The sequence below is a fragment of the Halichoeres trimaculatus genome, unplaced genomic scaffold (genome assembly GCF_033239565.1).
Source record: "Halichoeres trimaculatus isolate MK-OKI-2021-1 unplaced genomic scaffold, fHalTri1.1 fHalTri1_scaffold_20, whole genome shotgun sequence".
Classification (NCBI taxonomy): domain Eukaryota; kingdom Metazoa; phylum Chordata; class Actinopteri; order Labriformes; family Labridae; genus Halichoeres; species Halichoeres trimaculatus.
Window position 1 is genome coordinate 2,519,789 of NW_027437198.1, and position 144,179 is coordinate 2,663,967.

The 144,179-nt window shown below is 43.7% G+C and overlaps 3 protein-coding genes across 4 annotated transcripts; all 3 read right to left on the bottom strand.

The window, feature by feature from the left end:
• Positions 1–9,522: 9,522 nt before the first annotated feature.
• On the bottom strand, positions 9,523–15,989 carry LOC141809663 (uncharacterized). The gene is made up of 13 exons (XM_074696792.1): positions 15,575–15,989; positions 15,174–15,292; positions 15,005–15,067; positions 12,731–12,931; positions 12,254–12,531; positions 11,802–12,079; positions 11,441–11,673; positions 11,229–11,320; positions 10,849–10,953; positions 10,504–10,694; positions 10,245–10,409; positions 9,880–10,124; positions 9,523–9,786 (listed from the first exon to the last, which is right to left on the bottom strand). The coding sequence occupies exons 1-6, from the start codon at positions 15,820–15,822 to the stop codon at positions 11,969–11,971; spliced, it is 1,020 nt and encodes a 339-aa protein (XP_074552893.1). The 5' UTR covers positions 15,823–15,989; the 3' UTR covers positions 9,523–9,786; positions 9,880–10,124; positions 10,245–10,409; positions 10,504–10,694; positions 10,849–10,953; positions 11,229–11,320; positions 11,441–11,673; positions 11,802–11,968.
• A 24,077-nt stretch (positions 15,990–40,066) lies between these two features.
• Positions 40,067–111,206, bottom strand: tnrc18 (trinucleotide repeat containing 18). 2 transcript variants are annotated; one of them, XM_074696737.1, is made up of 30 exons: positions 111,038–111,206; positions 109,027–109,366; positions 85,631–85,777; positions 78,914–79,018; positions 77,034–78,719; positions 68,932–69,019; positions 66,166–66,395; positions 64,885–65,031; positions 64,137–64,321; positions 62,648–63,053; positions 61,537–62,478; positions 61,157–61,302; positions 60,951–61,084; positions 60,417–60,527; positions 60,158–60,344; positions 59,771–60,086; positions 58,938–59,141; positions 56,221–56,406; positions 55,555–56,042; positions 55,206–55,343; positions 54,784–54,928; positions 54,545–54,662; positions 54,174–54,249; positions 53,887–53,995; positions 51,285–51,401; positions 50,978–51,136; positions 47,763–49,366; positions 47,009–47,245; positions 44,381–44,455; positions 40,067–42,720 (listed from the first exon to the last, which is right to left on the bottom strand). In XM_074696737.1, the coding sequence occupies exons 2-30, from the start codon at positions 109,238–109,240 to the stop codon at positions 42,514–42,516; spliced, it is 8,907 nt and encodes a 2,968-aa protein (XP_074552838.1). In that variant the 5' UTR covers positions 109,241–109,366; positions 111,038–111,206; the 3' UTR covers positions 40,067–42,513. The 2 variants fall into 2 exon arrangements, with proteins under 2 accessions (XP_074552838.1, XP_074552839.1); XM_074696738.1 differs by having other exon boundaries at positions 40,068–42,720; positions 85,637–85,777.
• Positions 111,207–127,360: 16,154 nt separating this feature from the next.
• Positions 127,361–131,495, bottom strand: actb2 (actin, beta 2). The gene is made up of 6 exons (XM_074696888.1): positions 131,338–131,495; positions 129,827–129,956; positions 129,103–129,342; positions 128,297–128,735; positions 128,030–128,211; positions 127,361–127,947 (listed from the first exon to the last, which is right to left on the bottom strand). Exons 2-6 carry the CDS (start codon positions 129,947–129,949, stop codon positions 127,804–127,806), a joined length of 1,128 nt encoding a protein of 375 aa, XP_074552989.1. The 5' UTR covers positions 129,950–129,956; positions 131,338–131,495; the 3' UTR covers positions 127,361–127,803.
• Positions 131,496–144,179: the final 12,684 nt, after the last annotated feature.

Consider the following 144,179-nt stretch of genomic DNA (forward strand, 5'->3'; position numbering starts at 1 on the left):
TGTAACTTCAGTTTCTAGTTCCGTCATGAATATCAAAAAGCTCTCTGTTGCTGGATCAAACTTCAGGCTGTTAAAGGTCTCTGGGTCTACCATCTGCAGCTCTGCAATTGGGGCTGTCATCTTTATGGGTACTCGATCAACTGAGTTGACTCTGAAGGCTTCTGTCATCGTTTGAACACGTCTGAAGCTTTTCAGAACTTTGTGGTACCTGCTTATGGCCTCAGCTGGCCCCTTCACTGTAAAGGTAAATCAGAATGATTATTAAACCTATCATATACCTATGCACGGGCATGTGTTCATAAGGGTTACTACGATCTTGAAAGGCATTTTGAGGAACCTGTGTAAAACTATGATTTTTACACATTAGAAAAAAAAATCAACCCTAGAGGTACCCTGATTTACCATTATAATTAATTTGTATTATATATATTAATTATCATTGAAAGGATTGAAATAGGTTTATTTGATTGGCCTGACACAAAGCCCAGTAAACTGTGATGGGATTTCATTAATTATACTTACATATATTTAAATGCCTATTTAATTAATAAACTAGTGAAAGTGAAATTTTGTCACTCACTGCACAATGTGTGCTGCATTTTTTACAGCATTCTGTGCAGCTCTGGTGAGCAAATAGTCAAACAGTTATGAATACAAAACACAACCAATGTTGGCCAACTGATATCAGGGATAACACAGGTGTGGTAAATTTGAAGACAAATTAAATTACATACAACATAGGCACAAGGCTGAATTTCCTCAACAATGCATTTGTTAAAAAATGTCAAGATGTTAAAAAAGCAAAACAGAAAACGTGGTTCAAATACCCAAAGGGCTGCCAAAGAAGGAGTATTCTTTTTTGCAAGTTGAGAGGCTCAGAGATAAAGCACTTGAAATTTGTAATAACCTAACAACAGAGTTTTATCTAATTTATTCACTTCGGGATATGAAATAGTCTAACACAAAAACTGCTATGCTGCTGCTTTAAAACAGATCCAAGGGTCTGCTTCATTGTGCCATTTAAAATTTAGGACCCTCATCAAATAAAAGGGTGACTTAAAGACATACATGCTAAAACTATATCATTAGAATGTTGTATCCTGTTTTCTCCCTACATAATCTGAAAAAAGGAAATGTTATTTAAACTTAGAACACTCCCTATATAAGTTCATGAGCTGTCCATTAGGTCCATCTGTTCAGTCAGTTTTACTTAAGATGTTATTTTTAATTGACTATCAGAATATAAGTTAACACAGGTGCAAACAACAGAGTAAAATTTATTAAAAACTGAAGGGAAAACCTTAGAAAACTAAGTATTTACCTCTGACATGACCCCGGCCAGGCTCACTTGGAGATGTAGATGACTGCGAGTGCTTCAGCTTCGGTCTTGGCATGACATCACTATCTGAAGATTTGCTAATAACTGACAAAGGGCTGTCTGCTTCCTCAGTATCATCATTATCCCCTTTATACCTTTTTGAGGCATAAACCATGTGTTCAGCTTTCATAAAAAAAAGTTGAAAAGGTAAGTTATACATTTTCAGTAATGAGTTAAAAATAGCATTACAATTAACTTAGAAAATACTCACCTTCTTTTTGTTGTTGCCTTATGATTTGTTTACGCAAAAAATCGCGTTCCTGTTCCAGATCCTTGATGACTTTTTCTTGCCACTGGACTTTAGCCTCCAAGAACTCCACTTTGGAGATTGATCCTTGAAGAAATAGAGAGGGTCATGATGAGACAGAAATAATAATAATTTTAAAAAAAAGATTTAAAACACAACCTGTTTGATTGTTTTGCACAACCTATTCCAAGTCACATCTAAAAATTAGATATTACCTGATTCAAAGCTGCTCACACTGCTGCCACTCTGAGGAAAAGTTCCACCACTTTCAAATCCTGTAACAAAGGCACAATTGAATAAAGGGCTGTAAATACACAATCAAACAAGACATAGCAACTGCTATTGTACTCAAAGTCAGCCTATACCTGATTTACCATCCTGACTTTCTTTGCTCAGTTCCAACATCTGATCTTTTCCTCCCCCTGTCTTCTTCTTTGCCTTGGGCTGATAAAAAAAAAGTGAGAGAAGTATAACAAAAGTGAACACAGCATTTTGTCATATACATGGACATGACGTTTGGGGCTAAGGTTAAGAATCTGAATTCTAAATATGCATCGATGAAACAGCCAGAGACATGGAAAACTTCAAAGTGGGGCTTAAAGATATCCTATTTTATTGATCTACATTTTTTAATATAGCTGCCAAAATAATTGGGAATTGATAGTCAAAAATATATCATGCTTCCCACCACCACTATTTTTCCTTGATATACATCTGTGATCAAAGAAAACAATATTACTAACCATATCCTTTATGTCCCCACATGTGTTTCTTCTTAAAAGCAAACTAGAATCATAGTGTAAACCTAAACTAACTTAAAAAAGATAAATACATCAATTTTTTGGACAATTATGCTAAAGGCTGAAAAAAGGAAGAGAGTTTTAAGTTATATAACTACATTGCTCACTGTGATCTCTATGATACACAAAATGACAGTTTCCCATATGAAAGTAACAATTAGAAACTAGAGAAGTTGCATTTCCTTGCAGCAAATGCGTTGAAATGCTGAAGCTGGAAAAGTTTAAATAAAAGTGGAAAAAGCTGAAAATGTAAAATAAAGGAAAGAAAAAATGAAAGGGAAATGAGGTAAAGACAATGAGTGGATAAAGAAAGTGGATACAATGGAAATGTAAATCAGCCTATAAAAGATAAATAAATACAAAGAGAGAAACCGAACAGTGAAATCTTAAAAAATGTAGAAGAAAGCAGAAATCTATGACTAATGTGTAAATGAGATGAAGAGAATAGGACCAGTTTAATGTGTGAACAGAGTCTCGAGTCAAAGTCTGCAAAAGGTAGAAGCAGTTGAAGTTGAAGGAGTTGCAGTGGATCAGAAGATTATTTCAGTCTCTGTTTTTGATGGTAAAATGTTTTAAATAAAGTTTAATCATTTAAAGGTTAGAAAAAGGGGGAAAGATGTAAACCAGAGCTAAAAATGTGGAATGGAGAGAAGAAGTAGGAGAAATAGGGGAAAAAACAGTACAGAGAGCAGCAGTTTGAGAATTATAAGGTGTGGGAAAAAGTTGTGTGAATAGTGGAGCATGTAGATTGAGACAAAGGGGGAGGTATGGTATTATAAGTTACTGAAGAACACGTGTATCTTTGTTCCTGGATGTTTTGGTTACTTAGTATAAACAGCTGTGTGTGATGAAAGGTTGTCATGTTTGAATCCTCTGTCGCCTTGTCTCTGTTTTTGATGGTAAAATGTTTGTGTGTGTGTGTGTGTGTGTGTGTGTGTGTGTGTGTGTGTGTGTGTGTGTGTGTGTGTACGTGTGTGTGTGTGTGTGTGTGTGTGTGTGTGTGTGTGTGTGTGTGTGTGTGTTTGTGTGTATTTGTGTGTGTGTGCTTGTAGATTAAGTCAAATGGGGAGGTATGGTATTATAAAAAATAACTGAAGTACATATGTGTCTTTGTTCCTGAATGTTTTGATTACCTAGTATAAACAGCTGTGTGAGATGAAAGATTGTCATGGTTACATGCTCCTTCAGCTGAAGGTGCAGCACTTTGCCCTGCTAATGTGTTACTCTTTGGGATATTTGTGGTAGAGTAAGACTTTGAATCTTCTGTTGTCTTGTCACTGTTTTGGATGGTAAAATGTTTGTGTGTGTGTGTGTGTGTGTGTGTGTGTGTGTGTGTGTGTGTGTGTGTGTGTGTGTGTGTGTGTGTGTGTTTACGTGAGTATGTGTGTATTTGTGTATTTGTGTGCGTGTGTTTGGGTTGGCTGTATGTGTTCGTGTAAGACAGTTTGGGTTGGCTGTTTAGGCATAATAAAGAAACATATGTGTTTCTCTGTCCTTCAAAGACCTAGTCAGTGATTATCCACAGCTGTGTGGTTACCATGGTGATCATGATGTCATAATGAGTGTGACATGGCAGTTGAACTTTGGAACTCCTTTGTATCCACTGATCTTAAGCTGGATTTTTGGGCTAGACATAGGTCCGAACAAACTGCATTTATGCTGAAACCCTAAGGGCTAGAAGAAAAACAAAAACATTGTGAGAATCTGGAGACTCTGATGAACAAGATGCTGTTTTCCCAGAACTGTGGGATAAAAACTGACCGCAGGAGGATGATTTATAAATGTAGTTAGGAATGAAGTTGATGAGAAATATAGGTCAGATTTTAACATTACTCCAGGTTAGAGGGATATGAGTGTTACTCTCACACTGAGGCGTTTTTTGGCAAAACTGTACATTTTTTTGGTAAAATACTCCCTTTGTAAGAAGCAGGAGCCTTCAGTGAACGTTTAAATGTACTTTTTACTTTTCTGCTGTGAAGAGAACGAGATTTAAAGGAAAGAGCTGAAATTTTCCATCTGTTTAAAATAGAGAAATTTTTTTTGAAAAAGCTGAATAAATCAAAAAGTTTAATAGTTAGAAAAGGGAAGATATATAGCACACATGTCCTAAACAAGCTGAATAGTTTAAAAGTTGAACGGTGAAAATCGGACAAAATTTGAAGGCTGTGAAAAGAGCCAAAAAACGTACGGAAGAATATTGAAGAAGAATCGGAAGAAGATTAATAAAGTGGAAGAACAATATGTTGAAATGCTGAGTCAGCATTTCAACATAATAAAGTCACAGGATAACAATATGTTGAAATGCTGAGTCAGCATTTCACCATATTAAAGTCACAGGATAACAATATGTTGAAATGCTGAGTCAGCATTTCAACATAATAAAGTAGAAGAACAATATGTTGAAATGCTGAGTCAGCATTTCAACATAATAATGAAGTAGGATAACAATATGTTGAAATGCTGAATCAGCATTTCAACATAAAAAGTCAAACCATCAAATATTCTAAGGGTAATATTAGAATATGGCAGTATATACGTTTATTACTATCAGCTCTATATTTGGAAACTGCAACAACTGGTAGAGAAATATTGCAAATTCAATCATAACCAGTTATTGTATGATGCAAAATATTACTCAACATATTCTGGGCATTGACAACGTTTAGTTAAACACTTAACAATTTCTACCCCTTTTTGGGCTTCCATTTAAAATCTGTTTGGTAAACAATACTTTCACCAAATGATGTGCATAATTTTCTGAAAAAAATAGTTTTTGTTCTAGTGTAGCATTTTTGACCTGCATAATCTCATATTTATCTTGAACGCTACTGTGTTATTGCTTCGGATAAAGGTAAGGTTTACTGATTTAGGCAGCTTATTTTGCCGGAGCCATGCAGCCCACGAAGAGCCGAAGCAAAGCGCAGGTAAACCAGAAGGACTGGGCGGTTAGGAGCACTCAAGAGTCCTCATGCTTTCTTCATTAGTGAGCTGTAAGTTACTATCTTTAACCTTGTCCGACTAACATGAACCAAGCTTAACTTACCATTTTTGCATCAAAAAAGTCCTACTCAGGTCTTCTTACTTGAGTGATGGAGCAAAAAAAAAAACATCTGCCATAGACGGGTTTCTGTGCAACGTCATCGCCGATGTGCGCGCGCAGCTAGGGGGCAGAAAGTGAGGCACTTCGTTGACAGTAGCATTAGAGGAGCAAAATGACAAGGAGTTGCTGCGCGGTTAACTGCACCAACCGGCAAAAGGATGGATGGAAGTTGTTTAATATTCCAAGAGGATCTCATCCTTTTGCGTAGAACCGGAGGAGATTGTGGCTTCAGGCCATAAAAAGGGCAGATTGGGGTCCCGGCGGTCCAAAAGGCGACGAGAGCATATGCAGCGCGCACTTCGTGTCCGGTAAGTTAACGCCATGTTATTGTTTGCCGATATGAGTTGGGTATGAGTTAGCTAGGACTACGTGTGAGTTTATCTTAGGGTGACCATATTTTGATTTCCAAAAAAGAGGACAACGGCACTGGCCTCAAGGCACAAATTCAGACAGGCTTCTTATATTCTTAATATTTTCACTGCCCCGTGGTTACTCCCGTCTGTGGAAACACCACAGTACTGTTTTTTTTTTGAGTGCTTCATGAGTGACTTCAACAGAATGGGGGGCTATTACACCTAGAGATGGGTACCGAATCAGGTACTTCAAAAGGTACCGACCGAATTCTGTCAAAAGTACAGAGTACCGATTCATGTAAAATCAAAAGGTACCACGTTTGGGTACCTGAACACATCCTTGTGACTGTGAGGAAGTGAAAGAATAGTCGATTTTCCATGATGGACATGAACACAGCATTGCAAGGGTATATACTGAAGGATATATATGTTAAATTGAAAAAAATATATATAACATTGTTAAAGAAATTGATATTATTTACCACATAACTACAAAAAAGTACAGAAAATTTGTACCGTTGAGCACTGGTACCGATTGCCAGGTACCAGGCATTGGTGCCAGCACTCCTAAACTTTTTAGCAACGTCAGAGTCAGGAAATGTCTTTTTTTTAGCAAGGCACTGGTGCAATCCATGGACCTGTAGCTGTTGTGGTGTTTTACAGTATGAAATGCCATTGTCATGTCATGTTTTTCGGTGTCCATGTGAGCTTTGAGATCTCCAGCACCTTTATTGGACACTGAGACATATGTGCCAGCTTTGCACACGGTTCACTCCGCCTCCCACTTGTCCCGATCGAGACGGTATGTCGGAAATTTTTTTTTGCAGTTCATCTGTGAAGCTGCACTTACACTTAGGCATCTTCCGTGCAATACAGCTCCGCTGTCTAAACAGCCCCGTCTTCTCCGCTCTCCGTCTATGTCTCTCTCTCTCCTTCTCTCTGATCTTCTCACTCTCTATGCGTGTGTGTGCACGCGCAGAGCAGACCTGCCCACAAGGCAGCCTCTCGGTAAGTGATGCGCATGATAGTATTGTTTGCGAGCGCCGGTCAATTTACGGATGTGCGTAATGGTCTTATGAAAATCAGTGAACACCGGACATTTTCGTGAATATATTAAACCCGCCCGGACACCCCGGACAGGACGTAAAAAGTGGACATGTCCGGGCAAAAGAGGACGCTTGGTCACCCTAGTTTATCTCAGTTGATGAAACAGTGTTATTTAAGATTCAGTAGGTCATAGCTAAACTAACCTCATATTAGCTGTCTGTTTTAACGTCAACAACGACCTGTGGCCGAAGGTACGTGGTGTACGTAGTGCAGGACTTTCTTTAACTCCAAAGTAACATTTGCTTGTGCAAATATTGTGTCGCGAACGCGACACAATATGTGCCGGTATCTAAACACTCCGCACTCAATGGCTTCACCCCGACAAGCGACACAACTTCTGCAATGATGTCTGATTCTGAGGTAAGTTTCTAAAGCAATTTCTTAACCACAAGTTGTGCGTTTATCCAGCTTTTACTTATCACTGTTTTGTGAGATACTTGATAGTATAGCGTGTGTAGCCTGCTAGTCAACCGATAAATAAACTAAGTTCATTTCATGTTTTTGTAGTATGTGCCAGAAGAAAGCTCTGGTGATGAATACGCGCCAGACAGACATCGACTGGTCGCAGTGCGAGGCGAAGCAAAGTGGGACAGAGTACTGGCGGTCAGCCGGAACAAAGGCCGCGGGGCGGAGGGGTTGGTCGGAGAGGTGGCCGCGGACGTGGAAGAGGCCGTGGCCGAGGCCGAGGAACCGCCGTCGGATCCGAAAGCCTAACGGCTGAGGACGTCGCACGGATGGAGCAGTTACGGGCTCAGATACTGGCAGTAAATCAGGTATGTATTTAGCGAGAAACTATCATGCTATTCATTATCATTACTTCTCCAAAATTAATAAGCCTTTTTTCTGCTCTACCAGGCCAGAATCAGGACTCTATCGCTCGAGCAGCTGCAGGGGGTCTTGGAGAGATGCCTGGAGAGAGACCCGAGCTTGGTTTTCGATGTTCTAGCAGCGTCTACACCAGCTCAACAGGGGGCCAGACCGTCATCACAAGACCCAGCTGGCCAGCCTGGCCCTTCTTCGCCAGTGTGGTGCGTCTGTGGACACTGTAGGGAGATGCCGACTGTGTTGGAGAAGAAATGCTGCGGACAGGCACCGGAACTCTGCATTTCCACACTTCCACACATGGACGGTTATATACTCAACAGTGGAGTGTTGCGACTGCAAAGGAGGCTTTGGAATGATGTCCGTGCTACGGTTGATCGCCCTGATCCTGGCGAGGACAACAGACAATTCAGGTTTGCTGCATATAGGCAGTTTGTCCTGTGGCAGTATGGAGCATTAGGGAGAGGGCATCAAGTTGTGATCCCTAGCTGCAGTGTATGGAGAATCAGAGACACATATTCTGACCCACAGGGCTATTATGTGGGCTTCATCCCCAGGAGGGTGTAGCTACTCATACCACACCCCAATGAGTGTGGTACAAGTAAAAAAAAACAGAGGGAAGATATTTGCACAGAGTTGTCATTTGCACTATTATACTGTTGTACTTGATACATTTAGTACTTATTCGATCTAACAGCCATTGCTCATTTTTGTACAACTGCACTGACTTTGATTGCTTGTTTTTTTTACTTGAACGTAAGAAATAAATACACTGCACTGTATTTCTTCCTGAGTTTATTTCTGCTATTTGCACATTGTTATGCTGGTTTCAAGCCTAACACTGAACATGGTCTTTATCCTATTGATTTTACATTCTTCCCCAATTCCTTTTCTAAATGCAACAACTTGTCAGCTGTACTCAGATGTGAATTACTTTCTCCTCAACACTTCTTTGAAGATGGTGTTTTACAACTTAGCAGATTTAAAAACAGGTACAATTCTATTTTTTTGGAGGACCCAAGAAAAGCATGCAAACTGTTATACATGTTTTCAACATCTTACATTTTAGTTTTATGATAAATATCCTGTAAATATTTCACTTAGTGTGTGCTATTACTTTTAACATAACTTTGATTTGTTCTAAAACTGTGGTGCAAAAGTTGCAATTTTTTTCCAAAGCTATAAAAATCTGTTTGTTACAGGTAAAAAAAAAAAAACCAGAGCCTTTTTAGTGTAATCTCAATTTTTTTTTGGTAATCAGAGTTAGATATTTGCAGTGTTGCCTATCATTTGTACTATCATACTGTTATACATTTAGAAATTATTAGATCCAACAGCCATTGCTTGTTTATGGACAACCGCACTGACTGATAGTTTACATTTTTTACTTCAAAATAATTAATACACTGCACTATATTTCTTTCTGTGTAAATCTGCTATTTGCACATTGTTTTCCACATTTTCACACTTTAATTTTATTGTAGATATGATTGTTGATATTATATATCTGTGTTATCTAATACTATTTACATAACATCTTAGGATTTGTTCTAAAACTGTGGTGCTAAATTTCTTAATATCTACTAATCTAAGTTATAAATTTACCCCGCAAGAAATTTAGATACTTGGTACATACTGTAAAAAAAGGTAAAACATTCTAAACATAAATTCTTATCCCACATCAGTCATATTTTATAAGACAAAGTCAAATGCAATTCTTCATTGTAGACAAAAAATATTTATTAAAAAAATAAAGCCATTATGTACATTTTCTATTTACACAAAAGGGACAGATCCATCAGCATCACTATACAGTTTAGCATTTGGAAGTATCAGATGATCAAAATAGAACAGTAATACTCGGAGCCTTTCAGCTATATATCAGTGCAGAGGAGAAAGCATATTACAACCAGGAAAAAGTTTTTGCCCTCCAGTGTGACCACTAAGTGGAAGATTTCACTCTTTCTGCAGATCTTGTCCTGATGAGAGAAAGCCCTAGTTATTGTATGGTGTAATATACAATAAAATACAATAAAAACTTAAAAGATATATTTACAATAAAACCTATTTACCTATTCCTCGGCTGACTTGTGTCCTAAGGAGATCCTGGGTCGTAGGAGGGGGAATGCTTGCAAGCACACCTAACTGCCTTGGATCATTGGGCCGCATGGTACTCTTCCTAGGCAAGCCCTGGTCAGCATCTAGTCTATTTTGCAAAACGGCTGTCTGCAAATCAGGAATGTATCCATAGTCCTTAGGAATTTTTTTTGTGTACAACCTCCATGTTCTGGATTTCTTGTTGTACAGCTTCTTGTACCTTACAACAGAGACAAGTATAAGTAAGTTATCACACTGTGAAGACTGTCTACATCTACATGCACTGTAGTTGTTACACAATATTCCCTCATCAAGTCAAGGATTTATTTGTTGAACCTACATCAAAGATCCGTCTGCCTTTCGCATTGTTGGCCTGTGGATATGGAGATTGTAGTCCAGAGCAGCAAGAAGAATACGGGCTTCATAAACTGGAGGACTGAAACTGAAACGCTTGCTGGCATACATTAAAATATGATTATGGAATGACTCCAGCTCAGCAGTTGACCTAAAAAAAATAAAGTACATGGACATTATTTTCATGTGTTAAAGATGCATTTTGTAAGCAATGAGTACTGTTGGATTCATTTTGTTTTATATACCTGAAACTGAGGTACTTCTCAACCTTCTTGAGAAAACGCTCATCATGCACAACTTCTGAAAGTGCCTGAAAGGCTTCAGAGTCAGAATCGATCCACTGCTTCTCCTGGTCTCCTAAGGGGCCATGTTCGCAGCAGTCAAGGGCCCATTCATGCACTCCAGTGACATGATGAAGAAGACCAGTCCATTTATCCTGAATAAGTATACAAAGTTTTTTTTCACATGCTGAATGACACCTTTTGGAAAACATTGAGTGGAAAAACAGGAGATAACACATGGACATGTCAATACATGACATGAACATGACAGTGAAGGTAAAACTAAAAGTGGAGATATATTAGACTCACAGTGAACTCATCTATCGTTTCTGCAGTCTTGCAGCAGTACCAAAAGTGGTTGCAGATGTCTTTATGCCAGCTCAGAAGAATTGAACAACCTCTTCTCTGCCCCACCTGCACAATGACAATTCACAAAATAAAACAATATTAGAACAGGATTATTCCGAGGTACAGTCATCTGAAGGTTTAATAAACTTTCTTGACTCAATATCTGTGGTAAAAATTAATGGTTGGTGCACAATACTTTGTATACATGGTTTATAACATACAGTGTACTGTCTAGTAGGAGACTAGTGTCAGTGACTATAGAATTCTTGTCAGATTTTTAAGCTTAAAAAAAAGCTGTTCTATTTGCCAAGATTTTATTTGCATGAAGGCAAGAAACTTACAGCAAGGAGTTTCTTCCCCAAACTCTTTGAGCCATGCCAGATATCGAGGGTGTGTTTCACTCCACTGTCCTTGTACTTTCCTGTAGCTGGGTCTGCATTAAAGGAGGACATAGAAAACTCAGTATGGGCCGCTAGTGTCATGGTGAGTAATAACAAAAAAAGGTTAAAGTTTTGCAATTTCCCCTTTACAGCATGCACCTTAAAGTACTTACTGAAAAGTGCTGAAATCTGCCCATGTGCATCTGTACAAAATTCCTTCAGAGGAATTTTTGCTGCTAGGCTGTCAAAAGTCTGCACAAAGGCCTCCTTCTCCATGATGACAGAATTTTCCCTGTCTCCCTCTTGTCCAAGTAGATGACAGAGATAATCTCTTTGCTGTCATTCTCCATTGTTGTGTATGTGCAGTACTGCGCAGAAAATCCTGGGCTGTCCATCTGGGCATCACCTTGAATTACAAACAAAATTTGAGCAAAAATAGATACACAACTTACAATTTCTCAAAAGCTATTAGACTGAACTAGCAATGTTGGCAAACTGTTGAGATGAAAAGAGGTGTAAGGGTGTAAAACTAACCCAGGGCCACGACATGGTCTACTGATTGCAGCCTGTTGATGACTTTGTCACTCTTCTCAATCCAGAGTCCTCTGATGTAGTCAACACAGTAAGCGTTTTGGATTTTAAAGAAGGACGACCGCTGTATCATCCCCATGTTCATGAACTTGAACAACAGAGCAATCTTCTCAAAGTTGTTTCCAGAGAGAAGGATATTGGAAGCCAGCATGAACTCCCCAGCCTGCATTCCATATTTCAGTGCAGTTCCACCTCCATACGATGTGACCCTGGGAACATATCTGTGAAAGAAAGACAAACATAGAACAATATTTGTCATTTAGAAGTATTGTAAAATACAATACAGTACTATATATATGTTATGTGTGAGTGTATTTTGCAGAAACATTTAATAATGTTTGCAATACAATCGTGATGTAATATCTACATCACTGTATAGCTAGTCAAGCCCTCACCCATTGAAGGACCACTGATGTGCCTCTGGAATGCACCTTGACCTCAAATGGTCTTGCAGCACCGCACTTTGCTCCGGACACCTGATCCTTGGACTCACAACAGGGAATGGGAATTAGCAGGACGTCCACAAGCTGTGTGAGACAACTGTGATAGACCAAAGAGGCTGGCTTTCCAATAAGGTCATCCGTGCAAATGACCTTTACATGGTCTGGGGGTGCATGCGCGTCTTCTGGGAGATCTACCTCTTCTGTCAGGTCATGGATAGTTTCTTCCAGCCCTACAGATGGAAGAGAATCTAACCATCTCTGTTCCCATACACATTAAATTACAAGCGTGCAGTCCAAAGTCTCTTTCATGGTGACAGAATTAGCTGATTTATCATCTTCTGTGACCTTTTTATTGCATCCAGTGAATTAATTTGCGAAGAATTCTTTGGTTCATGCATGTAAAGGCTATGGTGTTATCATTATACATACTGGACACAAAGAAGAGACGATTCTTCACAATCGCTCTCGTCACTGTCTGCACTTCCTTCCTTTTCCTCTTCCTCCTCTTCCTCCTCTTCCTCCGCCTCCTGCTCTTCTTCCTCAGCAGAAGAGTCCTGCTCTGGCTCCTTATCTGGACCCCAGGTGTCATCTGCACTGTCTTCTTCCCATGTTTGATCCGCCCAGCCAATACTATCAGTGAAAGCAGAAATCAAATTTTTAAAAAAGAAATCATAGACAGATACATTTGGTATAGGAGCACAACACTAACGTAGAGTTTTTGATGTCATTGAAGTCTTTCTCACTTATTTCCTCCACTTCGCTTGAACACAAACTATAGAGAAGACACAAAAGTTAAAACCATATAGAGACGCGCTAATACTTTACTTGAAGAACTAGTTTATAATGCATTAGAGACACATGCATAGGACGTTATAATGCATGTGTAATGCTGTGTCATTATAATTGTGTACCATGTACAAGAACTTGTACCAAGGTTTATAAAGTATTAGAAGTATGGACACGATATATTATAATCAAGCCTCCATAAGGTTTTATACCTGTATACTCAGGTGACAAGTGTTTTGAATGACAAATCTAAAGTCTGGGGTCACATTATAACCATCCTAACTCTAGCCAGTAGTAACACATGGAACTGCTCAACATAGTACAGACACTAACTTCTTGGTTACAGAAAGGCCTTATAAATATCAATATGTCATGTTGTTACATATTGCATTCTGTGGGTAAGTTGAACATGTGGCAAGGGTAATGTATTGCTGTCAGAAGAGTGATTTCGGCAGAGCCTGTCTTGGACATACAAAACTTAGGCAACTGGACTGTCTTCAGTTTTGGGGAGATGAATAGGTTGTAATCCTGGAAGTTTTTTTTTAAAGGGCTCATAGAAACTCTTCACCAGGTCATTCAGACCCTGAGAGTTGTTACACTGAATGGGCCATTAACCCCCCTGTCATGTGACATGTTGTGGTTGCACGTCCCAGGTGTGAATGTTTGGAGAACCACTTACAAAGCCCTCTTCCCAGGGAGCTCTCCAGTCATTAACAACTGGGAGCATTCGAGGACCACACCTCACATGATAGGGTGATTGAGGCCCCGTTTACACGACGCCGAAAACGGTTGATTCCGCAAACAGTTCGTTGCATTTTGGCCTTCCGTTTAGACGAGACCACGTTGCGTTTTCAGTGAAAACGCAAACTTTTGAAAACGCTCCCCAGAGTGGAAAGATCTGAATCCGCTCCTCCATCCAGCTTCGTGTAAACACAGAGCGGAGCGTCTCAGGGTGAAACGCTGACGTCACCGCATGCGCACTCACAGTTTTAGGTGAAGGCTCCGCGCTCAGCCACATTTCCAGTTGAGCCAGTAGTTGGCGGTAATGCGCGTTGGATGGTTGGATTGCCGACCGTCTCACACAACAAAACGGCAGAAAAAGAAAGAACAGAAGAGGAGACTTCTCCTCCTGGAGTCGTATGAACGCGGATCGTTTTCACGCCGTCCTCATGTAAACGCGGGTGGCTTTTGAAAACGCAAAGGAAGAATCGTTGCGGGAGTCTCTGTGTAAACGGGGCCTAAAAGACCCATTCAGGGTAACGACTCTCAGGGGCTGAATCACAGAGTGAAGATATTATGTGAGCCCTTCATACAAATTCATCTTTTCTATTGTTGTTGTCCTCGTTCTTTAGAAAGATATCTGCCTAATCCAAAAGAAAAAACAGTCCTGTTGCCTCGATTTGGAATCTTCAAGACAACCATAACCCGTATGAATGACAATCTAAAAAGACCTCAGACAGTTCACTTCACAAACAGTCACATGTAGAGCTCTGCATGCTGCCTATATGCAGCAGGATGGTTATGATGTGACCCAGGACTACAGATTTTTCATTCAAAACACTTGTCACTTGACTATGCAGGTATAAAACATTATGGAGGCTTGTATTATGTACACACTTGTAATGCTTTATAAACCTTGGTACAAGTTATTGTACATGGTACACAATTATAATGACATTTATGAAGCATTACACATGCATTATAACGTCCTATGCATGTGTTTCTGATGCACTACAAACTAGATCTTCAAGTAAAGTATTAGCAAAAAAGTTATATTGTGAAAGTAAACAAGAGCCTGCTAAGCTTTGGCCAACAGTTGCATTACTCTGCCCTAAATCAATACTTACTTTCTGTTGCAAAGGGTGCTATGTAACTACATTTATACATTCAACGTTATTTGTATGAATATTAGCTTACCTCGCATCCATTTTCTCAGGCACGTCCTCCTGACGCTCCTGTTCCTCACCAAAGTCATCATCTCTGCAATGTCAAATTACGAATGAAGAAAAAGACGGTTTATAGATATACTGGGGTAATAAAGGGCCAAAATCAGGACGATATCAACGGCTTAGAATGTCACGCTTACCTATCTGAAAGACTCTCTGCACCGATGCTTGATTGAGGAGGTGGGGGCAGGGTCCTTCTCGTCTTTCTCTTTTTTTTTTTAGAGGGGTAAAAGAGATCGCGGACTCTTCTCCCTCGTAACTGAAATCAGATGAAATATCGTTTATGCATCTAGACCCTGGTATGAAGTGACTCCACGTGCAAAGTTTAGACCCCCATGACAGTCAATTTGCAGAATATCTTGAACATGACACGAACGGATTTCACCGTATGAGGATCACGGAGGCTGGTCGGGGGGGGCTTTCTACGACGTTACATGCCGATATCTTACTGTTTTAGTCTCTTACAGTGAATCTAAACACAATAATCTGTTTTATATAAGAAAACCGAGTCAAAAACATAACAGAAACAACAAACACCTACCTGTCCAACAGAAATGTAGCTAGCTCTGCATCGGATTTGAAGCCCTTCAGATCCCGAAGGATCCTCCATCTCTGGAACGCAGCGCCGACATTGATTCTTCTTTTGTTTCGTGCGCGGTCCACCTCTTTCTGGTACGCTTTCTTTTCGGTTAGCGTTTTCACGCTCCGTGACTTCTTGCTAGAAGCTGCCGGGGGTAAACGGGGAATCGGCACCTTTCCTCCACCCACTGGATGGTCGCTGTCCGCCATTGTTTGAGTTTATGTTTTTGGTTTTTTTTGCTCTTCTTTTTCTTTTTCTTCTCCCTCTTCTTCGTGCTGCCCTCGTTTAACTCCTGTGTGTTTTAGGGCTTGGAAGTCTGACAAGGTAGGTATATGTGTGAGGCAGGTACATATGAGGGCCAGGACTTCCTCACGCGCGTTCACGAGAATGAAGCGCTTTACAACCAATCTGGATAAAGGACGAAGCACCGCCCCTCGACCAATCAGGATAGGAGCCTCAGGGGCTCCTCTGATTGGTCAAAGACAGATGGAAATACCGTGACTTCAGGGTAGTGCAATTATACTACACTCATAAAGGGTTATCAATGGACACTCTAATATTCAATCCAAAGAAAACACAAAAAAAGTAGCATTGACTAGCTAAATCCTGCCTATGGCACCTTTAAGAAGTCGCAGTTTGGATTTGAATCAGTAAAAGAGAAAAATTCCAAAATTATTTTTTTTACAGGTTTACAATCAGTAAAAATGTTTATGTGGCTGCTGGACATTATCAAGAGAAGCACACTTGTGCTTAGGGGTGGGTTAAGTTGGGAGAACCATCTCCTTCTGGTTTTAATGAAGGTCAGACTTGGACTCACTAACAGGGACCTGTCCTACAGATTTGGGCTTCCATTCTCCACTGTATCAAAAATTTTAAGAGACTGGATACCTATGTTATCCTCAATACTGAAACCTCTGATAATGTGGTCTAGTAAGGATTCAGTGAGAGCAAACATGCCAAAGTGTTTTAAAACCAAATTTAAGAATTGTCGTTGTATTATTGTACTGAGATCTTTATAGAAAGAACATACAATCTTAAAGCAAGGGCTGAAACCTGGTCAAATTATAAGCACCAAAACACATTAAATATCTTATTGGAATCACACCAGCAGGAGCTATATCTTTTTTATCTAGTGTGTGGGGTGGTCGTGCCTCTGACAAGGTAATAACTTTAGACTCTGGCTTTTTGGGTAAACTTGAACATGGTGATGAGATCCTTGCAGATAGAGGCTTCCTTGTTAGAGAGGAATTGGCCAGTGTTGGAGCAACATTAAGAATCCCAAGTTTCACAAAGGGGAAATCTCAGCTGCCTGGTTCTTGTGTTGACACTTCACGGCAGTTGTCAAGAGTCCGCATACATGTGGAGCGAGTTATAGGTCAGCTTAAAACCTTTCAGATACTGAACACTGTCATACCCAACAGCCAAGTTGACATGCTAGATGACATTTTAACCTTCTGTGCTGGTCTTACAAACCTCAGGGGTACTGTTGTAGCCCGGCGATAACTGTTTAGTGTCAAAAACATGGACATTCCATTCCATGGTTGTGTCAGGCTTTTAAGGGCTAATGAGGACATTGACATTGACCACTCACTTCTTCCCCTCTGTCTCTCTATACCCTAATAGTAAAATGTAAGAAGAACAGTTATATATAGTTACATCTTATGAGGTCAAAAGGGTTTATAAAGAGTAGAGAAATTTTGTGACCACACAACAGAGCTATTTTATTTATGGTGATTTTTTTTCATTAAACTTTCATTCATTGATAGAGCTATACACTCTCATGTACCTGGTATATTTTGAGGTGTTGGTGTTTGATGGACCTGAGGCAACTCTGTCAGGTGCCACTTTGGTTGGCTGAAGTTAATATCTTTCAGCTTTTGTGCCTCCACCTTTTTTCGGGACATGTCTTTCCAAGCGTTTGCTTGGGACGTGCAGGCGACCTCCTCCTCAGTGCGTCTGCGCCCTGACAGCTCGACTTGGCACATGATGGCAGCAGCGTGGCTGCAGCAAGAAGCTAGACTGGTGCGATGGATAGATCCCTTAGCAAAAGTAAGTGAAATCACGAGCTCACAATATCTGTTTTACAGGTCTAGACCCGTAAATGTTAATAAAATTTTATCAGCAGAAACCCAACATCAAGACAAGATAAGGAGTCTTATCTTATCTTAATCCACCATGAGTACAGGACTTTGCAGCATTTAGCAAGTTACAATGGCAAGGAAAAACTTCCCTTTAACGGGCAGAAACCTCGGACAGAACCAGACTCATGTTAGACAGACATCTGTCTCGACTGTGTTGGGGTTAGAGAGACAGATAGAGGAGAGAGAGTGGGAAAGAGAATAGGGGGGGTCACACATGCACACACACACACACAGAAAGGGAGAGAGAGAGAAACAGACACAGTCTGAAGTTTGGCGCTGTGGCAACAGTTAAGGAGAAACCAGCAGGCCATTCCCAATCCCAAGGCAACAATCCAAAGCCGTAGCAGCTGGTGTCTGACAGGAGCACAGCAGCAGGCCGTCTACTTCACCGATCCCCAGGAACCTACAAGACAAACTCAGAGCCTCCCAGAGAGGTGTATGGTCAGTAACTATAACAGGACAGTAAGACTAGAAGTTAGACTGACAGAAAAAGAGGGAAACTGGAGCCCTGTGTGTCAGTTCCCCCCAGCAGTCTAAACCTATAGCAGCATGACTAAGAGCTGGTTCAGATCTGATCCAGCTCTAACTGTAAGCTTTATCAAAAAGGAAAGTTTTAAGTCTACACTTAAAGGTTGAGACCGTGTCTGCTCCCCGGACCTCAACCGGTAAGTTATTCCAAAGAAGAGGAGCCTGATAACTAAAGGCTCGACCTCCCATACTACTTTTAGAGACCCTAGGTACAACGAGCAGACCTGCATGTTGAGAACGCAATTCCTAGACGGATTATACGGAATGATTAAGTCTTTAAGATACGATGGCCCGATGCCATTAAGCGCTTTGTAAGTCAAAAGAAGAATTCTAAACTCTATCCTAGATTTTATAGGTAACCAGTGTAGAGACGCTAACACTGGAGAGATGTGCTCTCTCCTCCCAGTCCAAGTCAGTACCCGAGCGGCAGGACAGCTGGATAAAAGAGAGTTACAGTAGTCCAGCCTAGAAGAAACAAAAGCATGGACTAGTTTCTCAGCATCGCTCCGAGACAAGATGTGTCTAATTCTCTTGATATTGCGAAGATGAAAAAATGCTGTCCTTGAGACCTGTTGGATGTGAGAGTTAAAGGACAGGTCCTGATCCAAAAGAACTCCCAGGTTCCTGACAGTGGTGCTGGAAGCCAAGCTGATGTCGTCCGAGGCGGGGATGTTGTTCAAAAAAGCTTCTCTGAGATGTTTGGGTCCAAGAACAATGACTTCAGTCTTCTCTGAGTTCAGCAGTAAGAAGTTCCTGCTCATCCAGGACCTTACGTCTTTGAGGCATGCTTCAAGTTTAGGTAAGCGGTTGGTTTCTTCAGGCTTCATTGGCAAGTAAATCTGAGTGTCATCTGCATAGCAGTGAAAGTTTATGGAGTGTTTCCTCAATATAGTGCCGAGAGGAAGCATATACAAGATGAAAAGAATCGGTCCGAGCACTGAACCTTGAGGAACTCCATATTGCACCCTGGTGTGCGAAGAAGAGACGTTGTTCACATGAACAAACTGATGTTGATCCGAAAGATACGATCGAAGCCAGGCTAAAGCGGTTCCTGAGATACCAAGAAGACTCTCTAATCTCTGCAGAAGAATGCAATGATCAATAGTGTCGAAAGCGGCACTAAGATCAAGCAAGACAAGCACAGAAAGAAGACCACTGTCCGAAGCCTAAAGTAGATTGTTGGTTACTTTCAACAGCGCAGTCTCAGTGCTGTGGTGGGCTCTGAACCCAGACTGAAAGACCTCAAAGAGACTGTTGCTATGAAGAAAATCACAGAGCTGATTCGCAACAACTTTCTCCAAGATCTTAGAAACGAAAGAGAGGTTAGATATCGGTCTGTAGTTGACCAAAGAGCCTGAATCAAGTGTAGGCTTTTTAAGAAGAGGCTTAATAACAGCAACTTTAAAAAGTTGGGGCACATAGCCCATCAGTAAAGACGCATTAATCATCCTTAGTAAAGAAGATCCGACCAAGGGAAAGACTTCCTTCAGCAGCCAAGCTGGGATGGGATCCAGAAGACAAGTCGATGGTCAATTCTTCTCCCGCACTTTTTAATACCATCTACAGAAAGTGGCAAATGAAGGCAGAAATACATGTGAGGCTTTTAAATTGATTCATCAGAGATGGCGTCACATTATGAGTTTTTGAGGAAGATTCAGTTCAGACATTGTCCTAAAAGAAGTCGTAAGTTGATCAAATGGCTTATGAAAGAGGGCCTTCTTAGGAAATCAATGAATTGTCCAGCTTGCTCCCATGAAATGACTTTGAAACAGCCTTTTGGCAAAAAGGAGGCAGCATGGTGAGTAGGGATTATCTAGGATTTTGTTTTTACATGTACAATGTATAATGTGGTTGTAAGTTTGTTACAATTTGGTTGTAAAAATGCATAACTTTTTTTTGCATATAATATTTTTAAAAATATTAAATGCCTGACAATGGGTTTTTGTAAATTCTACTCCTATATACACAATTGGACCACTCAAATAAGCATGCAAGATTAATTACCACTTTGGTTAACATTTAAGCATGCTACCACGATTTCTGACAGCCAGGGCATAAGATATCATGGGTCAGCTTTTCAAATTATAATCAAATGGTTCCTTTTATGGAAAATATTACTTACTTAAACCTCTATATTTCTAAAACAGGATTTGTCGGGATTCATGCCACAAAGGATCAGTCTCAAGGTCCATCCGAAAGGGCTCAATGTTTGAGAAGTCTCATTTGGAACTGCATACATGGATGCATTTCGTATACAGGTGAGAGAATTCAGGTTGTCTTAACAGGTCAGACTTTGTTATTCTCTTCTTATTGTTTTGCTGAACAGAATGCTTAAGCTGGTCACATCAGCTGTTACATTAGAAGAAACTATGGTGTGTTGTATGATGTTATCAGTGGAGGAAAAAGTTGAATTTATATGGACACTTTATTATACATCTTTGAGATTATAAAATTGAGGGTGGTTCCTTGACATTGTTGATTATGAAATGTTGATTTTGTGTATATGCATGTAAGATAGGGCTTAAATTGGATTCATCCTTACGATCTCATATAAACTTTTACTTGATTAAGCATATTTCAAGAATCAGACATTACACTACATATCTTTGATCAATGTATTACAGATGTGCCCAAGGCCTTCAGTTACGACAGGTGGACATGCTGCAGGATGGGATAACTCGAAGCCCCGCAACTCTTCGTAAACTTGCACACAAGCTGAGAGAGGTCTGCAAATCTGCTATGAAAAGAGTGAGAAGAAGAGGTCATCACACTGTTGGAAGGAGAAGAGAAATGGTCATGATTGATGAAAGCAAATTTGGCCATAAAAGAAAGGTAAATGACTCAAAACATACAGGGCTGTGCTAATTAGACTTAATGTGGAAATTTGCATAAATAAAAATACTATCTGAAACGATTTATCACAATGTATCTTTTTAAAAATGAATCAAGGATATATTTATAATTACTCTAAACCAAGTGTTATCATTCATTATTCTCAATTTTTTGATAGTGTTTGATATGCAAAATAAATCAAAAGCTATTTTACAGCGTAATCCAAACATGCAATCTTCTTCAAAAAATTTAGATAATTTGTGCAATACACTTCATGCTAACTGTACTTCATTAAAAGTCCCAAATTTAATGACTTTTTTGAGGAAATCAAAAAAGCATACAAAAAAAACTATTCCCTTGTTGAAAAATTTATTTATAACAGTTAACACTATAGCTACAGGTTCAATTAAATGCACCATTTTCTCTCATGACTCTATAATCAACTAATTTATGTGGCAACATCAATAATCTTACTATAATTTCTAAAGTCATTCTTTTAGTCTTTGTAAAAGGTGTTTCGTTATTATTTCATATGAGATAAGGTACAAACCTTGGTGAGAAATAGTATTACATACATGAGAAACAGTATTGAAATTATTAAGTACAATCCCTGCTTTAGAATTTCTCGTTCACATTTAAAACCTTCACAAGTCTTTCAAACCTGCATTGGTCATCTTTAAAAAAGAAAGAGTTCTTAGATATGTTTCTTGGATTTTTGATTCCTATTTTTTACCTGTTTTATATCCATTTTTGTAGACTCTTGACATTCTATTGTAGATTATGTTGTCCTTATTTTAACATGTCTTACTTTTGTACATTTCAGTACAACAGAGGACGAGGAAGTAACAGAAGTTCCTGGGTGTTTGGCATACTTGGCATCAAGAATGATCGGAGTAGGCCCATTTTCAAGATTGTATGTCGTCGCTCAGTCATGCATCTGTAACCGGCAGCCTTTTGGTCCCCTCTGGGCTTCCATAGGCTTTGTTATCATGCAGCCTGTGATGGTGCCTCCCTTCTACCTAATTAGGCACAGGTGTTTTCCAATATAAGCAGCCCTGTGCTGATACACAGCAGGCTGCAGATCTTGGTTGGGACTCACTCTGGCTTTGTGAACTGTTTTTTTTCTGGGTATCTAGTGTTCTCTGTGACAGACGTGGGGTAAGTGCATGCTTTGATGCATGTGGTGACTGCTTGTTGTGGCAATATCACCTTACATTTGCCTTTGTTATTATAGATCATGGGGGGTATTCCACGAAGCTGGCTAAAGAAGGCTGGGCTATCGCCGGTAAGCGTGGCTTGAATAAGCGGCCACTTCAATCTTAGCTGCAAGTCGTTCCACTAACGAGGCTCAGCTGATTTTCAGAGACGCTTATTCAAGCCAGGCTGATCCAAGCTGCGGCTAAGCGCGCGTCCGCGGTAGATAAAAAGCCCCGACGTGTCGATTGTCGAAATGACCAAATCATGTCAAAACCGAGAGCGGAGACGTTTCCCTCAGCGGAGAAAACACCCCTCATAGAGTCGTATCATGACTACAACGTGAAAATCACATAAAAGGGTAACACGGTGGCAATAATTAAAGCCAGAGACGCTGCTGGTTCAACAATATCATGCTTTTGTGTCAAATCAACACTGACTGTTTCTGCTGAGTTTGATGACCTTTTTCTTCTCACTCTGAAGCTCCTCACACTGCTGTGGCCCAGAGGAGATTCTTCTTGATCAAATTAAAGCTGTTCATATATATAGGCCTATATACTTCATGGGGTGATGTTTCATCAAACACTGACTAAAACAGCAGAGAAAGACATGTAGATGAGATGTCATTTTTTTTTATTAGAGATGATTCAGCTGTCAGATAAGATGTGTCAGTGATACAGTGCCCTATATTTAAATAAGGAGGAAGACACAAAGTTATCTCACCATGTGGAATCACCTTTACATTATCATCATGATCAGAACGGACCGCCGATAAAGGAGGGTATTTCTATGGAAAATTGTGGCTGTTGTCACCTTTTATATCATAAGACAATTTCTGCCTTTATTCTGTTATATGTTGACTGTACTTCGAGGGAGACAGAAGAAAGAAAATCAATTATTTTCAAATAGTTACCACTGGTGGGATCGAACCCACGCCGCAAATAAAACATGGATCACCGTGCGTCTGTGCCCTACTCTCTAACCTCTCAGCCACCAACTTTCTTATTATATGGACAGACAGTCTAGTATCTGACATGTCTTGACTCACGGTTATTCCAGTCTAGTATAACTGGGGCGGTTCACCTGTCAAAGGATCACGCAGGTGTCCTAAAGCGAGCTCAGGGAGGACGGAAACCTCCCGTGGAGCTGAAGGACAAAAGCTCGCTTGATCTTGATTTTCAGTATGAATACGGACCGTGAAAGCGGAGCCTCACGATCCTTCTGACTTTTTGGGTTTTAAGCAGGTGTCAGAAAAGTTACCAAAAGGTCTCAGTTTATGGTTCTGAACAAAAACATCAAATATTACAGGTATAGATTAATTTAATGTGACACCTGCAGTTCACAAGGCGTCTTTTAGAAGCCGGTCTGACCTTCTCTGAGACGCAGCTAAGGTAAGCCTGACGTTTAGCCTGACCGGGACCAGGCTAGTCGCACTGGCTAATTTACCATGGTTACCAAGCTACGCTAGCCCTAAGCCTCGTTTGTGGAACCCAACTCTCGCTAAAGTTAGCGCGGCTAACCCAAATAAGCCAGGCTTTGAGCTAAGCCAGCTTCGTGGAATACCCCCCTGGTCCTGAGTAGCTGGAGCTGACTCACACTTGTTGCTGTCTTTTAAGGTACCCCAATCATGTTTTGTGTTGATTTTAAAATGTTGTAGTGAGCAGTGATTTAACCTTTTTTTATTGGATATCTTTATAGGCTGACTGCCACTGCTGCTTTGTTTAGGTTTTGCTTTGTTTAGGTTTTGCTTTGTTTAGGTTTTGCTTTGTTTAGGTTTTGCTTTGTTTAGGTTTTGCTTTGTTTAGGTTTTGCTTTGTTTAGGTTTTGCTTTGTTTGGGCTTTGTTTTTCTTAGTTTGTTTGAGTGTTACTTTCTAAGCTTTAGTTGTAGTTAGGTTTTGGTTTGCCCTATTGCTCGCTTTGGTTTTTTTAAAGTTATCAGTTTGTCTGATTATTTTCCTTTTTTTCTTTGTTAAACCATCTTTTAACCTTGTTGTCTTTTTGTTTGAGTATTGCAGATCGAGTGGTTCGTGGTCTGAGCGTCTTGAGGCTGTCCGCGGGTGTAAGCCTCACCACCTGCACCTCACTACCCCCATTAATTGTGTGTGAGTGGTTGTTGGCACTTTTTTTCATTTTCTCACTGAGCACATTTTTCTTTTTCCTTAGTTGCTGTGTTTGAGTGAATGCAGGGCTTTTGGGCACGTGGGAATGGTAAGTCCTCTGCACCCCTTTTTTTAGTCACAAGCGATCATATCGAAAGAAACTTAACCCTTAGTCTGCAATATTCCCTTTAATGATTGTGTTTGACATTAATTTGGTAGCGTTGTCATTTTACATTCTTTCTATTTTTAAAACAAGAGATTAAAATAAATATTTTTCTACAGCTTGAAATTATTTATTGCCCATTCTTCATATTTCTTTTTTTTTAAATAAAGCAAATTATTTGAACATCAGTTTTTGTCTCTGTCTCTGATTTTCTTGCTGCCAATTTGCTGTTCCTCCAAATTATCTTTGGAATTTTACTTTTGGTATGGTTTAAAGACGTTGTTTTTTTTCATTAGTTAAATGAAATAATTATTAAACCTAGCCCTCGGTTACACATCTCATGCCCCATATAAAAAAGCATATACGGCGGGGAAGTACAGTCATTTCAGATGGATGGAGATCTTACCGTCGTCTCCAGAATGAAGATTACAATCACATGACCGTCAACCACCAAGACTATTTCATTGACCCGATCACAGGTGACCATACACAGAACCTGGAGAGGTTCTAGGGTGTTTGCAAGGCAACTATTTGGAGGCTTCGAGGGAACCGAACTCCAACTATGTTAAAAGATCACTTGGATGTAATAGAGTGGACTTACTGGCGTGGAAACCACCACGTAAGGGGACCACTTGGAATGCTTGTACATGACATCAGGAAAAAATATCCAGTTTAAGTACTGTGTTGCTACAGATACATGTGCTGGTAAAGCATTAAATGCACTCTATCACATTTTCAGTATTTCATGCAAACAACTTGAACTGACCAAAGCAACTCTATTTTAGATTTACTTGAAGTATCAACTGTCAATACACAAAAAGCTCCTTCAACTTTCAGAATTTGGATGAAATGTTTGTCATTATGAATACTTAAGATGCAGTGGCGTGGCGTGGAGATTTTTTTTGAGGAAGCCAAGTGAGACAAAGCCTGTTATCTGTATTTTTTTAGGGAGTGGGGTACATAAAAGGCTATGTTGCAGTTTGTATCGCTATTTCATGTAACGGACCTGTTAGAGTGCCCAGAGAGCGCTCGTTTTACTTACTTTGAACACCGACACACGTCCTTTCTCTCTCCCACTCTCACTCACTCATTCACACACGTACATTGTCCTCTTGACTTAGCTTAAATATCGTATTAATTAATTCAACCGCCCACTTAAACACACAACCGGCCGCTTCGTGCACACTGCTAATGTGCTAACCTCCCTGATTTCATGCAGTGGCTCGAGGATGACGATACTGTGATTTGATTGGTTTGAGGCCAAAGACGGGGTGGCTTCCCTTGGCACAGTCGTGGTCAATCACAGGTGAGCAGTGTCATGACCGCGGCCTCATCTGATTGGTTAATCATTCTTGTTTTTTTTCACCAAGGGATGCCAACTCTGCTTGGCTTCCTTGCGGACAACAGCGTGCAGTATCGTATTTTCACCACGCATTCGCCACAGAGCATGTACGAGGGCGCTGTTTTACACATTGTAAAATGCTCAATAACTAGAGGAGAGGAATAAGGAAGAGATGACGGTGACAAAACACAGAAGAAGTATTGAAACTGTTAAAAAGGAATATTTTCATTAAATCACAGCTACAGTCTAAAAAAAGAGAGGAAGCATGGCTTCCCTTGGCCTCCGGGAGAAAACGCCACTGTTAAGATGTTGATGTTTGAGACTTTTAAGGATAATAAGAAATGTTTTATCCAAAACATACTCAAAAACTTGAGTAAGAAATGTACAAGTTTGGGCTGTACAGTTCTTTGTCCTAAATAAACACAGGCTCATGTTTGAACATTTCTGAAGTAGTCCATTAATAGGAAATGTGTATTGACATGTGTGGACATCTTTTGCTTATCCATAGGGATAATATCCATCCTGTGAACATGGTGGACTGTTTTCTTCTTGTTTGATCAATTTCTTTCAAAAATTCCAAACGTATTGCATAGATTTTGAGACATTTTGAAATGATTTGTGTAAAACAAGGAAATTAAAATAGGGAAAATTTTAGATATGTCTATAACTACCAGTGAATAAGGTATGAACAGTGCCTCACTTTAGTTTAGGGAACATATCCTGAGTTACAAATGATCAGTAATGAGTTATTCACACTTAGTTACAGCCAGGATTTTGTGATTGTTCTTATGAGAACAGACCATGATTACTAAGGATTTATTAAGAAGTAATTCGTATTGCTGTGCTACTACTACCTTATGAGGTGTTTATTAAGCAAAGTTAATTAAGACCATAATTCATAAAGAACAATTCCTTTACTAATAACAAATTGGCCGTAATTAAGGGGTTATTAAGGTAAAAGGCTTTATTAATATCCTAATTACTGCATATTACGGTCATGCAGAATTAGGTGCTAATAAGCCCTCAGTATTGCCTAATAAGCAGCTAGTAAGCTACTTACTAGCATGCTATCTAGTAGGTAATTAGTGGCCAATAAGGTGACCCTAAAATAAAGTGTTACCCCTAGTGGTAGACAGATGGGGATGTGGTCCACAAATTGCTAATAATAAAAACACTCTAGTTTTTGAATTGGGTTTGGCCCACTGCCGAGCACGTCACAGGGCGCTTTTGCAGGTACGTGCATCAGCTGATCAAACAGCTGCTCACCATGACACACACATTTCTCTGTCCGTCCATCTTTGACTGCCTACCAAAAGAAAACGCTAGTGCCTATTGCCCTGCTCCTCACACACGTGTGCGCACGAACGGGGCGGATGGGAGGGGTTGAAGGAGCGGAGGGGCGCTTAACAGTGATGTGCTGACATGCCTCTGCAGAGCTATAGAGATCTCTATACTTATCTCTCTCTTATTCTTCCTATCTCTATAGCTCTGTGCCTCTGTTATCGATTGTGTCGTATACACAAACAGCTGTCAAATATAGATGATGCAGACTCAAAATAATTTCTCCCCCATCGCTTTGCCGCCCCCTCTAGCTCAGCGCCCCTATGCATCGCATATGGTGCATACCCACTTTTTGCACCACTGCCTGAGATATATTGCTCCAGATATGGGTAGCCATTTATTTAAAGCAGTTGTATGAAGACAATTTGTAAAAACATATTGGAAAGTGCATGCTATGTTTTTATTGCACAACAGATTGCATTGCATCATGACACAGCATAAACAAGCTATGTCAACATTCAAATGGTCATATAACAGGAGCAAGTAGAGTCAATCTAACCAACCAAGACATTTTTATAACAATAACACCGCAAAGTATCAAGACAAATTTTGCATCATCAGACACCTTAATAAACAGTCCATGTGAACCATACCACTAATGGCTGGCTAGATTATGTGCATAATATAACTTTAAGTGAACATTAGGTCACCTGAGTAACAGTGAGAATGTTGCAAACAACCTGCGAAAGTAATCCTAAAAACTAACAATACTCCTGCTGCTTTTTTCTTTTTTCTTTTTTTCAAGAAAGTCATTCTGTATTGAGAATGCACCATTTATCAAAAATCTGTCCACACCAGTGTCCACATTAGGTGCATATTACTGGATTAGAGATATAAAAGATCCAGAAGTAATATTCATACTGGTACAAACAACCTGCAAATATCAGAAACTATAACTTACTGCTGTTGTTTATCATGTAGCCTACGTTTAATGGGAGAAATGACACTTTTTTGATTTAGCAAGAGCACTGAAGTCAGGAGTGTAGGTTGTCAGAGCAATGCACAGGCAGTGGTGCAGATGCTGCGTAGTGAGTGATGCACGGTTAGTGGTCTTAATGGCATTAATGTGTGAAAACGAGGATTCACATGTGTATGTTGAGCCAAACATTGAGGGAATTTTTCCTTGCTCACTGTATGAGTCCAGAACTTTTGAAAACCTATCTGCTGGAATGACTGTTGCAGGTCATCAGATGACTGAATGTCAATAAGTTCAAGTTGCAAAGATGCCTCATCCAGTGAGGTGACCAGTCCTTTTGCATTAAATGCAAACTCTCCCTGGACATCCACACAGAAAAGGTCCTTCACAAATGTCATTACTTCAGTGGGAATACTGAAGTGTTCAAATCTTGAGGCAAAGTTTATCTTTAAAGCATGAAGCATTTTGCCTGGACACAGATCAGCAGAAAACAGAGAGCTTTCTCTGAAAAGCATGGAGTCTCTCCGCAAGCTGAATAGCTGTTTTATCCCTGCCTTGCAGCTCTGTGTTAAGGTGGTTAATGTGATGGAAAATGTCACTCAAAAGCAAACAGTAGCACAGAATTCTTTGGTCTCCATAAGACACAGAAAAGTTTTGGCCCTGTTCTGCTTTGAATTACGGAGAAACACCAGCTCATCTCTGAGCTCCCAAAAGCTTTTCAAAGCGTTCCCTTTGCTGAGACATCTAATATCATTATGTGTAAGCAAGTCATTATATTTGCTGACATGTCCATCAATAACTGTCTGAAAAGGCGGTGCTGTAAGCTGGAGGTAGAACGAATAAAGTTGATTACTGCCATGACAGAGTCCATGGTTTCTTTTAACTCACCACTTAGCCGAGCACACAGGAGACTTTGATGAATCAAACAATGAAGGGATCTCAGCTGCGGTGAAACAACAGCCAACCTTGCGGACAGTCCCTGAGTCCTGCCCGCCATCGCGGGTGCCCCATCTGTTACGAGCATGTTGATACGTCCCAAGTCAAAATTTTTCTCCTCAAGAATATTTTTAAATAATATCTCACCAGTCATCTGACCTTCCAACAAATTAATCCAAGTAGCTCTTCCCGAAAAGATTCACCATTGTAGAATCTGACGTACATACACAGTTGTGCTATATCACTGTTGTCCGTTGATTCATCCACGGCTAGTTTGTCCAAAAGAGACTCAAAGACGTCCATAGCGAGGACCTCCACTCTCCGCATAGCTGAAGTGTCTGACAGTGGAATTTTTTTGATTGAATCAACCAAACGGTTTCAAGTTTTCTCATCTGTAACCACCTCCTCAATGGATGCAAGCATACTGTCCTTGACAGTCTCTGAGTGTGTAGATGGCATTTTTCTTTTGCCTAATAGCCATGCTACTCGTAGCGATGCTGCTGAAGCTCTCTCTTGTTCAGTGCAAGCCCGAGAAAGTGTAAGATGTCTTTGATGATAACATGCTGTAAGCCCTAATATCTTCTGGTGGCAAGCATCAGACTCAGACCTCAGACTCCAGCGGGAAAGCGATGTGGAAATTGACGTGAATCATTTTGAAATGTCTCTCAAGTTGTATTCCTTGCACACCGATACACATTCGTTACAAAGTAAACATACTGGCTTCATACAGACAAAAACAAACAGATACTTTCTCATCCATTCGGTGTTAAATTGCCTGTTTTCTGAGTCCACTTTTCGTTTTTTAAAAATACAAAGAGACATTGTCAATGCCGCTAGCAGACATCTGGCTCTTCTGTCGAGTGACGGGATGAGAGCAGCGCTTGCGTCAATCGGGAAGGACCGTGGAAGATGAATGAATAAGGATACTTGCGCCACCATGTGGTCAGACCAGGGTAAGACACGCAGATTGAGGGAAAGTCAGTCACATACAGATATTGTGCTTGTCTGCAATTAAAAGAATGAATGAAACATACAGTGATTAAAGTGTAGGGGCCACTGAAACTAACGTTGCGGGCTGGACCCAGCCCCCGGGCCACCAATTGAATAGCCCTGGATTAGACAGTAAGATGAATGCCTGACGGCTGTTACTGTTGTGTGAAGCACCACAGAGCTAATCTTGCTTACCTGTCTAGCAGAAAGACGGCAACATACGAGTCTGTTTTCAGCTCTGTTAAATCGCGGAGTTCTCTCCATCATCGGAAAGCCACACCAATGTTGACCTGGATCTTCCCTCTATTATGGTCATAGACCTTCTTTTTCATTTTATGCTCTTCTGTCCTTTTTCTTTTGGGCTGTTTTTTGGCCATTGCTACTGCTAGTATTGCACTGCTTTCATACGCTAACTGCGCTCGCTATGCAACATACTACTGCCCACACCCTCCGTCTGATCTGCCCATGAGTATGATCTGCCCCCTGGGTGTGTGGGGGTGTACGCTGTTTTGGTGGCTTGGTCCGAGCCACAGTATTTACCTGCTGAAATTCAGTGCCAAGGCTGTGTATCGAAACCAGACTTTTTTTCAACATGCTGTCAGTGATGATATCTTGTGGATGGAGAGGAGAAATATGGTGATTTTGAAAAAAAGTGAAGATTAGATGATCGCTGACTACACCTTTAAGTCTGTTCCTGTTATTGAAAATTAAATCAAATTATTAAAAAAAGGCTATAACATATATTTTCTAGTATTTTTAGTTATTGAAAATCAGTAATCAGCATTAAAATGAGTTATTTCGTTAATTGTTAAATAAAAAGCTAAAAAGAACAATGTTTTAATTAAGTATCTTAACTGCTGGGATTTTGTGTGTGTGTGTGTTTCATATAAACATTTAAGATCATTGCATGTATGTTATATTTAATTAACTGGCATTGGATTTAGTTCTAATAGAGAAATTGTTAGATTTTGGTCATTTATATAAAGAAGAACGTTTCTTTATTGTTGGTAGCTCAAAAAAATTGCTCTTTAAAAATGCTTTAGTGGCTCTTAAAAGAGCCGTTACAAAGAAGAGCATCAGTTTTCTTCAGGCTGCCAGGTCACCACTCCTTCGTTGGTGAAAAAGGACATAAATGCCTCCCTGACACGGATAGGCTCCCAGCTTACATTGTTGTTTCCTACTCTGGTCACAGATTGCAGACCTGCAGCATCCTTCTCCACCTCCGGCGCCAGATGTCCAGAGGGTGGCATCGCCGTGCTGGTGCTGCTGGTCCTCCTCAGGAAGTTATGCAGGACACAGGTAGCCCTCAAAAAGGCATCCACATTAGCAGGGCTAGCCCTTAATGACTCCTCTGTACATATGCCACTGGGATGAGAGAATACCAAAGGTATTCCTCACAATGAGCCTTGCATGGGACAATCTGCAGTTGAGCACCCTATGACTGCCAGACTGCCTGCCTGGGAAAGGACGCATGACGTTGCGGCAGAGTGGAAAGGCTTCATCTGCCAGAAAGATGAATTGCTGCGGTCCCAAACGCTCAGCCCCTGGGAGAACAGCGTCTTCTGGCAGGCCCAGGGTGCCGTGCAGCAGTCTCTACCCAAAGATGGAGTTTGCCAGCACCCCGCCGTCACTGGTCCTCCTGTAGCTCCCCACATCCACCACTTGGAAGCGGTAAGCAGCATCCACCGCTGCCAGGAGAAAGATGGAGTAGGTCCCCTTATAGTTGTAGAGGAAGGAGCTAGAGTTGTCCCGTGCCTTGATGAAGACATGCTGCCCATCCATGGATCTGACGCAGTTTGGGAAAGCCCATCAGTCACGGAACCCCTTGGCAACTCTCCTCCAGTCCTCAATGGTGGGTACTGGCATGAATTCAGGCACCAAGACATCCCAAATCACCCTTGCGACACTGGCAACGATATAGCTCACAGTGCTCACACCCACACGGTAGCTATATGCAATAGTGCGGTACGAGTCACCGGTAGTCAGGAAATGGAGGGCAGATTGCCAAGCACTCTGATGGGGAGATGGGACGGCGGTAGTTGGTTGTCTACCTGGTGATCAGCTGCCCAATCTTCGCCAACACACTGTGGAACTGCTGGATGTCCAACCTGAAGTACAGCTGGAACCGCTCTCTGTCCAGCCACAGCTCCAGCACCATCCGATGAAATTCATCCAGCTCCTCACGGTGCCGGAGAATCTTGTGCACCCAAACCTGGCGACAGCATGCACGTCAGATGCACAGCGAGGCAGCAGCACACATCACAGTAATGTTATCCAGATCCATGATGAGTCGATATGATTTTGAGGGTCAAACAGCATATTCATAGTCATCGCAGACCATGACAATGATACAATAATCAGAGGGAATTACTTCTATTGGCTTACTGCCACACCCTATTTTTTCTGGCTCCTGGGTAATTTTCTTTAGGATTATAGAACACACACACACACACACACACACACACACACACACACACACACACACACACACACACACACACACACTCTGTGCAAATGTGCGCTCCTTACCACCACAGAGTTTTAGTATATTTCAAAACTGTTAAAGTTTGATGTCGTAGATAAATCAATATCATCTCCTTTGTAAATTGCTTCCTGCCTGTCAATCCGCTCGTGCGTGATTAGGTGGTGATTTTACATTATGTTCATGCTTTAAACTGAAGTAAAACAACAGCAAGCAGCTGTAACTGTGAAGAAGTCCACTGTGCGGCTCCTCTACATGTCAAGCGCGATTTCACTTTGACGTCAGTCACGTGACGAGCGGCCAAAGTGACTCAAATATTTTGCCACTGTCTGCTTTCTCGGGCGTGCTTGCTGCTTTTGCCTCTTTTGCCTCTTTTGGTTTGCACGCACAGCAAGACTGCCCCTGTAGTCATTCTTCAGCATTTTAATTTCAGTCATTTTAGTCAGAAATGTGGAAAAACCCTAGGCAGTTAGCCCTGTTTTTTTTTTCGGAATTTTCCAAAATTAAAAAAAAAAAAAATTTGACCAATGTTGAAAAACACTTGACAAAATCATAAGTGGTAATTAACCACTGGGTTATCTTAAGCTTCAGGATTTTGCATATGGTGTACCTTTAGCATTTTGTTTCCGGTCCAAACTCTGGATAAAAACCAAGAGGGGTTGGCTTAGTTTTTTTCTCAAAACTTTCCCAAGCTTGGAGAACATTGAAAGGTGTACAGAAAGGGTATTTTACCACTAGGGTGTCCCTGTGGTGATTTAAAAAGAAAAAATAATGATTAGAATTAATAGTATTCTTGGTTCCAATTCTAAAGCCCAAGGAGTGTTCTTAGAGTGTTTTTTTTGGCATTTTTATTCTGATCCAAACTCTGAAGATCAGAATAAAAATGCCGAAAAAACACTATAAGAACACTATTTTTATTCCGATCCAAATTTTGAAAAGAAAAGAAAACAACTCCTCTGTGGTCTTCACCTTATCATGGTGGAGTTGTTTGAGTACCTCGGTACCTCATGGAGCTATGTTGTTGAGGGCAATTGCTTCTGTTAGGGTCTCCCAAGACAAACAGGTCCTAGGTGAGGGCCCAGACAAAGTGTGGCCAAAGTTCCCAAATGATGAGAAAAATCAGGAATAGGTTCATCCTGGCCGGGGGTTGGCGCCTGGTGGCCAAGCCTTCACCCATGGGGCCTGGTCGGATCAAGCTCGAATGGGTCCAACCTCTTGTGAACCCACCACATGCAGTTGGAGCCATAGTGGTCCGGTGCATTGTGGATTGGGTGGCAGACAAGGGCAGAGGACCATGGCGGCCTGTTCTCTGGTTACAGAAACTGGCTTTTGGGACATGGAACATCACCTCTCTGGTGGGGAAGGAACCTGAGCTGGTGCATAGATATAGTCGGGTTCACCTCAACGCACAGCTTGGGCCCTGGAACTAACCTTCTCGTGAGGGGTTGGAACCTCTTCTTTGCTTCTTCTTTGGCATTGCTCTGGGTGAGAGGCAAAGAGCAGGTGTGGGCTTACTTATAGCTCTCCAGCTCTCTGATGGTGTGTTCCAGTTTTCTCTGGTGGATGGAAGGGTTGCTTCTCTGCGCCTTCGGGTTGGAGAGCAGGTCCTGACTGTTGTTTGTGCTTACGCACCAAACAGCTGCTCATAGTACCCACCCTTTTTGGAGTCCTTGGGACAGGTCCGGAAAAACACCCTAACTGGGGACTCCATTGTGACCTCAATGCTCACATGGGCAATGACAGCATGACTTGGAGGGGTAAGACTGGGAGTGACGGCTTGCCCGATCTGAACCAGAGCGGTGTTCAGTTGTTGGACTTCTGTGCTAGTCACAGTTTGTCATTAACTAACACCATGTTTAAGCATAAGGGTGTTCATAAGTGCACCTAGCACCAGGATACCCTAGTTCACAGATCAATGATCGACTTTTTAGTCAAATCAGCTAAACTACAGCCGAATGTTCTGGACACTTGGGTTAAGAGAGGAGCAGAGCTGTAAACTGATCACGACCTGGTGGTGAGTTGGATCAGATGGCAGGGAAAGATGCTGGACAGACCTGGCAGACCTAAACAAACAGTGAGGGTTTGCTGGAACACCTGGCTGAGGACCCTGTCAGGATAGTCTTCAACTCACACCTCCAGCAGAGCTTCGACTGCATCCCAGGGGCTGGCCGGGGACATGAAATCCGAATGGACCATGTTCAGTGGTGCCATTGCTGAGGTGGCCGTTGCAGACGCAAGGCTGCTGGTGCTTGTTGCAGCGGTAATCCCCAAACCTGTTGGCGGACACCAGAGGTGAAGGGTGCCGTCAAGCTGAAGGACTCTTACAGGGCATGGCTGGCTTGTCAGGAAGCAGCTGGCAGGCTCTTGCGGTCACAGAGGCAAAAACCTTGGCATGGGAGAAGTTTGGTGAGGCCATAGAAATGTGTTTCAGTTGGCACTGAAGAAATTATGGCAAACTGTAGCTCAGGAGGGGCCTGCCTGGGAAAGCGGCCCTCTGGCCACACTGTTTACAGTGGGAACAGGAAGCTACTGACCTCAACTGAGAGTATAGTCGGACGATGGAAGGAATACTTTGAGGATCTTCTCCATTCCACCAACATGCACATTCCATTGAGGAAGCAGAGCCAGAGGACTTGGGGATGGGTCCACCCATTACTGTGGCTGAAGTCACTGAGGTAGTTAAACAACTCCACAGTGGCAGAGCCCCAGGGGTGGACGAGATCGGTTCTAAGTTCCTCAAGGCTCTGGATGTTGTAGGACTGTCTTGGCTGACATGTCCCAACATTGCATGGACATTGGGGACAGTGCTTCTGAATTGGCAGACTGGCGGTGGTTCCCCTTTTTAAGAAGGGGGGCCAGAGGGTGTGTTCCACCTGTAGGGGGTCACACTCCTCAGCCCCCCTGGTAAGGTCTATTCCAGGGTGCTGGAGAGGAGAGTCTAGCGGTTGGTGGAACCTTGGATCCAAAGGGAACAATGTGGTTTTTGTCCTGGCCATGGAACATTGGACCAGCTCTATACCCTTGCAAGGGGGCTGGAGGGTGCATGGGAGTTTGCCTAACCAGTCCACATGTGCTTTGCGGACTTGGAAAAGGGTTTTGACCGTGTCCCCCAATGTATCTTGTGGGGGGTGCTCTGAGAATATGGAGTCAACGGCCCATTGTTATGGGCTGTCCAGTCCCTGTATTTCCAAAGTGAGAGCTTGGTTGGTATTGCCAACAGTAAGTCAAGCTCATTCCCAGGTAGGGTTGGACTCTGCCAGAGCTGCCCTTTGTCACCAATTCTGTTCAGTACTTTTATCCATAGGATTTCTAGGTGCAGTCAAGTGGGAAAGGGAGTTAGGTTCGGGGGTCTCAGGATCCCATCTCTGCTTTTTGTAGATGACGTGGTCTTGTTGGCTTAATCAAACACTGACCTCCAGCTTGCACTGGGACGGTTTGCAGCTGAGTGTGAAGCAGTCGGGGAGAACCTCTAAGTCTAAGGTCGTGGTGAAGAGAGAGTTGAGCCAGAAGGCAAGGCTCTCAATTGACCTGTCAACCTACGTTCCAACCCTCACCTATGGCCACGAGCTGTGGGTAGTGACTGAAAAAACAAGATTGCAGATATAAGCGGCTGAATTTAGCTTTCTCTTCAGGGTGTCTGGGCTCAGCCTTAGGGATAGGGTTCGAAGCTCGGACATCCGTGACAGGCTCAGAGTAGATCTCTCTTGGGGTATATCCAGGGCCGTTCCTAGTCACCTTGGAGGCTCTAGGCAAGAGTGACGACGGGGGCCCTCCCGCCCGACCCAAAAACATCAAGAACATCTATCAATAAAGAAATCTTTTATTTTAAATAACAGGGAACAGTGAATTTCGAGGGAAGTCCATGTCTGTGATTTGGAAAGGTCCATTTGTCACAATTTGGGTGCTGTCATTGATGAATTTTGGCCACAACACATACCTGAAAGACCTGAAGGAGAAAGACCTGAGGGAAACAGACCTGAAGAAGAAAACTTTTGGGAGACAGACCTGAGCAAGGAAGATGTAAACAAGAAAGACCTAAGGAAAACAGACCTGACGGAGAATCGCCTGAGAGAGGAAGACCTGGGGAAGACAGACCTGAGGGGGTAAGACCTGAGAGAGGCAGAACTAAAAAGGCAGAAATGAGGGAGAAAAACCTGAGGAAGCCAGACCCTTTGAAGCCAGACCTGGGGGAGACAGACCTGAAGGATACAGACCTGCAAAAGATATATCTATAAAAGATGCAATTTAGGATGCAGTCCCACTGGCAAACTGTGCCGTGCTTGAGCACGCTTTAGCCCTAAAGCGTGTTTCAAATGGCCAGTGTGACCCCAAACGTGCTGTGCTTGAGCACGGTTCACTTCTCTGCTTTGGCACGCTTCAGAGAGGTGGTTTACTTCATGCACAAGCATGCGGGCACAGCGCGTGTGATCCATGACGTATAATCGGTGCGAGCACATATCTCGACTCTCATTTTAAACAAAGCAGGGGTGTTAGAGGGCTGTGTCGGGCAAATAGGACTTAACATAAGTCAAAAAGTCCCTAATGGTACGGCCACAACGATGCAAATTGATGTCGAGATTACATACTAAGTCAATGCAATGACGTGTTTGGACACAGATTTGCCCCAGACGGCGTGTTGGGCGCTTTTGGGGCATCAGACACCTCTACGCTTGAGTTGAAAATACTGAACTTTAGATGCAAATTTGTGTGGGGCTGTGCCGCGGCAGCCAATCAGCGTTGACGATGACGTCATTGATTTGATGACGCCACCTGCTCTGGCTCCACTCCAGCTTAAAAAAAGATGAAGGAGAAAATAGTCTGTGCAGTGTGTCATCACCCAGTGATACCATACAGTGTGTACTCCACAGACACCGGAAAAAATCGAGCAGGCTTGAGTAAAAGTCCCTGAGGTGACAGGTTTTGAAGGTAAGTTCTGTAAGTATTCGTTTCCAGCTGGATTTGCCTGCATGGGTCATCACTGAGTCCGACTGTGTTTCTCTCAGTGGAGTTTTGTTGTAAAGATGGGAGGGCCATAGAAACACCCGGCAGCAGGCCCCTTAGGGATTGAGTGTAGAGGTTTGTTGAGAGATGAATATGCACACACATAAAGTATTGCCAACTTATTTAGAGATATCTGTATCAATGGATTTCTTTGCAGTAACATCAACCCATCAGAGCGTTGCCTTCCAGCTTGTCAAAATAGTCCAGTGTCCAGCCTCGGGTGTGATGGTGTTTAAATTCGCCAATTCACGTCTGGTGTGGCCACAGGATAAATGTTGTAGCAGTGCCTTTTTTATCTCATTGTAATGACTCTGACGAGATTGTGCTTCATGTCAACAGACACTTCATAATGACATAGGCAGGCCATGTGTGTGTGTGATACCCGCTGAAGTCTGGTTCATAATGGAGTAGTGTGGGAGAGGAGAGGAGAGAAGGGGGGTTGAGGAGAGGAGCAGAGAGGAGAGAAGAGGGGTGGTGAGGAGGGGAGAGGAGGGGAGAAATGAGGGGGCGGGAGTGATAAGTGCATCTCATACAACAGAGGAAAAACTGTGCAAGGAAGAATGCTCCTTTGGTTATGTTTCTGTCTCCAGGGAAACCAGTGTGTATACACCCCCACCCCTCAGTCACATGCTTTCAGCTTCCTGCTGCTAGTGTCATGCTGGCCAATCCGAGTGCAGTATACTGACACTCCCAAAGAGAGGTGGGTAGTTCTGCTGGGGATGGTGTGTGTATGTGCGTGTGTGTGGTTGTAACCTCCAGCTGGCTCTGATGTTATGCTGATGTTGGTCCTTTGGGTGGCTGAACCACTGACTGCTGCCCTCACCAAGAATAAGGAACCAACACACACACACACACTCTGTTTACAGTGTGATGGTCAGCAGTGTGTGTGTGTGTGTGTGTGTGTGTGTGCACACACCTCATGGTCGGCTCAGGAAGCTGAACTTTCCTCCATTTTCTCTAAGCAGCGTCATTACCGAGCTGCCAAAATGGAGGCCTGACAGAGACCACTGAAGATTAAAGGGGCAGCCCACACAAATGGAACCAGCAACACACACACACACACACACACACACACACACACACACACACACACACACACACACACACACACACACACACACACACACACACACACACACACACACACACGTGCATACATCAGAAGCTCACCTGAGCAAGGCAGTGAGAACTAGAGGAAGGATACAGAGAAAGATAAGAAACGAAACACTTTCCTGGGTTGATTATAAAGAGAGGACTGATGCCTGTGTCAGCTGACCAACCACCTGTCAGTTGACCCATTACCTGTCAGCTGACCAATCACCTGTTAGCTGACACCTGAGGTTTACTTCATGGCAGAAAACACAGCTAGCTTTATGGAGTCTCTACAGCTAGTTCAGTGCTAGCTAACTTGTAAATAACAGTAACCAATCAAGGCTAACATACTTTAGCTCCGTATGAGCAGAAACTCAAAAGATTAAACACATCACCTGGTGAGAGGACCAGGAAAGCTAGCCTATTGACCGTGTCCAGACCTTCTGTTAAGCTGAGCTAGCAAATGTCTAGCTAAAGGTTGCTCCCTCCCCCCCTGTCCTTCCTCAAGGTAATAGATGTCATGAAATGCTTAATATCCTAACAGAGCTCACTGGGTTAGCCTAGCTTGGACAGACTCCACTGGGCACTCGTGGAATTGCATTTTATTTCAACATAGAGCTCTATGGGAACTGACTTGCTGCTGGAGACAGACTCTTGCAGACAATCAGATTTGTGTCACTTTCTGGATAAAAACCACAGACTAGACTAAATCGACGTAGTCTCTGTGAAGTTAGCTGTTTGATTCTGAAATAGAGCTGTGAAGCAAATTGTAGACAGAGGCCATTTTGGAAGTTGGTCAGGCTTTCAGCCTCCACACTAACAGCTATAAGGCACCCACCTGTCAGTCAGCTGAGCTGAGGTCTTAATCTCTTCTTCACGCCGAGTAAGATCAAGTTCTCTTCTATACAGTGTGTGCTGTTGGAAAGATCAGCTGTTCAGACCTTTGTTGTCCCAGGCTGTAAACACGTTTATCCTGCTGGGAAACGCATTTCTTTGGCCCGGTGTGTATGTGGTTTCTGGTACTTCTGGAGCCAGCCCCATGTTGACAATTGACAAACTGCAGATTTTAACACCTCCTCATGATCTCCTATTGTTACACCAGAGGTTGCTGCCAAAAGTGTTCCTCTCTTACCCCCCCCTGTTGGTCAAAGTACAGTGGCCTTTGAGGACAAGGAGCTCTGTGATGTATGAACAGTCTGATCCTCCTTTTGTCCAGTTTGAATATCAGTCAGTCCAGATTCTTAACCACTGAGACAGACTTCAGATAGAACCTTTGAAGATGTTCAGGTGAACTTTGTTTTCATGGTGAACTCTGAGGAGAGGAAAAGGATCAGACTCGAAACAACAGGAGACAGTTTTATCAGTTTATTGATTGACTATAAAATATCAAGTTACTAAAACGATTGGAAAGAAACACTGATTAATGGCTGCAGTCTGTAAAAAAGGAGAAACAGTTTTTTGCACATATACTTTATGTTGACAGAATACATATGCATCATTTCTCTCTAAAAGTTTTTTGCTTTTTTACAAGATTGGACATGTGTACAAAGTATATACGGATATCTTCTCCCCTTCACACTGAAGGATCATTTACAAAACTTAGATGATTTTTATTTACTTTCAAAATAATCTTTTTAAATCTGTAACAGGATGGAAACGATATTGAAGGAACAGCAACCGAAGAACCAGCCTTCAGTCCACCTCTCTCTCTCTCTCTCTCTCTCTTTATAGCAGCTAGCTCCAGGTGCCCCTCAGCAGAGCGCTCTGGAGGCGTGGACGATTGATCAGAGAGGGAATAAAAACAGAAACAAGCAAAAAAAACAGATTGAAGAAAAAGCAAGGCGGAAAGAAATATTTTAAAGACAGGTTTTTCAAAATAAAACTGATAAAAAAATATAAGCTCAAACCACCACAATAAAATGAAGGCACAGAGGGCCATACGTGTTGGCGTGTTGACCTCTGTGTGAAGGCCTAAGGCAGGGCTTTGGATGGAGATGGGGCCTGATAGCAGATGGAAGGCAAAAAAACACACCTGTCAGGGTTACAGAGGTGAGTGTGGATGAGTATGTATGCATGAGTGTGTGGTATTATCAGGAATCTGTCTCCCTCTCTTATGCACAGAGAGAAAAAAGTGCTTCAGCAGCTCAAGGTGAAACTGACATTCAGAACATTCTCTTACCCAGGCAAACAAGGACAGGAGGTTGACCGTGGACACGTCACCCGTCCTCCTTTCACACAGAGCCTCAAAACCTCAGGTCTATGGAACCCCAGACCCACAGAACCTCAAAACCTCAGATCCATGGATACTTAGAGCCTCAGATCCACAGAACCTTGTTTTAAGCCACTGTCACCCTAAAACACTCAAGGACTGAGGCAGCAGGTCACCTCTCTGGACCCTGTAGATGTGGCAGAAGTAGTCCATTGGACCTCAGCTGAGTCGGCCCAGGAAGTGAGCAGCTTATAGAAAAACCACAGGAGCTGGAGGAGATACATCCCTGATCAAATCTGCTGTTTCTGTAGGAGGGGGCGGGGCTTCTAAATGAGATGAATCATCATCATCACCATCTTCTTCATCCTTATAAGGCCTGGGAGAATAGGGCCAAATGCTCACTAACCCTGAGCAGGACATTCAAAAGTTTAAGTTCAAAGAAACGGTGTAAAGGAGGCACAAAGAAAAACTTTATTAGCTGCTGACCAGGGAAAAGAAGTAAAAAGGATGTGCCTTTGTTTATCTGTGTTTCAAAACAGAGGGTGCCATGCAGAGGGGGAAACACTGGGAAGAGATTTACTGAATAGACAAGGAAGACAAACAAGACCCCTAACAGTCTCCTCTGCAGCCAGGCTCCTTCAAAGTGCAGAGCCAATTGTTTTAGGGCCAAGAAGACGCAGAGTCAGTGACCAATCAGACAGCAGAAAGAACACACACACACACACACACACACACACACACACACACACACACACACACACACACACACACACACACACACACACACACACATAGAGGTTACAAACACTGCAGTGCTCCACGAAGGCCAAATAAGGGTGTGTGTGTGTGTGTGTGTGTGTGTGAGATCAGTGCAGCAGCAGCCTCATACTGACTCCGTTAAAACCTCAGACTGAAGAGGATCATGCTGTCCATCATTTACATCAAACTCAGACAGTCCTACACTTTCCAGTAAGCTTTTCAGCAGCCCTTTGAGGAAACACAGAGCAGCAGCTGTTGGTTTCAATGTTTTTGGATTTGCCCTACAGTCAGAATTGAGGGATGGACACAGGAAATGCTTTTAACTGGTCAAAGGTTCCTCTCTCTCTAACGCTCGCCCACTTGCTCGCACACAATCAGGGGAAGTGACAGGATTGTCGCGGGGAGGTGAAGGGTTAAATTGTAGTATTTTTAAGTGCTTTCTGTTCGAGGGACTCTCTTTGTCTCCTGCTGTTTTCTAAATACATCTATAGGACTGTCACATGACTAACATCACCATGGCAACATCATATTCACAATGTCACATGACCACGTGCACGTCTGTGTCTGTCAGACCCCCCCCCCATTTCTTTATTCACAGTTTGTTAAAGCGTCTTGCTGTTGAAGAAAAATGTTCTCAGAGGTGGAAATAAAACACTGAGTGTGTGTGTGTGTGTGTGTGTGTGTGTGTGTGTGTGTGTATGTGTATTTACATGTGTCTGTGTAGGTCTGTGTGTGTGAGTTAATGAAACTGTATTCACACTATGTGTGTGTGTGAGTGCGTGTGAGTTTCAGTTTTGTGTAGCTGTTAATCATCCCTCATGAAAGTGGACCAGGCTGGCTTTCAGGTCAATGTCTTGGTCTTGGCTCTGGTGTCTCAGCAGATGACGGGGACTCCGTCTGTGTTGAAGATCATGCCTGTGGTAGGTTCGTAGGTGCCAGCTAGGTAGTAGAGGTCCTCACTGTCAGCGTAGCGCCGTGTGTGGGTCATCTGCTCATACTCATCGACGCTGACCACCAGGCACTTATGGCTGACTGTCTGCACATCGTTCTCATCACTGTGAGATGACTGGTACAGAGCCCGCTGGAACCAGACCAGAGAGCTACTCTGAGTACTGCAAATGGTAACTGAGAAATCCAAGATCCACTTCCTGTCTGAGCAGCCTTCATGATAAAATACTTCCTGTCTGAGCACCTTTCATAATAAAAAACTTCCTATCTGAACACCTTTCATAGTAAAGAATCATGTCTGGACACCTTTCATAACAAAAGACGTTCTGCCTGAACACCTTTCATAAAATAGAATTCCTATCTGAACACTTTTTACGGTAAAAGGCTTCCTGCCTTAACACCTTTCGACGTAAAAGAGTCATCATGTCCGAACACCTTTCATAATAAAAGACTTCCCGTCTGAACACCTTTCATATTCAGAGACCCTTTGTCTGAACACCTTTGGTAACAAAAGACTTGCTATCTTGACACCTTTCATTATAAAATAATTGCTGTCTTGCCTTTTTCTTACTCAAAGACCTTCTGTCTGAACACCTCCTTCCCAAACTGAATGTAAACAGCTTATAGTCTCTAAAGGGTTAACAGTTTGGAGAGGCGGATTAGGGTGGACTGATGACAGAATGTGTAAATAAAGCCTCCTGCTCTGGTTTGTTTACAGACTCTCTGGGTTTGCACCAAGGTTATAATAGTTAACTAAAACGAAACTAAAAAACAAAACTAAAATTTAAAATACATTGCAGTTAACGCAAACTAATAAAAACTAGAAAAGAAAACAAAAACCATAAGTGAACTAAAGCTGTTTCTTGTGTTCTCAAAACTAACTGAAACTATCTAAAATTATAGAGAAAATGTCCTTAGTTTTAGTTTCTGACAATGTTAATAGCCTTTAGGATTTAAATTAATCCGACACATTTTCCCAACCAATTTTACGACAGTTTTAGGCAGTTGTCAGTGCCGTATAGCACCATCATAGCAACGTACTGGGACGTGCTTGTTTACTGCACTGACTGGCTGTGCGCTGTGCTGCCATGAAACGTAGTGGAGCAATAAGTTAGAGCATCTGTAATAGTTTAATTGCATGTGAGTCTGACTTTAATTGTTTTTAAGTCTGTCTTTCTTGTTAGAGTTCTAGTTTAAAGATTTAGATAAAGAAAAGATTTAAGCTCATATTATATTGTTTTATATAGTTTTTGTTTATATTGTAATTTAGGTTAACATTATTTTTTATATCATTTATGTATATATTTTTTATATTAAGTTTAAATTATTTTTCTGTGATGAAGGCAGCAGCCAACAGTTCAGTATCAGCATTAACTGAGCAGTGAGCACTGTGTTGGACTGGAAAATAAACAGTATTACAAAATATTTACTCTAACCTTTTTCAATCCTGCACCTTGTTAATAGGGTATGAAAAACTAAAAACTAAACTGAAACTAAACTAAAACTCAGCCTTGTTGCAAAAATCAAAACTAAATAAAAACTAGAATGCCTGCTCTAAAACTAATTAAAACTTAACTGTAATGGGGAAAAAAAAAACTAACTAAAACTAAACCATAATGACAAATCCAAAACTATTATAACCTTGGTTTGCATCCATGTTCTTCATGCTCTTTACCCTCAGCTCTCTGTACTGTGATACTCATCCCTCTCTAAGGATCATGTCTGATGGCTTATAGATGAGCTGGTCAGGTTTTTAGAACTGTACAAACCTAGAACAGAGTCATGATCCTCACCTCCATGAAGTCTTTCCTCTGGATGGCTGAGTGCAGAGCCGCCGGCAAAAACTGACCACACATCTGATCCCAGTTCTATAGAAGAGGAGATACAGAGCTTTAACCACAGACAGTCTGTACCTTTACACCTGGACCTGAACCTTTAAATACAGACAATCTGAACCTTCACACCTGGACCAGTCAAACACAGTCTGTACCTTCACATCTAGACCCTTCAAACACAGGCTGTCGTACCTCCAAGCCTGGCCCATTAACTACCGACAGTCTGTACATTTAACACCTGGACCATTAACTATGGACAGTCTGAACATTTAACACCTTGACCATTAACTACGGACAGTCTGTACATTTAACACCTGGACCATTAACTACGGACAGTCTGTACCGTAATTCCTGGACAATAAACCACAGACAGTCTGTTCCTTGCACCTGGACCCTTCAGACTCATTCTATTGCATGTGCGTCAAGGACTCAGCAGTGTGTTTTTTAATTTTATTCCCTCTCTCCCAGAGATCTGTCTGCCCCCTTTTAGGGATTTGTCTGTCCATTCTCAGAGACTTGTCTGTCCCTCCTCAGTGATCTGTCTGTCCTCTCTCGAAGAATTTAATGGTCTTTCTACGAGACCTGCCTGTACCCTGCCAGATCGCAGTCTGTCCTCCCTCAGAGACCTGTCTGTCTTCTACCAGATATCGGTCTGTCCTCTCTTATAGACCAGTCTGTCTCCTCCCTGAGATCTGTCTGTCTACTTTAAGAGATCTGTCTAACTACTCTTAGAGACCAGTTTGTTGTCTTTGCGCGACTTGTCCATCACCTCTCAGAATCCTGTCTGTCATCTCTCAGAGATTTGTCTGCCCCTTCCCAGAGAACTGTCTGTTCTCTCTGAGACCTAATTCTTTCCTCTCTGAGATCTGTCTGTGAGGGGAAAGACAAGCAGACAAAGACCTGTTTGTCTCCTCTCAGGTGCCTGTCTGTCCTCTCTCAGAGGCCTGTCCGTCCCCTCTCAGTGATCTGTCAGTTCCCTCCCTTAAATCAATGTCTGCTCTAGGAAACCTGCCAATTGTCTTTCAGAGACCTGTCTGTCCCTATCAGAGACCCCTTTGTCCCTCTCAGAGACCCCTCTGTCCTCTCTCAGAGACCTGTCTGTCCCCTGTTAGAAAACTGCCTTTCTCTCTTAAAAACCTGTCTATCTTTCAGAGACCTGTCTGTGCTCTTTCAGAGAGCTGTGAGTAGTCTTTTAGAGACCTATTTGCTTTATCTCTGAGACTTGACAGTTCCCTTCCAAGGATATAAATATTATATTTGTCCATTTTCAGAGACATGTCACTCCCCTCTCAGTGACCTGTTTGTCTCCAATCAGACACCTGTTTGTCCTTTCTCAGAGATCTGTCCCTTACAAGATATCTGTCTTTTTCTTCTCAGAGATCTGCCAGTTCCCTCCCAGCGATCCCTCTGTCCCTTTTTAGAGACTTGTCTGTCCCCTCTCAGAGATCTGTTGGTTGCCTCTCTAAGATCATCCTGTCTACTCTTGGAAACCTGTCTGTCCTTTTTTAGAGATCTACCAGTTCCCTGCCAGATATCTGTCTCCTCTCTCCTCTTAGATATCTGTCTGTCCTTTTCAGGTCTCTCTGTCCTCTTTAAGAGAGACGTCTGTCCCCTCTTGGAGACCAGTCCATCCGCTCTAAAGCTGCGTTTCCACCAAGCAGTCCGGGTCAGTTCAGTACGGTTTGGGACGGTTTGGGACAGTTAAGTCTGATCCTGTTTGCGTTTCCACAGCATGTGCCCTCTCGTGGTGGGCGGCGTGTAAGCTGGATGCCGGAAGTCGCAGCTGGTAAACAATAGCGCAACGCTGTAGCAGCTTACCCCGCTAATAAATCCAACAAAGAAGAAAAACGCGACACAGTAAACAAAGAGCACGGATGGAAGACATGCAGCATTTCGTCCTCTCTGTGATTTTCATGTAACCCTCTGTTACAAAGTGCAATCAAGCTTCGTTTCAGGGAAGTCTGTGTGCCAGGAGAAATGCAGCCGCTGTCGGGTTAAGTGACGATTCTTTTAACCAATCAACCATCTGCAGTGTGTTGCTCCACCTCCCGAGAGTGGATTGGTTCAGTCTGGCACCCATACGAAAGGGTCCCAAAAAAGTGGGACGGCTCGTCTCGGTTTTTAGGGATCCGTCCCGGGATGAGTCAGTGGAAGCGCTGCTAGAAGTGCACCGTACCGTGACGAACCGACCCGGACTGCTTGGTGGAAACGCGGCTTAAGAGACCTGTTTGTCCTCTTTCAGAGACCTGTCTGCCCCCTCTCAGGGACTCAATTATTCTCTCTCAGTGACCTGTCTGTCCTCTTTCAGGGACTTGTCTGTCTCCTCCCAGAGATCTGCCTGTTCCCTTTCAGGGACCCATCTGTACTTTCTCAGACTTGACTGTCTCCTCTCAAAGATTTGGCTGTCCACTTTCAGACCTGTTAGTCTTCTCTCACAAACTCGTCTACACTCTCTTCGAGTGTCTGTCTTGTCTGTTCTCTCCCAGTGGCCTATTTGTCTCCTCTCAGACACCTGTGTGTCCCCTCCCAGAGACTTATTGTCTACTCTCAGAGATCTGTCTCTGTAGGATGAAAGGACTACCATACCTTCTTGTCGGTGAGTTTCTTTCCAGGGTTGGTCTCCTCGGGATGGTAGAACCAGTTGACCCTGACCACCATGTTGCTGCCCCAGGACTCCCACATGCTCTGGATCCGGCCGATGAATGGCAGGTTCGGCCGGCCGGCTGAGAGGAAAACGGCACAATCACCGATCCGAATCATCTCTCTGCCTCGCACTATGGCCTTATAGAAGAGCTTCTTTGCTTTTCCCTTCATTCCCCGTCTCTGAAAGTACACGTCAAGGATTAGATCAGGGGATTGGAGCATCAGACTAGTTGATCAGAGGATAAGAAAATCAGATTAGGGGATCAGACTAGAAGTTCAGAGGATTAGAAAATCAGATTAGGGGATCAGACTAGAAGTTCAGAGGATTAGAAAATCAGATTAGAAGATAATAGGATTAAGGAACCAGATTAGAGAATCAAAGAATTAGGGTATCACATTACAGGATCAGTAGATCAGAGGATAAGATTAGAGGATCCGAGGATCAGATTACAGGATCAGAGGATTAGATCAGAGGATGAGAGGATCTAGCAAGTCTCCTTCACAGGTATTTTGGACCTTTAACCTCATAGAGCATGTGTTTGGTTCTCTCTCTGGATCAGGAAGGCAATCTTCCTCCTGTGTTCCCTGTAGAGATTCTGTCTAACATTATTACAGCTCCATCATGGAGCTCTGTCCCTCCCTCTCAGAGTTATTCAAAGAGACTTTGACCCCAGACCTGTCACCTATTTCTTCTTACCTGTGTTGGTTTCCCGAACCACTTCCAGAGCTGTCTGGCGGGGAGAAAGGCAGAGATTTTGGGCCGGTTCTCCACACTGGGGAGTCTCTGACGTTTGGCGAGCTCCTTGGTGGTAGGGAGGTGGACCCCCTCTCTACGTTTGGGTCTCCCCACCTTCCCCTCTCCTCTACTGGGCTTGGGTTTGGGGGGGCGGCCCCTCTGTCCTGAGCCCTTCCCTGTGGCTGGTTTGGTTGGTGTATTTGAAGCAGGAGCAGCAAGAGTCGGAGACGATGAGGAAGAAGGAGACTGTGAAGGTGGAGAAAGCTCCCCCTCTTCTTGTTCTACCTTTAACTCCTCCTGTTCCCTCTTCAACTCCTTCTCCTCTTCCTTCTCCTTTATTTTTTCCTCGGGTTGTTCTGTTGCAGGCAGTGGAAAGGCAGGGTCAGCTGGAAGCGTCCTCTCTTCATCTGAGCTGCAGGAGGAGTCATCAGTGGATGAGGACGATGAAGATGATGATGATGATGAAGAAGAGGAGGAAGAGCCAGAGCAGGAGGAAGAGGAGGAGCAGCTAGAAGTGCACTTCTTCTTCCTCTTCTTCATCTTCTTCTCTCCTTCCTCCTCTGACTCTGAGCTGATGCTGCTCTGAGACTCCTCCTCCTTCCTCTTTCTCTCCTCTCTTGGTTCCACCTCCTGTGCTCTGCCCACTCCACCCCGACCCTCCACCTTCTCCTTCCCCACAGAAGCTGGTTTGTTGGAGTCTTTCTCTGGCAGGACAGCGTCTCTCTCTGGAGCTTGTAGTTTGGCCTTCAGGAGCTCCTGATTGGCTGTGGCAATGGGGGTGTGGTCTCGCCTGATGCACCGCCCCTCCAGGAGCATTAGAGCCTTGGTTTTCTTGGTTTTTGGAGAGGTGACGCCCTCATGGTCAAGCTTGACAAGGGGCTCCACAGACTTTCGTCTCACCATAGAGCCTGTGTCACTCTGAGCCGGTTTGGGTCTGGAGAGGCAAGACAGGGGCTCAGATTGAACCTTCAGTTTGGGTCTGGGACTAGCTAGTGAAGATGATGACAGAGAGGACGATGAAGGTCTCGAAGTCAGCGTTAGGCTGGGTTTTACTGTGGGTGGGCGGGACAGGGAGCCAAGTCCACAGCTGAGGCCTGGTCTGGAGCTGCTGTGGTGGTCTGAGGAGGGTTTGGTTTTGGCAGAGGAGCATCTGGGTCCTGATCCAGGTTTGGAGGCAGAGGATGAGGATGTCCCTGGGTAAGGTCTGGACAGGGGTTTGCAGTTGGGGGAGCCAAGTGTGTAAGAGCCAAGGTTGGGCTCGCTGTATAGGTCCACAGTCAGGACCTTTCCGTAGGTTTTGGGATAGAGAGACGGGGGGAGAGCGCGGCCCGCTTTGGGACCAGGAGGCTGGGTTGAGCTGGGTTTCCTGGGCACGAGGTTAGGGAGGGTGGGGGAGCCAGTTGGGGACATGGTAGAGCTGCTGCAACCCGGTTTAGACTGCATGGTGGGACGAGACGCTGGACAGGGCTTCTCGTGAGCTGCTTTTTGGATGGTGGGGGGTTTGGACGGAGCTGAGGAGGGAGTATGATCCGGTTTCTCACGGCAGTCCTGACTTATGGATGAATCTGAAAATAGGAAAACAGTTCAGGAGCTGAAATAAAAGCTCTGTATGTGCAGACTAGAAGCAGAAAGAGTTCTGAAAAAAAACAGCTGACAAGGGCTGCAACGACGAATCGATAAAATTGATAAGAAATTGTACGAAATCGATTAGTAAAAGCGTAGACGTTTTTCCATAATTGATGCACTGTGACGTGTCATTACTGTTTTAGTTTCTCTTCAGTTTATTTGTCCTCTTCCTTTTTGGCAGACTATTTAGTGGTTGGCAACTAGCTGAAGGTGCATAACCACCAACTACTTGACTGGAGTGTAGATTACCTGGGCTGTGGGGCTGTATACGTCACATGCAAACAGATCAGTGTGACAGAGGAGAAGCCGTGCCGGCAGGTGAAGGTAACAAGTAAACCCCTGAGTAATGGCAGAGTAGTCATTTGTCCAAAAAATTCCTGAGTTTGGGAGTATTTCACGCTGAGTAAAAGCACACAGTGTGTTAATTGACAAAAATGACCTAAGATGGTACAGCAGTATGACTGCAATGATCTAGCACTTAAAACACAAGCATGTTGGCCCCATCCATGGCGAGCCAGGGAGCTCAACAGCGAGGCGAGTAGCTACAAAATCCCACATACACTCCTTTCATATGTTGTGAAATGCATGGTATGTCTCGTTTAATCTTTTTAATAAAACATCACCCCGCTAGAAAACCACAAGGAGTTGACTAGACCAACGTTAGCATTAGCATTAGCTGCTACAGATAGTGATAGGGTAGAGGGGGTGTACTGTTTGACCTGCAGGTGAAAAGATTGAGGACACATTTTTATTTATTTGCCTTTTTGGCCTACAAAGTTCTTAATCTGATAACATAACAACATATTTCTGTTATTTTTCTCATACTGTTGATTCTTTAAGTGAAAATACATTCATATCACTTTTTATACTTTATAAATGTAGCATCCAGCCAGTTTAATTGTGTTCAAAAATGTTGTTGTTTTGTATATATCTTTAAGCTAGGGCTGCCACAAACGATTATTTTTATAGTTGACTAATCTATCGATTATTTTTTCGATTAGTCGATTAATCACGATTATTTCATGTTTCAACCTAATTTGGCCTTTAAAATGTGCAGACCTTTATAATTCAACCTGTGTGTTGCATTTTCACTGCATTTACCCAGACTTAGGTTCTCGCCTCTAATTGGTCAGCCTTGTGTTATGTTTGTTTGTTTATCTTTATTTCATTCATGATGACTTAAAAAAGTATAAGAAGGCACTATACAAAAAAAATCTCAAAATGAATGAAGCAGGTAACAGGGAAATGAAGTTGTACACAGTGTTGGACAGACCGCTTATTAGTGACTTTGGGCTTGTTTTCTAATGTTTATTTGTTTATTGGGGCTTTGCTCTCTGTATGATCCCGTCTGACCTCTAAATTCCACCGCAAGCGCAGCGCAGCGCACTTGAAATGTACTGCGGAGCACTTTCGCTTAGTGCTTTCTTATCGACAGTGAATTTACACTGTTGGTAGAAGGTTCAAGGAAAGCCTCATCAGGTGTGCGAGTGTGTGTGTGTGTGTGTGTGTGTGTGTGTGTGTGGGTGTGTGAGTGTGTATGACTGGCTTACCTGGTTTGGGTTTGGGTTTGGGTTTGCGTCCAGGTTTCCCTTTGATCTTTGAGGCACCCCCCTCTGGCTTTTTCCTCACCTCTTTGCCCTCTTTGCTGCACTTTCGGACTCTCCTGCGGGAGCAGCTGGCCACAAGCAGAGCGGGAGACGGCTCGGCACCTGCACACAAAAGCAGCAGGTGTTACATGAAGAAACAACCTCACCTGAAGGCCGCCTGCAGTGTGTGTGTGTGTGTGTGTGTGTGTGTGTATGTGTGTGTGTGTGTGTGTGTGTGTGTGTGCGTGCGTGTGTGTGTGTGTGCTCTCACAGTGGATCTTGTAGTCTGGTGGCAGCAGTCTGATGTGTGACAGAGGGATGCGTCCTGTGTCTCCATCGTCAAACTCTACTGTGATGAGGTCATCGTTCTCGTCCACATCTGAACTTCCTGTTCACAAAACAGACAGACAGACAGACAGGGTCAGTTGGGTTCAGAGCAGGGCTCTGAATGAACTAAAATCTATCTAAAATAACTAAAGTCAATTGAGACCATTCAAATGAAACGATCCTAAGCTTTCGCTCATGAGGGAGAAGAACTCTAGAGATGTTAGACAGTGGCCTAAAGGGGTCTCATTTTAGTGTGTTGCACCAGTTCTTCACAGAGATGGCCCTGGGAGCACTTTAAAAAGGCAGATTATTTTCTGGGTGGTGGCTCCAAAATTATTTTTCCTGCCTTTTGTGTCCGCTATACAGCCTGTGCTTGGTTCCGTTTGCACATGTGAGTTTGTGTGTCTGTGAATATGTTGGGAAGATCTCTGCAGGACACAGGGTGTGTGTGTGTGTGTGTGTGTGTGTGTGTGTGTGTGTGTGTGTGTGTGTGTGTGTGTGTGTGCGTGCGCATATGTTTCTCATTGTTGTGGCTAGCTTGCTTTGTTGCTCATACAAGCAACAAAGCAAGCCTGTATTAGCAAATACTCTTCCGAAAACATGCCCAAAAACAAGCCCAAAGTCTCTAAAAATAAGTGGACTAGGCAACACTGCATTAATGAGAAGATGTTAAGAGAGGGACGGGAGGGGGGGGCCATTCCTCCAACTACTCGAGACTGACAAAGCACATCCCACACAGGGGAGAGACATCAACCTGGCCAGTGAGCCTATTTTAAACCCTGGGTTGGTTTTAATTTAGGGGCCTGGCTCAGAGGCAGAGATCCTTGTGGTTGTGATAACTTTGTACTGTCAGTCAGACATGCTGGTTTAATGAGAGCGCCTTCAGACCAAGCGTTTGGTCACTACCAGGTTGGCTGCTTCATATCAAGCTAACTCATTAAGCTAACACCAAATAAAGCTAACTCATTGAGGTAATTCATGGAGCTAACACCATATGAAGCTAACTCATGAAGCTAAAACCAAATGAAGCCTACTCGTGAGATATCTCATGAAGGTTACTAATAAAGCTAAAATCAAATAGAGCTAACATTATATTAAGCTAACTCATGAGATATCTTATGCAGGCTACTTATGAAGCTAACATCAAATAGAGCTTACATCATATTGAGCTAAACCATGAGATATCTCATGGAAGTTACTCATGAAGCTAACATCAAATGAGGCTAACATCAAATTAAGCTTACTCAAAAGATATCTCATGGAGGTTCCTTGTAAAGTTAACATCAAATGACGCAAACACCACATGAAGCTAACTTATTATTAGTGATGGGTAGATGAGGCGTCATGAAGCGTTTCGACACATTGCCAAACTGTATTGACACTGTGTTGATACTGTGTCACTGAATACTGACACCTGCTGGACTTTAAAAATCCTCAGCTTTAAACATACTCAACTGACACTGATATAATGACCTAGTATATACAATAATATAATTTAAGTCATTGTATTTAATATTGTATAATTTCCTTTCTTCATTTAAGTTTGAATTATCTCTGATATTTGCAGATACAGTCAATAAATAATGTGAACATGTGTCATAACGTGAAAATCTCAGTGAACGTGTTGTGAATAAGGATGCTTGTGGACTGGAAGTTTTTCATTTACAAATTTTTATGAAAAAAAATATTTTCTTCCAAAGTCTTGAAATTCAGTCATTTGAGGGCTCGAGGACCTGAACCAGTTCCCCGAACCCTTTACACTCTACAATGCTGAGGGGCTGGCAGTCCTTCCGGATGAAGTTCAAAACAGCCTCATCAAGCATCTGCTTTCTGGAGGCTTGGTGGTTAAAAAAGAAGTCAAGAATAAATTAATAATAATTACTTATCAATAAAGCAACTGTGTGTACGTTTTAGAGTGGCTGTACACCTGACTTTATCCCGGGTGTATCAGGGACTTCACTCTCATGCCTGGCCCTAATGCCTCAGCATTGAAGATGTGCTTTTATTTAAATAAGATAGATCTGTCGAACAAATGCGACATTTAACCTGCAGAAAATAACATTAATAGTAAACTAAGAGTCCCTTTGAAATTTTTTTGAATTCAGATAGATCAAGTGGAAACTCTGAGAGGAACAGGATGAAACAAGGATGTTATAACAAATACCTTATTTTCCGTCACGACATCAAAATGGTCCCACATGGCGGAAACCTTTCTTTTCTGTGCCATAATTATTGACGGATTTTATGATGATCGCGTCAGATCGGATCAGAGATTTGTTTAGCCGACACATCTCGTTGACAGATGCACTTAAAGACGGTTTGGCGCGTCAGTTTCACTTCGAAACAGTTCCAGTATCGGTCACGTGACCTTCTTAAAGCGATACGCGCACCGACACGGGTTTTGCTCTATGAGCTAGACGCATGCGCCGACGCATCTGTGTTGCCAGACCCATCACTACTTATTCTGTACTGTGTGTGTGTGTGAGTGTGTGAGTGTGTGAGTGTGTGTGTGTGTGTGTGTGTGTGAGTGTGTGTGTGTGTTGTACCATTGACTACAGTGCCCGGGTAAAGGCAGCGGTACTGCTGGCTCCAGTAGGCAGCTATGCGGGTACCCTCTGGTAGATAGCGCACAGATAGGGGCTTCACATCGATGATCTAAACTCACACACACACACACACACACACACACACACACACACACACACACACACACACACACACACACACACACACACACACACACACACACACACACACACACACATTATTCCATTGGACAGAGTGTGTCTATAACCTGTTAGCTGTCCTGATGAGGTGGTTTAAACAGACTCACAGCCTCCTGCAGCAGCTGCTCTAAGCAGTAGATGTGTGGTCGGTTTCCTCTTTCTCCCTCCACTACCACGCTGTATCTGTCACACAGACAGAGAGACAGACAGACAGAGAGACAGACAGACACACAGAAAGACACAGAGAGACACACAGACAGAAAGACAAAGAGAGAGACAGCAGTCAGTGGTTAGATTTCTTTGCAGAGCTGCAGAATGAGTGCTGAGCTATGATTCAGCCTCCACATGATAAAACTTATCGGAACTTCTCTCTCCTTGACTCTTCACTTCAACCTGCAGCACATTTCAAGCACATGCTTCAAAGTCAGGGGGTCACCAGGTGTGTGAAACAGTGGAGAACCTGCTGTGGTGAACTCACATGTCAGGGGAGTGAACGGTGTTCACGTGTCCTGCGTACAGCAGCTGGTCGTCCATTGGGATCAGAACTCTAAGTCCATCCACCAGAGAGTCTTTTTCCAAAACACACTGAACTGCAGCTGAACCCAGAAAACACACCGACATCAGACTGTCTGAAGCTATCAGAGAGACTCTGTATGTGTGTGTGTGTGTGTGTGTGTGTGTGTGTGTGTGTGTGTGTGTGTGTGTGTGTGTGTGTACCAGGTTTGGAGGATGTCTCTGACACACTGCTGCTGCTGCATGTCAGATGGGGTTCGTCCTCACTGAAGCTGCTGTCCTGATTAGGCTCAAAGTCTTCATCTGCCGCCATGCTCTCCATCAGCCGACTGACCGCTCCCCGGGACGGCTACACAGACACAAACAAACACACACATAGACACAAATACAGACACAGACACACACACACACACAGTTTACCTCATGTTGCACCTCATGTTGCATCTGTTAACAGGGGGGGGGGGATATAAGCAGTAATGCGGACAGCCAGCTGGGGGAGCTCTGCACGTTTCTGTTTGTGGATTTGTCTCATGTATGAGGTAAACAGAAAAACACCAAACACTCACACTTTTTGCCCCCTGCCCCCTAAGGATAAAAAGCTGGCATGGCTCTGACAAGTTGCTTACCTCTCTGAGCTTTGTTCTCGCTCTTGGTTGGATCTTTTGAGCCGAGCCACTGAGGCTGAGTGGAGAGGAGACGTCAGAGATCTGAGAGCAGAGAGATGAGGGGTTCACAGGAGGAGCACACTCCTTCGGCTTCTTCTTCTGCACACGCACACACACACCAAAAAGAAAGGCAAGACATGGATATGTTCAATAGATTGAGGGCTAACACACATAGACACATGTACTTACGCATACACATGCACACACACAGGCACAGGCGCAGGCACACACACACACACGCACACACACACACACACTGCAGGCTTTGGGTCTCAGCTGGTTTGAGAGATTTGATGAATCAGAGATGTACCTTTGCTGTGTCCTTGTTCTCTCTGCTGGGCGTCGCAGGTTTGGGCCTGGGGGCAAGTTTCTGGGTGAGAGGCCTGGCTGAACTGGAGGAAGTAGAAGCAGAGGAGCTCTGGCTGGTGGAGGTGGAGACGGACGTTGAGACTGGCGTGGAAGTCTGGCTGGCTGAGGTCGTAGCATCGTGGAGGAATATCCTCTCGCTGCGGCGTCGGTTCCAGCCTTCCTCCTCGCTAAGCCCCCAGAGGCTGCAACTTGAGTTCAGGTCAAAGCTGAACCGCCTTGGAGATCGGGGCTGAGAACGGGGCTTGGGTAAAGGCTTGCGTTTGATTGACAGGGAATCGTCCCTCTTGGTAGGGCTTGGGTGGTTGAGGTGGCGAGTTACAGGGGGCAGCAGGGGGAGCTCTGGAGCCGAACGCTTACCGTGAAGAAGAGATGGAAACTTCCTGAGCCGCAGGTCAGATGCAGAGTCAGACCAGTCACACTCTGAGGAGACTGTGGAGGAGAGGACATGGTCACTGACCTGAACACTCAAACATGCACACTCACACATTTGTGAATGATAACAGTCTGATGTCTGTCTTAAGGGGGGCACTGTTTGGGCTCACTCCTCTGTACAAACAGGTGATCCAACAATCAACCACAGAGCTCATTAAACTGTTGTGCTTGTTACCCAGAGTGCTTTGTAGGCTTTGTAGGCTGCAGTTTTTGCTGTCATGGAGGAGGCTGAGTGGCGTGGAGCTAACAGGGAGGGCGCTCGCCGCAAAGCGAGCCAGCAGACCCAGCCCGCTTTCCTCACAGCAGCTATCATCATCTGAATCAGTCGCATCTTCTTTGTCCTCGTCTTCCTCTGAGGTTTCTGAGTAAGAGGAGAGAACGCCACTCAGACAAAGAATGTAGTAGCATGTTGCAGGGTCAAAGGTCAAAGACACCAAACTGAACCTAAGAGGTTGTTAGCTTCAGAGAAACATCAGGACATGGCTTTAACTGAAGCCACCCACACACACACACACACACACACACACACACACACACACACACACACACACACACACACACACACACACACACACACACACACACACACACACACACACACACACACACACACACACACACACACACACACACACACACACCGAAGATGCACAGAGTTGTTAGCATACTGTTGGTAACACATGTTGCTTGCGGTTAGTTGTTTAGTTTATGGCAGCAGGTTAGCGTGTTAGCATCAGAGTGGATACACAGCACAGGTTTGATGTAGATCACACACACATCTGAAGGTCTGCGTGTGTGTCTGTGTGTGAGCATACTGTGAGTCCTCTCCGTGTTAGCGACAGTTAGCAGCACTGAGGGGACAGCCCTGTGAGGCCCCTTTGTTTGTTTGACAGAGGTGTGATGAGCCATGGTTTGATTCCCTCTCACCTGGAGCAGGTAAACTATGGCCCTCTTTGAGTTGTACGCTCTAAAAGCTGAACCTTATAGTCAAACTCTGGTTTCACGTCAGCCCAAGTTAGCGGTCAATAGAGAATAGAGGGAGGGGCACGTCCTACTTACAGAGCAGGTGACAGGGGTGTGGCCTCAGGTAGGGCGAGCAGACAGGTGGGGCAGCATGGTGGCCTAGCTGTAGCTTAGCTTAGCCTTAGCTTAGCCAAGTCTAAGCAAAGCTTTAGCCACGCAGTGAAGAGACTAGCCGTAGCAAGGTAGTGCTAGCCAAGCTTCTGTAATGTTGCAGCAGCAGCACAAGCACATGGAACAGGCTGAGAGAGACACTCAAAGCATCATGGGTAGGAGACAGAGGGAGGGGGCACAGATGAGAATATAGAGCAGGTATCTGAGAGCGCATGAGAAAGATAGAAGGTTATTCTAAAGGTTTAGTTGACACAAGGAGCTCTATCCTCCAAATATCCAGAACATTCTCATTCTGACATTTCTTTCACTAACAGCTTCAGAAACCTGAACCATCTCTAGAAACCTAGACCAGCCCTAGACACCTAAAAAACTCTAGAGTCCCTTTACAAGCTCCAGGAACCTAAACCAGACCCCCCCACCCAAACAAGCTCCAAAAAGCTGAACCAGTACCAAAAAAAGAAGAAAAAAACAGCTCCCAAAATCTTAACCAGTTCTATAATACTTAACCATTTCTAAAAAATTGAACCAGCTCCAAAAAAAAAAAACGACCCAAACCAGCCCCAAAGAACCTTAACCAGCTCCAAAAAAACTGTGCCAGCTCAAAAAAGAAAAAAAAACCTTAACCAGCTCCAAAACCCAAGAAACAGCTCTGAAAAAAACCCAAATCAGTTTAAGAAACTGAACGAGCCCCGAAAAGCCCTAAACTAGCTCCAAAAAACCCTAAACCAGCAACAAAAAACCAAAACAAGCTCCAAAAAACTGAATCTGCTCCCCAAAAACCTAAACCTGTGTTCAGAAAACTGAAATAGCTTCAAAAAAACTGAACCAGTTACAAATAACCTACATCAGCTCCCAAAAATGTGAACCATGTCCAGAAAACCTGAACCAGCCCCAAAAGACTGAAACCACATCAAAAAACCTAAATCAGCTCAAAAAACTGTGCCAGCTCAAAAAATAAATAATAAATAAATAAATAAAAACTAAACCAGCTTCAAGACCCCTGAAACCAGCTCCAAAACCCCAGAAACAGCTCTGAAAAAAACAAACCAGTTTAAAAAACTGAACAAGCTCCAAAAAACTGAATTTGCTCCCAAAACACCTAAACCTGTGTTCAGAAAACTGAACTAGTTTCAAAAAAGTGAATCAACTCCAAATAACCTACATCAGCTCCCAAAAATGTGAATTATGTCCAGAAAACCTGAACCAGCCCCAAAAAACTGAAACCATATAAAAAAACCTAAATCAGCTGCAAAAAAACTGAACCAGGTCCAATGATTCAGATTCTTATTTTTAGGTAACAATGGTTACCTAAAAGTTACCAAATCAGCTCTCTCTGCTCCAGATTCAACCCTGCAGCAGTCTGTTTCTGTGGAGGAACATTCAAGGAACAGAGCGGTGTGTGAGGTGTGGACAGATGGGCAGACAGATGAAGCAGACACAAAGACTACAGCTGTACAAACACATCATCACCTTTAATCAATCTGAGGTACCAAAACATCATACAGCTTATCAAAATCTGACAATTCACACAAAAGATCCAAAAACTTCAAGTTTCAAATCCAGGCAATAAAAGAGTGTGAGAGAGAATAGAAGAGAGAGAAACAGAGAGAGATAGAGAGAAGAGGGAAAGAAGCAGAGAGAGGTAGCATAGTGGAGCAACAGAGCTAAGACCAAACACACTCCTATCTGAGTGAACAGCAGGGGGTGTGGTAACATATCAGGGCAGAGGGTCAAAGGTCAGGTGTCAGAGTCAGTAACCTTGGTCGAAGGAGTCATCAGAGGAACTAAGCCCCGCCTCCTCCAGCAGCATAGATAAGTGCTTGTGTTTCTTCTTCTGTGGTTTGTGACCAAGCAGAGGTAAGGACGCTGACCGCCTCTTCCTGTGCAGGTTGTCATAGGAACTGGTCCCCCTGAAAGAGAGCCAGCCCCCTTGAGCCGAGCTGAGCTCCTCTGAGTCCGTGTCTGTGCAGAGACAGTTCAGTTAGCTGGAAACACAGACACAGTTGACACTGTGCAGAGGTACAGATGAACCCTGACCTTCAGCAGAACTCATCCTAACCTCCAGCTGACCTAATCCTGACCTCATCCCAAGCTCCAGCTAACCTCATCCCAAGCTCCAGCTAACTTCGTTCTGATTTCAGCTCCCCTCATTCAGACTCCCAGAGATTCTCATCGTGACCTCGAGCCAACCTAATCCTGACCTTAAGCAAACCTCATCCTGACCTCCAAATAACCTTGTCCTGACATCCAATTGACCTAACCCTGACCTACTAATGACCTCATCCTGACCTCATCCCAATCTGTAGCTAGCATTATCCCAACCTGCAGCTGACATCATCCGGCCCTCCAGCCGACCTCATCCTGACTTCAGCTGACCTCATTCTGACCTCCAGCTGACCTCATCCTGAATTCAGCTGACCTCATTCTGACCCCTGACAATACTTATTTTTAACTCCAGCTGACCTCATTCTGAACTCCTGCTGACCTCATCTCGACTTCAGCTGACCTCATTCTGAACTCCAGCTGACCTCATCCTGTCTCCAGCTGACCACTGTGTATGGCTGAATGAGTGTGTGTATTAGTGTACTCACTGTTGGAGCAGCTGCTTAGCTCTGATCTCATTGGACAAACTAGAGCTGACTTCTTTTGACCTTTGACCTTTTGAAAGCCCTCAGAAGCAGATGCCTTGGTGGCCCTCTTGTTTTTAGCTGCCTTGGTGGATGACTGGGCACTTCCTTCCTGCGTCCGACTCTCTGCAGTCTTGCCCTTTGACCTTTGTAACTTGGATTGGGAGGAGAGTTTGCGTGCAGCGCCTAGCGAGCCAAGCTGAGATAGTGAGAGTGCTCTGTCCAGGTCTGTGGCCAGCTGTTCCTGCTCACACAGGTGACCCCGCTTCACCTTCATCATCTGAGGACATCATCACTGATCAGAGACACCTGAACACTGCAGTTGAAATCAAACAGTTTTTAGAGACTCACCTCCAAGGGATGGCTGCTGGACGGCTCCTGTTTGCTCCAGCTCTTCATCTTCTTCTTCTTTTTCTTCTTCACCTTCAGTCCTGCACTCCCTGTTTCTGTGTCCTCTTCCTCTCTGGACAGCCGGAACCGTTTCCTCTGTGCATCTCCACCCTCAGAGTCCTCAGAGAACTGCACCATCCTGTTGACCCTGAGACACCAGAATGGTTCAGATCACTCGAACACAAACCTGATAGATCCCAGAGCTGGAGCTCCCACTCACTGAGGCCGTCCGTCCAGTTTTACAGGTGTGCTCAGGTGCTTCCGCTTCCTGGGTCGACCTCTCCCCCGCCTAGTCAAACTCCTCCTCTCGTCCTCCTGCTGCTGTTGCTCCCTAAGAGCAGAGGACACAATAGCACTGACATGTTACACATTGCAGACAAAATGCTGGCACTTAACTGACACATTGCTGGCATGTAACTGACACTTTACTTAAACGTACTAACATGTAGCTGAAACATTGCTGACACTTTCTGAACCATTACTAACATGTTACTGACACATTGCTGACACAAACCGAACTGTTACTGACACATTACTGGCAGGTAACAGACACTTTACTTACATGTACTGACATGTAGCTGACACATTGATAACACATACTGAACTGTTACTGACATGCAACTGACATGTTACTGACACTTTACTGACATATTGCCAACACTTTACTGACATGTTACTGACACAATGTCAGTTGATTACCATGTTGATTAATTTTGTGCTGTAACAGCAGCAGCCACGACATCATCACACTCACCTCTTGTCGGTGCGTCTCTGTAGCTTGCTCAGGTCTCTCTGCTTCTCCTTGTAGGTCTTCTGCAGCTCGGCTAGGCGGACCCGGTACTCCAACTCCACGGCATCCATCAGGTCCAGAGACATTTTACAGTAGAGCTGCAGAGCACAGAGCAGAGTCACAACACGCCACAAACAGCTGTCTCACCTCTCTGATGGTTCTTGTCTTACCGGCTCCTCCTTCCTCTGTCTCCAGCTGTACTTCTTGTTGGGATCCAGAGTTCTGGACAGATCGATATGGGACTGTTTCTCGATGGCCTCCAACAGAATCTGTCTGCCTGCCTCCAGCAGACAGTCCAGACCCTGAAGATCCAGATCTGAAGAACGCACATTTAAACTTAATAAGACTGATTCAAAGAGTGGTTGTTTTCCTCCAATACACACACACGCACAACACACACACACACACACACACACACACACACACACACACACACACACACACACACACACACACACACACACACACACACACACACACACACACAACCGATGAAAAGATGCTGTAATGTCATACAAGGTGAGTCAATTACCCCCCTCCCCCTCCTCACCCCTCTCCTGGCAGATCTGCTCCATTTCTCTCTGGGCCATCTGGCTGAGCAGTGCCATCCCCTCCAGCGCCACCATCTCTAGATGTTCAGTCTCTCTGCGGTCTCTACCCAGAAAAGGGTCATCTGTCGGGGCTGGTGGCAAGCCCATGTGGGTCTTGGCCATCTCACTGGCTGTCAGCAGAGCCAGCATCCCAGCCATGGGATCTTCAGGGCCGAGGAGCAGCAGCAGCGGGGGGGTGGTGGCATGAGGAGGATAGACATAAGTTACTGTTGCTCTCTGGGCAGGAGTGTGTGAGAGGACAGAAGTTCCTGGTTCTTCTTGTTCACATACAGCACTGGATGTTTGTTCCTGATTTGGTGCAGAGTCCTCACTGTGGGGCTTAGCGGCAGTGCAGAGATGTCTTTGTAGATGGTTGCTGATTCCAGGTTTTGGTTCCTGAATGAGCACAGGAGGCAGAGGAAAAGAAGCCTGACAGGAGAATGATGAAACCTCTGTTTTGAAATGGCCCCTGCACCCCTCCTCCGTGATCTCCGGTCTGTCCAAAGGCTGAGGGCGAGGAGGAAGTGGAGGAGAGCTGGGGACCAGCACAGGGGGTGGCTGGGGAAGGGGCTTCGGAGCGTATTTTTCCCAATCTCTGTCTGGGCCCCGATGTGCTGGACTGCAGCTGTGAAGGGCGGGACCCAGAGGATCCTCCCTGGCATTGAACCCATGATGGTTGGCCTCCTGCTTTAAGAGGGATCCGGTCTTTGAGTGGTCCAGTTTTTCTGGCCTGAGGTCTGTATCCATCAGGTGAAGGTGAGCAGCAGAAGGAGAAGCTACAGGGACAGGAGAGCGGGAGTGACATGGGGGGACGATTCTTGTGCACAGGCTGCCAGATCCTGGGACGTGGGGGGGAAAGGGGGGGAAAGGAACAGACTGATGAGGAAAACCTGAAGGAAGATCTGAGACAGGCGCAGAGACAGAAACAGAGACAAAGAGTCAGAGTCCAGCCTTGCTCAGTCTCCAGCTCAGAGAGCCCAGTTGAGAGAATCTGATGATAGTCCTGCAGCCGACAGAAAGGTTTTAGCCAATCAGAGCTCAGGATGCACAGCTATGATGGTCTACACTCACCTGGGTAGGAGCCAGAGGCCAGTTTCTGTCCTTCTCTCTGCTCTCTCCGTGGATCCTCTCCCTCCTCAGAAACTTCCTGTTTAGGCCTTGGGGGTTGGGACGGTGGTGGAGAGGCACAGTGGGGGGGAGGCTGGTGAGGGGGTGGCGTGGTCTGTTGGTGAAATAACACTCTCTGCCTGCCCTCCTCAGACCTCAGTGTGGCAACCGGTGACTGGAGCAAAAGCAGTGGTGTAATGGAAGAGGAGGAGGAGGTGGAGGAGCAAGAGGGTGGAGCTGGTTTGCGCGGGTGCAGGACAGGGGACGGGGAATGAGAGGACAAAGAAGAAGGGCGGGGCTTGGGTTCGGCATTCTGCTTGTCAGCTTTGTCTTCTACGTCACTCCGATGCTCGTTGGCCTTCAGACGCTCCTGAAACACAGAGGGAGAGGATTTCGTGAATACACCATGAGAACGCCATGAGAAAACTCAAGGATGTCATAAGAAGACTGTAAGGATGGCATGAGAAAACTGAAAGGACAACATGAGAACACTGTGAGGACACCATGAAGACACATTGAGGACGCCATGAGAAAACTATGAGAAAGCAATAAAGCCCTGTGTTCATTTCAGTTCAGTTCGGCATGGTTTGGTATGGGTAAGCCTGATCCCGCTTGCGTTTCCACAGCAAACCGTGCTCCCTCGCAGTGCCTAGGCATAACGTAAGCTGGCTGCCGAAAGCCGCATCTGTTGAATAATAGCTTGACGCCATAGCAGCGCAACACAGCGTACCCGCAAAGAAATGCAACTAAGAAGAAAAATGTGACACAGACAACAAGGAACCAGTATTTTGTCTTCTTTGTGACTGGCATGTGGCGCTTTGATACAAGGTGCGATCAAGCTTTGTTTCAGAGAAGTCTGTGTGCAGCCAAGAGAAATGTAGCCGCTGTCGCACGGTAAGTGACAATTCTTTCGACCAATCAGTGGTCTGCAGTGTTGTAGCTCCACCTTCCGAGATCAGATCATTTTAGTCTGGCACCCCTACGGAAGGGTCCCAAAAAGTGGGACAGCTTGTCTCGGTTATTTGGGGATCTGTCCCGGGATTAGTCAGCTGAAACGCTGTAAAATGCTTGCCGTGACAAGACTAACCGGACTCCATGAGGAAACGGAGGACTTAATGAGGAAACTGTAAGGACATCACGAGTAACCAGAGAACTCCATGAGTAAACAGAGGACTCCATAGGGAAACAGAGGACCCCATGAGTAAACAGAGGACGCATTGAGTAAACAGAGCACCTAATCAGGAAACAGAGGACTACATGAGGAAACAGAGGACTCTATAAGTAATGAGAGGACATAATGAGGAAACTGTGAGGACTCCATGAGGATACAGAGGACTCCATTAAGAAACACAGGACCCCATGAGGAAGGGGGGAGGACCCTGTGAGAAAAAACAGAGGACCCCTTGAGGACTCTGTAAGTGTTGGTATCCCTGAGAGCAGATGGTGAACTTACCACCAGCTGCGCGTTTCTCTGCAGCTCCAAGACCTGTGCAGTGTGCTGCTGGATCATTAACAGCTCCTGCTGACGGAGGATCTGCTGCTGGGAGAGGAGCTGCAGCTGGGCAGCGTGCTGTAGAGAGCTCCTGGAACCGTACATCCTTGACCACACCGAGGCTCCATGGTCCAACATGTCGCCCCCTACAGGGAAACAGATGGAACACAGATCATCACACATGTAAACCAGTCAATACATCAAAAGACTTCTATACATATCTATACTAGACATGCACCGATCGATCGATTTCCTTAATTTTGGGAGAATGGTGATTGGTGATCAGAGATCGGCCTATCCTTACATATGAAAATGATCTTATATACCTCCAGGAAGGTCTGACAGCCAGCCATTGTTGCTTTTTGCTCTGAGACCTAAAACTCAAGATACTTTATTGGTTGTTTAAGTTAAAAAAAAGATTTTATGGTCTCACAGGTATTGTTCAATGATTTTTAATAAAATCAAGTTGGAACATTGAATGCTGTCAGTTATAAAAAAGAAAAAAGAAAAATCGGTATCAGCCCAAATCGGTATCAGCCGGGCAGGCTTTTTAAAGATCTGTGATCGGTGATTGGCCAGAAAATTGTGATCGGTGCTCCCCTTATTTATACACATCATTATGCATTTATACACATCAACACATCTATGCCAATACACACTCACTTACAAATTGATACACTATCTCTATTTCTCTCTCTCCCTCTCTTACCGTAATGTGGGAGGGGCTCGGCTGGGATGACTATCAGCTGACCAGACTGAGGGTCCCGAGCAAATTGGTATGGAGGGGCCACAGATCCAGGCAGGGAGGGGGGGTAACTTGCAGGAAGGGTCTGATGGAGGGAAGAAGGACCGATGCCTGAGACAGAGATAGAGGGAGATTGAGAAAGAGAGACAGAGAAGGTTAGAGATTGATTTATAATTCATTATAAGTATAATATTATAATTATATCTTAAAGTTAATGTTTTTTACATACACAATTTGACTTAAAATTTGAGAACCAGATATGGAGAAGGAGAATTTTTTTATAATAATTATAGTTTATCATTTACATTATTGACTATTAGCCTTAGAATTTGAAAAACAGAGTGAATCAGTTGAAGCTTCTCGGCAGCGTGTTGGAGCCCACGGTGGGGTTACATCGGTGCATTATCACCCTGAGTTTGGATTCTTTCTTCCACAGTCTGGATGGACTGGTCTAGTGTGTGATGCTGTCTGTGTGTGACCCCCAGAGGCTGCTGGGCCAGACAGACATTTTTAAAATACAAAAGCCCTGTTTCCACCAAGCAGTTCAGTTCTGTTTGTCTTGGTGTCGTACACATTTTGTTGTGTCCCCACTGACTAACCTGGTACAGATCCCCAAATTGATCTGTACATTCCCACTTTTTGGGACCCTTTTTGGAGTGCCAGACATACAGATCTGACCCCAGGGAGTGGAGCAAAAAAACCCAGCAGTTGATTGGTGAAAAAAATGATCACTTCCTGTGTGACAGCGGCTGCTTTATTTCTCCTAGTGGCACACAGCTTTCTCTGAAACAAAGCTTGATTCTTCATCGTAACAAAGAGCCACATGCCAATCAAAAAGAAAACAAATTGCTGGATGTATTCCATCATTGCTCTTTGTTTACTGTATTGTCTTTTTCTTCTTTGTTGGATTTATTAGCAGGGTTACCTGTGCTGCTCTGCTAAAGTGTCAGGCTAATACGTAGCTGATGCAGCTATCCACAAACAGCTTACACGCTGCCTACTATGAGAGGGCCTGGTTGGCTGTGGAAACACAGGCAAGACAGGCTTTACCGATCCGACCCGTATCAAACTGCGCTGATCCAAACTGGACCACTTGGTGGAAATGGGGCCAATGATTTAGACAGTCTTTCTGCCTTGTTCTTTTTTAACATTCAGGTTTCTGTCCTTTAGAGTCGGTCCTCTGTTGACTGGCTGATTATAGATACACACTTCCTCCTGATATTATCTAAGATCACCTGCACTCACCATATGAGGAGCCAGGGAGCCACACAGGTGGGGCTCCAGGTCGGCTCATCCAGGGGTGAGGGGTCAGAGCTGAGGGGTCAGGAGGCCAGCGCCCAGTATCAGCCAACGCTGCTCCACCAGTCACCATGAGGTTTGGGGTCATGAGGCTGGGGGTCATGAGGCTGGGTGTCAAGGAGGAAGACAGCGGGGCTGAGTGCATCCGAGTAAACTCTGCCAGATCCTTAGACTCACTGAAAAAACACAGGATAGTTTAGCTCATGAGGGGTCAACACTAGACTGACACAGACCAAGGTTTCACTAGGACTACATATTAATACATAGAACAAGGTTTACTTTGGTAGTAAAGATTAGTAAGGTTTGATCTAAGAGATAAGATTGGTTAAGTTTAATCTAAAAATTAAGATTACTAGGGTTTAATATAACAGGAATATTAGCAAAGTTGAATCTAATAATTAAGATTACTAATGTTTAATCTTACAGTTAAAATTAGTAGATGTTAACCTAAAAGTTCAGAAAAGTAGGGTTTAATCTAACAGTTAAGACAGATAAGGTTTAATCTGAGGCTATAGATAAGTAAATTTTAATCAAAAAGTTAAGATTATCATAGTTTGATCTGAGAGCAAAGATTAGAAAGGTTTAACCTGAGGGTACAGATAAGTATGGTTTAATCTAAAAGTAAAGATTAGGAAGGTTTAATCTTAATGTAAAGATTAGTGAGGTTTAAACTCAATGTAAAGACTAACATAGTTTGATCTGAGACTAAAGCAAGGTTTAATCTGAGAGTAATGATAAGTAAGGTTTAATCTTAAAGTAAAGATTATCACAGTTTGATTCAAGAGTAAAGATCAGTATGGCTTAATTTGAAAGTAACAATATAAAGGTTTAATGTAAAGGATAAGATTGTCATAGTTTGATCTGAGACTAAAGATAAATGAAGTTTAATCTGAGACTAAAGATAAGTAAAACTTAATCTAGAAGTTAAGATAAGTAAGGTTTAATCTAAAAGTAAAGATTTGTGAGGTTTAATCTAAGAGGAAAGATAAGTGGAGATTGATCTTAAGGTTAAGATAAGTAAAGTTTGAATCAAAGTTTAGGTAATCATAGTTAGATCCGAGAGTAAAGATGAGCAAGTATTACCCTTTAACACTGGATGTGTCGTCACCGACACATTGCACTGTAAAGGACCGTTATTCTTAAACAGTTTGCACAATCAGACAAAAGTTTGTGAAAGCTGAGACTGTTCTTTTCAGTCAATATGTGGTTTTCGTGGTAATTTCACTCAGGCATTAAAGGAAGATTGCGAATACACACAAGAATGCGAAGCAGACTTGTGTCCAGAGCCTATAGAGAGGACAGAGCTCTCCAAAAGTCTCCAAAAAATGCCAAAAAAGATTATCCTCCCGGTTTATAAAACCTCAATTGAGGTTTCTGCATTCTGAGACTAAAGAAGCAACTTTATGGGAAAAAGGTAACGTTACACTGGATGAACTTTGGGATGAATGTAGCTCTCTGTCTAGTTTTTACTTCATATGTTTAATTTCTCGTGTTGATGGAGGCTTGTATTGTGTGGTGACATTTTTAGAGCACTGTACCTCATTTGTAAAATATCTGCAAAATTCATGGTTGACGATGTGTAATAAAGTTTTTAGAACAGAGTAATGTGCTGCGTTTGTACTGTATATGTGTAAGTGTGTGCGCAGTGTGTAAAATAGCAGATGTATTCATTGTGCAACGTTAGAACAGTATACCAAGACTTCTTTTTACTATTTGGGCATAATTTGATGTTTGAACTATGTGATATCCTTTGTAAATCATTACACCAAGCCTTATTTGCACTATACAATGAGCGTAACCAGCTGAATCCCTTGTCCCATACTTTGACTTTCAGTTTTGTCCTGAGACGAGAAGCAGTGATCCTCAGGTGACGTGTGTGTGAGGAGAGAGAAAGCAGAGGGGACGCTGGAGATTCTGTTGATGCTTTTAGCAATGTTTTTTTATTCACAAAATAAGAGACAATGCTTGGAAATGTTAATGTGCATATGCTTATTAATGTTCAAACTCTAAATTCATCATGTAAAATCTGTTCCTAATGTTTGATTGCTGTACCTTTTCCTTCACTAAACCTCTAAAATTCAATTCTGTTTTTGTTTTTTCCTTTATTTTAAACTTTTTTAATCTCATATAAAATGCATTAAATTAGAAATAACTCTAGATATTGAAAGTATTCCGGAGAAGTGGGCCAAAGCTTTCACTTTCAGGACATTTTTTGTCCATTTTATTGTCAAAATAAGCAAAAAGGTGCAGACAGGCATTTTGAGGCTCAGGTATTTAAGGGTTAAAATGAGGTAAAGATAAGTAAGAACTAATCTTAGAGTATAGATTATTAAGGTTAAATTAGAGAGTATAGATTACTGTGGGTTAATCTAAGAGTATAGAACTGTGTTGGTCAATTTGAGAGTAAAGATTAGGAAGGTTCAATCTTAAAATATGGATAATATTTTTGAATTTATAGATTAGTGGGGGTTAATCTGAGAGTATATATTAGTATGGGTTAATTTGAGATTTAAGAGTGATAAAGGTTAATCTGATTGTATAGATGAGTAAAGTTTTTTGAGAGTATAGATAAGTATGAGTTAATCTGAGAGTATATATTTGAATGGGTTCATTCTCTTGGTTAATCTGACAGTATAGATGAGTAAAAGTTCAATTTGCATGTATAGGTCAGCAGAAAGATGTTAAATCCTCAGATAAAACTGCTCAGTGTACCTGAGCACTTTCTCCTGCTCATGCTCTATCCGGCCAGCCAGCAAACGGTCATTGTGACGTCGAGCTCGATTGTCCACTCCCTCCTCATCTGCTCGTACATGCGGGGGGGAAGGGGGGGTGGGGGGGGTGGTTATAGATCAGACAGGAAGTGATTTGTAGCTGACAGAAAGTGATGAAGGGACAGCACAAATTCAGGAGAGATAGAGAAAGAAAGGCTAAAGACATTAACAATACATATATACTGTATATATTACTAACTTTTATTCCTGACAACTATGATGTTTATCCTGTTGTTTGATGCGTAAACTATTATTCCATATCATCTTGTTATTGTTATGTGTGTTGTCCTCTATGCCTCCACACACACACACACGTACACGCGCATACGCACACGCACACACACACACACACACACACACACACACACACACACACACACACACACACACACACACACACACACACACACACACACACACACACACATTCTGATCCTGTAACCCTCTGCACTGCACTGATCTCAGCAGAATGAACATGAGACGCTCTCCTCCATACTCCACATTCTCTGGAGGTACCATGAGCAGCTGTGTGTGTGTGTGTGTGTGTGTGTGTGTGTGTGTGCGTGTGTGTGCGTGTGTGTGCGTGCGTGCGTGTGTGTGTGTATGTGTGTCTATGGCCTGTTAGGGGAAGACTGACTTCAACAAACCCTGACATGCTTTGCAGTAAAAATTTAAGAACTGTTACCAAGGTTACAGAGAGTCTGTAGAGCTGAGGGATACATCAAATATTAGAGGTCGACCGATATGGGTTTTTTGGGGGCCGATGCCGATGCTTTCCAAATTTGGGCAGCTGATGCCGATATGCATAGCCGATTTTTCCAGTTTGATATTCAGGCCGGTAGTTAAATAAATATGTATTTATCACATTTTTGTGAAACGCAGCAATTTCTGAGCAACTAAAAGAAATCTATTACAACAAGTCGTGTCCAGTTCTCTGAACATTTATTCAGCTTTCAAAACAATGACATATTTTGTCTGAGTAAACACACAATGTAACAAGCAGTAGTAAACATTCACACTCTTCTTAAAATGTCAAAAAAGAAATGTAAACTTATTAATATAATTTGAACAAAAGTATGTAATGTATCCAAGTGGTTCCACAAGTTTGAGGTGCTCATCTTTTTTGTGCCTGATCAAAAATTGCATCATTTTATACAACGGATCAAAAATCGGCTTTTTAAAAGAAAATACGGCCGATGGCCGATAGAGACAAATGTCCAAATATCGGCCCGATATATTGGCCGGCCGATATATTGGTCTACCTCTATCAAATATACTTGATATTTTGCAGGTTGTTGCACATGCGATGTATAAAATGACTATATTACAATCATCAAGTTCAAACAGTCACAAAAATGTTTTCAGATGTCAGAATGTAATTCTCTTCAGTGATTCACCCATTTTAATCTGCTGCTCTGCTGGTGCTCCTCACACAGCTAGCACGCCCCCCCCCCCAAAAATCTGCTGTTCAGTCATGGCACTCAGCTGTGCACTGCTCGATACGTGATCGCAGAAGAGTTTGTTGTTTTACAGCTGGATATCAAAATACTGCACTTATCAGAAAACAAACAAGGTTCTGTGGCACCATCACAAGTTTTGTGTAATAGCATTCCAAAACCAGAACTCTGAGCTGCAAAGTTAGCAGAGGGAGGAGGTGAATCCAATACAAAAAAACCAGACCCCAGGTTTACAGACAGAAGTCACTTAAGTCCTTTCAAAATGACCAACAATATCTAGGTAGCTGCCTGTTGCAGCAGCTCTCTCGTCTTTGTAAGTTTCTTGTAATTTTTTTCGTCTCTTTTTCATAATCTTTGTATTTGGAGTGGATCATCACTTTGTATGGTTCATTGTCGGTCACGGACATCAAACTTTTTGTGGCTTTGGCGATATTTTTTACTACTTTTCTCCTGTGTTTGTCTGGAGATCCTACATGTAACCATGGCTGCATTGTTTACATGCGAAATTAGCTGTTAGCAGCCTGTAGCATGTCAATGCTAACTAGGGTAAAGCTTGATGATTTCCCTCAAGCTGAGGAGGAGGAGGACAACGTGCTGGTTCTCGGATGTGAGCTGGGAGGTGACAACGTGGACCTGTCCTTCCATCCATCGTTGTTGGGAACGTGGGATCTAGCCCCGGGGGATGGACGAGCAAGCTGTGCTAACCCAGCGGCATCGTGCTGTTCACGGACGTGGCTGACGGAGCTGACATTGGAGGAGCTTCGCCTGCTGTAAGCAGACAGGATCCAGGAGACAGAGACTGAACAGACTTCTGGGGAGGCTCAGTCCTGGACCCTGTGGAGGTGGCTGGAGAGTGGTGGACGAGTGGTGGACAGGATGTCGTCATCTAATTTCTTATGGACTTTTTTGCACTTTCTATACTCTTTCTTACTTTTGTTTTCTTAAATGCTGCGGTGACTCCTGAATTTCCCCTCGGGGATAAATAAAGTATTTTCTATTTTTCTATTTCTATTTTCTATTTCTCTAATAAATGTCGACTATAAAAATTAATCAACGTGAATTTTAATAGTCGACGCGTTGTATTATTGTTTTTATTGTTGTTGTCATATTGTGAAATTAAATACCAGGCATTAAATGCTCATCTGAATCTTCAGTTCACAGCGTCAGGCACCCTGTTACTGGATAATTTTATGGTAAAGGTTACCAAGTTCATACATGAGGAATATTGATGAGGAAATATCTCTGCGCCCTGGCGGCACTGCACGCTGACAGAGGCTATATGCATCTCTGGCTTGGACAGCCAGGCTGACAGCTCCCGGTGCATAGTGCCTGATTGCGTGATTTGGAGAGTCTTCTTCGCTCTATGTACAGACAGTTTTTCTGGATTTTAGTCACAAACTCTGAGAGCAAAGCCAGCCCTAATAAGCAACTAAACATTAGAAAACAAGCCCATAGTCAATAATAACCGGTCTTGAAACACTGCAACAACTTAATTTCCCTGGTACTTGCTCACATGACACAGGGCTGACCAATCACAGGCAAGAACCTAACTCGGTAAATGCATTAAAAGGAAGGAAAGCACATTTAACAGATGTTGGTCACAGATATAAGTTGCAGCAAGAAAATTTTTTAAACCACCTTATAAACAAATACTTATAAAAGTGATTTGCAAATAGTTCACCCTAAATCTAATGTAAACATGCTTTAACTTAGATGTCTAAATTATTATTCTTTTACACAACTTCACTGTTAAAGCTTTGGGTGAGGACACTATTGTATTTGGTCTATTTATTTCTTATTACAGGGTCTTTGAGCTCTTATTTGACCCCCTAAACGTGCTCGAAAACTCGCCAAAATTGCTAATACCTCAGAATTACGAAAAATTTCATGTGATACCGCACTTGACCCACATCATCCCATAATTTTCTCTGTAGCGGCACACTAAAACGCCCCTAGTTTCCACAAGGAATGTTATACAGACATCAAACCAACGTCAAAATGTTTGTCTTATTGAGACGCAAAAATCATATGCTGGCACCCCTGACCTATTTCCAACAGGAAGTCGGCTATTTGCCTTTCAAAATAAATTTTGCCACATTTTTACCCTTTCTTCCAAAATTATCTTGTCTGAAACCACAAGTGGTACTGGCTTGAAATTTGCTCACATGACAGACTAAACCCTGCTTTACAAAACTTAGTTGGGATTTCGTTGTTTCTCAAACAATTTTCGAATGGTGAGCTCTAAGAGTTGGTGAACATAAAAGAAGACCTCTGAGCTCCCCCATTAAAAATGGAAAATCAAGCTGCAGTAGTTTGGCTTTCACATAAAAAAGTAAAAGTCGTACAGCTTTAACAATTACATTGATGGATTCCTCACTAAATTTCCTACTAAAATATCATATTTTCACAGTGATTAGGTCAACATTCTGGCCTCTATCAGGAGTTGTTTGCAAAACTTTGGTGTGTGTCTCTCCCTCTGCTGCAGTGAATTAGGGGTAGGGTCGATATGGGGTTCAGACGTTTGGCTCGACCACGTCTGTTGTGAAGGCAAAAAACTCCACCAGTGATAACATAGCTTTCGTGTTTTCCTCAAATGTTTTCATAGCCCGTTGTATTCGGCCGTGTGCTTCACCTTGAGGTGGTGGAACATGTTTGTGGTGTTGACATCCCCTGCGAGGTAATAGTTGTCCTGCACATTTCCGTATAATGTGTTTTGCTGCATGTCTGATCTTTGGTCAGCCAAACCACCTCCACACCGAGAGCTCCTCTTTTAGGCACCAAATTCTCATGTGGGGACAAAATCATGCTGCTGTGCTACTTTCGCTTTTGGCCATTGTTGTTTTGTACACAGCAGGGAGCATCATATTATGTCATTGTGTCTCTGCAATGTACATATTGTGAGAGAAGATTTATATTAAATTATATTAAGTATAATTAAAATATCATACTGTGTATTATCGTTAACAGTATGAAATGGCATACCCATATAATGTAATATAATATAATATAATATAATATAATATAATATAATATAATATAATATTATATAATATAATATAATATAATATTATATAATATTATATAATCTAGTTGAATAAATTTGAATGAAGTATTTTCCTGGAACCAAAAATATGTAACTATGTAAAGTTTGGTTTAAAATAAAAGGTGTGATATTCTTTATCTGATCAAGATTTTCCCCTTTTTGCACGCAAATTTTAAAAATCTAACCGAATGGTCTGCTTAAATTATTATACTGATGCCATTTTCAGCATCAAATGGTTGGATTTAACATTAATTAAGTGATTTAAAAGAAAAATCAGAATATTTAGATATTTATTGTGTATCTTAATATAGCCTAAAAATAAAAAAAAGGTATTGGTTTTTGGCTACATTGTGCAGCCCTTAGTCTGTCCATCTGTTTTAGAGAGCAGCTGCCCCCCTTCCCTCCCCTCTCTCGTCCTTCTTTCTCTCTCTGTTTTTAGAAGAAAAAACACCTGACAGCTCTACCTACTCCCTCAGGCATGTCTGTCAAAGTCAGTGTTTCCCATTAATTAATGAGACTGTGGCGGCCCGCCACAGTCTCATTTGGCCCCGCCACAGTCTCATATGGAGAAAAAAAATACGATCCGTCACTCTGTCAGACCATTACACAGCTGTACTTTCCTACCGCCCGTAAAAAAGCGAGAACAAGAGTGCGCTCATAGATGTCGCTCTTTACTTGGTACGTTTGGCGCAAACCAGATTCCAGCGACACTGGAGTGGGACGTCTGACTCTAAGTTTCAGTGCAATTTCTTTTTTGGGCATTAGCGCCCATGCTAACTGCAGTCGTGGACACAGTATCTCTGCCCCCCTGCTCTGCCCCCCTGCTCGGGAAGAGGAACGGCTGCACCGCGCACGTCTCGGTTCCAGAGTTTCAATGACGAGAGTGGCCGCACTGTTTTAATATCACAGTGCATTCAGAGTCAGTGGAGGCCCACAGTACAATTACCTGTACAATACCAACGAGCTGACGCGGCTTATTATTTCATATTCTCCTCTCCTGGGGCCTAAATTATTACAGCGAAGTCCTCTTAAGTTTCACTTACGACGAAAAGGCAAAACGTGCAGACGACCAACACTCTTTTCAGATCTATCAAACTCTGCGTACACACGGCTGCACTCTATTCCTTGTGATAAATCACACCGCTCCGAGAAAAGTATGAATGTGGTGAGCGCGCCTCCTTTCCCGCCTTCAGCGCGCCGCGTGCAAATCAGTACGTGCATATTAAGTAGCCATGTGCGCTCTGTGATTTTTGTAGTGACGTCAGGGTAAGATGGTGAACACAACAGACGGAGAGAGCGTGGAAGAAGATGAATTTCTCTCAAAGCCAGATACACAGCAATATCAGGAAATATCAGTCAGAAAATGATCTTGCATTGATTTAGGCAACATTTTGTGATGAAGTGGGCCACAGCAAATTTAGGAATCTTTATTTATTTAGACAATTTTCAGCAGTCACTGTAAAAAAAAAAAAAAAAAGAATGAAAACACAACACTCCTAAATCCAAATAAGGGAGCAGAGAGAAGAAAAATAGTAATCTGACCCTTAATCCAAAAAAAAAAAAAATTTAAGATGTTAAAACAATATAAAGGGTTTCCACGTTGCTTCCCTTTCACCTCCTCACATCCTCGTGCTCTCTTTTCTCTCATCAGCTTCAAACACACACCTCGTTAACTCAGGTGAGAGAATAAATGTAGGCTACAGTCTCAGTAGCCTGGTTACGGATCACAGATCACGGAGTTTCTGGTTTTGTTTCTGAATCAAATTTAAAATATTTCTGATATGCCTTTGTAAGTTCTTATTTATCAGCGTATGTTCATGTCCATGGTCCCAAACTGCACTTACTGTAAGGGCGATACATTGCGCTTAAAAATGTACACACACATTAAAACTGCCAAGGGTCAGAGACTCTCCCACCACAGTCTCCTAAAATCCTGTGGGAAACACTGAGAGTGTTACCTGGAGGACAGACCCCACACAGGTAACGTATGATGTACACTAATCCACACCTATTGACTACAGGAACATAACTTGACCACCTCACCTTAAACAAACACAAACACAAATACACATATATGCACAAACACACTTCCTGTGCATACACTACCTTCCATCATTCATCCATCTGTGTGTGTAGGTGTGTATGTGTGAAAACTCCCACTGCTGTTTTTTGTGAGCTCTTCTCCAAGAGGGAGGGACATGCTGACAGACCAATCACTCTGCTACATTAATCATTAATACACTCTCCTGAAGTCACACACACACACACACACACACACACACACACACACACACACACACAGACACAGACACACACACACACACACACACACACACACAGGATGGGGGGGGGGGGGGGGGGGGGGGGGGGGTTGCAGCTCTGAGTGACTTGGGGCCTATAACACAAAGCGCGATTAACTTACTATGGTTTTTGTTAGCATGGCAGTGCTTACAATAGCTGCAGCTAACTGCTCTCCCAACCAGTACGTTGAAAACAGACTTATGGACGATCTTAAAACCAGATATGACAGACGCAAACTGCTCCAGATAGGACAGGTGGTCACACAGAGCGTCACTGCTGATTTTATTGACTCGCACAACATCTCGATGGACACAGCAAGAACTCCTGGGTCTTAGTGGATCACCATGAAGAGGGGCTGCAGGGCCTGAGTGCTTATGCGGGTACAGAATGCACGATCCCTCACCAACAAAATGGATGAACCTAGGCTCCAGGTTGTAGTTAACAACATTGTTAAGGACAGCTGCATTATTCTGATCACAGAATCTTGGCTAAACTCATCCGTATCAGACTCAGCTATCGAGCTAGCTGGCTACATAGCCCATCTACAGGATAGAACGAAGGATTCCAGACAGAGTTAAGGAGGAGGTGTGTGTGTGTTCGTACATAAACAACAACTGGTGTACTGACACAGTGACTGTGGACAGCCACTGTTCCGCGGAACTGGAATATGTAAATGCAGGCCCATCTACCTTCTGCAGAAGTTAACAGCATTGTTTGTGACTGTTGTTTACATTCCACCCGATGCCAATGCTAGCTCCACAGCAGCATTAGCAAGCAGCACAGTAGACACCCTGACCCAACCCTGAAATAACCTTGCTAAAACATTAATCCCGCTTCCTGATATAGGCCCCTGGGGTCCAGGAATAACTGCATGGTTTGAGTTTGTCACTAAACAATGCTAGAGGCTGGGTTTTGGACCACATGTTTTACAGCAGGTAGGGGGCGGGGCTTAGACCATATGTTTGACAGAAGGTCAGGGGTTAGGAGACGACCTACTGTTACTCTATTTATAGAACGTTTTTTCTGCCAACACCTGATTGGTCAATACTCAAACAGGAACCAGAGCACTTCTGGGACTGAGAAGCCCTGCCCCAGTACAACACAGGTAGCACATCCTCCAGAGGGCTGAAAAGGGGAGTTTTGATAGTTGTGTTTTCAGGTAGGGAATAATCTGACGCCCCACAGCCAATAAGAGTTTAGTATGCATGCTTACCTGACAGACTGTGCAGGTGTCACACTTACCTTTAATGGTGGTTTGCAGCAGCGTCCTTTGGGTGTCTGACAGTCCAGTGCTCAGTTTGCTGCTCTTGCTGTCTCTCTGTCGGGCCACGGCCACGGCAATGCCCACTGGCGGATGACGTACCTCTCCATCGCCTTCCCGGCCAAAAGACCGAGCGCTGTCCGGGCGCTCCTGCTCCTTCTTCAGCTGGGGGGGGACTCTTAATGACCCTGAAGCTCCCAATCCAGTTGACTGCCTTTCTCTCTCTCTGTCTTGCCTTCTCTCCCGGTCCAGCTCTCTTTCCAAGTCCTGCTCTCTTACCTGGTCCTGCTCTCGTTCTTCTTGCCCAATGTGTCCCAGTCCTCCAAAGGGTCCTCTTCCATCTGTGGCCTGCCTGGAGGACCCAGGGCTGTCAGAGGGAAAGTTCCCGCTGTATTTGATCAGACTCTGCATGGCAGAGACCCCTGAGTGATCAGAGGCCTCACCCCCAGGCCGCTCTCCCTCAGGTCTGTAGAGCACTGCTGGGTCCAGATAGCGTCTCTGGCCCCCATCCTCAGCTGTGTGAGGGGAGGGGTGTGTTTGGGGGGAGTGCCTGTGGGTGGAGTGTGTGTTGCTGCTGGGTCGGTGTGTTGTGTGTGGGGATATATGTGTGTGTGTGGGAGGGGAGAGTGTGTGACCATGTTGAGCTGCAAGAGCAGCCATGTGACTGGTGGCGTAGTTAGCTAACGGACTGATAGTGGTACTCCACTTTGACTCTGCCCCCGCCCGCTCGATGCCCAGTCGTGAGGAGTGTCTGTGGGCACCTCTGCTGTCCAGGCTGAAGAGTGTATGGCTGGAGGAGAAGGAAGAGTCTTGTTTTCTAGACGACCCGTTCGAACAAATGACTGAACCCTCCTCTCGATGATTGCTGAAGTCGCCAGAGTGCGGAGGATGATCCATCAGGCTCCTCTCAGGGAACCTGTAGCTCTCTCTCTCCCTGTGTCTCTCTCTCTCCCTCTCTTGTTCTCGCTCTCTCTGCTTCTCGCTTTGTTTGTTGTCCCGGGCCTGAGATGCGATCTGAATCGGCCCGGTTCGTTCATCATAGACTTCCACAGAAGGTACATATGTTGGTGCACTGACTCGCAGCTCTCTGATTGATTCCCTGGGCATGGAGGTGGAGGTAGAGGAGAGAGGGTAAAGTGCAGGAGGGGGGTAAGGGTAGGGGGCGCGAGGCGTCCCTGATGCTTCGCTCTTCCTTTGTCTGTCAGGGTTGAAGTCATTTTGGTTGTGGGGTCGAGACTCCTCATTCCCGGCCCCTCTGTCGGTTTCTAGTCCATGATACCTGTCTCCTCCTCCCCCTCCTCCTGAGGGGAAGGAGGGCTGTGGAGGTGAGGGTCTGGGTCTGTGTTCTGCTGTGGATTGTGGTTTCGTCTGGCTTGATTGAGGACTCTGAGGCCAAATGTATCTATCCCTTTCCAAGTCCCTGTCCCTATCCCGATCAGCGCTCCTCCCTCGCCGCTCTTCCGCACTCCTCCCATCTTGCGTCAGATCCACCACGCTGTGCGGCCGCTGCTCCTCCCTCATTTGCTCTCTTCCTCTATCCCTCTCACCTCGGTAATGGGGCTCTCTGCTGGCATCACTGGACATTCTCTGAGGGGGTGTGGAACTGGAAGGAACCGCCGGTGGGTGAAAAGGGAGCTGAGAGAAGGAGGTTGGCAGGTAGAAACCATCTAACACACAAAGACATACAGACACAGACACACAGACACAGACACACAGACACAGATCAGGAGCTGAATGTTGCCTCAGTGTGTTTGTGTTGACTCACAGTGTGTGTGTATGTGTGTATGTGTGTATGTGTGTATGTGTGTATGTGTGTATGTGTGTATGTGTGTGTGTGTGTGTGCATGTGTTGTTGACTGACCTTTATGTGAGTCGTACAGAGGATGTGAGCTCAGTGCTTGAGGCTCCAGGTTTCCTAGGGACAGGTAGGGGGTGGGGAAGAGGCTGCTGTGCAGGTGAGGGTAACCTGAAGAGAGCAGTCTCAGTTTCACTGTTAGCTGCCACACAAGGGTTTCTGCTAGGTGTTTAACCCTTTTACAACTGATTAGACCAAGTCAATGAATATCCTGAGCCCAGCCTTTCCCTTGCGCTGTTTTTGCACTACAAACCTGTGAACCTTTTTGGAGCTAAAAGTGTTCTTAATGTCCCTTTTGGAGCTTAAAACACATGCTAAAGTGCCCTTTTTGGAGAAAAAAAAAGAATGTTGAAGTAGCCTCTTTAGATCTTAAAAGCATGCTAGAATGCCCTCTTTGGAGCTAAAACATGTGCTTCAGTGTTGTCTCTGGAGCTAAAACAATATTATGAAGTGCACCTTTTGGTGCTAAAACACATGCAAAAGTTCCCTCTTTGGAGATAAAACGCATGCTAATAGGCCCTTTTTAAAGCTAAAGGGTGCTGAAGTAGCCTCTGTAAAGCTAAAATGCATGCTCAGGTACCGTCTTTGGGGCTAAAATGTGTACTGATGTGCCCTCTTGCCAGCTAACATATATGCTGTACTGTCTTGCTGTAGCTGAAACGAGAGCTATGGTGCCTTCTTCGGAGCTAGAATGTGTGCTGCAGTTTTTTCTTCGGAGCTGAAATGTGTGCTAAACTGTCCAAAAAACTTTTAAGATGTGAGACTATTGCTATGAGCTGCAGCCTGTGCATCATCTGGATCTGGAGAGATTACTCTCACCTTAACCTCAGACTGGTCACCAGCCTTAACCACCTTAAACAAATTTAACCTCTGACAGGGGAGGGCCCGATGTGCTGCCTGAGGTCACTCTGTGGTTGTCATTGGTATAGAATCTGCCCGGCAACCAGCTGCTGCTCCCAGAGACCGGCACTTCATTTAGCCCAATGCCTGATGGACTGACTCTGTTTTTAGTGCTGAGCTGGCTTCTCCTATCTGCTGGGCAGTGTCTCAAATAAAGAGGAAGGGTCTGCCTCCCAGGGGGGGTGAGATATTCCCTGTGCCCACACTCCAGCCATTCCCAGAAACATCAAAGAGGCTGCAGTCATTCCACCCAGCAGTGCCAAGACACCCAAGAATAAATTTGTCAGTGCCTCTTTTCAGGGCAGGACATAGAAATAATGACGCAAAGCCCAGCAGGACTGATCCAGGCAGAGCTTCCTGTAACCACCCAACTGTTAGCCCTGATCCCTAACTGTTAGCCCTGATCCCCAACTGTTAGCCCTGGTCCCTAACTGTTAGCCCTGGTCCCTAACTGTTAGCCCTGATCCCTAACTGTTAGCCCTGATCCCTAACTGTTAGCCCTGATCCCCAATTGTTAGCCCTGGTCCCCAACTGTTAGCCCTGATCCCTAACTGTTAGCCCTGATCCCTAACTGTTAGCCCTGATCCCTAACTGTTAGCCCTGGTCCCTAACTGTTAGCCCTGATTATGCCTGGGACATAGTCAATAAATCAATTAACCGTACTTTAAATGAAATGATCTCGATAATTTTGCTGGTCTCAGTATATTGCCATGTACATGTGTGTCTGTTTTCCTCGCCTCTCAGCTCCAAACAGGCTGGATTTTAAGAGGCTCTACTCTGTGCATAGCTCCCAGCACTTGGGCGCTAGCATCAGGCTAACGTAAACACACAGAGTGCAACAAGTGAGCCTTATGAGCTTGGGGGGATGCTGATTAACGTAGTAGTATTTAGAAGGAAGAAAGATAATTGTAAAGCAAAACTACAGCCCCAGTGTAGAAACATTTTGGCTTGAAACCAAATAAGCGAGGTGAGAGAGCTGGGCCAATATGCTATTCTCGCGATTCACTAGTTTGCTTTTTTAACACCGGACCATGTGAAAAAAGTTGCTGGTTGATGATAATGCCTACAGCCAGGAGCCATATTTTCCCATAAAGTGCACATCACGTGGGTTTGAGAGAAACATTACACCCTCTGCTGAAGAAAAGTGGTAATTTTTTTGCCAATCCAGTTTACAAACAAAGACTGCAATGAAGAATTTGAAAAAAAAAAAGTCTTTATAAAGAACCCCGATTTTGATATTGCCAAACAAAGTATCCTGATATACCGTATAACCATTTTTCTCCCACCCCCACAAGGTGAGCCCATCAACGCGGAAGAGCCAATGTGCAGCAACAAAAAGAAGCAACACAACAAACTCATATGACCACCTAAAACACACCCAGTTTTCCCAGCTGGGGAAGAAACTTCACCTGCAGATGCAGAGCCTTTGTCCTGACAGTCAACACTCACTGAGGTGTTTGATGGACAAAGTAAATAAAAACGGAACAACGCAAAAAGATGTGCGCTCACAGAAAATGTATTCTAAGTGTTTAAAACTGAGACAACTGGACTGATTATAGTTTGGGATGAAGCTGATGAGCAGGGTTTCCGCAATAAAAAAACGGCACCGGACAACGTTACCAGCAGGTTTTCAATTTACCGGACAAGTGTTTGATTTCCCGGTCAAATATTATCTGAATTTATTGAGCTTAAATGCTGCAAAGTATACCCCCGCAGCTTCCGCGAGGCGGGGGGGGGGGGTACTTTTCGAAGGGCCCCGCCCTTGCCTGTCAAATTTCGTGCGGACTGAATTTCAATAGAGTGGTAGGGGAATTTATTTAAAGATATGCCCAAAAATCAGGACATATATATTAAGTCTACTCACCTACAAAGCAAGCCTGTAAAAAAAATCTATTCCTGTTATTAAGTGGGGGTGTATTTTCTATCGATGTAATCTTTGTCGCTTTATGTGACAAAGCCATTTAAAAACATAAATAATTTGGTACTAGAAACATTTGTTCTATCTTCAAATTAAAGTTGTGTAACAACCTGAGTGGACTGATGACAAAAACTGATTATAAAACCCTACACTGTGCGTCAATGGGTAATGAGGAGTCAAACAGCGAAGTCCCGCGGACAGCTCCCGAATAATGACAGTTAGGATCCGCACCTCGACAGCGACTATGACATTTGGGCTCTATAGGGTGATCTGTCACTGCATGAGTGAATAGCCTCATGGAAGTTATATTTTACAAGTCTAATCTGGTCATGCCATTAAGTTTACATGGATCCTCACGTTTACGTAGAGGGGCAGACTTAAAATGATACGACGTATATATAAGAATAATACCAAAGCATGCCAATTTATCTTTTAAAGCATAGGCTGTATCAAATAAAATGAGTGCCATCAACTGGCTCAATTGGTTAACTAAAATTAATATTGCACAGCAGAAGCTTCCATTTGGTCTGAAACGACCGACTTTTCCTTTTCTTCTCGGCAGGAGGCAAGACATCATCTACTGCAGCCTCCGTGATTTCAGCCTCACCACCATCTTTCTCCTCTGAACTATTTTCTTTAGTGAAAAAGTCTTTAAGTTTTGCCTGTTTCGACATGTGTCTCCCGCTGTATTGTTGTTGTTCTGCGCGCTTTGTCCAAGTAAATGACACCCGTGCTACCTACCGCCTGACAAAAAAAAAAAAAAAAAAAAAAAAATGCTTTGTTCCACATAGACCAGGCCTATCCATAAAAGATAAGAGGGAATATTTTTCACCGGACATTTTGACCAGTGGAGTTGAAATATGTCGGACTTCAGCAGATTTTACCGGTCAAAGTCCGGTAATTACCAAATAACAGAAACCCAGCTGATGAGGCTGAGGGAGTCTCATGGATGAGAGGAGAAACGTCTTCACAAACTTTGAACAGTCCAGTTGCCTCAGTTTGCAGCATTCAGGATAATTCTAACCTGGATGTTAAGATTTCACATGGACACAAGAAGTTTAGTTTGCTGCATTCCAAATGTAATGCTGGTCTTTAATACTGTTTTTTTGTTAAAGTGCAATTTTTGACGTTCATTGTAGGGGTGTAATGATCCATCGATATACAGCGATACATCGATTGGTTAAGCAATGATCCAATCACATCGATGGAAAGTCAAAACATCGATCAACATCGTGGTCTGTCATGTACGCCTTTATTTTGAAATCACAACCGGACAGGCATGTCCGTTTCCGGCCAACCGCGAGTTGTTCTGAAGTTTCCTCTCAAGCCTCGCGCACTCAGGGTATGAGACACACATTTGAACCTTTTCACTCTCTGACACGCCATGCCTGATATTTCTCCTGCTGTAAAATGTACTGTTTAGCACCCACCGAGCCACACCTCTGTAGGCAAATGTGTAGCAAGACGCTGTTAGCATCACAGAGCTAAAAGGGAGCCAGACATATCGGCCAATCATAAAATAGCTCTCCTGTATCCGGGTAAGATACGGTCGACCTGACTGCAGAGGATGCATGCTGCACACATGACAGGAGTGCATCACCACACGACTGCAGTGAGTTATCTCATAATTTGATTTTGTAGCGCACTGATTCATGAAATTTCATATAGTTAAAAAGTAAAACGGCGAGAGCTTAGTGTCAATCCTCCTCCACATCGACTATTACACAGTGAAACAAAGTCTGATCACGCTGACAATCTGTGGTTATCAGGCATCACAGTAAAAAAAAACTATCAATGTTAAGTTAGTTAAGTTGATAGTTCTAATTTTGAACAATAGAAATGTTTGGGTTTAATTAAAATCAAAGCTTCACAATTTTGGTTTGACACTAAATGGTCAAATGTTGGCAATCAATGATAAAGTTTATGTAATCAGTCATTTTAATTATAGTGTTGCATCATTACTTGATATAATTACAAACAAACATTACAGTATAACAGTAAGACCCATAAGATAATTGTGGGGGCAAAAAAGCACCTTACCTGAATTTAACCAGTTTTAATTTTAAAACATGATTAGATCATACAGATGGCTATAATCCTCTACAAACTATCATACCCAAAGGTCAGCACATCGTTCCACATTTCAGTGATTAAACTATCAAAATTGTTTTGTATTTCTTTCTTGCCTCAGGTGAAATGTTGCTGATTGTGTTCAGTGACTACATAATATCATCTTAAATCGATCGAAGGTCCCTGAATCGTATCGTATCGTATCGTATCATATCGTATCGTATCGTATCGTATCTAATCGTATCTAATCAAATCGTATCGGGACAGACTTTGTGATATCGGCAAATATCATATCGTTGTCCAAAGAATCGATATCGTATCATATCGTCATGAAACTGGTGATTTACACCCCTAGTTCATCGTCAATAATTGTGGGACAATATATTGTATATATACCGTCCAGCAAAATTTATCGGCCCAGGCCCAGCCCTGATCACTAACTGTTAGCCCTGGGGCCTGTACTAAGAAGCTGGATTAGCTCTTAGAGAGATAACTTCCAGGATACGTTTCGGGTTTTCCGCACTACGAATGTGGATCTCTTTTTTTATCCAGACACGTTGCCCTGGTTAACGCCAAACCTGGTCTGGAGCAGGTTAAATTCCAGGATAAGAGCTCATGGGGTGTGACAGACCGCCCGCTAACCAATCGGTTATCTCGGTTGGGCATAAAAGACCGCACAGTCACCAATTTGCTCAGCCGGAGTGAAGTCCTCCGGCGCTGGACCACCCCCTGTCTTTTTGGCAAACAATGTCTTACTGATCATCATAACTGAGACATTGTCAGGGAAAAGTAGAAATGTGTGCACTGACCACTTTGAAGGATGTTTTTATATTTATTTCTTATTTGCTCCCATGTCCTTTTTTCCCCACTGCTATTGCATCTACAATACAAACTGCCTATAATGAGCGTTTTCCTTGGGATTTGTAGTAAAGTGGACTCTTTCTAATTATGAGGTCGGATATGATGCTGATCACACACACACTGACTGACAACATGAATGAATAAGGACCTAACTGCCCGTGTCGTCACATGATGAGATAGGTCTATTAATATCAGCATTTTGGAAATTTACGCATTCAAAGAGTCATGTTGCTCCTGGCCTGGATAATCCTGCTGTACTCCTTGTATTTTTGCAGGATTATTTGCTGCTCCTCCGCCCTAAAGTAGGCTGCTCTCTTCTCCATTGTAGAAAATGCTCAGGGGCCGCTAACCACGCCCATTTTAAGTGTGTGCGCAGAAGCCAGTTCACTTATCAAGTTGATAACGAGCCTCGCAGTACAGCAGATCTGGATGACGGAGATCCGGTGAAGTTCAGCGAGTTGTTGCAGAGTTATCCTGGATGACTTCATCCAGTTTAGTAGTACAGGCCCCTGATCTCTGACTATTAACCCAAATCACTTACTGTAAACATTACATGTTTGACTAACTATTACCTCTGATCACTAACTATAAGTCCTTATCACTGACTGTTAGCCCTGATCATTCATTGTTAGCCCTGTTTCACTCCCAGTGAAAAAGTTAGTGTAGAGCCCTGCAGTAATGCACCTTCAGTGAGTTGCCAACCGCAAAATAATCCCACAGAAAGGAAGACAAATAAACTGTAGAGAAACTAACACAGTAATGACGCAGCACAGTGCATCAATTATGAAAAATCGTTGCTGATGATTTTACTTATCAATTTTTATTGATTTTATCGATTCGTCGTTGCAGCCCTAAAACAAACCACATCACAGCTGCTCAGTCAGGTGATGTATACAAATCACAGCTGATTATTCAGGGGATGTAAACAAACCACTGCTGATCAGTCAGTTGATAAAAACAGACCACAGTTTTACCTTTACCTTCGTGTGTGTGGGACGCCCAGAGCTGAGCCATCTGCAGACTACTTGGGTTGGACGATCTGTATGTGGGGTCAGAGGCCAAGGAGGAGGGGCCTGGGTAACCTGACAGGAAGGGGGAGGACCCTGTTGGGAAGGCATTACCTGGAGAGGAATAATGATAGCCAGTCAGTCACCAGGGCCACAGCTTACCTCAATAATCAATTGAGTGTGTGTGTGTGTGTGTGTGTGTGTGTGTGTGTGTGTGTGTGTGTGTGTGTGTGTGTGTGTGTGTGTGAAGCTAGGATATTATCAGAAGACAAACCCAAAAACAATACAATCAAAACAGACCCCAAGCTCAAAGACTAAAGTCACTAGAGTCCTTTCGGCATGACCAACATTATCCAGGTAGCTGATTTATAGAAATAAAAGTAACATTATCTCCAAATTTAGTTTATATTTTCAAAGTGTGATATAAACTAATATAATATTATCAGCCAGTTGAATAAATTTGAATAAATTATTTTACTGGAACTAACAATATGTAACTGCATAAAGTTTGGTTTAAAATAAAAGGTTTGATCAACTTTACCTGATTGAGATTTCTCTTTTTGCTTTCAAATTTTAAAAATCCAACTAAAAGGTCTGCTTTAACCATTATACTGATGTCATTTTATGCATCAAAGGGTTGGATTTACTATTAATGTAGTGATTTAGAGGAGAAATCAGAGTATCGAGATGTATATCGTGTATCGAGATATAGCCTAAAAATATCAAGATATTGGATTTTGGCCATATCGTGCAGCCCTACTTGCAACTTTTTGGGAGTTTGGAGTCTGACGTTAAAGCGTGTTTTGATCGCCTGAATGGGCAGGGTGTGCTATCGTGAGCCCCTCCCCCTATCCAAAACACAGAGACAGTCCTCACTTGCAGCAGATGAAATCACGCAAGTGTGTGTCTCATCATGGTCACTTCTAGAGGAGGGTTGATATTTAGACATTTAAAAAACAAGAATGGACAGAAGAAAGTTAATGTGTGTGTGTGTGTGTGTGTGTGTGTGTGTGTGTGTGTGTGTGTGTGTGTGTGTGTGTGTGTGTGTTAGTGTAACATCAATGCAGCTGACTCTGCGTGTGCTGACGCAGTCTGTTGTTACATTATGACATAATTTCACATAATACAGAGCCACTGTACGCCATCAACACATGCAATCACACACGCAATCAAATGCCTTGATCAGACCATGTTAAGCGTTAACTCAAAAAAAACATTTAACCTGCAATATGCTCTTAAATAAGCCTCACCTTTTCAATAGGACACATCTTCACTCACACTCTCCTACTCACTCCTGTGACACTGATGCTGGAGGACAGCATGCCAAAAAAGCACATTTTGGCTGTCTCAACTTCATTGCAAAGCACCTACAATTTGCCTTTCATAAATTTTTACTCATTCTTTTTTCAGTTTTCTGAGTGTGCTGAGAGGAAAATCTCAAATGCATGGCTCTCTCAACAACAACCAACGGAAGAGGCGAGGAAAAGAGAGAGATCTCTCTTTTCCTCCTCCTCCGTTTGGTTGTTGTTGAGAGAGATGATGACCAAAGAAAATGTGCTTAGATTCATGCTTGCGCACAGATTCACACATCTGGATATATTTGTGCATTCCAACGTTTTCTGGATTTGAGCCAAGTTTGAGTAAGAAATCCACGCAAGTCTTTGTACATGAGGCCCCTGAGCTGTAGTGCACACAAAGCCCTGAGTCACAGAGCTGTGTGGTGTCGACACAGTTCAAATAAGTGACAAGTAGTTTTCTAACATTAATTATGATGGAAATCTAAAGGAGACACAAAAGTGTTGCATCCGCAAAGGAGCTGAAATAACACAATTTTTTTTTTTTAGCATGTAAAAAGTTTGCTTTTCAGTGTCAATACACACAGTGTAGGAAAAACTACAGTGTGCTGAGCATGAAAACAAAAGATGGATGTTAGAGTCTGGTGGGATTATTTGACCTGCTCATTACAGTATGACATTAACTATTTTCTGGGTTTATATTTAGTGAAATTGTACTTAAGAATAATAAATGTGTTCATATTCCCTCCAGAACTTGATTCTGCATGAAATCTATAAAACTCTTTGTGTGAACCTTTTGTGTGTGTGTGTGTGTGTGTGTGTGTGTGTGTGTGTGTGTGTGTGTGTGTGTGTGTGTGTGTGTGTGTGTGTGTGTGTGTGTGTTTTTCCTCTGCTCTTCAAACACTGTGGAGGTGGATCTCTCCACACTCAGTTTACTTTCATAGATTTATTGGTATCTATACACTCTGCTCTTGTGTGTGTGTGTGTGTGTGTGTGTGTGTGTGTGTGTGTGTGTGTGTGTGTGTGTGTGTGTGTGTGTGTGTAGTACAGAATGTACAGAATGGAAGAATGTGGTGGAGGTGGAGGAGGATGAGATGGCTCGTCCGAACTGATGATGGGACTGAAACATTTTACCTGAGACTGAAAAAGTAAAAAACACAACAGAGTGATGGGAACATCACAGGAGTGTGTACGTGTGCGCATCTCAGAAAACCTGTGTGTGAAGACAGCAGGTGTTGTTTTGACCAACTCCTCTGTAGCAGCCAATGAAATATCACTCCCTCTCTTTTACAAACACACACACACACACACACACACACACACACACACACACACACACACACACACACACACACACACACGCGCGCGTACACGATAGTTGCATGGTAACAGGTTCTCTGGTTCTCTCCCTCTCTCTCTCTCTCTCTCTCTCTCTCTCTTAATTCAGAAAAAGCTTTATTGGCATGACATACATATGTTTACAGCCCCCCCAGAGTTCTGCTTTCATTAGAACACCAGACTCCTGTACAGAAGAACTGGCTCCATCGCACGCTTTAAAATCTTCATCCAGATTTGGATGGAGGGCTGGTTAGGTGTTCCTTCTGTAGGTGGGCAGCTCAGGCTGCTTTACTCATCCACAGAGACAATGGTTTACAGGAAGCTTCTCTTTTAAGCTTTTTGGAGGACCATAGATGAAACAATGTAGGGCTGCAGGATATTGGCCACTTTGGGGTTGGACCACCTTTTGCCTTCAGAACAGCCTTAATCCTTTGTGGCATAGATTCAACAGGGATAGAACGCTTTATAAAAAAAATAAAATAAAAAAACGTTCGGTTTCCCTCACTCAGTTTGGTTCGTAATTTTTTTTTTTTGTCCAACAACTCAGTTTGAAGTGAGTAGCTCTGATCATACGCATGCGCAACGCGAGAAGGATACGGCAGAACAGTTGTGTGGGAAGGCGTGTGTAATGTACATAACGAGTGGAGAAGGCTGAGTTAGAGGATGTACCTGTGGCATTAAGTTGTTCTGCTGCCCGGGAGCACTTCGATTAGATTTCAGACCCCTCTGGCGAGTGTTTTTAAAGAACGAAAATTCTTGCGACTAGGGCTGGGGGATATATCGAGTATACTCAATGTATCGCAGGTTTTTGCAGGCAAGATGTATAAAACGGCTATATCGCAATCATCCAGTATAAACAGAAAACTAAATGTTTTCAGTTGTCAGAAAGTAAATCTCTTAGATGATTCGCTCGTTTCACTCTCTGCTGCTCAGCCGGTGATCCTCTCACAGTGAGCACCATACTGCCCCGCCCACCCAGAAAAATTCTCCAGTGCATGCGTGTATTTTGTGAACAGTTCCATTCCTATTCAACCAGGTACTGGAAAAATTCTGGAGAGTTTGGTCCATATTGACATGACAGCATCACGCAGTTGCTGCAGATTTGTCGGCTGAACATCCATGATGAGGCCATTTAAGTACAGTGAACTCATTGTCATGTTTAAGAAAACAGTTTTAGATGATTCAAGCCTAACACAGCTCGTTATCCTGCTGGAAGTAGCCACCAGAAGATGGGTACACTGTGCTCATAAAGGGATGGACATGGTCAGCAACAATACTCAGGTAGGCTGTGAACTTTAAACCATGCTCAGTTGGTACTAAGGGGCCCAAAGTGAACCATGAAGATCTCCTTCACACCATTACACCACCAGCAGCCTGAACCGTTGATACAAAGCAGAATAGATCCATGCTTTCATATTGTTGATGCCAAATTCTGACCCAACCATCCAAATGTTGCTGCAGAAAACCAAACTAATCAGACCAGGCAAAGCTTTTCCAATCTTCTATTGTCCAGTTTTGGTGAGCATGTTAGTTGGGTCATTTTGGAACGAAATGTGACCGCGGTGAGCGAAGGTACATTTTTCAATGGATTTGTCATCTAGTAGGGCTAAAAAACAAATTTTGCTGGGGTGTATTTTTTAAAATGGCAAGGAAAATTTTTAAGAGGCCAAAATCCAAAGTATGTGTGAATTGTAGCCTCACTTTTCTGTTCTTAGCTGACAGGAGGGTCACCCGGTGTGGTCTTTTGCTGCTGTAGCCCATCTGCCTCAAGGTTTGATGTGTTGTGCGTTCAGAGATGCTCTTCTGCATACCTCTGTTGTAACAAGTGGTTATTTGAGTTACTGTTGCCTTTCTATCAGCTCGAACCAGTCTGTCCATTCTCCTCTGACCTCTGGAATCAACAAAACATTTTGGCCCACAGGACTGCTGCTCACTGGATATTTTCTCTGTTTGGGACCATTCTCTGTAAACCCTTGAGATGGTTGTGTGTGAAAATACCACTAGATCAGTAGTTTCTAAAATATTTAGACTAGCCCATCTGGCACCAACAACCACGTCACGTTCAAAGTCTCTTAAATCACCGTTCTTTCTTATTCTGATTCTCGGTTTGAACTGCAGCAGATCGTCTTGGCTATCTCTACATGCCTAAATGCATTGTGTTGCTACCAGGTGATAGACTGGTTTGAAATTTGTATTAACAAGCAGTTGGACAGTAGCTAGTGGGAGTATAGTGCAATATTTTTTTAAGATTACTGCTTCACTCTGTTCAGCTGAATTCTCTTTGAAATTATGAGAACACACCAGGGCTCGAGACTGCGACCAAAATGGTCGCACGTGCGACCATTTTTTCAGCGTGTGCAAGTAAAGATTTCACATGGTCGCATTCATGCGACTGCAATTCTCCCTCTCTTTCTCTGGCTCAGTCAGTCTCCTCCACCTGAGCTCTCTCCTGTTCTGAAGAGAGCGCCGTCGCGTACACACGCAGTGGGTATACGCATCACACACCAAAGACAGACAGAACTTCACAACGACATGCGTTTCACTATTTTGGAGTCAGCCTTCTTTCTATAGTCATACAATTCACACTGCTCTAAACTTGCCTTATTGAAGAAGATGCTACGTTAGAGCATGTTGGAGCTTATGTTAGATGTAGAGATCAGGGCAACCACATGATGAAACAACTTTTTAAACCAGTACAAGAGTGACTCGTGACATGTCGTGTCAACACGAAAACAAAAAACAAACAAACAAAAAAAAAAACGCAAAAAAGAAAACAGCTGAGGCTCTGATAGACTCTTTCTTAACATGTGCTGCACATTTATCTGTCTCTCTCTATGAGGTGTCCTGCAGCATCTTTGGATCAAACTAACTAAAAGAGAGGGGGGTGGATGGTTTTTGAGTTTCAATATAACGCCCAAGTACAGGACTTGCTCTGACCTAGAAAAATATTAGAGATCACAGGAGCATACTTAAAGTTGGGGGATAATCAGGAGAAATCACAAGCCAGGAGACCAGTGGGGGAAAGAGTTTTAAAAAATGGGAGACTCCCTCCATATTCAGGAGTGTTGGCAGCCTGCCAGCACTCTCGATCGGTAAAAGTGAGTTCATGTATGACACAGACTGACAAAGACAAAAACTAAAGACATTTTATCCATCATTTTAGGTTATTTTAGTAAATTCACTGAAGAATTTTAGTTAGTTTTATTTTTTAATTTTAATTTCAATAAAAATGTTTTGTTAACCAAAATAACCCTGCATGTTTTGTTGTCTTCCTTTAAAGTTACATAAAACAAATAACCTGTTTTGTCAACTAGTGCTTGTTGCAAACTTCATATATACAATAAAATATTTAGCTAAATCATAGCTCGAGTTTTTTTGTGAAATAAACAGAGATAAATCCTACTGTTAATTCAAACATCTACCATTATGTAATGTAAGGCTATAATACAGCGTTTGAACGTTGTGTAAGTTGCTCATTGTGTTTACATTTTTATTTTTTTTCATACTTACTGTGTTTTAAGTTTGACTTACTTATTTAAGGTGTTTACAGTTTGACTTCTTTATTTATTATTGTGTTTACAGCTTGTTCTTATTCATCATTGGTTTACACTACAGTTCTTATGTTGACAGTTTTATAATTAAAGTTCCTTGTTTTAATTTAATAGAGTTCTGTCTCTGTCTTGAATCATATGGGTATTATAATGATTTGTGCTTATATACAGAATATATCCTGTGTATATCAATGAATTTATTATATATATATCTGCCGAAATATCTAATATCGGCTTTTATTTGCCCCCAGTATTGATATCGGCATCGTCCCCCAAAATCCCATATTAGTGGGGCTCTACATAAAATCAAATGATGCCATGTTTAGGTACCTCAATGCATCCTTGTGACTGTGAGTAAGTGTAGATGATTTTCCAAACTGGACATGAACACAGCATTGCAAGGTAACATACAGAGAAATAAATATGTTAAATTGAAAAAGTATTGCACACATCTGGAAGCCACTGGCTTTCACCCCAAAAGTGTCAAATCTAGCACCTTTAGTGATTTTAACTATAAGCAAACTGTCGGATTGTCAAAAAACAGCAGGTGTGAGATGACAGATGGTCAAGGAGGTGCTCCAGCTGTACAAGTATTGCGTAATGTGATTGGGCATAGACAGGCAATAAAACTCAACTGAAAGGCTCAAACATACATTTTAAGCTCCAGACAGATCTCTTGTTTTCATATGGTAAATGGTAAATGGACTTGAGCTTATATAGCGCTTTTCTAGTCATGGACCACTCAAAGCTGCTTTACACCACAGGTCACACTTACCCATCCACACCCATTCGCTCTCACATTCACACACTGATGGATCCAACCTTTACTATGACAGCTATCCATCAGTACATCTAACACAGTCACGCCCTTTCATACCCATTCACACACCACTGACGCAGCAGTGGGAGCAACTAGGGGTTAAGTGTCTTGCCCAAGGACACATCGCCATGTGTCGCCCAGAGCTGGGCTTGAACCTACAACCTTCCGATTACCGACCAAGCGCATTCTCCGACTGCACCACCAACGCCCACATAACCTTGGGCTATGTATATTGTTCTTGTGTACATTGTGACGATAATACTGAAACAATATTTAGTGCAGCCCTAAAACGATCAGTTCACAAGATGCTGTCACGAACAGAACCAGCAACATCCCATCTCCTCCATGATGTCCCCTCAGCCAGCTGATCACCTCAGAGCTCACATCAACCACCGCTCTGAGAGGTCCTCACAGACACGTCTTCAGGCTGTAACTCTCCTCTTAGGGCTCCAGCCACCAACAGGAAGCTTATGTTATATGTGTGTGTGTCTGTGTGTGTGTTTGTGAAAATAGGAGCGTGTGAGTCTGGGTTTTCCCTGTGATGCTCTGCTTGGTTACTATGTTTGTGTACCTATAAATCAATATTTTGAGTCTTTGTATTCAAGACACAGTGTTATCCTGTGTGTGTTTGAGAGACTTGACTTGAGAGAGAGTACAAGGTTGGTTGGGCTACAGAAAACCACACACACAAACACACACACACACACACACACACACACACACACACACACACACACACACACACACACACACTAGGGTTGTCAAAAGTATCGATACTTAAAAAAGTATCGATACTAAAATGTTGTATCCGGATACAATACTCACTTTCAAAAGTATCGATACTACCCCCCACCCCCCACCCCCGATGCCAGGCCGCTGACGCTGCGTTCCTCTCTCTCTGCCTCCTCACACACACACGAGAGCAGGCACCCTCCCCGTGAAGCACTCTATAAGAAAACAGCATGGCTAGTGCTGCTGCAGGCGGGCCAAATCAAGCAGTTTTGGTCAAAAAAGAAAAAGGTAAAAGTGTTGTTTGGGGGTATTTTGCCTTCGAGGCTAACGAGCTTGGAAAACCGAAGGACACAAATAATTGTTAGCCATTAGCCACAACGAGCGATTAAAGGATGACGTAACGTTAATGATTATAAACAGGGCTGCCAACTGTCACGCATTCGACGTGAGACTCACACATTTGGATGGTTTCACCCGCACTCATGCCACACCTCCGATTTCTCACGCTCAAGTCAAAGGCACAGGAGCACAGAGGACGCAGTGGTCGTGTTGTGTAATATACAAGATACGCAGGTATGCACCCTATACCCACTAGAAACCCCCAAGAAATACCATATAACCACTATAAAACATAATAATTATAGGATGGTTGTGTAACTTATACTTTCACTTTCCGTGTACGCGCGCTCCTCTTTGTGCCGGCGTGCGTAAAGGCGCAGATAGACACGCATCCCGGCAGACAGTGAGAGATCGTCAGTCACTTTGTGTGATTTTACATTTCAAACTGTCTTGATAGCTCATGAGCACATTTTAAATGAACACAGAGACTTAAAAAAGACGAGTCAACCTTTTGATGAATCAAAATGCAGCATTGATCATCAGTCCATCTGAGCTGCTGTTTTCACTCACTCACTGTTTTCTAAATGATAAATTCATCCTGAGGTTCCCTGGGTCACATATTGTTCATGATGTGAGCAATCTTTTAAGGATCAAGCTTCAAATACAATCTACTAGTGCAGTGGTTCTCAACCTGTGGCTGGAGGCCCATAAGTGGGTCTCAGGGCTGTTTTTAGTGGACAGTGCATGAATCAGGCAAAATTTGGTAAAAATGTCTTTATTTTATTTATTTTTTGCACTACCTCAGGCCTGAAACTTTCTTTTTACACAACAGTTTGTTGTGTGTGTGGTACTGTTAATTGTTACATGTTGCAACAGAGGTTATATTTGCATTTTTTTGTTAATAAAAATGTTTCTTTTGAATATTAGGTTCTTTCTTTTTCATCCTTGTGGTATCGAAAATAGTATCGAGTATCGGTATCGAGTTGAAAATTTTAGTATCGTGACAACCCTAACACACACACACACACACACACACACACACACACACACACACACACACACACACACACACACACACACACACACACACACACACACACACACGTTACACAGGCGCGTGATAGGTGTGTGTGTGATCAATGAGAAAAAGTGTGTTGTATGTTGTTGCATGTCAACATACCTGAATCATTAGCTCATTCACTGTGTTTCAGATTCCTCCCTATAAGTCAAACAACATTCAAAGGTCACACACACACACACACACACACACACACACACACACACACACACACACACACACACACACACAAACATTGGTTATCCTTGATGAAGTAAGCCCCAAGTCGGTTGAACAAAAGCTGGTCAAGTTTATCCCAGACTAGTTACCATGGTGATTTTTTCTCTGCAGCTAGCCTGCTGCAGACCAGGCTAACTACCAGGATAAGACTCTGCTCTCTGTAGAAATCGAAATAGAAATAGAAAATACTTTATTTATCTCCGAGGGGAAATTCAGGAGTCACAGGAGCAATCAATAAAAAAAAAGTAAGAAAGTGTATTGAAAGTGCAAAGAGGTCCATAAGAAAATAGATGACGACATCCCGTCCACCACTCGTCCACCTCTCTCTAGCCCAGCCAGTCTCCACCTCCACAGGGTCCAGGACTGAGCCTCCCCAGCAGTATGTTCAGTCTCTGTTTCCTGGATCCTGTCTGCCCGCAGCAGACAAAGCTCCTCCAATGTAGTGCTGCACGATTTGGGGAAAAGGTGCGATTTGCGATTAGGTGGACAATATTGCGAATGCGATTGTGCTTGCGATTTAATAAAAAAAGTTGTGTCATGGTGAGTCTACAGACTTGCTTGGTTATCATGGAGAAAAATCTAAATTGCATGTGCTGACATTGCGATTGCGATATCCTCTTTTGCGATTACGTAATTGCATGTGCTGACATTGCGATTGCGATAATCGTGCAGCCCTACTCTAATGTGGCACCAGCATTCGATGTCAGCTCCGTCAGCCACGTCCGTGAACAGCACGATGCCGCTGGGCTAGCATGGCTAGCTCATCCATCCCACCAGAGATAAATCCCACGTTCCCGACAACGATGGATGGAAGGACATGTCCACGCTGTCACCTCCCAGCTCACACCCGAGAACCAGCACGTCGTCCTCACCTCCTCCTCCTCAGCTCGTGGGAAATCATCAAGCCTTACACTAGTTAGCATTGACATGCTACAGGCTGCTAACAGCTAATTTCACATGTAAACAATGCAGCCATGGTTACATGTAGGATCTCCAGACAAACACAGGAGAAAAGTAGTAAAAATATCACTGAAGACACCAAAAGTTTGGTGTCCATGACCAACAATGGACCATACAAAGTAATGATCCACTCCAAATACAAAGATGACGAAAAAGAGACGAAAAAAAATTACAAGAAACAGACAAAGACAAGAGAGCTACTGCAACAGGCAGCTACTTGGGCAGCGCCTAGCAACGGAGTTAGTGCAGTGCTGTCACAGCACAGTGTTGGTGACATTACTGCCAAAGGGAGACGCATTGTGGGGCATTTCAGGCACTCACCCTTAGCATATGCAAGACTTCAGAGTGTACAAAAACAACTTGGCCAGCCCACCAAAAGACTGCAACAAGATGTCAGCACAAGGTGGAATAGCACCTACTATATGCTCCACAGTCTCCTTGAGCAAAAATGATCATTGGGCGTGTACACAGATACTTTGAGCTACCTGCTACCTTCACAGCATTTGAATGGGAATTGATTGAAAACATACAACTCCTGGAACCATTTGAAGAGCTGACGAAAGAAATAAGCTCATCAACTGCGTCTGCTGCAGATGTTATACCATCTGTTATGGTTTAAAAGTGTCTCCTTGCCAAAGAAGCTGCAGCAGATCATGGTGTGAAGACAACTAAGGCCACGTTGCTGGAAGCTGTTACCAAAAGATTTGCCGACATTGAAAAGCAACCCCTCTACAGTTTAGCGACCATCATAGATCCACGGTGAGAAAACTATCATCAAATAACAATAAATAGTCATTTATATATACAACGTCAGTGGTTTAATTCTTTAGAGATGCAATTTTAATTAATTTTTGTTTTCCAAGGTACAAAGACAGATTTTACTCCGAAGGACTCAAGACCAAAACACACAAACTGCTTCTTGATCTGATGACCGAGGCCACTCACAAAAGCCCAAACCAAGAACCTGCAGCTAACCACACAGGTGAGCCAGCAGAGAAAGTTCCACGACCAGGATCCTTGTCCTCAATGTTTGGTGAAATCTTGGCAGAAGAAACCACGCAGCAGGCTAATGCCAACATTACAGTACCATCAGGGATGATCATGTACCTCTCAGAGCCACCAATTTCTTGAAGTTCATCACCATTGGAGTACTGGAAAGTAATAAGGAAGGCTTTCCAGACCTTGCTAGACTAGCAAGAGCTTACCTGTCTGCACCCTGCACAAGTGTGGAAAGTGAGCGCTTATTTAGCGCTGCATCCAACATTGTTGACAAACACAGGAATAGACTCATGCCTGAAAAAAGCAGAGATGCTCCTCTTTATTAAAAAGAACCTCCCCACAATGCTAATCAACAAGCAAGAGACAGTAAGCATTCAAAATGCCATTAAACTTTTGTGTTTTTCCCTGTTTCAAAACAAATGCACTTTAATTTCACTTTTGCTGTTTTCTGTTTTGAGGTCTTTAAGATCGTGCTAATGTTGTTTAAGTAAAAAATGTGCCGTTTATTTTATTTATGAACCGACCCATGATATTGTTTCTCTGGTGAATCATTAGAAAGGTAAACACAGGATTTTTTTTCTTTGACAATGCACAACAGATTTTGCTCATGCACAAAACATTCAGCCATGGTCTGTGATATTTTTGATTTTTGGAACTTATAGTTTCATTAGAATGAACCCTGCATTTGACTTGAATGTATCCTTTTTTACTTGACATTATATAAGTTAAGCAATGCTGTGAGATATATAGTGCATTTGTTACTTGAATTTGCACTATTTAGCCTGTTGAAAACCTTAATATCTGTTAAATGTTGTATTAATGGTTCCAGGTAAATTGAAATTTTTCAGTTGTCCTTTTGACTGAGAAACTGCTGCATTGTGCCAGCTGTTTCTGTGTTGTTTCCCTTTAAAGAAGGAAGTAAAACATGTTATTGTCTAAATTGAGGGCGTTTCGTGCTTTTTTTTCCAGATCATGTAGCTGGTACCACTCATCATATCTAAATCAAAAATTTACACCCAATGTGATTGGTATCGGTGATCAGCAGTGATCAGCTGTCATTGCTGATCGGTATCAGAATCAGCAGTATCTAACCTGATCGGAGCATCCCTACTTGTGGCTTATCCTCTCCTTCTCTGTCTCTCACTGGGTTTCCATTACACCTTCTCACAAAATAAAAGCGATATTTCTGCAGTTTCTATAAAGTACAATTGCGCCTTGCCGGTGTTTCCATTACGACTAGAATCACGCACAACTTGAGTAAAGTAAGGTGTAAATTCTGTCCAGGCACTGCACTGAGGATGATGAGGATTCATGAACATTACAGTTTTTATTCACTGGTCAAACTGTGATCATGCTAACTCAAAATAAGCACAAACAAAACACTGAATGAAAATCATCATCTTCAGCTCACATACTCTCACACTGAGTGAGATCTTACTCACACACACCTCCGCCCCTCCCTCCTGCTGCTCTCTGACCCACTCACAGCCGTCATGATGCTTTCATACTGACGGTCAAAAACACAAACATCTGCACTGAGCACAGAACTAACAGCAGAGCTGTTACAGTATGAACGCCAGAGTACGTTTGTGACACGTACGTGCAGGTGAGGGAGGTGCGTTGTTATTATAACGTGACATGTTTTAGCGATAAAGGTGTTTCTATTGCATATTTTGTGATAAACTTCTCTGAAAAATCACCTCATGAGAGCATAAAAAACTTTTTATTCAAATTTGAGTGGTTTTGCGAAATTTTGGTGTCTCCATTATTAATTATTTCCGACGTTTAAGTTGCAGAAAAAAATAAATGAACCTTATTTACTGTAGTGAAAAGATATTCATTTGATTCGAACCAGAAGCCAGAATAATCTGTGTATGGTTTGGTCTTTCGTTATTCTGTTTCAAAACAAAATTTAAAAAACGTTACGCATGAAGTGAGCCATTGTAAAATTACTTATTGCTATAATTATATTCTGTTTTTCCTAAATACAGCCTCTTTACGGATGAGAGAGCGCTGTGGGAGAAAAATTAAGGCGCAAAGCCATTACACATGAAATGAGTCATAGCTTGCGGAACAGGTGAAAAAGAGGGAAGGATAAAAAACTTCATCTTCTCTGATGTTTCTTGGTTTATCTGAGAACAGATCAGACAGTAGCAGACTGTGCACTGACTGTCTCATTGAAACACACGGGAGTGCACAAATGCGTGCGGATAAGATGGTGTGGATCGTCAGCGATCTGCTCCTTTAAAAAAAAAAAAAAAAGCTCAGGAACATTTCTGTATAAACCTTCACTGTGAGTTATCTGTCTAATTTTTGTATAGAGATGTTCACATTTAAAATCAAAATATCACACAAACAATTTTGACACAATCTTTTATTGTTTTTCGTTTTTCCATTATTCCGTTATTCGGTTTTGGTTTTGAAACAGAAAAACAAAAAAACAAGTCAGTTTTTTTCGTTTTTTTGATTTTGTTTTGAAACAGAATAACGAAAGAACGAACCATACACAGATTCAGAGTCCTTTAAGATAGATCGATAGACAGACAGACAGACAGACAGGAACTTCATTAATCCCTGGGGAAGCTTACCACAGGAAATTCAGATTCCAGCAGCAGTTGCACTAAAGAATAGAACCAGCACACAAGTAGAAAAAAATACATAGGATACAAACTCAAGTTATATACAATGATTTTGCTAAATATTTTATTGTATATATGAAGTTTGCAACAAGCACTAGTTGAAAAAACAGGTTATTTGTTTTATGTAACTTTAAAGGAAGACAAAACATGCAGGGTTATTTTGGTTGACAAAACATTTTTATTGAAATTGATAAAAAAGGAGGCTTTTCATAAAAAATAACTAAAATTCTTCAGTGAAATTACTAAAATAACCTAAGATGATGAATAAAATGTCTTTAGTTTTTGTCTTTGTCAGTCTGTGTCATACATGAACTCACTTTTACCGATCAAGAGTGCTGGCAGGCTGCCAACACTCCTGAATATGGAGAGAGTCTCCCATCTTTGAACTCTTTCCCCCACTGGTCTCCTGGCTTGTGATTTCTCCCGATTATCCCCAACTTTAAGTATGCTCTTGTGATCTCTAATATTTTTCTAGGTCAGAGCAAGTCCTGTACTTGGGCGTTATATCAAAACTCAAAAACCATCCACCCCCCAAGTCTATCAGAGCCTCAGCTGTTTTCTTTTTTGCGTTTTTTATTTCTTTTTTTTTTCGTGTTGACACGACATGTTATGAGTCACTCTTGTACTGCTTTAAAAAGTTGGTTGCCCTGATCTCTTACATCTAACATAAGCTTCGACATGCTCCAACGTAACATCCTCTTCAATAAGGAAAGTTTAAAGCAGTGTGAATCTTATCACTATAAGAAGAAGGCTGACTCTAAAATAGTGAAACGCTTGTCGTTGTGAAGTTCTGTGTCTTCAGTGTGTGATGCGTATACCCACTGCGCGTGTACATGGCGGCGCTCTCTCTTCAGAACCATAGACTGTATAAAACAATTCAAAACAGGAGAGAGTTCAGGTAGAGGAGACTGACTGAGCCAGTTGATGTGTAGGGGTGGAATGTCTGTTTTAGTCCTCCAAAAGTCAGTAATCAGCTCCTTGGTCTTAGCTGTGTTGAGGAGCAGGTTGTTATCTCTACACCACCCAGTCAGCTGCTCCACCTCAGCTCTGTATGCAGACTCATCCCCCCCAGAGATGAGCCCTACTACTGTGGTGTCATCGGCAAACTTGATGATGGTGTTACTGGGGTGTGCAGAGGTACAGTCAGATGTGTAGAGGGTGTAGAGCAGAGGGCTCAGCACGCAGCCCTGGGGGGAGCCGATGCTGAGGCTGACAAACCCGGATGTGTGGTCTCCTACCCTCACCCTCTGCCTGCGGTCAGACAGGAAGCTGTAGATCCACATACAGATAGAATGTGGAAGTCCAAAGTCTACCAGTTTACCCACCAGTTTGGGAGGAAGGATGGTGTTAAATGCGGAGCTGTAGTCCATTAAGAGCATCTGCATGTAGGCCCCCTGCTCCAGGTGGGACAGTGACAAGTGAATTGCTGTGGCTACTGCATCCTCTGTTGATCTGTTTGACCTGTAGGCGAACTGGTGGGGGTCGAGACTATCAGGGAGGAGTAAGGTGATGTGACCACGTACCAGTTTCTAATAGCACTTCTTCACCACCGGAGTGAGAGCTACAGGCCGGTAGTCATTGAGGCTGGGGATGTGTTGCTTCTTGGGCAGGGGGACGATGGTGGAGGACTTCAGGCACGGTGGAACGATGGATTGGGACAGGGACTGGTTAAGAGTCTGGTGAACACTCCAGCCAGCTGGTCAGCGCAGTCTCTCAGCACCCGTCCAGAGACACCGTCAGGTCCATCCGCCCTTAAGGGTTGACCGCCTCACATTGTGCTCCTCCAGTGTGAGGCTGGAGCTGCTCTGGACTGCAGGGTGTGGTGTAGCTGCCTCTGGAGATCCTGTCTCGAAGTGGGAAAAGAAGCTGTTCAGCTCCTCTGCCAGTGAGGCTCCTCCCTCAGCAGCTCCGGTGTTGGCCCTGTAGTTTGTAAAGTGCTGGACCCCCGCCACACCTGTCTGCTGTTGTTACTCTCCAGGTGGTCCTCGATCCTCCTCCTGTAGTCTCTCTTGGCCTCTCTAATGCCCCTCTTCAGGTTGGCTCTGGCTGCACTGTACACAGCGCTGCCACCAGCCCTGAAGGCAGTGTTTCTGTCTTTAAACAGCCGCTGAGCCTTCTGTGTCATCCAGGGCTTCCTGTTTGGGGTATGACGGCCCTCCCACTAGGGCCTGCTGTAGTGTGTTTGTCTTTCCCGGGTTCTGTGTCTTGTCTTATCTGTTGCAGGTTGCTGGTGGGCGGGGTTTCAGCGCATCTGGGAGTACCTGGCCAGTCTCCCAGGTGGATTTAAGCCGTGGCTGATCACCTGCTTTCTGTCTTTCTCATTCCCTCCAGGCGCTCTGAGCGGCAGCATGCTTTTCGTTTGGCCCTCTTTGTGTTTTAGTTTTGCACTTGGACAACATGCCACACACACACATTAACTTCACCCACACCAGACATACTGATCTACTGACGCACACACCCCATCATTATCTTGATCATTTAAACTTTTGCACGTTTTAAATAAATATTTGTTAAATTTAAGTTGATCATGTGCTCACCCTTTATTTTTGTTGCAACCTATGAGCCAGGTTGTGAAAGGGGAACACCTGGTAGGTCTTGTCCACTGTGATGTTGTCTGTGCAGTTTTTGATGTAGCACAGAACACTGTCTGTGAACACCTCCAGGTCTGGGTGTTCAAAAATGTCCCAGTTTGTTCTTTCAAAGCAGTCCTATAACTGCTCAGAGGCATCATCAGGCCAGGTTGTGATCAAGAGGCAACCTCTGGGCCCTGTTCTACGAAGCAGGATTACTGCCTAGCGAGGTAGCTTTGAGGATAGGTTTCAGATTCCCTGTTCTACGACACGGGATCACTCTTCAGCGAGGCGAGTCTCCATGGCAACGTCCGCTGAAAGGCTAACCTGCTCCGGGGCAGGTTAGGTTCCAGATTGAACTCGCGGACTATAAAAACCCCGCCCACTGAGCAATGAGCCCTCACGAAAAAATGGCTCGTCCGTTCTTAGAGGATCACGTGGACATCGGAGCCCGACCCACTCTGTTTTTCGGATGACCACCTTTATGAAAGTTACCGCTTTTCCAGGAAGGGGTTGGTAGTACATGACACTTTCTACAGGTAATTAAAAGGAATGAAGAACTCTCATTGCTGTAATAAGATCTTCAATGCCAACACTTCTGTTCCATGACAATATTTTATTGCCCGTATTAAAATTGTGACAGGTATTCATGTGGGGCTCATGTGGGCTACATATCACACAAAAAATGTAAACACGATAGGAATAAACAAATGAATAAATTCATCTAAGACATAAATTAGGTATGTTGCATGTTACAGTAAAAGTGCATGTTGAACAGTGCAATTTCAGGACTACACTAGAGTTTGCACTACACCACTACACTTACGCATTTAGACTGTCAGCAATTTTCTGCCAGCACTCCTTCCGTGCTTTAGCAGCGGCGACGGTGCTGCTTTTAACGTTAATTACATTGTTCACCTCATCATACTTCATGATCACCTCCTGCTCCTCCTGTGTGAAGTATGCGGTCCTTCTCTCTCCGGCCTGCTCTGACGCTCCAGACTGCTCCATGTTCGCGATTGGTCAGATGCAGCGAGCTCTGCCTTATATGTGTGCACACGCTCATTGCTTAGCTGGATCCACTTATCAGGTTGATAACTAACGTCGAAAAACCGTGTTGGGTTAGGGTTAGGGTTAGGGTTACCAATATGGCCGCTATAGCTGATGTGCTTCATTTTCAGGGTTCCCACGCATCCTGGAAAACCTGGAAAACCTGGAAAATGATCAACCAGTTTTCCAGTCATGGAAAACGTATGGAAAATGAGAAAAAACGTAAAATGTCCTGGAAAAGCTTGAATGGTCCTGGAAAATTATTTAGCTTTCCCCTGTCCCTCTGCGCATAGCCTAAATGTCTTTTCTCAGCTGGCAAAATTGAGCTGCAGTGTTTCTCTGCCTCCAGCCGTCAAGCCGGCACAGTCCCCCACGTGTTGTGCCAGCCAATCATTCTTGCATGTTTCCTTAGCGCAGTCCTAAAAACACATTACTGACTAAATCAAATGCATTTCGGAAAAGTGTGACTGAGAAAAAGAAAGAGCTGCAAACTCTAGCAAAAACATTGGAAAACCTGCAGGAGAGTCTGAAACAGATTCAACAACTGAACTATTTTTGGAGGAACATTCTTTTAATTGCATTGGCTTGTTTTATGTTAACATTTTTACACTGCAAGTTCATATTAAATTTAGAAGTATTTTGGCCATATTTTTTTGAAGGCAATTTGGCAATGATTTTTTTATGGAAATGCAGGTATAAGATGTTCAAAAGCAACTGCATTAAACAGAGATGAAAAAAAGGAAACAGTTTTTGGTGATTATTAAAAAACAAACATATTCTGTAGAGAAAGTACAGGAAAGGAGGGGGGAGAAAATGAAAAGCTGAGTTGAGAATTGCTTAAACCAAAATTGTAACTTAAGTTGTTTATGTGTCACTGGAAGCTGTGGGTGTGATTGCCCTATTCTACTATATGTATGAATGTAAGAGATTATTTGAAATGTATGATAGCAGCCATAGACTGCACATCTTGTAAACAAACATCTTGTACAAAATGTATGGTCCAACCTTAGAAAAGCACACTGCAAAGTGTGCGTGTGTCCGGGGGAGGGGGGTTAAAATCGTCCTGGAAAATTATAGGAAATGTCCTGGAAAATAATCTCTAGAAAAGAGTGGGGACCCTGATTTTCTGTTTCAGTAACAGACGGGTAACGTTGGTGAGACTATGTCCATGTTTTATACAGTCTATAGTTGTGATCCTCTCTCTGGTGCTAGGGGCAGTTTTCCAAAGGGGGGTGTATGCAGGGATCATGAGCAAGGACATGTGGCCAGACTGGCCCAGGTGTGCTAGCTGTTTAACCTTGTAGCCTAGTTTGATATTGGAGTACACCTTGTCCAGTGTATTAGCTCAGAAACCTGGGTAGCACCGTTTTAAGGTCCACATGATTGAAGTCCCCTGCTATGCTGCTTCGGGGTGTCTTCTCTGCTGCTTGCTAATGCTGCTGTGGAGTAGTTCGTTAGCCGCACTAGCATTGGCAGGGAGGGGTGGGATGTACACAACAGTCACAAACAACGCCGTTAACTCCCGGGGAAGGTTGATGGGCCTGCATTCAACAGTCATATTTTCCAGTTCCGTGGAGCAGTGGCTGTCTACAGTCACTGTGTCAGTACAACAGTTGTTAATGTAAAACACACACCTACTCCTCAGCACCTTCAGTTCATGCCTACTCCTTTCTGTTGGTGTCACTTGCAAGACTAACTTTTCCTCCTCCAAAACGTCAGATTTCCTCTGGATATGACCTACTTACTACAGGGGTTCCGCTTCAAGTAAATGATAGTGGTGCATTGCCACGGCAAAATAAAAGCTGCCACGTCTTCAGAACTGTGATCTTTCACGGCATTTCTCCTTCATATTGCAATAATGGTATTATATCACAGTTTTTCAACATGTAAAAAAGGGAAGTCTTTTAAAACATGATTCTGACTCTGTTCTGTGCTATAAGTGTGCACATCCTACCTAGCAGGCGGAAAATATCTTATACTGTAATAGAAAAAGACCTTTGCCCACAATGTGCTTTTGGAAGAGAAGCTTTTCCCATTTCAAGCTTGAAGTGCACTGTACTGGTGAGCAATCTGAGAAATAAAAAATACTTTCAGAAAAAAATAGCTTTTGCATTTTTTTAAAAAGGGGAGAGCAATTAACTAATAACATTTTAGATGCCAATAAATTTGTTAAAATTAACATTTCTAGTTTTTCGTTCCTTGAGTTTTCCTAAATTAATGTTCTGTGTGTTTTCTGAAGCCTGTAAGGTTGTCTGATGAGGCGCTTGAGGTTTTATTATCTTTTATTTCTCTAAACACTGCTGCAGTAGTACAGACGGCTGTGGCATGAAACAGAACATTTTACAACAACAATTTACTGCAGCTATCATGTTTTTCGGACAACAAACAGACAGACAGAGATACTGACAGATCAGTGATTTTGACTGAAGAACAGAGGACGAGAGTTCGGACTCAGAGCCCACGACCAAAAAAACAAACACTTTTGAGGCAGGTGCTCGGTCTACAGCACAGATGTCAAACTTGTGCCATGGAGGGCCAAGAGGCTGCAGGTTTTCGTTCCAACCAAGAACTCCACCAGCTGATTCCACTGATTTGTCCCTGCTCTCTGCTTGAAGGCGAGGTAATCAGTGGAATCACCTGGCAGAGTTTTGGGTTGGAACGAAAACCTGCAGCCTCTCGGCCCTCCATGGCACGAGTTTAACATCCCTGGTCTACAGCTTTATCAATCCCGGGTAGGTTTATGAATCATTTAATGCTGTTTTAAGATGTTTATCGTCATCACTCACAAGGAGTAAAAGCAAAAACCTGTCCCAACAGAACAACATGATGTGGTGCTGGACAGCGCTCAGGCTTCATCCTCAAGACAAGAGTCTATCAAAGGCATTTTGTAGCTAAATGATTATTGGACAAAAAAGTGAAAATAATCTTATAGCAAACTAGTACAACGCCTGTTGTACCTTTCCCATCGGCAGAAACACCTGCTGACATGACACCGCCCACTCCGTCCGGACACACCGGAGCAGGCTAGCTATTTATGCCTAAACTCCGCCAAAGTTCGGCAAAACTCATGTTTTTTGTTAGCACATATTTTATTGATAACGAAAATAATTGAGAAATGTAATGGTTGGGCTATTATATCTCAACTGCTTATACAATCAGCAACCACTGCTTCACCAACAACACAGTCTTTCTCCCTCTCTCTCCCTCACACACAGACATTCACACAGGGTGAATCTGGTTACAACATCTCAACTACTATAATTGCACACACATACAGTCAGGATGAACTGCCTCACCAACAACACACTCTCCCTCTCTGTCTCTCACACTCTTAGGCCCCGTTTACACAGAGACTCCCGCAACGATTCTTCCATTGCGTTTTCAAAAGCCACCATGGTTTACATGAGGACAGCGTGAAAACGATCCGCGTTCATACGACTCCAGGAGGACAAGTCTCCTCTTCTGTTCATTCTTTATCTGCCGTTATGTTGTGTGAGACGGTCGGCAATCCAACCATAACGCGTATTACCGCCACCTACTGGCTCAACTGGAAATGTGGCTGAGTGCGGAGCCTTCACCTGAAACTGCTAGTGCGCATGCGGTGACGTCAGCGTTTCACCCTGAGACGCTCCACTCTGTGTTTACACGAAGCTGCATGGAGGAGCGGATTCAGATCTTTCCACTCTGTGGAGCGTTTTCAAAAGTTTGCGTTTTCACTGAAAACGCAACGTGGTCTCGTCTAAACGGAAGGCCAAAACGCAACGAAATGTTTGCGGAATCGACCGTTTTCGGCATCATGTAAACGGGGCCTTACTCACACACACACAACCCTCTCTCACCCCCTTACCCCCTTTCTCTCTCTCCCCTCTTTCTCTCCATTTCTCTTCTTTCTCCCTCACACATACAAACACGCCCACACACACAGATACTTTTAAATGTTCTCATGTACTGATTGAGGCTTGCAGCCACTCCCCCTATGTACCATGACATGTTGGTGTATTTTCATGACATATTGTTTTGAAGCCACAATTTTTATATATCTGACAGTGTGCGTGTGAAGCACGCATTACTGTGTATAAAGTAATTTTGACCTCAGTTAAACCAGAAACCAGAACTGTGTGGGGGTGTTAGGTGAAGTCAGTCTAAAACACACGGATAAGGTCTGGTGACATCTCTCCGGGGTCTCTTAGCTGTTTCACTTTGTGTGATGTGTGTCAAAAACCTAGCCGCCGCTTGAGCCCCTCTCGCAATTTCCGTGGAAATGTCTAGTATTACATGTTACTGCACATAACTGCACCTTAGCTAATATCAGAACACATTATTCAGTGTTTCTTCTAGGTTAACAGCCTTGGGAGGGGGGTGACGTGTGTGTTTGGTGAGGGGGTGGGGGGCTTGGGAGATGTATCTTCACGGAATGTGTCTGTGTGTGTAAATGCAGGCATGTGTTTGTGTGTCTGTGAACGCGTTAGAGCGGGACTTCACCGTGCGCTAAAGACGAACTCCTTCGCACATGGTGAAGTCCACTGAGGAGAAATGTCAACCCAACGATGCATAAACGACGTTCCATCATTAAAACTAGATAAAAAACATAAAGCTATTTAGTCTGCAACACAAGGTGTAGACCTAATTTATGAGAGAGGAAACTCTAAATTACTTCTGCTTTGAGCTGGAAAACTACATTTTATGCACAGTCGGTATTTAGCACTGTACTTAATGTTACTTCTCATTACTGCACATGTTACTGCACAAAAATGTACCTTCTCCTTAATTCACATTACTTCACATTTCAACACTTTAGTTCACATTTCTTCACATCACTACATCTTACTGCGCATTACTGTACCTTACACATTACTACACCATAATGCACATTTCTACATATAACTACACCACAATGCACATTTCTATATCTGCCCCTTACTGTACATTTCTACACAATACCGCACATTATTCTCACATTCATAGCAAGAACAGACATCACTGAGCAGAGAGTCCGGTCAAAGAGACCATCAGTAGCTCAGATTAGAAAACACTATATATGATCTGAAAGAGAAAACACACAGGTCTGCAAGCTTCAAACAAACACACAGTGGTTGGCTTTAAAGGAGACTCTGCCTCTTTAAGACAAACACATGCAAAGCATCGAGCACACACCCCCTCTGTCGGACCCCCTCAGGACCCCGTGGCGAAGGATGTAAAACAGAAGTGGTGCAAATGCTGCAAAAAGCATCCTCCCTGAGAGCTGCAGACAGCTGAACAGCAGAGGAAGCACAGCTCACAATCCCTCATTTACCAAACAGGGTCAGGGGTGATCTGTCATCGCAGCAGGATCAGAACTTTACACCCCCACCCCCAATAAAAATAAAAATTACAATAATTTAAAACAACAGCAGTGTCTCAGTAACGGGCCGCATGCAGTCCAAGGCCATTGCCCCTGACCTGCATCCTGCTGCAGAAACACTCTCCCAACCGCTGGAGCCGTCCAAGCGTAGAAATTAAATGTCTAGTCGTTTTCCGCTTACCCTCACCCCTTCTCTGAGCTCGAGATCCTTCACATGACCCCATACTTTACATCTGCAACTTATCTGAACAGCCACACCTCCTTACAAGACCTGCATCTGGGTCTATTCCCCCAAAACATCGTAAAGACATCTGAGCAATGACCGCACATGCTGACACAAACTGCGCATTGTGGCGCAGCGTTAAGTTAATATTCGATGTGAGGCTGTAACATTACATCATACACGCAATACAGCAGGCTGCTTGCACTTACTGTGGTGTGGATGTAGGTTAATGGCCGATGGCAAGAATTTCCCGGAGTGGAGAGGCGGCGGATGACTCGTGTCCAACTGACCGGGTGAGGGAGGGATCCTCCCGGCTGCTGCTGCTGCTGCTGCTCCGAGGCGTTGAGACTCCATTGCGAGCCCTGCCAACAACGGAGGTGGTACATGGACGGATCGGGGGGGTCCAAATTCTCTGCCATCCATTATACACAGAGGGAAAGTTGGAAAAGATATAGTCCGTTCGGATAGGCCCCCTGTTCCGAAGAAAGCCAATTCTGGCTATAATAATGTCTTTAGTTTCCCGGGCTCCTTTTCAGCCATCCTGTTGACCTACAAAACAACAAGAAACACATCGCTCGGTTTGCATTCAGAGGGCAGGCTGAGCCAACTGTTGGGAAGTGCTTGTTTTCGAATTTCTGCTGTTTCCAGCGACCAGGCGGTGCAAACGCGCAATGACGCAGTTTGGAAAAGCGCTTAAAAACTGCACGATGGAAAGAAGCAGGTCGACTGATTGATAATTATAGTCGACCCTGAAGCATCTGAGCTGCAGGTCATTATGCAGCCTTAAGTTGTTTTAATAATTTTAGGATCTAATGTTGTAAAGTAGCAGCAGCTCCACCCCCTCCGCACAGCGAGCAGCGGCCACTCCGGGGCTCTGCTTCCCTGGGAAACACAAGCAGGAGAGGGGCGGACAGCTGCTCTGCCCTGGGCCTGAAAACACCCCCAGTCCCGAAGTGGAAACACAAATTTTAATAACCTCTCTCTCTCTGACACAGCTGTTTGCCCATGAAGCAGCCATGAAGGCACCGAGCCGAGCCCCCTGTAAACCAATACGCCATAAATACTGAAGAAGCATCAAATATAAATTTCAAACGAGTTAAAAATAAATAAGCTCCCAGGGCCTGCATCATTCATCAGTAGGGTTAGAGGGGTTTGATGCCCACAGAGGTGATGTTTAGTCCAGCTTCATATCAGAAAGACAGGGAGCTGCCAATTAAGATAGATCAAACCAGAATTTCCTCCCCTAATACCAAAAAACACCGAAAACACTTAAAACACGGAAAAAATAGAAAAAGGAAAACAATAAAGACAAGGAAAGCAATTACACTAAAAACACTAAAAACATACTGAATTCTAAGAAAAACCTCAGCCTCTGTTCAGCTCATCCACGGTTATTAAACACACATAAGTTTTAATGTTAAAATTTGTTTTGTACTGCCAGATTTATAAAGTATAACTGCACTGGCCAAAACAACGCTCCTTAAAGCTGCTAAAAGGTTGATTAATTCACAAACGTGATTAACACAATTTTACCGTTTTTTTAAGTAGGCTTTGTCCTAAGTTATAATGTAAATACAATTAAATTCCCTTTGGGTACAATAATATCCGATATAAATAAGTATTTGTCTCTTTCATAGAACAGCAGGATAAGAAGAGATGTTTAAGACTCTTTGCTGATTCAACCCACAGATCAGTGAGTTTACGGTAAAGACTAAGAAAGTGGAGCTAACCTTGAGACACAAACAGAAACGGGTGGGGGGGGGTAATCTATATCAGAAAAAAAACATTAAACTCAAATTAAAAACCCTTACCGTAAACCCATATTTATTTAACAACCCCTATTTTCAAAAACACTGCGGGTCCGGGGTCTAAATAAACCTGCAGGTCATAGATCCTTCTCTTTGAGATCCATGTGGACTGGAGCTCCGTGTTCAGCCACGTTTCAAACTTTTCACGGTTCTTTTACCGACACGAAAACTTCTGAAGACACGGAAATGTCTTCAAAGGCAGCTGTAAACACCAAGCAGGATTCCCCCCCCCCCCCCCCCCCCCCCCCCCCCCCCCCCCCCCCCCCCCTAAAAACACCAAACGTCCCGACAAACACCGCCCGCGCCATTTTTACATGTTTCTACGGGCTTCGGTTCGTTTCAAACAGCGGAAACTTGGAGAAGTTGGGAGGCAAAGGAAGAAAGGAGGAAAGGGAACATGCTGACCGCTTACTTCGAAGAGGGAAATGTGAAGAACGAGCTCAGATAAAGTCTTAAAATCCGTCCAGGCGGCTGGGGGAGCTGTGGTGGTCCATTCCCGGCTGGTCCGGAGGTATCTGGGGGAAAACTAGGGGGAGACGGACCCTCCGCTTCGTAAACTCCTCTCTAATGAAACGCAGCATTGTTTCCAGACCCCGCCCACCTCCTCTCTCTCCACCGCCCAACCTGAGCCCCGCCCAGGACGGTCAGATTGCGTCCTCTGATTCGCTAAGAGGACTATCAGTCAAAGTCCCAGAGAACATTAAAAAAAAGAAAGAAAGAAAGAAAGAAAACACGTTGGCCTAACGCCAGCTCCACAAAACCAATTATGGAGCCAGAAGCTGATCCGTTTCAAGGTCCCCCATCCTCCAGGACTGGACCGATCAGAACAACAGGACCCCCTCCCCCACGTTCGCCCACTCACCCCTTTTCACGCTGCTTAAGGCAGACGCTGGCGGACTGAAGGCAGGGGGCGTCCAACTGCTCTCACTCAGAGCATCTTACGTATTATCACCTATCCAGAGATCAAACCTTCCCTTCCCCGCCACCAATCAAAACCGCTTAATGTGCAGAAAACTCATTTAGAGATGAACAATATCAGTATTTTCTGCCTTAATTTTTTTCCTATACATTTTATAATGATAGGAGAAAACTATGGACGCTTTTGTCTAGCACGTTTTGAGGACACTACCTGTTTATCTGAGTTTTAAGGGTTGGTTCATGTATGCGACTTTCCCAGGCTTCCGCAGCTTGTTTCTGGTGTTGTCAGGACATTTGATAGTGACATAGAGGGTCAATTTGTTGGTTCAAACCACTTTATGTGTGTTAAACGTTTAAAACCTTCAGGTACCGTTGGTGGTCATCTGACAGCAGGCCAAGATCCTGAAACAAGAGACATGAACCACGACCAGCAGTAAATGATTTCAAGAGATTTCTGATGTCAGTGTCCTCATCCTGGTTTCATTTCAACAGACTGATCTTAAGCCAGGAGCTGAACTAATGAAACTCTGTTCATGCAATGAATCCAGAGCCCAGTAGAAACACATGTATGTAAATACTGTATATAAATGTTTATTGTTGTGCTTTGGCAACAGTGATTTCCCTGTAATATCAATAAAGCTTTCTGCATCTTGAATCTTGACTGACAGAAAGTGATAGTTGAACTCTCAAAACGAAGCTGGTTTTAAGTGTTACAGTAATGAGCCTCTCCTCTCTGCCTGTGTGGATTGATCTAGCAACTCCCCCTGTTAAATCTGTGGACTCACACATTAGCATCAGAACAGTAGTCTTTCTCTCTCTCTCTTTCTGTCTCTCTCTCACTTCCTTATTTGTGCTGGGGGTGTTGTGTGAACTACAGACCTGTCACATGGTCATGTGACAGGTCTGCTTCTCTTGCATGGTGTCCTACTCTCGCGGGGGTTTTTTGAACCGTAGATTCCCTTTGATGTAATCCACACGCTCACAGTTAGAAAATGTTGATATAAAAATCTGAGACGGTTTCCAGCTCCCCTCGTCTTCCAAATTCACCCCTCCTCCCGACATGGGGACAGTTTCAAGGCACCCTGTCGATAAGACCATGGAGTGGGACTGTGGAGAGCAAACACTGCATGTGAAGAGAAGAGAAGAGAAGAGAAGAGAAGAGAAGAGAAGAGAAGAGAAGAGAAGAGAAGAGAAGAGAAGAGGTGAGCAGAGGAAAGGAGAAGAGAGCAGAGCAGAGGAAAGGAGAAGAGAGCAGAGCAGAGCAGAGGTGTTACCTGGTTTGTGTTTGATTGCAGTGTCCCCTTCTTATAGCTTCACTGTTTTTGGAGGACCCAGGCAGGGATTACCAGTCTGAGGGGATCTTCTTGGGGTTCAGATGGTGTCTGTAGAACAGAGCTCCAGGGTCGGCCTTCCTTCAGCCTGCAGCTACAAGACGCAGAGCCCCACTCTATGGGCTGCTCTGGTGTCTGTGGGGGTCACATCCACTCTATGAGGGACTCCCTCAGCCAGTACAGGAGTTAAACTGTTTATGATGATGGTGTTAGGATAAAGTCTGGATAAAATAAAGTTGCTAAAGCTATGGCCCTTAGAAACACAGGTTGGACTAATTCATACTTAAAGTCATTTGTAGAACTAAGGCCCCGTTTACACGGAGACTCCCGCAACGATTCTTCCTTTGCGTTTTCAAAAGCCACCCGCGTTTACATGAGGACAGCATGAAAACGATCCGCGTTCATACGACTCCGGGAGGAGAAGTCTTCTGTTCTTTCTTTTTCTGCCATTTTGTTGTGTGAGACGGTCGGCAATCCAACCATAACGCGTATTACCGCCACCTACTGGTTCAACTGGAAATGTGGCTGAGCGCGGAGCCTTTACCTGAAACTGCGAGTGCGCATGCGGTGACGTCAGTGTTTCACCCTGAGACGCTCCGCTCTGTGTTTACACGAAGCTGGATGGAGGAGCGGATTCAGATCTTTCCACTCTGGGGAGCGTTTTCAAAAGTCTGCGTTTTCACTGAAAACGCAACGTGGTCTCGTCTAAACAGAAGGCCAAAACGCAACGAAATGTTTGCGGAATCGACCGTTTTCGGCGTCGTGTAAACGGGACCTAAGACCTGCAAGGTCAGGTCCACTCAAAGACCTGCCCTTATGTAATACTCCTCAAAAACCTCACTGAGGTAAGGTCCCCTCAAAGACCTGACCTGTAAGGTAAAATCCCCAATAACATCTGGGGCCCCTGGCCTTTTACTGCTTTGAGGATGACACTCAGCTCTATCTGTCCAGTAAACTTGACTCTACTCTCCCACTTTCCTCCCTCACTCTCTGCCGCTCTGAGATTAAAGCCTGGTTCACCTCAAACTTCCTCAAAATCAGCAGTGAAAAAAAACAGAACTTTGTCAGCACAAAAGCCAACAGTTTATCTCTCACCATATACAGCTCCTCTGGAAGTCATCCTTGACAGCTTACTTTCTTTCACCAATAATATTACCCAGTCTGCATATTTCGATCTAAGTAAAATTAATCATCTCTGCCCTCTCTCACCCCTCACTCTACAGGTATCTTACTATCTTACTGTAACTCACTCCTTTTCGATGTCCTCCATAAATCTCTCCATAAGGTTCAGCTGTCCCAAAACTCTGTAGCCCACATCAGAACTCCCTCCTTTCACCAGATCACCCCTGTTCTCCGGCAGCTTCACTAGCTCCCAGTTAAACTCAGAACCACCTTCAAAATCCTTTTGTGTACATTTAAGGCCATCCACAACCTCGCCCTGCCATATCTGTCTGATCTTCTCCACATTGCCACCCCTTCTCACTCCCTCAGGTCTTCCTTCTCCCTTCCCCTCTCTGTGCCCATGGGGAGCAGAGCTTTCAGTCACTCTGCTCCCCAACTCTGGGACCCTCTCACGCCACACATCAGAAACATTGACTCTCTTGCCTCATTCAAATCCAAACTTAAAAACATCAGTTCCAAGCTGAATTTTCCTAACCCCCTGACTCATTTGACCTCATGTCACCTTTGTCTGTTGGGTATAATTATTTCTACTGTGACTGTTTCTTTTTAATTGTGTTTTTGAATTAACTGTAAATTGAGCTTGAGTGTCTAGAAAGGTGCTTTTAAATAGGCAGGGCAGAAAGTTGAAGGGCACAAATGTTGATATAAATGAGCACCTCACTTAGTGAGAGAAGTTAGAAACAGGACAGTTGGTTAAGAGATGCTACCTATTCGCTTGAGTAATTTTACCAAAAGTATATCTTCAACTCTGACTATGGACATGACAGATCCTGAATAAGAAATTGATCCTGATTTACATTTCATTGATAAAATCAATTTACACTGTAACTGCTATTCAAACAAACAATTCAATTTAGGGGAACTGGGGGTCAGTAGTTCCTCGGGGTCAATAGCTATTCTCAATTTAAGCCAATCATGAGTCAAATCAAATGCTGTCAATCAGTTCTCTGGCATTTTTGGACCTCCTCTTCCGGATTATCACCATCCCAAACCTGTGCGGAGACCTGATCACCTCCTTTTGTCACCACCCCCACCAATGGCACGGATAATGCCAGTATCAGTCTCTTCGCAATTGTTCATGTATTGAATAGATTTTATCGTTTAAACTGTCAAAATACACCTCATTTTAATCGTCTATCTGTCCATGGTCACTTCGTGTAAGTTTTAATTGCATGTATAAAAAAGAAATGCCTTATATTAAGTCTTTAAATAAATTTTGTCAGGCAGGGTCGTTGGTTCCGCCCCTTCGAAGAGGCACTTCTGACCCCTACAGCTCAGATAGCCTCTTTTTTATTTGTCGGGTGTGTTGTGTATTCACTCTTATCTATTTATATAGCTAATGTAATGTCTATCTCAGGTACAGACTTCCACAACCCATGGCCTGGACCGTCTACCAGCGCAGGCAGTGGACCCTCTCGCCAGGGGTCCACTGGTCCATGTGGCTGTAGACCAGCCCAGGTACACGCGTCTAACCACGACCCTCGTGCCACTGAGATCCCTGTAGCCCTGTTCACAGAGGACTTCACAATGCCCACCTCACCACCCCCTGGATCCGAGCAAACGGATGGCGTGTCAGCATTCAAGTGTCAACTTACATTTTTACACTTAAAGATTTGCCCATGTTCTAGACTGGGATAGCCAACTTTGGAGAGGGACTGGAAGTGATGTCATTTTTCATTCGTCTTCCACACAGCTGCAGACCTGCCTGGTACGTCCTTTGCTGCCCTGACACCGGTGCCCTATAATCCAGAAGATTGGACTGTCCTGTCACCAGTGCCCTATAATCCAGAAGATATGGTTCTACACAAGGCTCAAGATGGCGATCAAACCCCTTCCTCTGCTTTGTCATCACCTCCAGCCCCCCAGCAGGATTTCTCTCCAGAAGAGTTGCAGCAACAAAGAGAAGGAAGGGTTACAACACAGATTCTGACAGACACCCCGGTAAAAGAAGCCCTTGAAGCCTACGTAAGAGAGAGAGGCACCAAGAGGCCAAAAGTGGTAAGGAAGTCGAATCCAGAAGCCAAAAAGAAGACGCCCAAAGGAAAGCAGAAGGCAGAGAAGAAGACTATCTTTGTCAGGTCTGTGGAGAAGATTTCAGCGATTCAAAGCCTGGAGAGACGTGGATCCAGTGCACTAGCTGTAGGGAGTGGTCACATGAACAGTGCGCCCAAGCCCCTGGCTCAGCTTATATCTGTGACAGGTGTGAGTATTCAGATTAGAGGCTGTGACATTGTTACTTATTTTATTTAATAGAGCTGGTTAGCACGATTATTTTTGTCTCTACCTCTATGCACACGCAGCCTTGTTGCCCATGTTTACTGTTTGCGGCTATTGTTGCCCCTGTTGTGACTCATTGTATTATTTGAGCTGGTTAGCACTTTTATTATTGTCTCTACCGCAGCCTTGTTGCCCATGTTTACTGTTTGCCGGCATTGTTGCCCCTGTTAGGCGGACAGATGACTGTTGCCTCTTTTGCAGCTGTTGCACCTTGAATTTATCAAATGGTGGTTTGTGTTTTCTTAATTTGATCTTGTATCCGATGCCTGTAACACATTTTTCCTCCCAATAGGCCTACAGTGTGATGAACTGGCCTATACTTATTTGAATTATGTTAACAGGCTTGCCTACATTCATCTATTAAATTTTTGTGATAATATCAGAAGGCTAATTAGACTAATTTTTTAAAGTGTAGGCATACTACTTCTGGACGAGGAATCGACTGCACAATGAAGATGGTAAGTGGAAATGTTTCCAGGCAAAAACAAAGAAGTGACATTAATGACACATGATTTCATGTTGATTTTAATTACTTTAATTACTTTAATTAAAAATAAGTTAATACATCAAGTTAAAAACCATGTCTCTGAACTTGTGGATGAGTTAAATATTTTTATAATTAATTTAGATGGCAAGCTATTTAATTTAGAGAAAGCCCAACAACTGAGCTTTTCATGGGAACTATCGACCCTGCCGTTGGGGTCGGTTGCTCCGATGCGCATTCTTTGTTTGACATAAAATTGTGGCTTTTCCGTTTGAGATTGAATCAATTAAACACCACCAATAGTTGACAGACATATCCAAGTTATTAACTTTGCATTTTTGTCTCAGTTAAACAAGTATTTCTTTGGTAATCAAGTAATATGTAAAAAAAAAGGGAGCAACCGAGGCTTTCTCCCCTATTTACTAAGGATGTTGCTGGCATATCTATCATACACTTCAATAGAATAGAATAGAATAGAATAGAAAATACTTTTTTTATCCCCGAGGGGAAATTCAGGAGTCACCGCAGCATTTAAGAAAACAAAAGTAAGAAAGAGTATAGAAAGTGCAAAAAGGTCCATAAGAAATAAGATGACGACATCCTGTCCACCACTTGTCCACCACTCTCCAGACCAGCCAGTCTCCACCTCCACAGGGTCCAGGGTCCTGCTCCCCCCCAGCAGTCTGTTCAGTCTCTGTCTCCTGGATCCTGTGTGCTCACAGCAGGCGAAGCTCCTCCAATGTGGCACCGGCGTCCGATGTCAGCTCCGTCAGCCACGTCCATGAACATCACAATGCCACTGGGTTAGCACAGCTAGCTCGTCCATCCCCCGGAGCTAGATCCCACGTTCCCAACAACGATGGATGGAAGGACAGGTCCACGTCGTCACCTCCCAGCTCACATCCGAGAACCAGCACGTCATCCTCACCTCCTCCTCCTCTGCTCGAGGGAAATCATCTAGCCCTACACTAGTTAGCATTGACATGCTACAGGCTGCTAACAGCTAATTTTGCATGTAAACAATGCAGCCATGGTTACATGTAGGATCTCCAGACAAACACAGGAGAAAAGTAGTAAAAAATATCACAGAATCCACAAAAAGTTTGGTGTCCATGACCAACAATGAGCCATACAAAGTAATGATCCTCTTCAAATACAAAGACGACAAAAAAGAGACGAAAAAAATTACAAGAAACGGACAAAGACGAGAGAGCTGCTGCAACAGGCAGCTACTTGGGCAGCGCCTAGCAACGTATGGTAATATGTTCGTTCGTAATACAATAGTAGAAGTATGTAGAGTGGGGGAAATAAATATTGAACACGTCAACGTTTTTCTCATCAAATTTATTACCAAAGATGCAATTTTAACACAATTTCTACCAGACATTGGTAATAACACAGATAATCCACACATGAAAAGAAATCACAACTTTCAGGTCCGTAAATAATGATTATGTGAAATTAAGTGCAATAACACAGGAAAAAAGTATTGAACACGCTAACTGAGACTCATCTGATATTTAGTGGAGAAGCTTTTGTTTGCAATGACAGCTTCCAGACGCTTCTTGTATGTTTTAACTAATCACACACACTGTTCAGGTGTGATTTTGGCCCATTCCTCTGCACAGATTGTCTTCAAATCTTGAATATTCTTTGGTGCCCTCTGGTGAACTATTTTCTTTAGTTCTTTCCACAAATGTTCAATTGGATTTTAGTCAGGTGATTGACGAGGCCATTCTAACGGATTGATTTTCTTTTTTTGAAACCATTTGAGAGTCAACTTTGCCCTGTGCTTTGGATCACTGTTCTGCTGGAAGGTCCAGCCACGTCTCATCTTCATCATTCCGTTGGATGACAGCAGATTCATGTCAAGAATTTCCCCATACATGGCTCCATTCATTGCTCTGTCAATTATTTTGCCAATACCATGAGATGAGAAACAACCCCATGCCATGATGCTTCCACCTCCAAACTTCACTGTTGGTGTAGTGTTTTTTGGGGTGATGTGCAGTGCCATTTCTCTTCCAAACATGGTATGTAGTATGACAGCCCAAAAGTTCAATTTTGGTTTCAGCTGACCAGACAACATTCTCCCAGTATTCTACAGGCTTGCCAAGATGCTTTTTAGCAAACTTTAAACTAGCTTCATCATGCCTTTTCTTGAGGAATGGAGTCTTGCGAGCTGAGTGTCCATAGAGGCCATGGCGGTCGAGTGCATTGTCTATTGTTTTCTCTGTAACAATTGTACCTGCTGCCTCCAGGTCTTTCTGGAGCACTTTCAGGGTGGTTCTTGGCTTGTTGCTTCTGACTATCTTTCTGACTCCCTGGTCAGAAATCTTGCAAGGAGCTCCTGTGCGTGGCCTGCTGATGGTAAGGTGGTGCTTCTGTGCGTGGCCTGCTGATGGTAAGGTGGTGCTTCTTCCACTTGCAAATAATGGGCCCAATGGTGCTGACTGGAATATTCAGGTGCTTTGATATAAGTCTGTAACCAGATCCATTCTGATGCTGAGCAACAATCAGATTGCAAATGTCTTCAGAGAGTTCTATGTCTTTACCCATCATGAGGTGTGTCGTATTTAACTGCTTGGTGAAAAAACAACCTTTTTTATAGGACCATCAATTTTGTGGTGATCCTGGCTGCAGTGTGGCTGCTCTCCCTTCTCCCCCTCCCCTTCCTGAGCAGCTGCGCTGACTCCTCTGGCTGCACCTCTCACACCTGCTTCGAGTTTGCTGATTAGGAGCGCCGGCACTTAAGCGTTGTTGGAAGGATGGGCCGGCGCCAGTAGATTCCAGCTCTTCGTGTGGTAATCAGGCCGTGATTGTTCTCCTCGTGATCTTTTGGTGCTTGTGTGTTTTTTGAATACCTGTGATACTAACCTGGACTTCTCCTCTGCCTCTCCCCAGTGAGGATACTCAGCCTCTGAGGATACTCCTGCAGTAGCCTACGACAGCCATGCTCTCTTTCCCCCAACCATTATTCAAGTGACAATAAAACTCTTTCAAACCTGTTTTGCCTCCGACTACTCTCGGGTCCCAGAAACCTCAGCTGGTTATCTCACCGTCACAAATTTTGCTCTAACCCAGCTGATTGGTTGGTTTGCACCAATTGGAAGTTTGAGTAATAATTACTGACACATTTTAGGTGGTAGGGTGCATTTCCTTGCCAAAGTATACAGCCTTTCCATGGTATGTTCAATACTTTTTTCCTGTGTTATCGTACCTAATTCCACATAATCATTATTTATGGACTTGAATGTCATGATTTCTTTTCATGTGTGGATTGTTTGCGTTAATAACAATGTCTGATAAAAATTTCGTTTGAATTGCATATTTGGAAATAAATGTTATGAGAAAAAAGTTGTTGTGTTCAGTACTTATTTTCCCCATTGCATATGCAGAATTTGAGAGGATAAAGGAGTACTTAGAACTGTTTGTGAAGCCCTTAAACATTATAGCTGTCTCTGAAACTTGGATTGATACAGACAGAGGATCAGACTTTGTACTACAAGGTTATAACTTTCATAGAATTATCAGAAGCAGTGGGGGGGGACTCTTTTTGTGGATGATGGTGTTTCATATGCACTTAGTGATGAGTTTTCTGGATTCTTTGATGACGTGATGGAATGCATCAGCATTGGAATAAGGACTCATAGAGACAGAAATATAATTGTAAGCTGTGTATACAGGAAACCTGCATCCAACATGGTTTTCTTCAGTGATAAGATGGAAAAGCTTTTCAGTGCGTCACAGCACTAGATTAATTACATTTGTGGCAATTCTAATGTTGACTTGTTGAAACATCATACGCACAGACAAACTTGTGATTTTATAGAAATGACTTACAGTCTGGGTCATTTTCTAGAAATTACAAAGCCTAGCAGAATTAAAACAGAAAGCGCCTCTCTTATTGACAATATACTCACAAATAATATGGAAAGTAATACGAGTGTCTTATTGATAATGGATTTTAGGGACCATCTTCCAGTATTTGCTATTTGTTAGTGTGAGTACAAGAAAGAAACAGCCAAAGGAAACTAAACTTAAAAGGATAAGGACAGAAGTAACAGCAGATAAATTTAAGAATGATTTGATGCAGTGGGACTAGGGTAAAGAAATATATTACCACCAGTATTGATAAAAAAGCAGCCCACAATAGGTGTTATTATTGGTTTAAAAAAGCCTTTGACACAATAAACCATGACGGCCTCACAGACAAGCTGGAGAGAATTGGAGCCAGGGAGACCACACTGGACTGGCTTAAGAACTATATTAGTCACAGAATGCAGACCACAGGTCTAAATGCCTGAGCATTTACTGTGGTGTCCCACAAAGGTCCGTGCTGGGACTCAAATAATTCATGTTGTATATCAATATTTGTAAGGATTATGAGAAACTTAAATCTATCATCTTTGCAGATGAAACTAGCATTGTGTGTGTGTGTGTGTGTGTGTGTGTGTGTGTGTGTGTGTGTGTGTGTGTGTGTGTGTGTGTTTATGTGTGTGTGTGTGTGTGTGTGTGTGTTTTGTAAGAGCTAGAGAGCTAGTCAAACTGGTCAATGAAGAGTTACAGAAACTAAAGAATTAGTTTGATAGAAATGACCTGACAATTAATTTGATTAAAACCAAGTTCATAGTTGGGTCATTTTGGAGCGAAACGTGACCTCGTGAGTGAAGGTCCGTTTCTCAATGGATTTGTCCTCTAGAAGGGCTAAAAATCAAATTTAGCCAGGGTGTATTTTTTAAAATGGCAGGGAAAATTTTTGAGAGGCCAAATTCCAAAATGGCTGTCATGGAAATGATCTCTTTAAAGGCTCAACCTACAGTGATGGAAAATACATGTTTTCAGACCTTATTTTTGTTGAGAAATACATATTTCAGGGTCACATAATGATTTGACCTTATTTTAACCTTCAAATTCAAGATGGCTGTCACTTTTGGTGTTTTTTTAGGGTTTTTGTGGGGAGTTTTTGCCGTTTTGGGGGCATTTTTTTTCAGTCTTGTTACAGAGTCTCTGTAGGGTTATAATGGAAGCTTTGCTCATGATTGAATAATATACAGTTAAAGTTCACAGAAATAACATCTGAAGTCAATAAAGTAGATGTTTATGTATAAACAACACTTGTTGACTGCCCATTTCCCATTAAAAAGGACTATGCAGAAATGACTTTACCACAATGATTTTGGCTATATTAAATTCTTTTGCAGTTTCAGACCAATGGAAATGAATAGATTTCTTTATTTTGCTACGGCCAGACTGCGGCATTATTAGTGTAAACCACTGCCAATTATAGTATGACATTTTACTGTTACATTCTGTATTTCACCTCTATATTTCCACCACCTTAAATTTTCCTGCTTCACGTCATCCTGTGTGTGTGATGTTTATCCTTGATGTGTTTTTTTTTCTTTTAAGTGGCCCTTTTTCTCCGTTGCTAGGCGCTGCCAAAGTAACTGCCTGTTGCAGTAGCTCTCTCGTTTTTGTCCGTTTCTTGTAATTTTTTTGTCTCTTTTTTGTCGTCTCTGTATTTGAAGTGGATCATTACTCTGTATGGTTCATTGTTGGTCATGGACACCAAACTTTTTGTGGCTTGAGCGATATTTTTACTACTTTTCTCCTGTGTTTGTCCAGAGATCCTACATGTGACCATGGCTGCATTGTTTACATATGAAATTAGCTGTTAGCAGCCTGTAGCATGTCAATGCTAACTAGTGTAGGGCTTGATGATTTCCCTCGAGGTGAGGAGGAGGAGTTGAGGACAACATGCTGGTTCTTAGGTTGAGCTAAAAAGTGACGACATTAACCTGTCCTTCCATCCATCGTCATTGGGAACGTGGAATCTATCTCTGGTGGGATGGACGAGCTAGCCGTGCTAGCCCAGCGGCATCGTGCTGTTCACGGACGTGGCTGACGGAGCTGACATCGGACGCCGGTGCCACATTGGAGGAGCTTCGCCTACTGCGGGCAGACAGGATCCAGGAGACAGGGACTGAACAGACTGCTGGGGAGGCTCAGTCCTGGACCCTGTGGAGGTGGAGACTGACTGGGCTGGAGAGTGGTGGACGAGTGGTGGATGGGATGTCATCATCTAATTTCTTATGGACCTTTTAGCACTTTCTATACTCTTTCTTACTTTTGTTTTCTTAAATGCTGCGGTGACTCCTGAATTTCCCCTCGGGGATAAATAAAGTATTTTCTATTCTATTCTATTCTATTGAAGTGTATGATAGATATGCCAGCAACATCCTTAGTAAATAGAATAGAATAGAATAGAATAGAATAGGATAGAAAATACTTTATTTATCCCCGAGGGGAAATTCAGGAGTCACCGCAGCATTTAAGAAAACAAAAGTAAGAAAGAGTATAGAAAGTGCAAAAATGTCCATAAGAAATTAGATGACGACATCCTGTCCACCACTCGTCCACCACTCTCCAGCCCAGCCTAGGGGATAATAGGGGAGAAAGCCTCGGTTGCTCCCTTTTTTTTTTTTTACATATTACTTGATTACCAAAGAAATACTTGTTTAACTGAGACAAAAATGCAAAGTTAATAACTTGGATATGTCTGTCAACTATTGGTGGCGTTTAATTGATTCAATCTCAAACGGAAAAGCCACAATTTTATGTCAAACAAAGAATGCGCATCGGAGCAACCGACCCCAACGGCAGGGTCGATAGTTCCCATGAAAAGCTCAGTTGTTGGGCTTTCTCTAAATTAAATAGCTTGCCATCTAAATTAATTATAAAAATATTTAACTCATCCACAAGTTCAGAGACATGGTTTTTAACTTGATGTATTTACTTATTTTTAATTAAAGTAATTAAAGTAATTAAAATCAACATGTATCATGTGATAAATAAAGTATTTTTCTATTTCTATTTCTATTTCTGTTTCTAACCGTCACGAAATGATAAGTAATTCATCTCAGAAATAATAACAATTCGCCACCTCTGACTGTTTCATATAAAATACTGCTTCTGGCTATATTTTTGCAGATTAATAACTGAAATGTCAACATGTTGGCTACTCATGGTTTGTTTTGTACAATCAGAATTAAGTTTGAAAAATAAATCTTATAAAAAAATGAATCCTATTTCCGCTTCACTACAAAATGAACCAAACAGAACAGTCATAGTACATACTACATTCAAGTGTAGTATGCAGTATGCAGTGCCTACTACAAACTACTTTTATACACAGTATAGCAGGCGAATTCGAAAACAGCCTGCATCTTCCTTGTGACATCACACATATGGCTTTGCTCCTGTGGTTTCCATGGTGATGATACATCTCCTTCATTTAAATGGGAGCAAAATAAAGGAATCTATTTTTATTTCCATTGGTCTGAAACTGCAAAAGAATTTAATAAAGCCAAAAATATTGTGGTATAGACCTGAAAAATCATTTCTGCATAGTCCTTTTAAATGGGAAATGGGCAGTCAACAAGTGTTGTTTGTACATAAACATCTACTTTATTGACTTCAGATGTTATTTCTGTGAACTTTATCTGCATACTATTCAACTCATCATGAGCAAAGCTTCCATTATAACCCTATAGAGACTCTGTAACAAGAGTGAAAAAAATGCACCAAAAACGGCAAAAACTCCCCACAAAAACCCTAAAAAACACCAAAAGTGGCAGCCATCTTGAATTTGAAGGTTAAGATAAGGTCAAATCATTATGTAACCCTGAAATATGTATTTCTCAACAAAAATAAGGTCTGAAAACATGAATTGTCCATCATTGTAGGTTGGGCCTTTAAAGAGATCATTTCCATGACAGCCATTTTGGATTTTGGCCTCTAAAAAATTTTCCCCACCATTTTAAAAAATACACCCCAGCTAAATTTGTTTTTTAGCCCTCCTAGATGACAAATACATTGAAAAACGGACCTTCGCTCACCGCGGTCCTGTTTCGCTCCAAAATGATCCAACAATTTAAGGGTTGTGTCCTTGTGTTTTTTGCCTATCTGCAGGTTTGAGATAAATAAATATCATATCAAATCAAGTATTATCATTACTTTTATCAATGACCTGACCTGAGGTTTAGGACGCTGTCACACTGGCCAACCGTGCCGTGCCTAAGCACGCTTCAGCCCTAAAGCACGTTTGGAATGGCCAGTGTGACCGCACCATGCCGTGCTCAAGCACGATTTCTATAAAGCCCAGTATGAAATGCACGTGCATGGGTGTGTGTCTGACCTTACTTGATGATCTTTGGTGAAGAAGTGTAAAAGCCTTGTTGACGCAAAAGAAGATGTAGCTCTGCTGCCACCTGGTGTCTGATCTGTGCAGCTGCAGTGATGCTCTCAGAGTTCAGAGCTGTTTCATCTAACCGCAGGTCTACCTCCTAACTCTGTGCCGCACAGATAAAGACCCTGAGTGTAAGGCCCATCATTATAATCATCATCATCATCATCACTACAGAGTGTGTTTCAGGGCGCCTCAGGATGACCTGAAATAGAGAAACTGGGTTTTCGGTTTCAGAAAGGAAGGTTAATCAAACCTGAGAAAGAGGGGAAACTTGAGCCTGTTTCACGAAGAGGTGTAACTAAAACTCTGTGTCTGTATACTCTGGCAACTGAATCTGGATCTAACCTGGTAGGCAGGTTTTTCTCAATGAACTTCGAGTTTTTCTCTATCTCCGCCCTCTTTCAGAGTCACACGCCATTTTATTTCCTTATTTATTCAGTCAGCAGCTAGTTTCGACATAGATTTGTTTAGCCGCCTGTTATTAAAAAGTCATTTTAAAAAATCAGTCAGTAGTACTAGTTCATCAAGAGCAGTGCGTGCTACTGACCTTTTTCGCCAACATCCTTCTGTCAATAATCCTGTGCATTACTGCGCAGAGAAGACTGGAGTTGATCATCAGACCGCGCATAGATGTACTCGCAATTTCAGACAGTTAGCTTTTTGAGCGGTACAGTTTCACGTCTCAGTCAGTCATCCACATACACAACTTAATCTGTCCTTACATTTGCAACATTGCCACTCACAGTCATGCACTTACTTCCCAGCAGATACCAGTTTTTGTTGTTTTCACTCTTCTTTCTGTTAGCTGAGTATAAGTCTGTGTTAGTTTAATTGGGCTTGGTTATTTAGCAGAATGTGATATTAAAGAGAAAGCCATTTATGTGTGTGAAAACAGCATTATTTGGGGGATAAAACCACTGCACAGTCAAACAGCCACTTAGTATTTAATCTAGAATGTGAAGCATGTTAAAAATGAGGTACCCCCCATGAGATTATGCTGAGATTTTACCTGCTTGTACAATGTTATTTTATTTCTTTCTTAGCTGCTGCCAAGCGTGCTTCAGCCCCATAGGGTTGCATCTAAATTAAATAAATTAAACAAATTACTATGCTTATATTGATGTTTAATTTATTTAATTCAAACTGATTGTCCCCATTATTTTACTGAGATTCAAAGGACTACATTTATACTTACACATGGCCCCGAGCAACGTCATCCCATGCTGTCTCCCTCTCTTGCAGCTGCAGCTGTGTTGCTCTCTTTTTCTAAAAACATGCTTTAACTCTTCAAATGAGCACATCAAATTTTCTAGTTGAAATGGGGTGAAAAACGCATCCCTTCTCCTCTCTGTTGCCATGGTGTATCATTGAATCTGGGCTACATTGGTGATGGCTTTTTATGGTTGGGCTGCACATGCTTAACTCCAGTTAAAACTCCTCCTACTACTTAACTAACTCAATCAGCTGTTCTGAAACCAAAAACTCAGATTTCTATCTCAAAGTAGATCAACTCACAGTTCAGAATTAGACTCAGAGTTCATTGAAACTTTGTGAAACACACCCCAGGACAGACAGAGACTGAAAAGAGAGTGAACATGGGTGTAGAGTTTCCAAGCTGGGAGTAATCAATGAAAAAGTTGGGTCTGAAGGATGATGCTAAAGTTGGCCGTTTTCTGTCTAACAGGTTAAGGTGCAATGTACTGTTGCACATTTCCATAGCAACCTTTATTGGTTGTAAGGGTCATTTTTTATGGTACAGTCTAACAAACGTCAGCATTTTTCTGACTTTTATCAGAGAGTTAGGTGGCTATCATGGAGCTTTCTGCCTGTTGTTTCTCCAGCTATGAGACATGTCCGTGAGCACCAATGCCGATCAACATTATGATCAGAATAAATGACACAATCCTCATAAACTCTCTTGATCTGCAAAGGCTGAGCTGTCACTTAGTGATGAGATGTTTTAGCAACACATGGGCTCATTCTGAAATCTGAACACTACATGATAAAATTCTAATTTCTACATACCACACAACTTAAGAGTGAGGTGTTGACTGCAAGGACTGTAAGGAGGACAGAGTCAGGGGTCATGTCGGAACACATGTGCACTTTATTGGGATTGTTTAGTCAGTGTACAGGTTGGCCCCACCAGTCTGGCACCCCATGTTACCCCATCGCTTCCAGACCCCTGCCCCACCACCCGCGGATGGACCTCCATCAGGGGGTAGAAGAGGTCACGATCGGGTTTGCATAACAAAAACAAAAAAAATTAACAGGACCAAGATATTTTTAAGGCTGAAAGTACAAAAAAACCCCAGACATAATTTACATACAAGCCATACTACAACCATGTTTAAGTATGCGCCAACCACTGGGCAGCCTTCACAGAGGCAAATACGTGTCTGAACAATGCAGTTAACATTTGGAATCATGTGTCTGAACAATGCAGTTAACAAACATTTGGAATGACTCAAAGAAAAACAAAAGGTACATTTTTAAGTCCCCAGATGCAACTGCAGAACACTGGGGTGCTTTAAACCTAGCCAAAAAACATTACTCCTTCACTGTTCCAGTTTTTTTATAATCCTGAGTCAAGCGCCAAAAATAACTGAAGCCATGCCAATGAGTTGGTGATCTAGGCTCTGCGCCTGAGAGTATGAAATGTGTGGTGTGTGTGTTTTGCACAGAGCTGAAGTTGTTGGGCATTTGGTCGGGTAAGGGGAGAAGGAACAGTCTGTTTAGAAGCATTTACGGTGGACGATGGAGGGGCCGGACTCATCGTACTCCTGCTTGCTGATCCACATCTGCTGGAAGGTGGACAGAGAGGCCAGGATGGAGCCTCCGATCCAGACAGAGTACTTACGCTCTGGTGGGGCGATGATCTTAGGAGACAGGACAAACATGTTAGCGCACTGACGATTTGTTTAAGATAACCTGCTAACACTCTGCAGCAGCTCAGCTCACCTTGATCTTCATGGTGGATGGTGCTAGGGCTGTGATCTCCTTCTGCATGCGGTCAGCAATGCCCGGGTACATGGTGGTACCACCGGACAGCACTGTGTTTGCGTACAGGTCCTTACGGATGTCGACGTCGCACTTCATGATGCTGTTGTAGGTGGTCTCATGGATACCACAGGACTCCATACCTAAGAGCAGAAACAAGACGCTGATCAGAGAACTGGAGGGAACACACAGAGCAGCATCTAGAGTGTGTTCAGGGGACAAACATACCGAGGAAGGAGGGCTGGAAGAGCGCCTCTGGGCAGCGGAACCTCTCATTGCCAATGGTGATGACCTGACCGTCAGGCAGTTCGTAGCTCTTCTCCAGGGAGGAGGAGGAGGCAGCGGTGCCCATCTCCTGCTCGAAGTCCAGGGCAACATAGCACAGCTTCTCCTTGATGTCACGCACGATTTCCCTCTCAGCTGTGGTGGTGAAGGAGTAGCCGCGCTCTGTCAGGATCTTCATGAGGTAGTCTGTGAGGTCGCGGCCGGCCAAGTCCAGACGCAGGATGGCGTGGGGCAGGGCGTAGCCCTCATAGATGGGCACTGTGTGGGTCACACCATCTCCGGAGTCCATGACAATACCAGTGGTACGACCAGAGGCATACAGGGACAGCACAGCCTGGATGGCAACGTACATGGCGGGGGTGTTGAAGGTCTCAAACATGATCTGAGGAAGAAGCAGAGAACAGGTCAGTACGAATCACAGCAGAGAGCATCAGCCTGGGTACACACTGCACTCACTACATGCAGCAGAGTGAGCCTCACAGGCAAGTTAGTAGGAGTGCAAAAAGTCATCATCCACCACACCTGTGCATGTCAGGTAACTTTTTACTAACTCAGCTAAACAGACAGAGAAGCACACAGTCAAAGACCTGCTGCTGAGAGGGCATAGGAGAGAGACCATCTTATAGGAGAGAGGTCCTGGGGGAGAGGGGAGGAAGGAGCAGGTGAGAGAGGGATGAAGAGGGCTAAAGGGGAAATGAGGTAACAGTAAACACTGATGTTCTGTGTCTGGACTTTGAAGACATGCTTACCTGGGTCATCTTCTCCCTGTTGGCTTTGGGGTTGAGGGGGGCCTCTGTGAGCAGGACAGGGTGCTCCTCAGGGGCCACTCTCAGCTCATTGTAAAAGGTGTGATGCCAGATCTTCTCCATGTCGTCCCAGTTGGTCACAATTCCATGCTCGATGGGGTACTTGAGGGTCAGGATACCTCTCTTACTCTGGGCTTCATCACCAACGTAGCTGTCCTTCTGGCCCATACCCACCATCACTCCCTGTGGGACACATCAGTTCATGAACACACATGCAGACACGCACACATGTATGCAATACAGTTGGCTCAGTTACAGGAACACAAATGCGCTTAGACCCGAGGGTTAGTCTAACTCTACACTAACTGAACTGTTTTGTTTAATCTCAGGACATCCCTGTGGGCTGGATGATTAAGGTTATTTTATCACAGCACACGTCTGTTAGCATTAACTACAGGATCCCTTCATGTTACTTTTATTTATTTTTATTGAGTTATTACTTCTGAACTGTTTTATTCAACTGTGAAGTGACCCTGAGTTTCAGAAAGGAGCTTAGAAATAAAATGTATTAATCAAACACTTATTTCTTGAGTGTAAAGTGTGATATCAGCTGAAAAAGTAATCTCATATTCAATAACGAATTTTGACATTACTTTACATTCTCCAATATCTTGAGCATCAGTCTCTGATGTCACCAGGTCAAGTGTGTGACAGGTAAAAGACCCACCTGATGCCTGGGGCGGCCAACGATTGAGGGGAAGACAGCACGTGGGGCGTCGTCTCCGGCGAATCCAGCTTTGCACATACCGGACCCGTTGTCAACAACCAGTGCAGCGATTTCATCTTCCATGGCTGAACTGTTGGAGAAGAGGAACAGTTACACCCTCCAGTCTCACATCCGCCCCTCACCAAGCTCTCACTTCCTCTGCAGCAGTTCACAAGACCAGCCGCTGGGTGGAGCTCGCGCGACACATTCCGACCGGGCCAGACAAAAGGAAGTCGCGCTGCGTTCTATCATTACCATATAAGGGCATGTTCGGTTTAAGCAGCTTCGAGGATACCGGCGCCATAGCGCGCGACCAGAGCGAAATGGCGTGCGGCAGAGCGACATAGCGCGCGGCCTGAACTACACTTCAAGGGAAAGGAACGCTCAACGCTAACTGACGCCGCAGCACAAGACCACTCCCTCTCTGCCGTTAGCTGCCCCCCTTCTCACAAAAAAAAGTCAATTTCATAGGTTTAAACACACAGACCTCCGTCTTAGTATCACTGCGTCACTATCAGCCTCTGCTGCACTTACGGCCCACGGCCCGCTGCCCGCCTCCCACATCCCCCGCCCTGTCTCTGCCTTTACACAGGCTGCTAAACGAGAGACTGATTAAGCTACATAATGAGTTTACGTGACTCATGGAGGTTACAGGTCCCTGACTGACGCTCCACTTCCTGGAGGCCACACCTTTCCTCACACTGCAGGATTTGTGGTTTCCTCTGCCTCCTGCGCAGAAAGTCAGAGTTCAGAGCAAGACAGGTGTTTTCATTGATAGTCATATTGCCTCTTTGAGGCCCTGAATTCTTATCTCAGGCCTCTTAGAAGGGCTCAGAGGTTATATAAGTGTTTGTTTTAGGATATTTAAAGAGCTGAACTGAACAGGCGTGTCCGTGAGAACAAAGATCAGGATTCTAACAGTTGAATTCCGAATGGCTGAGTTGGCATAATGTGGCTAAGCTAGTAAAAGTAGGTCACACCCCGCCGCAGCGGGCACAAAGAAAAGCTGGTTTCAGACCTCCCAGCTCAAAGCTCACCTACACTGCCGAAGGAGGCAGATGAGCATGTACACTTCACTATTTCACTCATATACACCATGAAAAGCCCCGTTTCAGTCAGTCTGTAGCTTCACCGTGTTTATCATACGCCGGATGACTATTCAGCAAAAAGCACCGGTTAGCCTGAGGTTAAACCGTTAGCAGTCTCTGCTCTACACAGGTTAACAGAAGACACAAGGATGATGGCTTCTGTCCCAGGCTGTAAAAAGGGCTGAACCTAATGAGTGCAAAGGTTTGACAGGACAAAGAGCCTCGTGGTCTACGCCATCTCTCCCATTCAAAACGCCCTTTCACAGAGCACTGTAGTCCGTGACACACTGACTCATGTTCGCTCGACAAACACTTCTGAACAACAGGTAAGCTCTCAGTGTGTGTCTCTGTGTGTGTGTGTGTGTGTATGTGCGTGCGTCTTACCTTTGGGTGGGGGGCTTTTCGCTATAAGGGAACTGCTTTCAGGCAAATGATGTCCCGCACAAGCTGCGTGTGACGGCGCTCAGAGTGAATCCGTTAGCTGTGGGCGCTCCGGTCTTATACCGTGTCCGCTGCCCGGCTCGAGCCATAAAAGGTAAACTTTCGGAATACTGCGCTCTGATTGGTCCAGCGTCATGCACTGGGGCACGTCGCGTGCACAGTGTGCTGCACTGGGCGCTCGCGATCTGAGAGAGGGAGACGGGGGGCGATAAGAGCAGAGAGGGAAGAAATACAGAGAGCCTTAAAATCCTAATCTCACATTCTCTATCATCCACAGACTGAGGTAGGTCTACACCTCCAGATCTGGGAATAGGTCCTCCATGCACCTGTTCCCAGTGTTTAAACATGCGACCACTGGCAGCACACAGGACTCCTCCCTGACCGGCCTCCATCCACCATACTCCACACTACACACACACTCTAGCACACACACTTACTCCTCAGCCTCCTCACTCCATCCTCTGTCCATGCTGCCTCCATGTTTGATGTTCACATTAGCTGGGTGGAGGTGCATTTGAAAACTAGCTGTTACCTCAGTGAAGCCCGGGGGGCAACATCTGTTTACTTAAAATGAAGCCTATGCAGAAGTGCTGAAAGTTGCTGTTCATCGAGAATCCGCTTGAGTCTGCCTGCAGAAAGGCCTGAAGTCACATACAAACCCAGTGATAAAAACAGACTTTCTCTGCATTAAAATCATATTTACAGTCTGGTTCAAAAAATGGCTTGGGTCTAAACCACTGTTTTACTATCAGCACACACTATACAGTGAGTGAATTTATTTCTAACTAGGCATTTTAGAAGTTATGAGGATTGTTTGATTGTCCAATCAGAGACTTTGCTCAGGTCATGTGACTGCAGGTGCCCTTTAGCTGTTCGAAAGGAAACTCACAGCCGGCGTCATATCAAATGTGGCTGTGTCCATGGATTGGCTTCATTTCATAGTATCAGTAACGGACTGGTAACATTGTGGATGCTATGTCCATGTTTTATACAGTCCATGGTGAAGCCGCTGCATCCCATCGCAGACACAAACACACACACACGCACACGCACACGCATGCACGCATGCACGCACGCACGCACGCACACACACACAAAAACACACACACACAAAAACACACACACACAAACACACACAGGCTGTGGTAGGCCCTGTCTTGGTTCTGTCTTGGTCTCGGTGCTGACTGTTTGAATGTTAGGTTAGGATCAGCTGTGAGAGTCTCAGTGTGAGGGCGTGGTGTGGTCTCAGAGGAGGATCACACAGGCTGCTGGTCAGGTTTGGTTCTGGATGAATTCAGATCATTAATGTAGACTAAATAGGAGGATCAAAAACATGCTAACATGTTAGCAAACAGCTCTTTGCTCAGTCAGGTAGAAGAACACCTGGTAGCATTGATGACATGTGACCTCCTCAGAGACCCTCCAGGTCAGAGTTTTTACCTGCTGTCACTAACTCTTATCACACACCTGTTCTCTGTTTGTGAGTTAAAGGGGGGCTGGACTTGTGTTTGTATCAGACTCATGAGCCCAGTGATAGGTTGTCTGCCAGGCTTCAAATATCTGGAACTGTTGTTAAAAGAATATACAGTATATGTGATGTGGTTCTTCTCTCTCCTGTCCTGACTGTTCCTCTGTCTCCCCCGTGCTGAGCACAGACTCAATGTGAACGTTATAACAGTTCAGATTAAAGAGCAGTGGTTTGAAGCCTTTTAAAGCTTTAACTTTGGCCACAGACTCATGCAGAAACATCTTCTCTTCCCCATTCACCACTTCCTCTTCCTCTCTCTGTCTAAGCTGCACCCATGTCTTCTCTTCCTTGTCTTCATTCATGCACCTGAGCTAACTTTAAAAGGACATATATGAATGTATGGTGGAGCTCACACAGCACTGTGACACTGCAGCATGTGAAGCAGCCTGTGTTTTATTGTGAGCCTCCTTTTAATGTGTTACTGTTCACAAACACAGCTTTTTAATGATGTTTCAGTGTGATCCAAAGCAGAGTGTGTTAGTTGGTCCCAGGTCAGCTGGGCCCTCCGAATCTGCACAACCTTTAACTCTTATTGTGAAGGGCTGGATTTCAAACCTGGTCCCTGGACCCCTTCTGGTCTTGCGGAGCAGGAATGAGGGAGGAAAGGTGGCCCTGTGAGCGCCTTGAGGAATGCTGAGAGGATTGTTCCAACTCCATAACGCTCAAACGGATTGACCGAGGACAGGCCGAAATATTTAATCCAACCTGAAGGGAGTGCCTTTCTCTCTCTCTCTCTCTCTCTCTCTCTCTGTGTGTGTGTGTGTGTGTGTGTGTGTGTGTGTGTGTGTGCGCGCGTGTGTGTGTGAGTATAACCTGGACTTTGGACAGAACAGCTTTTGGAAGGCATTTTCAAAACCTGACCCTGGATGTCCGTATGTAATAAATAGTGTCAGTGAGTCTGTGTATGATAAACATGAGTGTGTTTTATAGATATATAAATGACATAGGTGTGCGCTGGCTCTTTTAATGGAGTGACACTCTAACTGGAGCAACAAGTGGAGTGCTTGGAGGAAAGGAGTATAAGAGGCATTTGTGCTGAAGATAAACTTAAACAGAAGCCCTAGATGCAGTTAGTTTAGTTTAGCTTAGCACAGACAGAACTGAGTTCAGTTCAGGAGCTGCATTCTTCTTCAGGGACTAACAGCATAACAGTACCAAACCACCTCTAGATGATCCTTACAGACAGCAGAGCATGCGTCAGGTCTGCAGGTCTGAGAGCTTTCTGTGATGCTGCTGCTCAGAGTGTTTGATTCATTCAGATTCCAGGGGGTTAGCTGTTATCTTACCCATTGTGCAGGACCTGTGTCCACCGCCAGAAGCTTTAAAGGGATAGTTCAGTTTTTTTGAAGTGGGGTTGTATGAGCTCTATGTGACCACTAAGGACATTCGATATAGTAGAAAGTTGTCTCCTCTACCTCAGTAAGACACAAACTTTAATCGATGGTGACGAGGAAATAGACGCTAACAGGGACAGACGGTACCAAATTCAAAGGCTATTTTCTCTGCCTACAAGAACTAAAATCAAAAAGTAATACCACAGTTTAAGAGTACGATACATAAAATATTTTTTAAGTGCATTAAGTCTTCGGAAATATAAACATTTATCCGGACCTAACTAACTCATGTGTCCTTACGCGCAGCGCTAGTGCGCTCAGTCCCCCCTCCTCCTTCCAGCTGTAGGGAATGTAAACAAGCTACGCTTCGAGCGCTGGTTTTAGCCTCGTGTAAGTTTGATCAAGTATCGTAATTCTTTTGTTTGTACTCTAAGGATTGTGAGGCAGCGTAGGAAATTCAAAATGAGTGACTATGACAGCGACGATGAAGTTTCATTCACTTTGCAACCAAAAGGATACCTACATAAACAGAAGTAGCTACACAGAGCTGTTACAGATAGCGACTGAAAGGAATACAGAGGAAACATCCACGGACATTAGAAATAGAAATAGAAATAGAAATAGAAAATACTTTATTTATCCCCAAGGGGAAATTCAGGAGTCACCGCAGCATTTAAGAAAACAAAAGTAAGAAAGTGCATAGAAAGTGCAAAAAGGTCCATAAGAAATCAGATGACGACATCCCGTCCACCACTCGTCCACCACTCTCCAGCCCAGCCAGCCTCCACCTCCACAGGGTCCAGGACTGAGCCTCCCCAGCAGTCTGTTCAGTCTCTGTCTCCTGGATCCTGTCTGCTCACAGCAGGCGAAGCTCCTCCAATGTGGCGCCGGCGTCCGATGTCAGCTCCGTCAGCCACGTCCGTGAACAGCACGATGCCGCTGGGTTAGCATGGCTAGCTCGTCCATCCCTCCATCCATCCATCCCTCCATTACATCGAAATGCTGAGTGTTACTGCTGCCACGACTGTTGTTGTTGTTGTTGTAGCTGTTACAGGACACTCCAGAATTCAGAAGAGCAGGGAAATCTGTGTGATGAGTTATACAGACGGCTTGAGAGCCAGCAGTGTCCTCTAACTCAGACAAATCCTGAAGTGTCTGTAACCAAGTTCCACTCGTGGCAGCAGTAACACTCAGCATCCATGGGCATTGAGTCACAGCTCAGACATTTACACCACTGAGTATTTCCAACTCTGTCTTGATGTCCAGTGTCTGCAGATGTTTCCTCTGTATTCCTTTCAGTCGCTATCTGTAACAGCTCTGTGTAGCTACTTCTGTTTATGTAGGTATCCTTTTGGTTCCAAAGTGAATGAAACTTCATCGTCGCTGTCATAGTCACTCATTTTGAATTTCCTACGCTGCCTCACAATCCTTAGAGTACAAACAAAAGAATTACGATACTTGATCAAACTTACACGAGGCTAAAACCAGCGCTCGAAGCGTAGCTTGTTTACATTCCCTACAGCTGGAAGGAGGAGGGGGGACAGAGCGCACTAGCGCTGCGCGTAAGGACACATGAGTTAGTTAGGTCCCGTTAAATGTTTATATTTCCGAAGACTTAATGCACTTAAAAAATATTTTATGTATCGTACTCTTAAACTGTGGTATTACTTTTTGATTTTAGTTCTTGTAGGCAGAGAAAATAGCCTTTGAATTTGGTACCGTCTGTCCCTGTTAGCGTCTATTTCCTCGTCACCATCGATTAAAGTTTGTATCTTACTGAGAAAGAGGAGACAACTTTCTACTGTATCTAATGTCCTTAGTAGTCACGTAGAGCTCATACAACCCCACTTCAAAAAAACTGAACTATCCCTTTAAGGCACCAGCATGACCCTGCCCCTCAGTACATCTCTCAGTACATCTCTCACTACATCGCTCAGTCTCTAAGTACATCTTTTGTTTCGTCTTTTAGTTTGTCTCTCAGTACCTCTCTGAGTACATCTTTTAGTTAGTCTCAGTAAAGATCTTAATATGTCTCTCAGTACTTCTCTCAGCACCTCTCTCAGCTCGTCTCTGAGTATGTCTCTGAGTATGTCTTTAAGTACATCTCACAGTGCTTCTCTCAGTTTGTATCTCAGTTTGTCTCTCAGTACATGACGGTACGCTCCAAGTACTTTTCTCAGTTCATCTCTCAGTATAGCCGCGTTTCCACCAAGCAGACCGGTTCGATTTGTCTCGGTACAGCACGTATTTTGTGGCGTTTTCACTGACTCATCCTGGGACGGATCCCCAAATAACCGAGACGAGCCGTCCCACTTTTTGGGATCCTTTCGTATGGGTGCCAGACTGAACCGATCCATTCTCGGAAGGTGATGCAACACACTGCAGACCGTTGATTGGTCAAAAGAATCGTCACTTACCCCGTGACAGCGGCTGCATTGCTCCTGGCGGCACACAGACTTCTCTGAAACAAAGCTTGATTGCACTTTGTATCAAAGAGCTACATGCCAATCAGACAAGACAAAAAGCTGCATGTCTTCCATCTATGCTCTTTGTTTGTGTCGCGATTTATTACAGCGGGGTAAGCTGTGTCGTGCTGCTACGGCGTCACACTGTTGTTCAACAGCTGCAGCTTTCGGCATCCGGCTTACACGCCGCCTACCACAAGAGGGCACAGTTTTGCTGTGGAAACGCAAACGGGGTCAGGTTAAACTGTACCAAAACATGCCAAACCGTACTGAACCCAACCAGACTGCTTGGTGGAAACGTGGCTTATGTTTCCCAGTACATTTCTCAATACATATCTCAAGTTGTCACCCAGTACGTCTCTCAGTCCATCTCTCAGGTTGTCTACCAGTACATCTCTCATTATGTCTCTCTGTATGTCTCTGAGTACGTCTCTGAGTACGTCTCTGAGTATTTCTCTGAGTATATCTCACAGTGCTTCCCTCAGTTTGTCTCTCAGTGCATCTCTCAGTTCATCTCTCAGTATGTCTCCTAGATAGATAGATAGATAGATAGATAGATAGATAGATAGATAGATAGATAGATAGATAGATAGATAGATAGACAGATAGATAGACAGAAAGATAGATTGAAGCTTTATTGTCATTGTACAGAAAATAACTAAATTTCGTTAGGCAGCATCTCTCAGTAGCAGCAGCAAAATCATTCAAAAAGGCAACAAAAATAAGGTGCAAGTCAAATCAAGTGTTCACATAAATAGTTATAAGTGTGTAGAAAATATAAATACACATAAATTATGAATAAATAGACTGTACAAGCCAGGTTTCTTGCAGCTGCCCTTTGGGCTGGAGGGTAGTAGTTGTGTGTGTGTGTGTGTGTGTGTGTGTGTGTGTGTGTGTGTGTGTGTGTGTGTGTGTGTGTGTGTGTGTGTGTGTGTGTGTGTGTGTGTGTGTGTGTGTATCTGTGTGTGTATCTGTGTGAGTGTGCGTGTGTGGTGGTGGTGTAGGTTGTGGTGGTGGGGAGGTCACAAGTCCCGCAGCAGTCTCTTAGCAGCCATGAGGAAAAAGCTGTTCTTCAGCCAGTTGGTGCAGGCTCTCAGAGTTCTAAACCTTACGAAGAGGCTAGGGAATAGAGAGTGCCCTGGATGAGCAGGATCATCCCAAATCTTTTGGGCCCTTCAGAGGAGACATTTGGAATTGATCTCCTCCACGTGTGGGAGTGGGGAGCCAATGATCCTCTGAGCAGTCTTGATGACTCGCTGCAGTTGTTTCTTCTCAGGCTCAGGCATACCACACTGTGCATCTGTAAGTCAGGACACTCTATTGTGCAGTGGAAGAATTTTTTGAGCAGACTTGGAGGGAGTTTTTTTTCTCCTCAGCATTCTAAAGAAGAAAAGACACTGCTGGGCTTTTTAATAGTGTGGTTAGTATTCACAGTCCAGCCCAGGTCCTCTAAAATGTGCAGGCTGAGAAACTTGAAGTTTTTGATTCGCTCCACTTCTTTCCTGTTGACAGCCAGGCCTGAGTAGTCGATATTGACTTCCTTTGTCTTCTTGGTGTTGAGGTTGAAGTGGTTGTCGCTGCACCAGGCCGCAGGACGCAGCCCTGGGGAAAACCAGTGTTGAGGATGCTGGTGTAGGATGTGGAGGTGCCCATCCTGACATATTGGGGTCTGTTAGTCAGGAAGTCTTTGATCCACAGATAGACAGAGGGAGGTTCCAAGCTGCAGTGTCTGCAGTTTGTTGACCAGTCAGCTGGGGCTGATGGAATTAAATGCCGAGCTGCAGTCAACAAACAGCATTCTGACATGTGTCCTGGGGCTCTCAATATGGCTGAGGGCAGAGTGGAGGGTAATAGAAATTGCATCATCTGTGGAGCTGTTGGCCCTGTAGGCTAACTGATGTTGTTCAAAGCCAGGTGGGATGTGGGCCTTGACATGCTGCAACACCAGTCTTTCCATACATTTCATGATTACTGGTGTCAGGGTCACAGGCTTGTGATCATTCAACACTGTGATGATGGAGGATTTGGGCATGGGAACTATGGTGGTGGCTTTCAGGTAGGTAGGGACTGAGGCTTGCTGTAGTAAATGGTTGAAGACAGTGGTAAATACACCAGCAAGCTGATGGGTACATGACTTCAGCACCCTCCCTGGTACTCCATCCAGCCATCTTGCTTTGCTGGCATTGATGCTTTGCAGGACCCTCAGTACCTGGTATTGTTGGATGGCCGGGGGCTGGTCGTGTTCTGAAAGTGTCAGCTGTGTGTCCGCTGCCTGCCTACTTTCCTCCTCAAAGCCTGAGAAGAAGGTGTTTAGCTGGTTTGGTTTGGGAGAGAAGTATCGGTGGGGGAGGGGGTGGAGTGGCATTGTCTGTTAAGTTCTGTATGCCTCTCCACATGGAGCGGGGGTTGTCTTTCCCTGAATTTGACCTCTATCTGCTCTCTGTATTTTGTTTTAGCAGCTTTGATACTTCTGTTCAGGTCCCCTCTAGCCCTTCAGTCGGCCTCCCTGTCTTTGGACCTCAGCGCTGAGTCCCTGGCCTGGAGTAGTGTTGTGATGAGGGTGTTGAACCAGGGTTTTTGATTGGGGAATATTTTCACCTGTTTCCTTGGAATGACATTGTCCATGCAGAAACTGATATACAATAGTACGGAGGAGGAGTGGAGCTCAGTGTCTGATTCCTCAAAGAGCTGCCATGTGGAGTCCTCAAAGCAGTCCTGCAGGGACAGTGTTGTCTCCTCAGTCCAATACTGCATGGTCTTGTATTTTGGCTTGGACCTGCCTTACCATGAAGGCTTGTAGCCAGATGGAAGGAACAGGGAAAGATGGCCTGAGTGTCCAAGGTGAGGGGAAGGGCGTGCTTTGTAGGCTCCAGGAATACTGGTGTAGACCTGTTCTAGTGTTCTGCCCTTCCTGGTTTTAATGTCCACATTCTTGTAAAATCTGGGGAGCACAGTTTTTAAATTGATGTGGTTAAAATCTCCTGCCACGATGTAAAAACTCTGGGTGTTTGTTCTGCTGCCTGCCAATGCTGTCATGCAGCCTACTCATAGCTACGTTAGATTGTGAATGGATGTACACAGTACAAACTACAAACACCTGAGTGATTTCTTGGAGAAGATGAAAAAGGTCAGCATTTCAGCAATAAAAACTCCAGGTCTGGACAGCAGTGTCTCTCTATAATGGCAGTATGTATGCACCCGCTGTTAGAACGGCAAACCGTGCCGTGCTTAAGCACACTTCAGCCTTAAAGCACGTTTCGAATGGCCAGTGTGACCGCAACCATCCCGTGCTTGAACACGATTCACTTCTCTGCTTTGGCACGCTTTGGAGAGGTGGGCTTTGGCACGGTTTACTTCATGCACGAGCACAAGCACGGAGACAGCGCGTGTGATCTATGACATATAATCACCGCAAGCACAAATCTCGACAATCATTTTAAATGAAGCGAGGATGTTGGAGGGCTGTGTTGGGTGAAAACGACTCACCATAAGTTGAAAAGTCTCCCTAGTCATTGCAGTGTGTTTCATTGTGCTGACTCTGATGAGATCGCACTTCATGTAAACAGATGCATCACGATGACGTAGGCGGGCAATGCGCATGTGTGATACCCACTAAAGTCTGGTTCATATAGGGGTAGTGTGACTGCTGGCTGTACTCTCCAGCTGGGGAACAGCGCTGCAGGGGTGGGGGGGTGGCAATCATGCTTAAGCACGGCACAGTTTGGATGGCCAGTGTGACCGTGTCCTTAACATAGACACACACACCCTCCTCTCGTCTTACTGGAGTCTGATGTGCAGTGTACCTGGAAGATTGTGCAGCTAGCTATCTCCATCGCTGTGTCCGGGATGTTTTTGTGCAGCCAGGTTTCTGTTATTACCATGATGCAGCTGTCTATCCTGTTTTTAATGTCCCGTAGTTTCATCTCCTCCATCTTGGTGAGTAGGGAGGGAACGTCGGTGAGAAAAACTGTTAGTTTCTCAGTTCGTCTTTTAGTAAGTGTGTCAGTACATTTCTAAATACATCTCTCAGTATGTATCTCAGTGCTTTTATCCGTTTGTTTCACACTATGCTCCCAGTACGTCTCTCAGTTAGCCTTTTAGTTGTCTCTCAGTACTACTCTCAGTATGCCTCCAGTACGTTCCCTTTTTCCTCCTCCTCCTCATTCTCCACCCTCTCCTCATTTCCTGCACTTCCTCCATTTTCCTTCCTTTCCTTCCTGTCCTTCCTCTCTTCCTCCTTCTTCTCCTGCTCCTCCACTTCCCCTTCTCTACCTCCCCCTCTTCCCTTTCCTTCTCTTCTCCTCTTCCTCCTCCTACTCCACCTTCAACTCTTTTTGTCCTCCCTTCCCTCCTCAACCTTTACCTTTTCCTTCTTCTTCTTCTCCTCCTTATCCTTCAACTCTTTTCCCTCCTCTGGCCAATAGGTTGTTTGCAGTATCATTGATCTGCAGGTCACCGTGGTAACGGGCCAGTTACCAGCTGTGTTTTGTGTGTGTGTGTGTGTGTGTGTGTGTGTGTGTGTGTGTGTGTGTGTGTGTGTTGTGCCTGCCAGCTGGCTTGCTCGTGCTCTGATTAGATTAGCTTCAATTTAAGGCCCAAATGGATCCTTACCTCCTGCCACTACTCTCTTTCTCTTTTACACACACACACATGCCCCAGACACACACACACACACACACACACACACACACACACTGGTCAACTTCTATTTCTCTGTTTTTCATAAACACTATCCTCCACTTATCTTACTTCCTTTTGCTCTTCTCTCTGATTAGCCCAGAGTGCAGCACGAGGTGCAGGATTTGTGTGAGTTTCTTCCCAAACTCTGGGTTGGTAGTGTCATGGAGGGTAACCATAAACCAACAAAGGCATGTTAGAGGACAACCCACAGAGCTGCTGAAGACAGAAACCGTATTTCCACCAAGCAAACCGGTTTGGTTTGTCTCAGTAAGTACGCATTTTGTGGCATTTCCACTGACTTATCTTGGGACAGATCCCCAAATAACTGAGACGAGCCGTCCCACTTTTTGGGATCCTCTCGTATGGGTGCCAGACTGAACCGATCCATTCTCGGCAGGTGGAGCTACAACACTTCAGACTGTTGATTGGTCAAAAGAATCGTCACTTACTCCATGACAGCAGCTGCATTCCTCCTGGCAACACACAGACTTTTCCGAAACAAAGCTTAATTGCACTTTGTATCAAAGATCTACATGCCAATCACAGAGAAGATGAAATGCTGCATGTCTTTCATCTACGCTTTTTGTTTACTGTGTCGCGTTTTTCTTCTTCTTTGGATTTATAAGCGGGGTAAACTGTGTCACGCTGCTACGGCGTCACACTATTGTTTAACAGCTGCAGCTTTCGGCATCCGGCTTACACGCCCCCTGCCACAAGAAGGCACAGTTTTGCTGTGGAAACGCAAATGGGATTGGGCGTAACTGTATCAAACCGTACTGATCCATAAACTGAACAGAACTAGACTGCTTGGTGGAAACGCGGCTAGAGAGAAGGGTTAAGTTTAAGGAGGGGACAAGCTGAAGAGGTCACACTGTGGGGAGGGACCTTTCCATCTGTGTAATAAACCCTGAAACTCCCCCTCCACACTCACACACACACACACACACACGCACGCACGCACGCACGCACGCACGCACGCACGCACGCACGCACGCACGCACGCACGCACGCACACACACACACACACACACACACAAACACACAAACACTCCTTATTCATCCCCAGTAGTCTAACTCAGGGAGACTAATCAGCCCTGGGCCATCTGTCTTCATGGAGGTGGGCTGCTGGTTCTGATTGGCTCTTAAACTCTGTTGCCGCCAAGCAGTCCAGTGTAGGTCAGTACAGTTTGGTACGAGTTAGACTGGTGAAGCCTGATCCTGTTTGGGTTTCTACAGCCAATGTGGCCCCTCATGGTTTAGCAATCAGTAAGGTGGATGCCAATCAGCGTTAGTGAAATTATAAAGTGACACTTTAGCAGAGCGACACAGTGTACCCCGCTAATAAATCTAACGGAAAAGAAAAAGGCAACACAGTAATCGAAGAACACTGATTGAAGACATCTAGCAATTTGTCTTCTTTGTGATTGGCATGCGGCTCTTTGTTACAAAGAACAATCGAGCTTTGTTTCAGGGAAGGCTGTGTGCTAACAGGAGAAATACAGCAGTCACTGTCGCATAGGAAGTGACCATTCTTTCCACCAATCAAAGGACTGAGGTGTGCTCAACCTTCTGGGATCAGATGGGTTTTGACTGGCATCCCAAAAGAAAGGTCACAAAGTGGGACGGCTTGTCTCAATTATTTGGGTATCTGTCCCGTGATTAGTCAGTGGAAACGTCAGAAAATGTGTGCCATACCAAGACAAGCAGAACTGAACCGCTTGGTGGAAACAGCTTTTGTTTACTGTAGGCCTTCTAGTTGGTTCTCCTCTCCTCTCCTCTCCTCTCCTCTCCTCTCCTCTCCTCTCCTCTCCTCTCCTCTCCTCTACCCCCCCCTCTCTCTCTCGAGCCCTCCTCTTCCTCTCTATCTCTCCCTAGCTCTCCTCTCTCTAGCTCTCTCTCTCTAGCTCTCTCCTCCCTATCTCCCTCTCTCTCTAGCTCTCCTCTCTCTCTAGCTGTCCTCTCTCTCTTTCTTTCTAGCTCCCCCCTCTCTCCTCCCTCTTTCTCTCTCCTCTCCTCTCCTCTCCTCTCCTCTCCTCTCCTCTCCTCTCCTCTCCTCTCCTCTCCTCTCCTCTCCTCTCCTGTTTGTAATTTGCTGAGTAAAGTATGCTTTTGTTGTTGTATAGGTCATCTGTATTGTTTTCAACCAGCAGCAGTTTTGTGTGTGTGTGTGTGTGTGTGTGTGTGTGTGTGTGTGTGTGTGTGTGTGTGTGTGTGTGTGTGTGTGTATTGTTCTGTTTCTGTTTACCGTTCCCACCCTTCTCAGCTCTGACTCACTGTTTGAATGATTTGCACGCTGCGCTCTGACTGGCTGCTTAGGGCTGCCATATAAGGGCATAGGCCAGCAGCAGAAGCAGGAAGTGGGGTGAGGAGGAAGTGGAGAGCCGGCTTTTTGGGACCAGCGGCAGAATGTGCACCCTACAGAGATTTGATAAGAAAATGATGCACCTTCTTTCCTTTCCCCACACACAGTGATGCACAGAACATACAGAGTGAGACAGAAAGCAACGTAAGAAAGACGCAGAAAGACGCTTCATACACAGAGAATGACACAGAGAACAACACACAGAAGCTGGGGCATCTGGGGCAGCTTGGGCAGCTGGGGCAGCTGGGACCAGTAGTAATGAAAGTGATGCTCAGAGTGGTAAAGTTGACTTCCTTTACAGTCAGCAGGATGAATCAAATGAGCAGATAGGACAGACTGCAACCAGAGTGACCGAGTCTGTTCTAGATCAAAACAATGTGATGGATGATGATAATTTGCGCAAGTTATCTGTTAAA

Excerpts from the sequence above, each read along its gene's own strand:
- LOC141809663 (XM_074696792.1), bottom strand. The coding sequence starts at position 15,822 with ATGGCGGACAGCGACCATCCAGTGGGTGGAGGAAAGGTGCCGATTCCC. Across the intron at positions 12,932-15,004 it reads CCTGAGAAAATGGATGCGAG|TATTGGCTGGGCGGATCAAA; the intron begins GTAAGCTAATAT and ends TTTCACTGATAG. Across the intron at positions 12,080-12,253 it reads CATCAGTGGTCCTTCAATGG|ATATGTTCCCAGGGTCACAT; the intron begins GTGAGGGCTTGA and ends TTTCTTTCACAG.
- actb2 (XM_074696888.1), bottom strand. The coding sequence starts at position 129,949 with ATGGAAGATGAAATCGCTGCACTGGTTGTTGACAACGGGTCCGGTATG. Across the intron at positions 128,212-128,296 it reads CTTCCAGCCCTCCTTCCTCG|GTATGGAGTCCTGTGGTATC; the intron begins GTATGTTTGTCC and ends TTCTGCTCTTAG. Across the intron at positions 127,948-128,029 it reads CATCCACCATGAAGATCAAG|ATCATCGCCCCACCAGAGCG; the intron begins GTGAGCTGAGCT and ends CTGTCTCCTAAG.
- tnrc18 (XM_074696737.1), bottom strand. The coding sequence starts at position 109,240 with ATGGATGGCAGAGAATTTGGACCCCCCCGATCCGTCCATGTACCACCT. Across the intron at positions 59,142-59,770 it reads GCTAAGCAGCTGCTCCAACA|ACACGGACTCAGAGGAGCTC; the intron begins GTGAGTACACTA and ends GTCTCTGCACAG. Across the intron at positions 56,407-58,937 it reads TGATGACTCCTTCGACCAAG|AAACCTCAGAGGAAGACGAG; the intron begins GTTACTGACTCT and ends CCTCTTACTCAG.